Source organism: Cyprinus carpio, chromosome A18 (genome assembly GCF_018340385.1).
Source record: "Cyprinus carpio isolate SPL01 chromosome A18, ASM1834038v1, whole genome shotgun sequence".
Classification (NCBI taxonomy): domain Eukaryota; kingdom Metazoa; phylum Chordata; class Actinopteri; order Cypriniformes; family Cyprinidae; genus Cyprinus; species Cyprinus carpio.
In genome coordinates this window covers 25,879,753-26,020,105 of record NC_056589.1, presented here as the reverse complement: position 1 = coordinate 26,020,105, position 140,353 = coordinate 25,879,753, and the positions used below count along the sequence as shown (strand labels likewise).

Genomic DNA, 140,353 nt, shown 5'->3' with positions numbered 1-140,353 from the left:
TGATGGAATTGCAAAAATGATAAAAATGAAAAAATAAATAAAATTCTAAATGATATTCTCCGGTCTACAGCATTGAGAATGAGCATTGATTGATTGATTGATTGATTGACTGATTGATTGGGTCCTACTTTATCTTACACATCTTCAAATACTACTTACGAAGCATGCAAAACACATTTGCCTCTACAGAGGTGGTATTAAAATTCTTGACATTATTTGCATGATAAAGGTGAAATAAGTAATTTCTGTGCAACAAATTGAATAGCAAAAATAATGATTTGTTATCAGAAAAAAAAAGCATTCTCCAGTCTACAGTAATGAGATTTATTTAATTATTTGTTTGTTTGTTTGTTTGTTTGTTTAGAATTGAATATAAATTGGGGGGAATGTGCTTTACTGTGATTTAATAATGTCACAGTGCAAAACAAAAATCGTCATGGTCTTAAAAACAGGCTTCATTTTCTTTAAACAAAATATAATTCCTTATGATACAGTATAAGATCCAGACGTAGTCTTGGCAGTTTTGTGAGATTCAGTCTAATATCTATTCAAATCTATCCTATGCCACAACTTTGGCTCCAGCCACCTGCAAGATAGTCAGACTAGGACAGCATACAAATGAGCTGGACATCGCAATCAGAGAGAGAGAGAAAGAGAGAGAGAGATTAAAAGCACAGAGGTCATGTGGAGTAACAGTGACAGATGAGAGGTAAAATGTGGCACATGTGCTGAAATGTCAGGGCTATTTAATCCATTATGGTACTCGATCACAAAGGCTGATTCAAATGTCATTTGTTAATTCTGGCTTTCATACGGGACGTCTGCTTTTAAAATATTGTGAAATCCGCTGAGCTATGACCAGAGTGCGGTTAACAATTTAAAATCATTAGTCTGACTATAGGCGGCAATGTACCATATTAACAAGACGTTCTATTGTCAGCATTTACACACATATTGTGCTGCACATATCTTACACATTCCCAAAAATGCTGAAAAGAGTATTGATAAATTAAAAAAATTATTATTTGAACCAATATGTTTGCATACTATTTATTTATTATTATACAAAAATATGCTTATTTTAACCCATAATTATGAACTCTATTTTCTTTAAAAAAAATAAAACTAGATGATATATTTGATCATATATTATCTGAAAAAATATGGGTACAAATTTTTAAAAGTGACTATTTTAACTAATATTTGTGCACAACATTTATTTAGAAATAATTTTAAAAAATGAATTCAAATTAGTCAAGAAAACATTTTAAATGTATACTGAAAAAGTATGGATAAAATACCAAAATATAATTATTTTAACCAATATTTGTAAATGCTATTTATTTTCTAAATTAAAATCAAAAAAAACAAGAAACAAAAAAAAATAATCCAGAAAAAAAAAAAACAAAATAATAACAAAATTCACATAAAAAAAAATGGATAACATAATTCACTTATTAGAGCAACTTTACTGTACAGTATGTATTTTTAAAGCCCCCTACAGTTATCATAATTACAGTAGATCGCTGTATACATGCATTTGTTGCTGTCAAGCAATTCACTCTTTTCGCAGAATTTCACACCAAATATTCCCAGAACAGACGTTTGGAAAGAAAAAAAAAGGCATTCGCCTTATTAGAAGTCAGTGTACCATCCAGATTGATTTTAAAACTGATATTTCAAGGTAAAAAAAAAAAAAAAAAGTACATTTTGTTGCTTTAAAAAGTGACTATTTTAACCAATATTTGTGCATCAGCTAAGAGGCATAGAGCATGCTAACAACAGTGTCTATGGAAATCAATCAAAAGTGGAGTTTCTGCCTATGGAGAAAGTTCCAAATCAATTACTTATGAGGTTTAGAATACTGTTATAGTAGACAGCTGCCTGTGGAGGCAGGAGCGATGTAGCAATGACCTGACCATGGTGCTTAGAAAAGTAAAAAGACATGCAGACCTTGTAATAGTTGCTGTGGTGACAACATGATGGGTCGGTTTGACAAGCTAGTTCAACCCGGTCAGATTTTTCTCAACACTCCAAGACCTCCACCATGCTGCCAGTGAGGAGAGGTCAAGAGGTCGCCCAAATCTGAGGGTCAGATTGTCAGAAGCGTCAATCTCGAAGCAGCTAGAGATTAACGTGGTATCGGGGCAAAAAAATGCATGTAGTGCTGACCACTCCAGGAAAGAACCTGGAAAAAGTGACCTTTTTACTCACAAAGCAGATGCTCTTTTTGACAGCAGGATTTCCAAACTCACCACTGTTAGAGAGAGGATGGAGTTAGAGAGATAAGCATGCTATGAAAGATAGACTATGGCAGAGTGAGAGATTATGTTGAGAAATATGAAACTGATGGAAGTCAGACAGGCGTGAAAGTTCCTCTGATCAGGGTCTGGCAGCTTGCGGCCCGTTGGGCTCCACAAAGCCACGGGCCCGAGCCAAAGCAGCCGTCTGTGACGGGCTAGTGTTGTGATGATGCTGTCACTGGCTCACATTCACTTACATCGAAGGTTGTGTTTTCACTCCTCACATTAACACAACACCCTGTCCTGACAGTCCTCCTGAAATCTGGAATCAGAAACATTAGAGACATAGTTAAGTGAAGGTCTTGGAAATAATCATTTAAGATTATGGACAAGCATACTAAAATACATAAAAAATATATGCAGAAAATTAATTATAATTTGACTGTTTTAACAAAGGTTTATTTGTTTACTGAAATTCACTAAAAAAAAAAACATTTAAGATAAGTAATTTTATATTATAAAATTTTTGTAATAAATAATAATAATAAGTATGCTTAAAATATATATAATACTAAAATAAAAATTTACTAAAAATGTGGATAAAATAATTTAATTGAAATGGACAAATCAAGAAAAATATTCAAAAGCATATCGATAATACCGGTAAAGAAAGAAGAAGAAAAATAAAAAAAATGATAGTGTCACATCTGTAAAGCAGAGTGTGCTAAAGCACTGACACAGGGACCTGCCAAAAGTGTCAGGCCTCATCCTATGTTTCAGAGCTGGCAGACAGACAGACATCTCTTCACCGAAGCCCCAGGACTTTGAGGACACACTTCTGCACTCCAGACAACGTCCATTTCCATCCAGTACAATCTTTTTTAGGGCGTAACCAAACGACTTTGTTATGATGTTGTTGAAAATTTATGATGTTCCTATTTCACCTCTTCAGGTGCTGCTCGGCGTCTGAGGGAGTAAATCAGCCCACAGCCCTCGATAAAAGCACTCCGGCATGGCTTCTTCCTTCCGGGATGTTTTCATATGCTGCTCATTATAATCAATGAAAACAACACCATTTGACCTTCAGTAACCTTCCCTGAACACTGAACCTGTTTGGGTTACATATAGAGCAATTCAATAGCTTAGAAAGAGTCAGATAAATGTACTTCACTGCATTGCTCAGCTAAACTTTTTTTAATAACCACACTGCCATCTAGACGTCACTACTGGAACTAGTAGTACACTATTTGTCCAGATCTTACCAAAATGACTTCTTTCACAGGATCTTTAATGTCCATTTTGCCATTTTTCTAGCCAGAATTGATTAAAAATCTCAACCCATCCTTTCATTTCTAAGTCAAAGGAGATTAGCATGTGTTTGATCCTGCATTATATATTTATTTGGCCAGCAGACTGGATTCTCACCTGAATCTAAGCAGGATTTATGTATTTATTTTCACGACAGCATGGAGATAAGTGTGACGACCTCTTCAGAGTCAGGGCTGCTGTGGGGCGATAAGACATGTGTCCTCATGTGACCAGCGGCTGTGGATGTCCAACATGGGTGACACCATTCACCAGACACTGATAGTCTAAGGAGGGTTTCGTTTAATAATCGTGTGACTATATCTGTGCACAGATGCTCAACTACTCCTTGTGAAAGTTTGCCATGAGTTTACTATTATAAGACTCGCTGTAGTTCCTATAGCATTTAGGAAGAAATGTTGATTCAGATATGAATGACAGAAATGAATGATTGCAGCTTGTTGAGGGGAGGAGAGTTATACTGTTGTATTTATATATATATAAAAAAAACATGATTGCTGGAAAAATACACGAATGATACTTATGTGTACAATACAATATTATAAAATTAAAACTCTAAATAGAACCCAACCATGCAGTACACTCCAGTAATCACCTAGCAATGCCCTAGTAACCACTCAGAAGTCCTTAACAACGGTTTCAAAATGGTCCCGATTCTAAACAGAATTTGAGGTTGTGTTCTGTAATATAATACTGAATTGAATGTTAAATGCTACATGCTTTTTAAAAACCTTCAATTTTTTTTTAAATAACTGATATAAGTTAGAGTTATGATAGTGTGAAGTAAATATATAAAAATAAAATAAATAAATATTTTCTTCTAGCAAGGAAATTCTGACATAGCCAGGAAAATCTTTTTGATATTCTCAAAAAAAAAATTTTTTTTTAAAACAGACAGACAGATAGATAGACAGACAGACAGACAGACAGACAGATAGACAGACAGACAGACAGACAGACAGACAGATAGATAGATAGATAGATAGATAGATAGATAGATAGATAGACAGACAGACAGACAGACAGACAGACAGATAGATAGATAGACAGATAGACAGATAGATAGATAGATAGATAGATAGATAGATATAAAAATATTAAGACAGATAGACAGATAGACAGATAGATAGATAGATAGATAGACAGACAGACAGATAGACAGACAGACAGACAGACAGACAGATAGACAGACAGATAGATAGACAGATAGACAGATAGATAGATAGATAAAATCTCTTTTCCTAATTCCAGCAGATCTATTAGACGGGGTTTAATTATATCATACTCTTTGTGCCACACTGTATTGTAAAATGTATCTTATTAAACAGTGAGCCACAATCACTATTAAATCAAGTCTCAGTGGCCCCTGGCACCTCACATTAATTAAAACTGTGTTATGGGTATCAAATGTTCAGCAAGAGAAAAAATAGTTTAGTCTGGAATTGACTATGGAGGCATGCAGCAGTCTCTATCAGCGCCACGGGGCTGCAGCGTCCTGCATCTCAACAGCCTCTGATGGACCACTAAATGAGGCTGGTTTCCTGCAAGGTAATTTTTTCATAATGGATGGTTTGAAAAGTGATGAAGTGCCCCTCGCAGGAAAAACTAACACACACCGAGTACTTTTCCCTTGCCTCTGAGCACAGTTATTATTAAAGCAAATAAATGGCTTGCATTATTTATAATAAAACTTTGGTGATACAATGCATCATTGTAATCTTCTTGGGATAATCTTTTAATTCCCTCATTATGAATTAGCAAATGTCTTACCTCAAGAGTAAGCCGGTGGAAACATTAGCTTAGCCCTGCTTTGATGTGTTACTGAGATTTAATTAGCAGAGTAGGCATGAGTCAATCTCCCCCACAAGATAAACAAACCCACAATGCTTTGTGCCACGTTAGACAGCTCAACAACAGCGTCGTCCCGCACAGAGCCTCCTGGAGTTTTCAATCATTCTGATGTAAAAACTACCTCCTTCCAAATTTTTGAGTTGTTTCTGCCTTGTTGAGTCCAAAATGCATCGGTATTATAAACATTATGATTAAACGTGGAGAAAACACATTAACAAAACAGCGATACAAATCCACAGCAACTTACACAGCATAAATGTTTATAATTTCACGGCAAGAAAAAGCCAAAAGATGTGTTAAGTTGAGGAAGAAAGGTGCCTGAAATAAAAGGGTAAAAAGAAAAAAGAAATATAGAAATTAAGGCAAATTAAAAGGAAAGTGTGCACAGGATGGGAATTCATATTCAAAGGATTTTGATTCAGATTCCTTTCAAAGATTCTACCTGGAATTCTGAATGAAAAAACTGCTGCCTAGGATGGTTTCCAAGGTGTTGCTATGCAGTTGCTAAGATGGTCTAAAGTGTTTTTTTTACCTAGCATGTTGTTATGGAGTTGCTAGGTATTTTCAAAACAAAACAAGTAGTTGTTAGGCTATTGCTAAGGTGTTCTGGTTGGTTACTTACTGGCCCAATTAAAAAAAAAAAAAAATTAATCTCTCTACAGAAGCTCGTTTTTGCCACGGGATTAAAATTGTGACTTTCTCTCGTTTTTTAATTCTGACATTTTTTTCTTGCAATTCTGAAACTATATCTCACAATTCAGAGTCTTCTTCTAATTAAGAAAAACTCAGAATTGTGACATATAAATGCAGAATTGTGAGATATAAACGTGCAATTCTGAGAAAAATAGTCAGAATTGCGAAATGTAAACTCAAAATTGTAAGAAAAAAAAAATTCTGAGTATATGTCTTGCAATTCTATTTTTTTTTCTCCGAATTATGAGAGAAAAGTGTGAACTGAGATAAAAAGTCACCATTACCTTTTGTATTTTTTTATTCTGTGATAAATACAGGCATCCATACAACTATAAAGAATAACAAATTACCACTTAATATTTGTTTACCTGCAAAACCATCTAAAGTGGAAGATATTCCAACAATAGACATTTTAAAATACACAAAAGCCCAAGAAATAACAAACGCTGGAAAGATCTTCTGTGGTCTTAATACAATATATATATATATATATATACACCGATCGCCATGGCAACGGTGAAGGCTGTGTTACACAACATCCCATCAATAGAATAATACAGATTTTCAAATACTATTAACAGAAATTAGGTCATAAAAATTATTTGATTCCATTATTTGTTGCAAAAAGGGATCCGGTTCTTGATTCCAAATTCTAGTCTCAAAACAACTGAGACCAGTCACTTAAAATGAGTGCTTGCTGACAGCACCCTATTTGTGTGAGAGTTTATTATTCAGAGCTCTCTGAGCGGCTGGGTGTCTCTCCAGGGACTGCGACTGCAGTGGGAACCAGAGGAGCAAGACGAAATGTTCTGTATGCATAACCCCTCTCGTGCCCCTCTGCCCCGTGCCCACAGAAATTGGACAAGGCAAGATATTAGAGCTAAAGTTATATCTGTGGACGTGGCCGAGGGGCTGCACTGTCACACTGCATTCTGGGTATTTTTCTGGCAGAGGAGGTAAAACCCATAGCTTTCCTGAATGATTTAACACACTGAAATGACACAGCACCAACATACAAAAATCCAGATACAAACATGGTAAACTTGTAGTTTAAAGAGTTCATAGAAAAGTCTCTGGTTATTTACATGAACATTAACTACATTAATTGTTGACCTAAAACCATTCTGGTTAAACTTGTAGTTTGAAAACTGAGTTCATAGAAAATCGTCTCTGGTTAAGTTTTACAAACTTAATGCTTGAACAGACACATGTGAGCCAATATCACAGAAAATCATTTCGACTCGTCCCTCAGTGTGTAAAAACCAACCCTAAGCTTGTAAAAAACTAATGCGAAACAAATCCAAAACATTAATTCACGAAATCCAAAATGATAAAATCTTGAGTGGAAATGTTTGTTTTAGTGCTCATGAGTTACTGACTCATGTAACAATGCTTTATAGATAGTTACATCAAGTCGTAAAGAGGTTTACATCATCCTTTGGGGAGGAACTAGTGCTTATGAGTTACTGACTCATGTAACAATGCTTTATAGATAGTTACATCATGTCCCGTTCATTTATAGTATCCTCTCATGAGCTGCTTTTCCACCATCATGCCAAACGGTTCCCGTTACAAGCCGCTCCGTGATAACACATGGAAAATGTTTAAATGTTTACTTTTTTCATCATTACACATTAGAAAACAGAATATGGGCTGTTCACACAAAACACATTTTTGCATTCAACTGCACTGCTTTTCCAGTGTTTTTCCAAAATAATTAAAACTTCCAAAAAAACATGTTTTACCGTTGCACTTGCATCGCACTTCAATCTCTTCCAAAGCATCACAAAAGACACATGAAAATGAAAATAGCATGGTTTAAGTTTTGGCTTAAGTTAAAATAACTGAATTAAAAAAATAATCATAATAAATTTGTCTTTTTTTATTATTATTCCAATGCCCTGCGTCTTGTATTTTCAAATGCAAGAATGCGTTCAACAAAAAAGACATCTAGTTATCTATTTGTTAATGCAAAAATTCATTATGTGTGAACTGCCCCTGAACCTGTACAGGGTAAGGGAATTAACAAAAACAGGCATTAGAATTTGTTTTTGCATTTCATTACACTGCTTTCCCATTATATTTCTATGTAAACATACACTATACAAATGTGGTTGACCACTGCACTCACATCTTTTGCATCATACAGTGCATGGCAGCTTTCTAAAAAGGTGGCATTCAAGTAAAAAAAAATAAAAATAAATAAATAAATAAATAAATAGAATTCAATTCACATCATTTAAAAAATAAATAAACATTTCTAGTCTTGCGTTTTTAAATACAATTATGCATTCTGTGTAAACAGCCCCTAGATGCAGCCAGGCAACAGAATGAACAAAAACCGGCAGTAGAATGGGAGAGAAAAAACAACAGTAAATTTTTGCATCCCACTGAGTTGCTTTTTTCATTGTTTTTCTATGTACAAAAGTGCTACATGGAATTGTTTGACTGTTCACTTGCATTTTCTGCATGACACAGCATTGTTAAAATGAGGTGCTCAAGTTAAAAGTAGTGTAGCTTGTTTCTATATCTTGCGATTATTTCAATACCTCTTCTCACGTTTTGATGCTTACCAATGTATGCCAACAGGGACGAACACAAAAACTTCTCTAGCATGTTTGATATCCTTTGACTGGATGGAATCATAGTCTGAAGCTTTAAAAAATGTATAAATAAATAAAAATCTGTACCTATCATACACTGCCTGATTTTCTGCTAAATTGGAAAATCGGCAAAAAACTGGCCAAAACACAGAGTGCCACTGATTTTCAAGAACTAGCATCAATGCATCTACAATGCAAATTGAGCCAAAAATTTGTGCAAAAGTCATGTAGTGCATCCTGGTCTTTCGCTAACCCTGTTGAGAATTCCAAGCCTTGTTCAAGTGAAAAACCAACTAGGATCGGTTTCTCAGAACGGTTTTGCATGATGGTTGAAAGGTTGCTTCAGATACCAAAAAACAAAGTATATATTTAAAAAAATCAATTCCAAAGCACAGACTTCACAAAATTCAACACATCTCCTGAAATTTGCAAACTGCTTTATTTGTTTGTTTATTATACTTGAATTTCAAAGAGTTTTGCATAAATTCCTTACAGTTTTGCTTAACACATTTTATCATATGCAAATATACTGAATTTCCCTCTTACAATCAACAGATAAACTATGACCAAAAGTGTACAGATTCTGTGTAGGCCTAGTTAGAACTTTGCTCAGCCATGCTTGATAACAGTTATATCATCACCAGTCGCATGCAAACACATGTAATGTTTAATAGTCACATTATACTTTCAGTAACACTGTGTAAAAGTTGCATATTTTAAACATTCATCTGAGGTGCTTGCACTGCCTGAGGGACGAGTCGAAATTATGTTCTTGTTCTCATAATGGACAACATGCCTCAGAAGAAGAACATGAAGACAGGCCAGTTTCACACATGAAACTCGTTAAACTGCCAAACCACCTTTTTTCCAGTAAATGCACACGTCTCTCCATCTTTTTATTGGGAATTTTTAACAAATGCACCAACTTTATAAGGGATTGCTCACCAAAAAACTGAAAACTCGTATTATTTACTCACCCTCATGTCGTCCATATGACTTTCATCTGCATATGGAACACAAAAGTAAATATCATCTGGTTGGGTGAATTCAATTCATCTAGTAGTTAAATGTTTGGATGTGTCTTATAAAGAACATAAAAAACAGTTAGTCATAAATCAGTGACCTTGAAGAGGGTTGCAACAGTGGCTCCTTATGAACGAACCCCACACACATATGCACAATCTATCAATCTCAGTTGGGATTGGTCAGCATAATCATCTGTCAGTGTCCTAATGGCCTCTCCCTCACGTCAAGATGATGAAAGTGCCGGGTGGACGAGGGATAGCTTTGGAAAAAAGAGTGTGTTAGGCTTCAGCTCGGTTCCCTTCCTCATTAACCTCAGTGATGGTCTGACAGACAGCTGTCGCGATGTAGAAGAAGAACGGCTGGGTGGAAGAATGACAAAGAAGAGATCGAGAGAGCGGGCAAAGAGCAATGAGAGACACAGCAGATGAAATCAGCCAGAGAAAGATTGAATAAGTGACACGTCATTAGCTTCACAAAAAGATCTAGATGAAAAGTTCAGGTCAAACTCAACCGACTAATCCCAGAGGCTGCTCTTTCATAACTCACTTAACGAGTTCTCAATCATGCTTCATTCGAGTTTCAAACATCTCATGATGTTCTTGAAAGAAAAAAATGAATTAGAAACAATTTTTTTGAGTGGTCCTCGTGAGTTGTCAGGGTGTCCCTATGTTTGCTAAGATGCTCTGACTGGTTTTAGTGTGTTGCTGCAATATGTTGTGGTTGTTTACGGTCCCAGTACAGTCCAAAGATTGCATCTGAATGGTATTCTGAATTAAAATTACACTTTTAATAACCTATGGTTCCATAAGGAACCTTTAACATCTATGAAACCTTTTCATTGCAAAAAAAATTGAAAAAGAAAAAGGTTAATTATAGTGAAAAAAAAGTTCTTCACATTATTAAAATATTCTTTACACAGTAAAGTTAAGACTACTCTGTGCCTGCTCAAAATAAATTAAAATTCAATTGTTTTTTTTTTTTCAACTATTGGGTCACAATGCAAATACATGGAAGATACAAAGTTAGATGCACTGAATACAACCAAACACACTCTTAAAAATAACTTCTTTATTGGCATTCAACTGGACAAAATGTTCTTGAAAGTGAAAAAAGGTTCTTTAGACTGTAAAAATGTTACAGAAGAAAAAAAAAGCTCTTTTTTAAAAAAACTACACTGAAAGGTTCTTTGAGAAACCAAAAAAAACAAATGGTTCTCCTGTGGCATCCCTGTGAAAACCCACTTTTGGAACCTTTATTAGCACAGTAAAATAAAGAACTTTAAAGCAGGGAGAAAATATTTTCTTCATGTCAATAACTGTGCGTCCAATAAAACACATTTTTGCCCAAATTCTTAATTATTTAAAGGACTGTTTTGTTTATTGCAGTAAAACTGTTAACAATAAATGATAAACAATATTCTTATTGTGTTGGGTCGCCACTGGATGCCCAAAGTAAAATCTTGGTCCGAAGCAAAACCAGATGGGAACCACTGATGTAGGAGAAACAATTGAGATATAAAATAGATCCAGGGCCAGTCCACTGAGGGTTTGGCGTGAGTGAGTTTCACTGCACACGGTTTGAGACATCTAAGCCGTGGTCCTAATCACTCTGAAGTGTGTGTAAGTAAGTGGGCATCCATGGGCACGGGGTGGGCTGTGACAGTCTGGCCACCTCACGGTAATGAGAGTCAGGAAGAGGGTGATCAGAGACGAGGAATCACATCATTAGGACCACTTTCCCTTGCAGTCAAGAGCCAGAGAGAGAAAGAGACAGAGACAGAGCAGTCAGTCACTCCACTGAACAGATCAAACTCTAATGAGCCTGTCTCTTTGTTCAGCGCCAAGACCTCTGATGCACTCCTGCCACACACACACATAGACAGAGTAAAGGCAGAAAGACATATACTCAAAAAACTGTCTATACATGAAGAGACTCCCTGTGCATCTTTATTTGTCAGAGACTCTAAGCTATGGCAGATTAAGGAATAATGGCTCTGTTCCAAAACCTACTGAGCTGCTTTTGTAGGCAGCATTTGAGCATTATAAGTGTGTTCCTGAGGCAAAGTCTGTTCTGAAAAGTTGCCAGTAATATTATGCTGCCTCTTTGGCCTGATTCTAAAGTATGTGCTTTACTTTCACCAGTGAAGTATGTACTTTTAGTCCATATCGCAAGTAGGCATTTGTTTTGAAAAAAGTCTTTTATGCTCACCAATGCTGCATTTGTTTGTTCAAAAACACAGTAAAACAGTGAAATATTAGAAATGTAAAAAGCTACGTATTGTATATTTTCATATATTTGCATATGAACTGCATAAAAATGCAGTTCATACAGACAATGTTGACAAAGTTTTGAATACCTCTTACATAATGATAATGTTTATAATTTCTGCATTAAAATTCAGAATCTTAAAGTAAAAAAAAAATATGTCTGAATGATAATCATCAAGAGGTTATAATAAAGGGCAAAAAATTAATGATTTATTAAATTAAATCATTTATTAAATGTTGAATTAAAACGAAGCTGAATTTTCGGCATCATTACTCTAGTCTTCAGTGTTACATGATGCTTCAGAAATCATTCTAAAATGCTGATTTGCTGCTTAAGAAACATTTCTGATTATTATCAGTGTTGAAAACAGTTGCTGCTTTATTTTTGTGGAGACTGTGATACTTTTCAGGATTTTTTCATGAATAGAGAATTCAAAAGCACACCATTTAAGTAAAAATCTTTTGTAATTACATTTTTTTCCTGTCAGTTTTGATCAATTTAACGCATCTTCATAATGGCAGTATATGCTTTTGAAACTTTTATCAAAATCGACCTACATTGCATTACAACACAACTGATCAAGCTGCATTCCCTGTGAATTTAACATGTGATCTTTGCAATGCTAGTGCTTTACTGTTTGAGCTGCAGAAATCACTGGCAGTGTATTCGGCATGGAAAGCCGAGTAATTTTGGGTTTTTTTGTCTCTAAAATGTCCTGCCTGTCAAAAGCATATAGTCTTCTGATGCACCTGAAATGCTACAAAATAAATCTCTGTTTAAAGCATTTTCTTCTGGCAGATGTGCTTATCCAAAGCGACTTACAGTGCTTTCAAGGTATACATTTTATCATTATGTGAATTCCCAGAGAAGCATCATGTTTTATCAACTGAGCAGCAGGTCTGTACTCACTGCTATCAAAAATACTACTCCATTTTGTCCAGACTTCATCAGTGTACAGTTCACTGCATGAGTACAGCGTGTTTCTCTCTATGTGCCTTCTCCTTGAAAGTGTGTTTTGTTCATATTACCAGTAAAGGCCATCACTTCATTTCTGAGCCTCTCATCTGCCTCTGCCGGCAGTGAGATGTGAAGAGGCACTTTTGACACCTCTACCCCATCTGTGCTTCCACAAAAAAGCCTACTGAATAAGTTCTTTTCAGATTGCATTTGCTCTCAGCCTGTTTATCTCCCCATCGCCCGCCGTCCAGGGGAAACCCCACTCTTATCTGAGCCAAGAGAGAGACAAAAAAACATGTGCACTTTGAGAGAAAGAGACTGAGAAGGAAAAGTAGTCTCAGATCTTGTTACCTCTACGCAGAAGTGAGGAAGACAGGCGGCTGAAATATACATCTCTTGATGTCTCACTAATGGACTCCCTCCTCTTTTGTTTCACTACTATCATTCAGCTTTGCTCTGCGGACCAGAAGCTTGCCAGACTCCTCAAGAGCCCCACTGAGCATTTACTGTGAAAATGCAAACCACTGTATGTATTATACCTGAGCTGGTGATCTTCTATGACTTATAAAACCTTCACAGTCTGTGGTTTTCACGTGTGGGTGTGTTTCAATGCGAAATGAATGGCTAAGATGACTAGGTGACACATACAGGAGTTAAAGCATGTCCAAAACAATCTGGCATGGCACCTTTCAAAATCAAAATCTAATAACATACCCTGAAACACAAAAAAAAAATCTTCAAAATCACAAATTTTTCGAAATTAAGATTTATACATCATCTGAAAGCTGAATAAATAAGCTTTCCATTGATGTATGGTTTGTTAGGATAGAACAATATAGATACAACTATTTGAAAATCTGGAATCTGAGGGTGCAAAAAAATCTAAATATTGTGAAAATCATCTTTAAAGTTGTCCAAGTTCTTAGCAATTCATATTACTAATCAAAAATTAAGTTTTAATATATTTACAGTAAGAATTTTACAACATATCTTCATGGAACATGATCTTTACTTAATATCCTAATGATTTTTGGCATAAAATAAAAATCAATAATTTTGACCCATACAATGTATTTTTGGCTATTGCTACAAATATACCCCAGCGACTTAAGACTGCTTTTGTGCTCCAGGGTCACATATAAAAAAGTCTTAAACAAGTGTACTTGCTCAGAAATAATAATAATAAAAAAGAATAATAATAAATAATTACATTTGAAAAATGTATAAAATTAAAAAATATTAATATTAAAATGTAAAAAGGGCAGGTCAAACCAACATGAAATTGCACCTTTATTATTAAAATGAAATAAAATAATGAAATAAAATTTAAAAAGTCTTAAGTGTACTTGCTCAAAAACAAAACGAAAAAAAAAAAACTAAAATTACAACTGAAAAAATAAATAAAAAAATAATTGTCCAAAAATAAAATAAAATAATATAAAATATTCTTAAACAGGTGTACTTGCTCAAAAAAAATTAAAAAATAATTAACATTAAAAAATGTAATAAAATTAAAAAATATATTAATAATAAAATGAAAATAAAAGTTCTCAAAAAAGCACGCTGAAAAATCTGAAATGGCACCTTAATAATAATAATAATAATAATAATAATAATAATAATAATAATAATAATAATAATAATAATAATAAATAGGGTACTTGCTTTTCACCTTTAGTGGCAGTGGTTCAAAACCTGCAAAAAACTTTTTGTGTTTGTTTTCCAGCAAAGTATATCTGTTCTTGGCTACACATAGCACACTGTGGACTGTTAATAGTCAAAAATCCAGCTATGACAGAGAACCTGTATGAAACGATTTCATACACCTATTCAAAAAAAAAAATCCTTTTTATGCCTAATTGGTTGAAATCATAGACAGCAAACTTATATATGCCAAAATGACAAGTGCATTAGCAACTACAGTGCAGGGAAGGTTATGTTTACTGGCAATCAAACTGCAAATAAAAATGTGAATCAGCAAACCAATGCTAACGACTTAATGAAGAGCTGTAAGTGCTTCCTGAATTAATTTGCATAATAAGGGGCAAATGAGGACAGCATAAAAGGTCCAATCATATTATCTTTACACTTATTATAATCTACATCCCTCAGGGGTAATAGACCAGTTGACTTACACACCACCTCTATGAATTTACACAGTTCACCTTTTTAGTTCATAAACATAAAGAAAAACTTGTTTACAGTAATATATTTATACAGGAAGTCCATGAGGTGATCATGCCAGAGGGTTTCAGATTAGAAATAGGGAGCATGTGCTTGTTTTAAAGCATTTAATATTATATTTGTTTTCATGGAGGGTAAACTTCTGGTTACGCTTTATCAATGTAATTCTTGGGGGAAACGCAGAATTTAGCTCTACTGTAAACTCCATGTGTTAAAGTTGCTACCAAGATGACATCACCATAATCTGAACAATTTAAATTTTCAAGTTGCTTTACACTTCGGGTTTGTGTAAACTATAACTTTAAACCTTGATTTCCATTGTAAGTGCATTACAGTAAACATTTTTTGGTTGTTTTGTCAAACTAAAAGTACATTTTGAGTCATCCAACACTAGAATTAAGTCTTGATTAGCAGTTAGGACACAAGAATAGAGTGATGGGAGTATAGAATAGAGTATTAGATTTTATTTAAGTAAAATGTTATGATATTTAGTTGACTAAAACTACATTCAGATTACTAAAATATGACTAAACCTAAATGCCATTTTAGTCAAAAGACTATGACTAAAACTAAATCAAATATTGCTGTCGAAATTAACACTGGTTTGTTCGCTGGCTTCCACAGCTGAAATACACTGTGTTTCCCGCCAAGGGTTTTGAAATCCTATTGGGTAAACTGGCAGTGGGCGGAATCACACAGACCAAAATAAAAAGTCATTCAGACACAGAATGCACATTTCGTTGCTTTTCTGAGAAACAAGTATGTGAATTTAGCATGTTTCCTAAATATCTGCAATCATAGTATAGTATTTTTATGCTGTAGTACAGTAAAAAAAAAAAAAAAAAAAAAAAAAAAAATTAATTCAGACACTTTAACCAAAAACTCATTTTGGTACGATGGAACCGGAAGCCAAAATGTCAGCTAATTTCCAGGTTTTGGCCTTCAAAAAAATGTCATCACTGCAGCACTCTATGCCAGAAGAAAAAAAAGAGATGATACTGAGATCTACAGTATGTGCACATCTGATTTCCACAGGTATGCATTTAAAAAAGCATCAACTGTGCTAAAAAAACAACTCAACCAATGTGAAACCCGCAGCACCCAAATAAACTGACAGCTTCTACCTCACTCTCTACTAAGCATCTACAGCAGAGTGTGTTTGACCTCAAATCCCCAGAATGCTACTGTATATACATGTACTGTACATGACAGTTCACGTGAACATTTAATGGAGACATAAGTATTTACTCCATTGCATTATACATGCATTAGGATTTCCATATGAACACTGTGTGTTTTAAACAGAATACTAAAATGTGTAAACCCCATGAAAGCTATATAACATTAAAATGACATTTCGGATCTGATGGAATAATAGAATTAATCACATACACTTAATTTTCCTGTAGTAGGCTACATCTATGTGCAAAGCATTAAATATGCTGTTTCTGTTTGATCAAATTCCTGGTTTTCTGCACACAATCTGTGAGTTTGAGTGTGTGTGAAGAAGCATCTCCTCACGCAGAGTAATCTGCATAAATTTCAGCCCCCTCAGCACTGCACTTGTGATTCGAACAGAAATTCAATTAATGTATTTTTTTTCTCTCCCTCATATAAAATTGCTTAATAACAAACAACAATAATGACACCATATCAGCGAGTGCTGAGAGGAAGGACAGAGAGTGGGCATTAAAGCACCATCTTTGATGCCTCGTTAATGTTATGACAGTGTAGAGGATCGTTAGGCCTGCAGTAGGCGTTTACATTTATTAATCTTACAGGACATGAAATTTTATTTGCCCAAATTAACCACTTCTGCAATGGGTCTCAGGGGAAAATATTAAAGATGAAATGAATTAAAAATTAGTTTTGTGATTCTTAGTCCATGTCTGTTAGCTTTGAGGTTAATCTATATGCTATTGCACACCTTTTAATAAAAGTAAGTTTTGGAACATGTGCATGATTTAAATGTACAATATTTACATCAGTATTACAAAATACTGATGACTCACATGCTGTCAGAATGAGAGTCCAAACAGCTGATAAAAACATCACAATAATCCACACCACTCCAGTCCATCAATTAACATCTTGTGAAGTGAAAAGCTGCGCGTTTGTAAGAAACAAGACCATCAAGACATTTTAACTTATAAACTTTCACTTAGGGGTAAAATATGAGTACATGATCCATAATAACGCTTCCTCCAGTGGAAAAAGTCCATCTCCTGTTGTCCTTTCACATCAAAATCAACAGACACTTCCATTTTGGACTGTTTTTGCTAGTGAACGGTGCTTGATCTGTGCAGATTTCTCTCCTGATTCAGACAAGAAGAAAGCAATATTATGGATAGAGGACTTGTTTGAGTGTTAAAACGTCCTAATGATGGATTTGTTTCTTACAAACATGTAGGTTTTCATTTCACGAGACATTAACTGATGGACTGGAGTGGTGTGGATTATTGCAATGTTTTTATCAGCTGTCATTCTGACGGCACCCATTCACTGCAGAGGATCCATTGGTGAGCAAGTGATGCAATGCTACATTTCTCCAAATCTGATCTGATGGAGAAAAAAAAAAAAAAACTAGGAATGGTAGGACACTTTTTGTATGTGTTCAAATAAATACTGGAGTAAAAAGATTCGGACTGCACTTTTAGGGTATGCAAGATAAATAACAGTGGTCTCTTGAAAAGAGCACCAGGAGCGTCTCCACTGCTTGTTTAAGCACATAACTTAATTTGAAATGCTAATACTGGCACAAACTCACATGCACAAGACTACAAAATTGCCTTTCAGGCAATTACTGTTTTTGTATTTTGCCGAAAGCTGTATGCAGCACATATATTATACGCTGTGGATCAAATTAATAGAGAATTTGGGCCTCAAATAATTCGTACAGGGCGAATTTGAATTTCAGATGAGTACAGTGGCGTATTTTCCCCCTTCATCAACATGCTTCTTCAGGCAGCTTGAGGAAGCTCCTAGTTTGCAAAAGGAGTGATGCGAGAACAATAATGAGTTTCACAGCATTCATCCAGCATGCATTACTGAGATCATTTTAGCAGATTAGTTCAAGTGAAACCGCAGCACCCAACAGCCCATCTTAACAGTGGCAAAATGGGGCCAAACGCCAGTGATTGAGAACGACATGCGTAATGAGATTGAGAAACCTAATGCAATACCTCTTAGAAGAGCCAGAGCTGGAAAAAGTGCTGACAGTGAACAGAAAAATGAGAATAAATGAAGACTAAAAGGGCAGTCACACTAGATTTTAGGTGTGCAAAATTATTTCTGGGCCTATAATAAATTTAGGCAGAATATGAGGTTTTCGTTTTGAATAAATAATTATAAATTCAGACTGTCCCACAACTTAATTGAACTTTGCATCCCATCCTTTTAAACTTGTATTGCCAATACAAGAATTTTATTCTAAATGTCAATCTGTGGTATTTACATCCTCTGGTGCTCAAACGTCTTTTCGTTGTGCAAATTTTCAGGTCCAAGTTCACAAAACTTGACAATAAATGACAATGAATTGGACATAAAGTCTAGTGTGATCGTCCATTTAACACTGTTTTTGCTGCCCATGCCACCTTTAATGGTTTCCATACATTTCATGATGTGTAGATGCAATTGGATAGTCTGGAAATGGTCCTCTTAAAGGGACATTAACTGCACATATAATGTCTAACCTTTTTGCTACACGGATGTAGGGTCTTACAGTTTCCGCGATGCAGAAAATGTGGACTAAATCGTGGAATCCAGTCATGAATGAAATTCACTTTATAATTTGGAATGACCTTGAATGAATAAATCAAAGTATGCCTGTAAACACAATGAAATTACAATATGGACTACAGTTTGTTAATATTAAACCGCAAAAAAAAAATGCTACTGAAACATTGTAACACCTATCCCTTTGACTTTTGTTTAAGTGTTACATGAAATGAGCGACCAAACAGATCAATCTTACTTATGGGTCAAGTGTCTATCTAACAGAGTTACACAGAACATATAAATTCAATATGACACCAATAATTGATGGTCAAGCAGTTGGAACCAGAGGATTAAAAAAAAAAAAGAGGCGAACTGTTTCCTCAGTTCAGTGACTGTTGGAGGACCAGGAGTCCTTAATGAGTGCAAATCCAGCATCATAGTATCATATACACCAGTCTTTCAGACTCATTTTGAGTCAGAGTGACTGCAAGGCACATCCGAAAGTGAGTTTTGATTGAGTAACTTGTAGATCTGTGCTGTTCGCGAACTGTTCAGTCATTTCAGTCCAAACTGGTTCATCTAGTTCACTGAAAAGAACCGGTTCAAAAGAATGATTCGTTTGTGAACTGGACATCACTCCGTTTGCCTGAGGCTAAGGAATCCAGGTAATAATGTGGTAAATAATGTTTATTTTCTTGCACAGACTAATTATTTCACTTCGTAAGATGTCAATATACTGTATCATCAGGAGCCATCTGTATTAATTTTGTGAAAACTTTTCTCAAAAATGGGAATCCGCTGATTTATATTATATGAATTCAGCTAAATGAATCATTTCACCTAAAGACCTTCTACTGTTCTGTTGAAGAAAAAAAAGTCACCTACATCTTAGATGGCCTAAGGGTGAGTTAATTCATAGCAAATTTTCATTTTGGGGTGAATTTTCCCTTAAAAGAACCTTTTATGCAATGGAAAGTTTCCATGGATGTTAAAAGTTCTTCATGGGCCCATAGATGCCAATAAAGGATCTTTAAGGATTTTTAAGAGTGAAGCAACACGCTGGAATAGAGAATTTTGTATACTTACACTATATAGATAGACCATGCATTTATAATGTAGTCGAGTTGAAATCTCGTTTCCACGGTGACCGTCTCCCATCTCTAGGGACTCCAGAAGCAACAGGTACATTCAGCATCTGGAACACATCGCACCCAGGAATGATCTGGTTAGTTTTTGGCTTCTATCCACATCACTTTTGACATTTAACTCCCATCCAAAAGTTCCTCAACTTTAATTGACTCTTCTGTCGGTGGGGGAACAGGCGGCGTCTGTCCTCATTTCTCTCATGGTTATTTAAACCCTCTGTGTCAGCTGAGAGATTAGACGGCCGTACGAAGCCATTAATAACAGCGTTGCAGCACCCGTCTCACGGGCCGGCACTGATGATCGAGCGAGCGGGAACCGTTGCTTGGTAACGGATGGATGGTCTTATTCACAGCAGAATCACCACTCTGATGAACTGCACCCATTTTTTCTCCCACAGACTGGCACACGTCCAAATGCCAACCCAATTGCTTCCTGCGCAAAGCCGAGTAGGTGAACTTATCTCAGTTGAGTTTGGTAACCCGATTTTTAATTTTCTTTTCTTTGCTTTGGAAGTCATAAAACTCCAGCATCCGAAACCTGCATTGCTTCCTGTTTCAAAAAGATAACTACATCTGTTTCATTGTACCTGCAGAAAAAAGACTGTAGTATCCTATTTGGATTCTTCCATATATTACAGATCTCCACCTGAGAACTCATTGCACAATAATGCAGAGGTCATTAACTTCATTAATTAACTGCAGAGCACTTACTGTATAAATCATTCTGATACTTCAAACAAGTTCTAGTCACAAGACTTATGGTGAATACAGTTTAATGCTCCGGTCACATCATTTTGGGGTTACTTTAGGAGTTTCAGACTAGTAAAATCATCCATGTCTTCGTCAAACAAGCCAAATGACAGCAGTTTCAACAGTCAAAGACCCCATCAAATCAAATCATTCATTTTATCAATAATTTTGTGGCTTTAAATCTAAATTTTGTGGCTTTAAGAAACGTTAGCTATGCACTGAAGCAAAGTTATATATATAAAGCACACATTTACACATATATGAGTGTAATAATAATAATAGTATATTGTATAATACATCATTATTATATTACAAATAAAATTATATAAAGTACAGTATACAATTTACATTTAATAATAATATTAATAACTATATTATTATTATTATTATTATTATTAAATGTAATACTCTAAAACCCTTTTTCCATTTGTGGAATGGATAGGTTCCACATAATTATAATAATAATAATAATAATAAATTATAGCTATTAAAATTAGCGAGAATACATTAAATTATAAATCAATCAATCAATCAATAAATACTGTCAAAAAAGAAAAAAATTGACATTTCTATTAGACTTTTATTTTAAAGTGATTTTATGGCATCTTAAAAAAGCATATAGAGGAGAATTAATGTCACTAATCTCATGCATTTTATCAATATTACCACAAAGCCACACATGGATCCAGTTTGGCATCATGAGCATCACCACAGAAAGGAATAATTGATGAGTGAGGATAACAGATTGGAAGGATAAGTCAAAACAACTTTCCAACTTATATTAGCATGTGCTCTTTACCCTAGTGTTTAGTGAGTGTAAATCAAATTCGAATGCTCACATTATGTGAAAACACTTAATGAATTTGAATATTACTAATATATGTCATTAAGTCGGCACACTACCAGCACCGCAGATCAGACAGTAACACATCCTGATAGCATGAAGCTAATTGCTGCAAGAGGAGTGTTTTAGCAAAGAGGTGCATATAAACACACACATACACACACGCACACAGGAATAGATGGACACTCACACAAACAGCTTGAGGAGATCTCAGGAATTTGCTAATGTGCTAACTCAAGGGCAGGGTGATAGCATCACAGTACGCAGAGACACACACCATAGCATCTGTTCAGCGTGGCCAGCCAAAACACAACACCTGGACACAGACTGAACACACACACAAATGAACAGAGGAGCCAAGAGGGATGTAAATCTATCAGACACAGCTGGATTCTCTGCTACTGTTCTACAAAACAACACAATTACTGGAAGCTAATTCATTCCTAAGAAATATAACGCAAGTTATTCAACTTTACAAAATGCATACGTGTGACCATTTATGAGCAATGTTCTCAGTGCTAATGTTTCTTTTTCAAAACTATCCATATTGGCTATTATTATCAGTTAACATCTTGTGAAGAAAAAAAAGCTGCATGTTTGTAAGAAATAAATCCATCGAGACGTTTTTAAACCAAGTCCTCTATCCATAATATTGCTTTCTCTAGTGAAAAAGTCATCTTGTTTGAATCAGGGGAGAAACATGCACAGATCAAGCACCGTTTACAATCCAAAACAGTTATAAAGAAATACGTAGGTGAATTTCGATGTGAGAAGACAACAGGAGATGGACTTTAATTTATGGACTGGAGTGGTGTGGATTATTGTGATGTATTTATCAGCTGTTTGGACTCTCATTGTGACGGCACCCATTCACTGCAGAGCATCCACTGGTGAGCAAGTGATGGAATGCTAAGCTTCTCCAAATCTGATGAAGAAACAAACTCATCTACATCCTGGATGGCCTGAGGGTACGTAAAGCTTCATCAAACGTTCATTTTTGGATGCACTATTACTTTAAGAAAATAAACAGAGTGGATTCTGTTTCAATGTCAGAGATTAAGTGAAAACAGCAGCTACACCTGTTTAGTTTTTGTTCCTGAGATACACACGAAAATCTCTGATTCTCCTACATTTCACTGGGATCCTCAGGGAGTTATTAACCCTGATAGTTTTCACGTTGCGAGATATTCCTCATATCCGCTGGAAATCTCATAAATCTGAGCGATCCAATACCTTCTGCTCCGTCTGTGCGAGACAGAACTTTAAATGTCACAAAAGTCTTTGCATTTAAACCCAAAATGAGATCAAAGGATAAAAGTGGAATACGAATATATATCCAAACCTTGCTGAAGTTACCAGTTTTACAACAAATCCAGAGGTCATCCGGAAAGCTGACTTAAGCTTCCGGCCTCTTATTAAAAATGCATCTGCTTCAAGTGCACATATTCGGCCCAGCATGATGTAGGATGTTAATCTCACAATTTGTCAAGAGCAGATTACCAAATTCCTCAGATCCAGCGCATTTACAGCTTGTCCTGACTCCGTATGTGTGTTCTCCTGCAGAGGAGCAATGCAAGATGTAAATAAGCTCTTCTATATTTCATCACACAGATTATTAACAGGAAATGTACAGTCATAAATAATATATGCATTTAAAACAGAAAGCATGAATCTTGGGTGTTCTAACTACTCTTAAATTAATTCAGGTTATATTATGGACTGCCCTTTTCAGTAAATTATGGATAAGTAATATCCTGACATAAATTCGGTTTGACCAAAACCTATATTTCTATACATAGTACTTGAAAGTGTGCATAATGTGGTTCTTTCAAGAAATTAATGTGGAGATATAAAAAAACAAAACCATTCACAAACAAACAAATAAAATTAAGTTTGTAATTATAAAAAAAATAAAAAAAATAATATTTAAATGCTGCAGCAAAACAATCGATTCACATGTGTAAATGTTTACAATTACGAGCAAAATAAAAATAAATAAAAATAAATAAATAAATATTTGTAAATAAAATTAAGTAGCAAAATTATTGTATGTAATTTTTACATACAATAACGATTGATCCAAATTTGTAAATGTGAGCAATAAATAAATAATATTGCAATAGTTGCAGAAGGACTGTATAAAAGCAAGCAAAAATGAAGCAAAATAATCCATTGTCATGTGTAAGTGTTTACAATTAAGAGAAAAATACATAAAAATAAATATTATTAAACTAAAATTATTTTATTGCAGGTAAAACATAAAATATTTAAAATGCTACAGTAAATAAAATCATTGTGTAAATGTTTATTTATATACAATTTAAAGCAAAATAAATAAATACAAATAAATAAATATTTGTAAAAAAAAACTGTTACAAAATTATTGTAGGTTAAAAAAAGTTATTTAAAAAATTATTTCAAATGCTGCTGCAAAATAATCCATTCAAATGTGTAAATGTGATATAAAATAATAAATAAACACTTTTAACTGGCCATCAAATGAAAAAAAATCTAACTTTTTGCTCACATAACAACTTGCAAAGCCACAGTATAGATATAAAATAATAAAAATCTAAAACAATTTTAAATTTTTTTTGTTCTATTCACATATATAGCACATATACTAAGACACATGAAGCTGTGGTGGGTAATTTCCAAATTTGACTGAAACAAATAGTTTCAGACCAGAAACAAACTTTGTAACAAAAATATTATTCTGTTACATATGTAAGAAATTTGGTTTAAAGAAAACATGCTGTATATCAACGTATAGTCAAAGCATCTTACGGTATTACAGTAATGGAGAACACCTTCAAACCAGCCTGACCTTTGACCCCTTTCCATAAAGTTAAGTTTATAAAAGGCAGATAAGTTTAAACATGAATTTGTATCTCATCAAAGAGAGACAGACGGGTATTTGAACCGCTGCCACATTCTCCTGGAGAGATACGGTAGTAATCCATTACATGGTCTGTTAGGCCATTACATCAAACAAGCGTGCTGTCGAACAGCTAAATGTGAGGCCACAAATTATCATGAGTTGTTAAAGCAGTAAAATGAGAATGAATACCCAATCCATCCTCATTGGAAGGAGCCGTTACATTTCGGCAAAAGTTATGAGGAATTGACAAACACCCCGCTCTCGAGTCATCAATCACCCTTTTGTGATGTCAGGCCCGCTTTGCCTCTCAAGGACAAAAGGGTACATCCGACAGCAGCGCTGATGAGCGGCAACATTTCTCTCCCAAAAATATCACCCGTCATGAAGATGGTAATGATTTTTTTTTTTTTTTTTTTTTGAGTTGTGCTTACAAGCAGAATCAATGGATTTAACTTAGAGGGAGGTTTATAGCTTACGTGAGAGACGTGCATCAGCTTTCACTATTATCATTCATTCAGAAGACACGTTTTCATTTCAGGCAATTACTGGAGTTAAAGGGATAGACCCAAAATAAAAAATTCTCTCACGACTTTCTTTATTTAGTAGAACTCAAAGAATATGTTTCCTCCACTGGAAAACTGCAAAACAAAACTAGATTTGACCTCCTGTGGAAAAACAACTTCTACAGTAGGATTAGGAACTAAGGTTATGGTATAAGCTAACTAACAAAACTATCCTGTCATACAAAAGTTTTTGGACATTTAGCATGTTAATACCATGGTGTTATTTGAAGTATACTACTGTTCAAAGTTCAGGTTTTTATGTTTTTGAAAGAAGGGTTATTAGAACTAATTTGTAAAAAATTAACTTAGTAACAATAAACTGAATTTTTTTTTTAATAATTTACTTATTTTACTTAAGATAGTTCCCAAAGAGTGATTAAATTAAACCTAAAACTGAAATAAAAATGTGTCTATATAATTAATAAATAACTAATAAATAAATTTAAAAAACGAACACTAAAATTTACTTTTAAAATTTACTGAAAAAGAAAATATTATAAATCAATTATACTAAAATGTTGAAATTTAGGCATTTTCACTGTTTGAAAGAAGTTTTACATACCAGTTATTTTATTAATTTGGCCACATTTATTTGATTAAAAATAAAGTAAAAACAGATATTGTATTTATAAATGTATAATATTGTTTCTTTTTTTATCTTTATACAGATTGAAAATACTGTGAATCTTAAATAATGTAAATAAAATTAAGTTTTTATTTTAATATTTTACAAATTTATTAATTAATACAATCAGTGTTGTTGATGTTTCAGAATTCTTTGATGAACATAAACTTCAAAAGAACACATTTTTTTATACAAAACAAGACCTTTTGTCTTTGTTTTGTCTCTTTTGATCAATTTAATGCATCCTTGCTGAATCCAAAAAAATCTCACTGACCCTTACAGATCTTGAAGTACCATGTTAACACCACGTTTTTACAATATAAATACTTTAATTGTAACATCATCATCATCATCTGTGTTCATCTTGATGCTGCTACACCTTTGTGCTCCTCCATGAAAAAGGGGCTGAAGTCCTTCACATTACAAGACACAAAAGAGTCCAAAATGAAGCAAATAAATGAGCAAAATGAGGACTTTATGAATGGTGCAATCAAGTCATGTCGGAATGATTGTATTTACAAGTTAAGCACAAATTAACAAAACCATAAAGACAAAATGAGCACTGGATTTTCTTCAAGCACTGAATATGAAAAATGTAACAATTATGCTAGAAGTAAATTAGTATCAATCATAAGTTTTTAAATGTGATTGTTGCACTCATTTGATGTACTTTTAGTAAAGAATAGCAATGAAGCTTGCCAGAAAACACTACTCATTTAGTCAGTTTATGAGGAGGCAGACTTGTACAGCCAAACAACATTTCTGTGGCAGCATGAGAATGATAAAATATACAGATAGAGATTCAATTATACACCTAATGTGCATCCTTTGCTCTTCTTTTTGTTATAGTGTTGCTATAAAGCTTCCTGCGTTTGTCAGTAAGTGATAGAGAGAGAAAGAAATATGAAATTGCATCCACTGGTTCTGACCAAAATCACCTCTTAAAGAAATAGTTCCCCCAAAAACAAAAAAATTGCTGAAATGTACTCACTCTCAGGCCATCCAAGACGTAGATGAGTTTGTTTCTTCATCAGAACAGATTTAGAGAAATATAGCATTCCATCACTTGCTCACCAATGGATCCTCTGCAGTGAATGGGTGCCGTCAGAATGAGAGTCCAAACAGCTGATTAAAACATCACAATAATCCACAAGTAATCCACACCACTCCAGTTTATTTTAGCAACAGTTTGAAGTTTAAAAGGTAAACAGCTATGTTTATTAGAATATATTCATAATTTTCGCTTCTCCAGATGGTAATTGATGACTGGATTGGTGTGGATTATTGGTGGATTATTGTGATGTTTTAAACAGCTGTTTGGACTCTCATTCTGACGGCACCAATTCACTGCAGAGGATAAACATCAACTATATTGATATTCTGCTCATTGAAAGAGTTTGGTTGAAAGACAGAGCATCTGAGAGCTCGGTTAAATTGCAAAAGTTTTGCCATCAAGCCTCAAAGTTTCCGCAGGGCATTTTCTGTGCTGTTTTTCCACACAATCATTTTGTGGTTTCAGCACCTAAAAAAAAAAACATCAAACTCTCATTTCAAAAAGTTCTCATTGTGTGTGTCAAACTCAGACGCAGATCACACAAGAGCAACAAGAGGAATGTTAAAGACGTCTGTGTTATGGCTTCTGGTGTGGAGAAAATGAGCCACGGTACTCAACTTCCATTATTCATCAGCCCACTGGCCATATACTCATTCAAGGTCCTGAACAACTGTCCCGCACATGCTATTCATCCATTTCAATCAGTGTGCTAATGCATCCGCTGAGGTGCGCAGAAGAGGCAGTGGCCGGCATCTCAACTCTCCTGAGTGAATATCATATACTAAACCTTGTGATTCACAGTGTGATGTGTGATTATGTTGAAGGAGTAGTTTATTTTTAAGTAGTAAGATAGTTTTGTGACAAACTGACAGATATTTAGGATTCACTGAGATCAGTTTTGTGAACTGGATCGACAGAATTACTCAAAAGAATGATTCAGTCACAAATTATATAAATACATAACCGTTAAAAAATTTAGGAACAGTATTTTTATTTATTTATTTATTGGAAATAAATTAATTTTAGAAAATAAATTATTTTATGTAGCAATGATACATTAAACTGATCAAAAGTGACAGTAAAGTCATTTACAATGTAACAAAAGACTCCTACTGCAAATAAATACTGTTCTTTTGAACTTTCTGTTCATCAAAGAATCCTGAAGGCATCACAGTTCCCATTAAAATATGAAGCAGCATAGCTGTTTTCAAAATTGATAATAATAATTAAAAAAAATAATAATAATAATTCTAGAGCAGGATCATGAGACACTGAAAATTCAGCTTTGCATCACAGGAATAAATTAGATTTTAAAACATATTAAAAGAGAAAAGAGATATTTTAAATTGTATTACTGTTTTTACTGTATTTTATGCAATAAAATAAATAAATGCAGCCTTGATGAGCATAAACATTTGATAAGACATTAAACATTTTACTGACCTCAAACTTTTTTCGGCCCTTTTCATGATGCTTTTTTTGCTTTCATTATATTAAAAAAAAAATACAGAAAAAGTAAGTCACAGGGATTTAAATGACATGATTCTCATTTTTGGTTGAACTACTCCTATAATAGTTTAGACATGGGTCTTTGAGTATTGCTTTTGTGATTTTCATGCTCTCATGGGCCTGAAATTTGATTATGAAACTTAGAAAAGCTAGAAATACAGAAGGGCCATGTGTTATTTAAAAGCATAATCATGTAATTTGATGTACAGTAGAGTCAACAAACACTTGAAAAGCAGTTAAAAAAAAAGGTGTGTGTTTGTGTAAAAAAAAACTCACTACAGAGTGGAGCCACAGTCCTGACGTGCGCTTGGCCATCGGCGTCGCTGTCGTAGCTGCTTCTGTGTGAGAGAAAAAGTCAGTGAGTTTGAATATTGATGAGGAGAGGAACAGTCAAAAGAGGCTCCTCTTTTATGCAGATTCACTGCGCCGCCGTCCACGCCTGGGATGCTCCAGTAAACATAATTTAATTTGAGCATCAGGATAATCCAGACAGGAGGAATGTTTCAAAGCTTGTTAGTTATGCTCCGTTCACACCGCAGTGCATCCTCTCTTTCAGATGCACACACACAATGTTTTGCATGCTTCTTCTTCTCCACTTTATCACCCTCTAATTGTCTCCTCAGTGTTCTTTTGAATTGTAGGACAAACTGAACCCTGGTGCGACCTTTCTACTTTTTTATGGCTTTCAAAATAGTATACCATGCAGGATATACATGGTGCAAAACCTGGCATCATGATGCAAGTCTGCTTATAAAATGCACAGCAACTTGCAAAACAAAATAAAATAACAATAACAACAACATAACAAAAAAAATAACAAAACAAAAAATATATATAAAACAATAAAATAAGTCAATAAAACATAACAACATAACAAAAAATATTTAACTTAAGCAAAGCAAAAATTAATAAAAATAAAATATCCCCAAAAAATTAAATAAATATAATTAGTAAACAACATCAAAACACACCATAAAATTACAAAAAATTTACATAAGAAAGTAAAAAATAAGATAATAAAAATTAATTATATATTAAACAAAAAACAACATAACATAAAACATAATACAAAAACAATAAAATAGATATTAAAATAAAATTTAAAAAAATCAACAATAACAAAATAAAATAATAACAAGCAAAGATTGAAATAAAAAATAACACAAGGCAAAAATAATGGAACAAAAAAATAAGTATATAAAAAACATCAATTTGAGATGAAATTTGTTCATTATGCACAAAAGAAAGAGCATAGGCTAACCAAATTATAGTGGTCACTGTACTGCAGAATATCACAGTCAGAATAGTATCATTTTTCACAGTCTATGCTGTCATCGACAAAACCCAAACCAATGAGCAAAAATATGTTTTTGCCTCCTGAAATGACTGAATGAGATAACTTGCATTATTAAAGCCAGCGTGCGTGTTTGTGTGCATTCATGGAGTTGAACTGGAGTTCATTACGCTGTATAAAATGTATTGTTTCCTTTGGAAGAAGGCAACATGCATTTCAGCATCACAGAGAGGAAGTGAACACACAATCACACAATGTTTGATAAAACAAGAGCAGCTACTAATGAAGCTTTTATCATTCCCAGATTCTTTTTCAGAGCCCCAGCGAATTTGTTTGAGATTGTCTTTGATGAGCGTGAGCATCCAACACAGACTCACAGACAGACAGACAGACAGACTTTCATTTACACAAACACAAACTGTTCCGTGTCTTTCTGAGACACCCAGACAGAGATAAAAGCGAGCTGTTTTGATTTTCTCTTTGATGAGTCTTGGACAGAGACAAGCACATTATGTTAAGATGGCAAATAACACTGGTGAAACAGATGAAGCCTCTTCAAACACCCACTGCTGGTTATATCTTCCAGGAAATGAAGGCGAGCCAGACGAGAGGGCCATAGGGCACAGGAGGACCGCGGGACACGGGCAGAATGAGAGATGAGAGGTGGTTATGTCTGCCAGGAGCATCACTGCAGTGACATTCGCCACCCGTCCACCAAAGGGTGTCAAAAAAATAAAAAAAATAAAAATCACCTTCACACTGGGCCCTAAAATCTGCTGTTCATGAAAGGTATAATTAATGGTATAATAATGGTATTTAAAACAGGAATTACTAGTCGAGGAAAACAAAACACCCATTATGATCAAGAAAGATGTCATCACTGGAAACCAGTTAAATGCAGTCTTGGTGAGCATAAGAGACTTTCAAAAACATTAAATAATCTGACCGACCCCAAACTTTTGAACGGTATATATATTAATATTATGGACTACTTTAAAACTCCCATTATCAGTTTCATTATCAAGAAAGATATCAACAATGGAAACGTGCCGAAGTAACACACAATAAGGTGACGAACACAGCAGTCCAGTAATTTTTATTCCCTACACATCTAAAGTGTTTAATTCACAAATATTTTTGGGGGGATTTTATTTTTTTTATTTATTTAAGTAACTTGAATGTTGGAACAACTGCTGCGACCTGAACTGATTGCACACTTAGTCTGAGTCATATTTTTGACATTTTTGTAGCTTTCAGGTTAAAAGTTAGCCAGTTTTGTGTCAGTAAGATTTTTTTTTTTTTTAAAGAAGTTAATACTTTCATTCAGCAAGAATGCATTAAATTGACTAAAATTGACAGTAAAGACATTAATAATGTTACAAATTACCTTTTTCAAATAAATTCTGTTTTTTTTTTTTTTATTCAAAGAATATTGAAAAATAATTATCCTGAAAATAAAAACATTAGTATCATGGTTTCCACAAAAAAATATGAAGCAGCACAACTGTTTTAAGCATTGATAAGAAGACGAAGAAGAAGAATTTAAAAATGTGTTACTTAAAACAAAATAACATTAAACTTGCATTTAATTACATTAAATGAATGATGCTGAAACATAACGGGAATAAATGACATTTTAAAATATATTCATATAGAAAACAGGTATTTTAAATTACAATATTTCACAAAAAAAAATAATTTTTACTGCAATTTTGATCAAATAAATGCAGCCTTGGTGAGCATAAGACTATTTTTAAAAATCCTACCAACTCCATACTTTTAAAAGGTAGAGTATGTCAACATATCTTTACATAATATGGGTTCAGAAAGCCCTTACAGTGAGTAAATAATGATCATTTTCAATTTCACATCAACTATTCCTGTAGAAGAATCAGCTATATTGAAAAAAACAGTGAGAGAAAAGAAATAAAGGGAGACATAGAGACAAAGGATTCTGATAAAAGAGAAAATTCTGTGTGTTTGGAAGACATGATGAGATGGGATTTGCCTCAGGAAGAAGAAACACCCCATGCGTGTGTGTGTGTGTGTGTGTGTGAGAGAGAGAGAGAGAGAGAGAGAGAGGCTTCAAGAACCACAAGCAAAAGACAAGCCCAAACAAACATTTTCACTCTAACTGTCGCATCTGCTGCTCTACCTGTACTTCCCACCGAGTTAACAGTGTCTCAAAAATAAAAGTGATTTAACCAACAACAAACGACTTTGTTCCATCAGTATGAGAGAAAACGAAAGATGAAGCTGCTGTCAGACACTGACACACAGAAAACAAATGTTCAGAGAAATGAAGAAACAGACAAACACACAGTCCTGTTCAGATGATATGATGTCGTCAACCTCCTGCTCACAGCCTGCTGTTAGTAGACCAAGTTTGGCATATATGCATAAGAATTATAAAGTGTAAAATAGTCTTAACATGTGACCCTGCAGAAAATTTCACCTACCCAATGACCTATGACCTCCCGCATCTGCAGTGAACCCATGTGCCTGCCTGTCATCCAGTCAACCTCTGTGCTGCCATGACAACGGGTAAATTGGCTGACCCTTTGACTCACATCCATCAGCAGCACGTCACTGGAAACCCAATAAATGACCTTATATATAGAGAAGAAGCAGGATGAGAGCATCACAGATTACATGCATGATACGGCGCTGTTTCAGTCAAGTTTTCAATTAGTGGTAGACTGGAATAACAGTCTAGAGAACTGACAAGCTACTGTCCTCTGGGTTCTCTCTCATATTCCCAGTGGAAAATTATTAAACTCTCCTGTTTCGTTTAGGTATCAACCTTATCTCTGATGTTCCTCCAAGAATAGAAAACAGGTATTTTAAATATTTTTAACTGCATTTTTGATCTATTAAATTCAGCCTTGGTAAACATAAGACTTTTTATTATTATTATTATTATTATTATCATCATTTAATCTTACCAGCTCTATACTTTTGAAAGGTAGAGTATGTCAACATACCTTTACATAATATGGGTTCAGAATGGGAGAAAGAACATTAACTTTTCTATCTATCTATCCATCTATCTATCTAATCTTAACACTGCTGCAGAAATGTGTGTCTTGGCAAGTCATGGCTAGGGTGTTTTTCTTATGCTTAAACAGACTTGAATTAAACCCTATAGCTGATCTCCCTTTAATCTCAGAATAAACAAGTGCTATGGTAAAGAAATCTCATTTGCCATTCCACAACTTTTGATTTTTTTAATAGCATTTTATATAAATACGTTAACATGATGCTTAAACACTCTAAATCGTTATGTAAACATTTCATTCAATGCACTGCAGTGAAATTCACTCAAACAGATCACCAAGGTTCGAATCTGTACAGAAGAGCGCAGCAGGTTGCGCAGCTCCACACTGCCCCCTCCCGTCTGAACACACCCTCTACACGCCGCGGAGGAGCAGTGTGCTGCTGGCGAGAGCAGCTTCTAGAGACATCACGTGTTATAAGAGATAAGAGAGAACTCACATGGTGTTGCTAACAACATCACACCGTAAAACAGTCAAATCCTTTGTTAACTGTGTTAAAAAATACAAAATAAAACCCTGAGTAAATTCTCTCAAGCACAGCAAACCTTTCCTCAGCAGTCTCATTTCATCCTTTCATTTCAAACTTTTCTGTTTCTCACAGCTCTCACGTTGACACTTCTGTTTGACGCCTCTTCCTTCCCATCGCCTCTTCAGTTCTTTGTCACCTCGACAGTCTCATTCCCTCCGTCAGCATCTCTCGGTTCTGACATTTTCCTCCTTGTTTTTCTCTCCTTTGTAGAAACTGAACAGGCTTTTTTCGCCCTCAAGAAGCTTCAATTGCTGTCTATAAACTTAACATACATGCATACATACATACATCGATACATAAGAACGGGCCATTGCATCTTCTCTCTCCAGGAAGAGGAAAATCAGCAGGTAGTTCAGGAAACCAGAAGAGGAAGAAGAAAATTGCACAGCTAGCATCGGGAGCAGCAGGTGTAGACTGATCCAGTGAGTGGAAGAGAAAGAAACTCAATTCTGACACAGGTAGAGATGATTCGATAAGACAAGGAGTGACTTGAGAGAGGGTGATACAGAGCAATTTTGACTGGCCTTCAAACTGAGTCCACCCAAAATCACCTAGAACTGATGGGTTTAACAGACAGTAGAGGGGAAAAACAGAAGGGAGAAATAAAACTAACTCAAATAATAAAATGCAGCTAAACATTAAATGGTGCATGGATAGCAGACATACATCAATGCCACAGAGGAACTATTTTGGGTTCCCCAAGAAACCTTTCAGTGATCAGCTTTTAAAAGAGCCATTTTTTTATTTATTTTTTATCTTAGTGTGAAGAATATTTGAGTAATTTAAAGAGCACTATAAAGAATCTTTTGTGCAATGGAAAGATTCCATAAATGTTAAAGGTTCTTCATGAAACCAAAGATGCAAAAAAAAAAAAAAAAAAAAAAAAGAACCTTTATTTTTTTAAGAAGAGAAAAGCGTCAAAAAGATCAGGCGTCCAATCAAACTCAATCAAATCCATTACCGACCACAGCAGTATAAGCTTTTTATATTGTTGTATTGTTGTATTAATCACTATTTAATATAAATACATTTAACATTAATTAACATAAAAATGCCAATGATTAACTGGTTCAATAAGGTCCAATTTGTTGCCATAAGTTAAAGAAGAATAGTTGTACAGCATGCATTAATCCTACTTCTTATGGAATACATTTTTAACATTTCAAGTTATATAAATGAACATTGTTTAACATTGTATCAAATTGTTTCAGCACCATGTTGAGTCCCTAATGGATGTCCGATGTAAAATCTGCATCCTAAAGCACTGACCTAGAGCTGAGAGATGCACTGGCTCTTGATGAGTATCAGATTGAAGTTATATAGTGAAATTAGGATAAACAAAACACTCCAAACTGAAGAAACTCAAACGCTGATGCCGTATACTCAAGAACTACTGAGGGATTATGGGAAATAGCATCTATCAGGCCAGAGTGCCAACAGGATTGGGACTCCACACACACACAGACAGAGCCACAGAGACGTGCCGCATGTCTAATCCTGAACACTAGACGATTCCCCAGGGAGGTGAGACTTCAAAAAGGATCCCGCCCACAGCTACAGAGATAAAGAACCTCACAATTTTCAATTAACTAGTCTTTTTCATGTTTCGTTGCGTTCCCTCGGTTTGTTTGTCTTGTTTACTTCAAACTCCATTCTTTCCATCATTCCCCTCATTATCTTCCAGGGCAAAGGTAACCACACACGGAGAGCAAACGCATAATGTCTTCCTCACGCTGTGAGGTGCATATCAAGTGCCAAGTTACGGTCTCTTAGCATAACAATTACAAAAAACGATAACGGCCCGCGTCAGAGCACTTGCATTGTGGCTTCAGGCTACACACCCAAGATACGTGCTGTTTACTTCTTGTTGTGCGTGTCTGTCAAAAACATCTACAGAAAAACCCTGGAAAATGCTTCTCCCTGGCAAGTTGCACAAGTATATGCCTCAGGCCTTGATTTCCGTGGACTGAGAAAGGTCTAATATTAAATGAAATTTAAAAGGAGCCAACAACTCATCTACATGTTGGCTGAAGATGCATCCCATGATAACCCAAGCACATATTTGATGACAAGGCCAAACTGAGAGGCAAAAAGGAGTGTTGACAGCTACCGAAACACTGAAGTGAGCAATCGCTCGAGGGCCTGCATCACCAAAAGTGGCGAATGAGTGACAAGGTGGAAGCCTGCTGGAAAAATGAGCGCTTCTTATATAATTCAACAGGAGGGCATGTATGAGCGCTTATACGGGAGCAAGACCCAGAACATGATCTTTCATATTAGGGAGGCGTTAAAACTCATAATTGCCCGGTTGAAACTTATTGGATGTGACATCAAAAAGACACAAAAGAAAAAAAGCCAGTGAGGTGTCTACTTGATTGCCTTGAGTAAAAGGCTGCTGCTTTGCATATTAATTGATATGCAGGAAGAGGAGAACAGCGGCGATGCGAGATGCAGCGTCCTTCAAACTCCCCGTCCGTATAAACACGAGTTGGCACAAACGGCGCAAGATATTTAGACGCTCAGACAGTGATGTGTTCATTACCTGCGGCTCTGTGTGAAAGAAAACAGGAACTTCTCAAAGTGACTTAAAGGAAGTTGAAATATGTTTTGTTGAGGTATACGTGGAATACGGTCAAACTCCAAATGAGCATCTTTTCAACTTTCTTTGAAAGTTCCATTGTGTAGCAGCAGTATTTGATGAGGAGAACCAAGTCCTGCTTAAACCAAAGAATTAAGAAAGGAGTGGCCACTTAACACAAATCCCATGAATCTACAAAACAAAACACAATATAAAAATTAAAACCATAAAATCGACTTCAACCTTATTTAGGGGTCTTCATCCTTTGTGGTTTAAGACAGGACTGTTGCATATTGCATAAAAGTGTGGCCTGTAATAAAATGAGTATAGTACCATATTAATGCATTTACATGTTTTAAAATACTTGCTAAGCCATTAAAATGATAATGTTTGATTATGTCTTGTGCATAATAAAAACTAAATTAAACATTTAGCTAAATTTTAGCTTAGGCTGAAGTTAACTTATTATTAATAATGCATTTAAATAAAAATGAGTATAGTACTATATTAATGCATTTACTTTACAATTTTCGCAAAGCCACTAAAATAATCATTTCTGATTTTTTCCTGTGTTTACTTTGAATGCTTTTCTCTCACAAAAATTAGTTTGAGATCAAACAAAAACTGCTGACAATTACACAGTATAAAATAATTTGGCCGAAAAGTCAATATGCATGCTTTTGTTTACTAGTAATTTTACACACATAATGATGCATGCAAAGGCATTAAAACAACCGATTTTATTATCATTTGTGCAATTTATTTATTAATGCAGGAGGGAGGGAGGGAGGGACAATAAAACGTTTAATGAACTTCATTTTAGGTTGAAGTTAACTTAAATTTTAATGTTTTTTACCCCCACATAAACAATAATTGCTGCCTTCCACCTGTTGAAGACCTCTTGTATATTGTACAAAAATATCGCTTCGATGAAAATGCACAACTAATTTTTTGACATAAGACCAAAAAAAAAAAAAAAAATTATTGATTAAAAAAAGCTGATAAAACTTCTAAAGAATTTTCGCCAAATGTCAATTTGGAATCTTTTTCTGACTCAGGGGTTCCTCTGTGAACTTTACTAAAATAAATGCAAATCTGCTTTACGACCTTGTGTTATTTATTTAAAGGATTGGTGGAAACTCAAGACTCTTCAATGCTGGTATCAAAAATGATATTCACCACTGCAATGCCATGCATAAGTTTAAGGTTTCACAAATCATGGCTGAAACAAGATTCAGTAAACACTAAGATCAGACATCACCTGCAAAAGCCAACTTAAGCATTCTGAGCTGGAATGGAGAGCTTTAAAACTCAAACATGCTCTGGACTTCAAAAGTTAAAATATTTCCTCTCACAGGAAGAGCCTTTGCATGTTCACAAGGTCCTCTAAAGTCAGCAGTCATTCCAAACACTCACGGTCTCCATGGTTGCAATCCTTAACAGCTGTCAATCAAGGTGCACTGGAGAAGGAAGAGGTTGCTCTGGGACATGGAGCCCAGAGTTTATACAGGGAGAACATGCATTATGCATAGCAGCAACAGGGAGAACACCTGAGGAGAAGCAGTAGGACATGATGTGAATAAGGCATGATAAGATCCTGATGCACTGCAGTCTGGCTACAGAGGAAAGAACCTCAAGAGGAACGACAAAACTGTTCCACTGCAGGAGACTAAAAGCATATAACGGGTACATCTACAGTATATTCACACAGATGCCTAGACGGTCATATTTCAGAACTGTGCAAGTATTGGACAATATCTTGGTGCCCTTTAAAAAGTTAAAGAAACCCTGGAAGTTCTCAAAGTATCGGGGATCATAAAGGGAAGCACATCATAGAAATTAATAGAGGGACCATTGAAGGTCTTCAGATTATGAATTGGCAGAAATCTTTAGGAAACCTCTAGGCATATTTTGGAAAATCTTGAGATGCCTTTTAAAAAGTGAAGTTCTTAAGTTGTTGAGATCATAACAATAAAGAAAAAACACTATATATTTTATATATATATAGTTCTTGAGATTATTAAAATGGCTCTTTTAAGAACTGTTCACTGAAAAGGTTCAATGAAAGGTTCTTCGGTGAACCCAAAAAGTTCTTCTTTTACACTGCTATGAAAACCCTCTTTTGGAAAATTCATTTTTAAGAGTAGAAGAACATCCAAGCATTCTTTTTTAAATAGGGTTATTCTCTGTAGAACTTACAAAAATGAATCCATAAATTCCTAATAGAACTCTAAAGAAGGTTCACAACTTCATCAGTAATCCAATCATAAGAGAAAGGGTTTGTGGCACATAAAATATATTGAATATTGTAAACAGCATTTGATGCACCATCTAATGTGCTCATGTTACTCAACAAAGTAACATGGCACTAAAAACACTAAGGTCATGGGTTCAGTTCCAAGGCTGATTTGGATAAAAGCATTCATCCAATGCATTAATTAAAATGTAAATGAAAGCTATCTTTTCAGTTTTACAGCAAATATAACTTGTAAAACAGAGGGAAAGACAGCAGCATGTTTGGTGGCAAGAAAAAGTTCAAAGCACCTAACAAACCAAGTCCAACCAAATTAAGTGGCTGTGTGAATACAAATGTTGCAAAACCTTTACCTATAGACTAAAAACAAAATACAAAACTGGCCTAAAACTATACCTACCTATTATCAGTGCTTCCAAAACTTTCTCCACTGCTGTGGATCTCAAGTTCAAGCACCTGGAGTAATAAGAGCACTTCCATCAGATGGACGAAGTAAGCGAGGCATGAGTAGGAGTAAGTCCAGAAAGTAAGAAGGAACTGTCAAAGCCCACACATCTGACCCTTTCTTTACCAGTACTCTGTCTCAGGTAGCTATGTCTCATGGCAACCAGGATGTGAGAGAAGTATGTGTGTCCAGAGTCCAGACATTCCTCCGTTCACACTGACTCCCAACATACATACGAAAGGCTAAGAAAAGCATTTTTACAGGTAGAGCATTGTTTTCCCTAAAGTGGATGGATCTTGTTCAACTTTAAATTAGATCACAGACAACACATTGTCTAAAGGCCAAGCACGATAACTAACTATAAAGATAACGATATTAGCGTCCACACCAGCAAACCATATTGTCTGTTAATTTTTTTATTTTATTGCCACTTTAAATTCTCAAGCTCGTTACAGCAGGATGGACTCTGATTGGCTGTCAATATTTTTATCGTTCATCAGCTGGAAAAAATCATTCTGATGGTGATTCCAACAACATCGTTTCTCTGTGCCTTTATCGTTATAGTTGTGGTGTGGACTCTGCTATTCTTTAATACTGAGAACGATTTTTAGAACTATATCTTTATTGTTATCTTTATAGTTATGGTTCTTGGTATGAACGGGCCTAAAGAATCCTCAGTCCAGACATGACAGATTTAATCCTAAAATGAACTTTTTTTTTTTTTTTTGCTTAAAAATACATCATATAAAACAGTACTGATTTACTATTCAAGCAGAATTGCAGAAATCCAAAAATGCAATGTGACAAGTACAGTGATAACTTGTCCAAAATTAGCAGCCGAATGCTTGCTTGGTGTTTTAACATCATGCCAGCTTCCTAGGCTTTTTTTATGGGTGAGTAACAATTTAAAATACTATAAAACAGCAATTTAAAAACTTATATAAGGCTTTTAAAGTTTGCTTTAGATAAAAACTCCAAAATGGATTCCAGTTTCAATTCAGTGAAAGACAAAACAAGAAGAAGAAAAAAAAAAAAATTATTTTTGTGCACGCTCATGTCCCTTCTTCAAAGTAAGGCTATGTTTTTATTAGCATGACCGAATTATCAATTATGCTCCATCTGCAGCCAAAGTTTAATAATTGAGGTTAGGGGTTTTAACTCAAAGTATGAGCTGTAGTAATAGTGATGCATACCTTAGCATATATTCAGGCTGAAATGAGGCCGGAAAAAATAAAGACAAAGTAAAACCCCCAAAAAGCTTGAGTTTGACATGTGCGGTGTTTATTTGAACAATTCTGTTACCAAATATCTATTAAATATACATCTTTCATTCAAGTTCAAAGCATCAGAGGAGACAGCTAAACCCCAGCATTTACAAGCACGTCTGGACGCCCCGTGTCCCGTCCCGTCAAGGCCTCCAGGCATTTGGCTTTCTGTTGGAGTGACCAGACAGAACGAAAACACGTCGGAAGCGAGACAGAAGGAGAAAGCAAGCGAGAGCGCCTCCACAGCAACAGCGTGACTCTAAAGCTCAGATCTGAGAAACTCTGGGCGGTCACTCCAGCTCATGAAGATTAGATTTAGACGGGGTTAGAAACCATAAGTGTTACCGCCAGGAGACAAGAATCATAAATTACAGTCCAAAGGATTTTTTTTTTTTTTAACATTGTTCATATAAAGGTTATTAAAAAAAAAAAAAAACACTTCTATGACTCCTATGCAACAGTTTTGAAGGTCTGCAGTATCAAGTTGGTTTGGTGGATGAGCCGGTTGGCACTGGTAAACACGTTTATTGCCCTGGAACAAAGGTGGAGAGGACAGGATTACAAATTACATCTGAACACATATTAATGATGTAAATGAAATCACAAACGCTATGCGGTGAAATTACAGGGTTCTTCAGGCAAAGATCAGGTTTAAGTTAACACTTCATTCAAAATGAGCTGAAAAATACCAAAAAATGTGGGTGAAATGCCCATTTTCCAAACAATAGAACGACAAAAAGTACACATATTACAAGTTCATAAACCATTATCATCATTTTCTCCTCTACTCTAAAAAGATTATAACTTTTAAAGTCATGTATGATAGTAATATACACGGTTAGATTTTTTTTGTGCAAAGATGCATTAAATTTAAACAAACATTTACGTTACAGAAGCTGTATTTTATAAAAGCTGTTCTTTTGAACTTTCTATTTATCAAAGAATCCTGAAAAAAAAAAGATTATATGAAGCAGCAAAACTGTTTTCAACACTGATAATAATAATAAATGTTTCTTGAGCAGCAAAGCAGCATTTTAGAATAATTTCTGAAGGATCAGGTGACACTGAAGACACTGAGAATTTAGCTTTAAATAAATAAATAAATAACATGAATAAATTACATTTTAAAATACATTCAAATAAAAAACAGGTTTCTAAATTGAAATAACATTTGACAATATTACTTTTTATTGCATTTTTGAAAAAATAAATGCACCCTTGATGGGCATGAGACTTCTTTCAAAAACATTTCAAAAAATTTATAGAGCCCAAACTTTTGAATTCTATTATTTATGTTATCAAATGCTTATCATCCATGCCCACAAGGTACTTATGTTATATATAATTTTTACTTTAACATGCCACATTTCTCCATGGTTTTATGGAAAATAATGTCAAATGCAACAAAATAAAGAATTACGTTGAAGCTGGTTGTCACAAAAAAAAAAAAAAATCATTAAAATGATCAAGCATTATTATGTTATTTAGTTCATAACAGATCATTAAAACCACAACACTGCTTATCTGAAGCCTCACCTATGGATTTGTTATGTCATTTCCAAATCAAATTCCATTTACTGTGTTTCTGTTGTGTTAAAAAACTTTCTACCAAGAACTTTCCATTACTAAAAATGGAAAAACTTTTTTACAAAGAAAAAATGCAAATAATAAAGGTGAAAATAATGAGGTAATTTTCAAACCGTCCATACTTTCCGTCTTTGAAGTATGTTTTCAGAGTGTCACTGAAGCTTTTTGAGTGTTTCACAAACTCTTTCTTCTGATGCTCAAGTGCCTGGAAAACACAAAGCCATTTTCATTTCTTCCTTCAGTAAGTGAGGGATAGAGATGACGTTACACAGTATACAGCCAGCATCCATCAAATAATGACAGCTCGTGTGTGTGTGTGTGTGTGTGTGTGTGTGTGTGGGGTCACTTACCCTTCTGTTCTGGTACTGGTATTTCTTAAAGACGTTGTTCACTGTGTCCAGTAGTTCTTTTATGGCACTGGCTATATCTCTGTGAACACCAATTTAAAAAAAAATAAAAATCAGGAATATGCTTTTTATCAGCCATATCATGACCTTGAGCGGGGAAAAGTAATAGTGGTGAATACACAAGATTTTACTGTTAATGTTAACTGTTACTGTTTTTACATACAACTAGGATTGTCTAATGTACAGATGTTGGTACTGAAATTTTTTAAATATGATGATGCCAGCATTTCCCGCTAGCATTTTGAGCGCTGTTGAGTGGATTTTTAAAACCTCTGATTGGCCATTGTGTTCACGTGCTCAACATTGGCTACAATGATCATCACTTCACACTATTCACCAAGCACTTACACAGATACGCACGGGAGCATTTGAAAAGTCAAAATTATTACAATTTTAGAACTGTCAAAAATGAAATTTCACCCCAGAAAGTATAAGAAAGAAGGGAAAAGAAATCTAAATCCTACTGCTCTTTAAAAAAGGCTTCACTTCCTATTTTTTCTTTTGGATCTGTGGTGAAATATGAACCAGATGTCAAATAACTCTGTCAGGGCACGTGCACACATCAAAACTGATGTAATAAAAGGCAAACCATGACGCAAAGGGGAAAAATAAAGGTAAGTGAAACTATTTGTGTGTGTGATTGTGGGCATAAATACGCTCTCACTTGATTGTCTGCAGGAAACGGACTCGGTCGTTGATTTCGTCAGGGATTTTGCTGAGGATCTGTTTCAGAGCGCGAGCTCTTTCATTCAGGTCCTGGAACTCCCGCTCAGGCCTGTCAATCATGTACTCTGCACACAAAGAACACGCCCACAGGAAACACTCAGTCACCACGGCAACAACAGATGACTTGCCTCTAATAGCCTGCCGTTAACATGCGATGCACTTAAAGACATAATGGAACTTTTAACTACTTTTACTGGCCCACCATGTTTGACAGCCATCAGAGAAACCGTAATGAGTTCCCCATTGAACAAAAGTGCAGAAACTTCTACATTATCCTGTAAAGTACGGTAACACAGTCAGGCACCTCACAAACACAGCGTAAACAAGGATAGATTACAGCAGGAAGATCAAAACGAGGATTCTGCAATGAGCTCGGATTAAATTTGGAAGTACATTTATTATTCTTTACATTTCAAATCAACACAAATGAGCATTATCCAGAAACCCGGTGCGTGTCTGCGCATTCATTACCAGTATAAATCTGAACATGTCAAAAACACTTGCAAAAAGCACAAAATTGAATTATGAGGGAAAATACATTCCAGTCTTTCCTGGGGTTTAATTCATGAGGAAACAGCTCCCCCTAGAGGCACGAGGCCGCAACGTTTACAACACTTTGCATTGCAAACCATACAGACTGTTCTTCTCCTCTTCGAAAATGTGCAAAATCACACACACCCTCAACATCGTCAGCAGCCATGCGTAATAAAGACTCGGTGAAGTTGATCTCCACGTTCTTCTTCTCCAGAATTTTCATGATGATATCCTGAGTCAGGCCCGGGTTCTCCTTTTCTGCCTGAGACGAACAAACCCAGAGCACAAGTCAGTCCAGCGCAACCACAAATAAAGCAAGCAGCAAATCAGTTTTAGAAAGATTTGACATGTGCTGAATTATGAAGAGGAAAACAATCAATATATCAAACTTTTCATATCTTCAAACTTTAAGACATTATTTCATTTGATTAAATATTGACTTTTAATCAATCTTCAATGTATATTACTACTATTAGGAAAAGAAAAATGAAAATGTCAAAGTGCTTTCATGATTTGTCTTCTAGCATTATGATTTATATGACTGTTACACAACAATATTGGGGCTGCTGAGATGGCAAAAGCAGCCAGCGCTAGAAAAACTCTGATTTTCTTGCTGAAATCTCATGGTAAGACACCCAGAAGACTCCTGATCAAAACTGAAACTGCACTTTTGTAGCATCCTTTTCCTCCACTGTGATCCGTTTATAATGTTAGGCAAGGTTTTCATGATGAACCAAAAACTGTTACTCTAACATTCTCTGGTCCTTGTAATAAAAACGGCTGTTTTGTTACAGTGTGTTTAAAATGTTATGCCCTCTATGATCAGGTGCATCGGGAAAGGCAAAGTAGCTGAATATGAAATGCAAAATTGGCCGCCATATGCAAATGCTTTGAAAATATGTTCATATGTCAATAAAACGACAATTTCCAAATGACCCTCCCTTTGCGGTTTAGATTGCACCTTTAGAACTCTTCTTCCAAGAGAGCAAGGAAAATAGAAACTACTGCCTATATAGCTATTTGACTTCTGACTATCATCATTTTCTGGCCTTGGTGACATCAGCAGAAAAGGAAAGTCGTTTAAGAGGGGGAGCAGTTACTACATTATGAATGGAACTTTCTCTGGAATAACATGCACTGATGAATCCAGGAACAAGTAAATGGGATCCGTTTCGATTTCTATTTGATGTAGATGAAATTCTTTTCATTTCCTGACACAATAAAAAAATAAAAAATAAGCTGAAGAAACGCTAATGACTGAATCATGTCATATTTACTCACCTTTATGAAAGCTGCTCTCAGAGTCTGTGCCGCGGACAGATTTACTCTCTCCAGCTGTAAGACACACAAAAGCCATTTTAATTTACTGCAAGATGAAGCGGCTGTTTGGTTTCAGTGCTGCACACAGTCATTATCACCACATTAAAATGGAAATACAGTTGGCTGTAGGTGTAGATTTAGCCTCTAATTAAATAGAAACGAATTAATCCACAGAAGCACATGTAGGCTGTGTGTTAACTGTGCTCATACGTATGAAGATTATAATGTAACAAAAGATTTCTATTTTAAAATAAAATGTTTCTTGAGCAGTAAATCAGCATATTAGAATGATTTCTGAAGAATCATGTGACACTGAAGACTGGAGTAATGATGCTGAAAATTCAGCTGTGCATCACAGGAATAAATTGCATTTATTTTACAATGGAAAATGGTTATTTCAAATTGTAATAATATCTCTCAATATTACTGTTTTTACTGTATTTTTAATCAAATAAATGCAGGCTTGTTGAGCATAAAAGACGTCTTGAAAAAAAAACTAACTAATAAAGTCTAAATGGCATATTTTATATTAACAAACAGTGAAACCAGCTACATGTAATATTTCATATTTAACTTAATTATTTATCTACAAAAAAAAAAAAAAGACAAAATGTCACACACAAACTTTAATCTTTTTGAACCTCTCAATAAATTAAAAGAACCAAACCGATGAAACTAACTGCTGAAATAAATTAACTGCTCGTTTTTTTTTTTTTTTTTTAGCAAATTAGCAAAGTTCCTTCTTTTGGTTATTCACATTCCAATGCTGATCCAGTCCTCACATCATTGTGAAGCTAAATTAAAAAGTCAACTGAATTAAACTTTCTAAGTTCTTAAATGGGTTGTAAAAATGAAAAAGCCATTCATATTTATTTTAAAAACATTAGATGATAACTTCAGTTCAGTCTGTTAAAATAACGTTAAAGCAACCAGAAGTAGTCTTCTCAGGATAGAAACAGAGAGGCGTGTGACTGTGTGTGGAGATCTTCCTGAGCATGTGGGTGTGCATCATTTGCATCTGAACTTCAGTTTGTGTCAACACAACCATCACTGAACTCCCTCCTACCAGAGACTAACCACCGTACCTCATTGAAGACAGGGTACATCACGGAGTAGAGCGTCATGGATACCATCGAGGTCGTGTCCGCTTCATTCTTCATCTCTTCCATTGTCATCCTCGTCAGGGCGCGGGAAGGGATGGGGGGAGCGTCATTCACTCCTGGGGGCTCGCGATGAGGGGGGCCCAGACGATCGCTGAAAGAAAAACCAATGAGGAAGAGATTATAAAAGGGTAGCGGGATTTCATTTCACAGGTAAGGAAATGACATTTTCAAGCTGCGTTCAAAAGGTAGACGTGATAGTTGTGGGAAAGCGCCAAGTTTTCGGTGAGATCTAGGCCCCTCAAGATTAAAGGAATGAGACACGTGGCCAGTGAAAGAAAAATAAAGGCTGCTTCCGAGACATGCCTTAGAAAGATTTTGAATCAGACCAAAGACAATAATGATTGTTAGGAAGATCTTCCCCCAGCTGCGCAGCGCTGCTTTCTGAAACCTATTTAAATGATTTCAACAGCCATTCAGATCTGTGTATTCGCTATGGTGCTCATCACAGCGCCAAATAATTCAATATTAAGACTTAATAGGTAAATTAATTATTTTTACATTTTAATCTGGACTACAACGTGCCCTAGATATTGTTTGAAAATGTTTTGATAATTTATCGTTCAGTCACATTTTACACTAAGGCCCCATTAGTTAATTTATTATTAAAACACAAACTGCCAATGAAAAAAATATTCTAAACATTCATTAATCTTAGTTAATTTGCATATTTAATAACACGTTGATAAAATCAATAGTTGCTACTGTGTTATTTAATGAACTCGAGCTAACATGAACTAACAGTTGTATTTTTTTAACAAAGATTAATAACTTCTGTAGCAAATGTAGCTCATTGTTAATGTTAGTGCATTAACTAAGATTAACTAATGAGGTCTTACTATTGGTCTTTATAATTCTTTTGCAGTTTAATCTGTGTGAAATTAATTACTTTATACATTTTTGTGTATTGCTTTATTGTTTTTAAATGTTCAGTTTCTTTTTGTTATAAGAAAAAAGTTATTAAACCCGTTATACTTTATTATGACAACACTTATAATACTGTATACTGGGATAAAAGCATTAGCAATTAATCACAACATGAAAATTTGATGCCGTCACATGCCTACAGCAAATAAGGGCCCATTCACACAAAGAACGGTAACAAATTAGCATCCGCACTAATGAATGAGAATGTTCTGTTTATTATAAATACATGCTGCAGTTTTGTCATCTGCCGATTTAAATTCTCGAGTGGATTCTGATTAGCTGTCAATGTTTTTATACATTCATCAGCCAGAAAAAAAAATCATCGTTATTATTGTAGTTATGGTGTGGGCTTATTCTCCTCCAGCAGTGGGCGATGTTAAGAGTCAGATTACAAAATAAAAAAAAAAAAACTTACAAAACTACAATATTTTATGATCAAAACATTTTCTGACAAAACATTTTTTCGGAAAGTTCTCAAAGTTCCATATTTGGTGGATATTTTGTGATAGAAGTAATACTGTGACAGGAAGATGCATTAAAAAAAAAAATCTATGTTTGGTATAGCACCTAAACAAAATGTTACAAGAAACTCAATTTTTGTAATAACAACTTCAAATTTGGAACATGCGCGATTTTAGATTCCAAAGTATTTTTACAAATATTTATTTTATTTGAAAAACATTTATTTATAATATATAATAGTACAGTACACAGTGATTTTTCTTTACAAAACTATAAGGAAAATTCAACAAATTCACACCGAGATCCATCCGACTGTATGATAATGTTTTGTTTATTATAAGCATGAGCTGTAGTTAAGTATTCTGCCTCTTTAAATGCTTGAGTTAATTCTGATTGGCTGTCATTTTTTTTTATCATTCATCAGCTGAAAAAAACAAACACAAATCAGTTTTTTTTTTTTATGATTCCAACAATATTGTTCCTCAATTTGATAAATCATTATAACTGAAGTATGGATTTCCCAGTTTGCATAGGACGAGAACGATAATGAATCTTTATAGTTACAGTTATCTTTATAGCTTTGGTGTGAACAGCCCTCAAGTAACCTTATTTTTCTCAACATCCACAACAACATGCCAAAGTGTTTATTCCTCGTGTGAAACAATAGGGCTTGTTATCTGCAGAAGGTCACGTTTCCTCTCAAGCTACAAGGAACATTTCAAACCACTGAAAGTGAGGCACACTTATCTCAATGCTGTTGATTGAGACTAATGCACAGGAGGCCGTGAGTCATTCCCACCTGATCGGAAGGCCTTTGGCCCCGCGGTGGGAGGCGGCCTTATCTGGGTGATATTCAATGGGCTCTCCGTGACGTCGTCACATAGAGCAGGACTATGGTTGGAAATACCAGCACTCCTCTAATAAAACATGGTTGCCAGGTTACATATGCACTATAATAGCTCACCTTTTTCCTCCTGACAAAGGCCAACCAACACCTGATTCCTGTAGTGTCTCTAGTCAAGAGTCTGACCTTGGCACTGAAACGCCCTCACACAGGTGAATCCTGAATTAAATCCACTTATACTACATTTTCACCTTATAAAGATGAATTAAGATTCACATATTTACTGTCAAGTAAGGGAAAATTCTGCCACTTAATAAACCACAGAATTATGAAATTAAGCAGCTATGCATGATAATAGCATATTTCGATTTAGTTTATTGCACTGTTGCATTTCTGTTCAGTATTTTTTTTATACATCACATTATTGTAATCATATAAGAACTGCCACTTTACTAAAAGGACATTGAAAAAAAGTTGACCACTAAAATCAGCTTTCATAAATAAATATGATTTAAAGAAAATGTCAGAATACAATGGTTTCTCAATCTGATGTTGAACAGCTGGCTCAAATCAGGGCTTAATACATATGAATCAACACAATTATTCAAGTAGTCATTCAACAAATAATTTTCCACACCAACAAAAACTTTGAGAATTTCTTCTAATGTGATTAAAAACAAACCTGTCTTCCATTCAAGATTATATATATGGCTATCTATCTATCTACACACACAAACACATCTCTTAGAAGATCAACAATCAATAGTTCGAAATTAGTTAATAACTACAAATGCCATGAAAATGTTATCAAAACATTTAAAAAAAATTCAGATCAATAAATGTTAGTCTCAATTTCATTCACAAGAGAGATCTGATGATCGACAGAAACACAAAATCGGTGACAGATTAGCTACAAAAAAAAAAAAAAAAACTCAAAATAAATACATCACAAAAACTGAACAATGTTCTGAAATATTCGGTGTCTGAGATTTTCGGTGACGCTGGGCGGAGCTTACATGAATATTCATGAGTTTCCTGTTTCGCGTTAAAGCGTCTCTGATAATATTAGTACGTTTTCACCGGATCACAAAAACTGTTCAAAACAAGGTAGGTTAATTACGTTTCAGCTTCTAACGAAGATAAGCAAATGTTGAATATAATTGTTCGTTTGTGCACAAAATGTTATTGTTTGCTGTTTTTAAAATGTTTACTCAACGATTACAGCCACTGATTTGCCAGAAGCAGCCTATCGTTAGAATACGCTACAAGTAAATGGGCCCCAGTAGCTGTTAAATATTTTCTCATATTCCTCTGTTTTGCTATGAAAAGTATGTCATTTGAAGTTGTGTAGCATATGGTGGCACAAACTTGCTCACTGTATTGTAAGACTGTAAGGTGAGAAATGAAGACGATATAAAGACTCTTGTGTAGTAACAACTATTTAACTTTTTTTTTCTCCTTAAAAAAGGTGTCACATGGAAGTGCACGACAGCCTACAGTTCATGTGGAGAAGCTGTTTGTTTGTAATTAATATATCTGTTACAAATCAGCAGAGTTTGATACTTGCACTTCTGCCTGTTATTTTTTTTCCTATAGCTTACAGAAGCTCTTCTAATGGGGGAGACTTATATTTTTGTCAAGTTATATATGAGGCCACTATTGCACACATAGATGAAGACATGCGTAAACGTTCTCAGAATTAACTTTTGGCTTTTTTATCTGATGCAGGGGATGGTGGATGTGTACTTTATCAGTGTAATAGTTAAACAAAATCATATGCAAAATAAAAAACTTGTATAGCCTAGTATTTGATACAATGTTGTATTATTTAACCAGTTTTAAAGTTTTACTACATTTTGTTCCTGAAATCCACACTTTTGGAATCAAGATAATCAAAGGTAATCAAACCAAGCACAACCTAATAAAACATGTTTCATGGATAAAGGGTTTTGTAAAAAAGTTAATGTTGGTGGATATTCCACTAATATTAAAAACATGTGGGTCATTCTTGAATGGCTTATTCTGCAGTGGTATAAACAATATGATCCCATTGATTTGGAAGCATGTTTCTTCTCCCAACATTTAGACTGATTTCATTGAGTTTGTTCATGGTGCATAAATTTCTGTTTTGCCATTTCTTGTTAATATAGGAATTTACTTTAATAATGTATTTAATAATTTACTTAAAACAGAAGTCATATAACATGTGCTTGCTTATGTTGATCAGTAGGCCTATCCCTGAACACATATACAAGTTGTTACATCCTCGGTAGCTTTCACCCCTGTTTTTTTTTTTTTTTTTTTTTTTGGCAAACATGACCATGTATTTTATATTTATACAGGTGTGTAGTAAATGTCATTTTATGTAATGTCTTCACCACATCGGTTAATAAAACTTTTAAACACCGAATCAGTTGAAGTCTTTATTCAGCAAAAGCAATCTACTTTTATCTTTGAAATGAAAATATACAAATTACTGTATGTTTTGATATAGCCACTTTCTATTAAACTACAAAAACATTTTAATTGTTATAAGTTTGTAGAAAATAAGCAAAAAAATTGTTAAAGTACTGCAAGGTTGTGGATTTCAAAATTTGACCAATACCACATTTGAGTCAAAATGATTTTCAAGTGCACCACAATGTGTATATGATTAATACAATAATAAGTGTATAAAAGACATTTGTACATTTTTGTTTAACTATATAGTGCATTTATCTACTAAATGTATATTTTTTTTAGACAAATAAATAAATAAATACAGAGATTAAGAATGTTTATATTCCAGTTCATGTGTGCATTAAAAAAATTCATCTTTTGCTTTGTTATTAAAAACATTTTTTTGAATGATTGAGCAAACGATTAGGAATGACACAGAATAATCATCATACATTTTATTATGGCACAACAGATACATTTTGGAACAGTTATTAAGCGACACATTTTAAGGACTCTTAATATTATAAAAATGCTTAATTGTTGTAGGCTCATTTGGAGCATAGCCTACATCAGGTAAATCATTACGACAATCACAATCTTTAAATTATTTTGCATATTAACAAATAGTAATAAAACAACAATACACTAAGCATAATGTCATTCTACGCTAAAACATACCTTTTGAAAATCGTTTATGTTTCAGTGACAACGTACTAATATTTTCAGAGACGCGCTTTAACGCGAAACAGGAAGCTAAAGAGATTACGATGAATCATAATGTATAGCCTGAGAACACCAGGAAAATAAGATATCAAAAAACAACGGGCCAGACTGCTTCAAGCCATCAAGATGTTTCAGGTCAACACCCGAATGTGACGTCATCATATTTATCAAAACTGCAGTTGTGTGAAACACTGTAACAACTGCCTGATCTGAAATAGATCTATTTTTTCAACGCTTCAACATTTGAAATGATATAACAGCTATCTAATCTGATTCTGATTGGTATAAGATCAACGGCTATTTCGTGGTAAATGTTGTCATTCTAAACCTGATTGTTGACTAATTACATCTTGTCTTAGTCTTCAGCAGGCCTAACTTCTGCTGTGTTTAAACCTGATTTACTCTACATTACAGTTTGAAGCCTGGAGAATACTGATCTGAGATGGGCTCCCTGGCATTGGGCGAAACATGTAATCAATCACATTTAAACATTATTACTTTTCTTAGTTTCTGATCTATTGTGAGGGTCTGATTAGCTGGATTGCTAAAGTCTCTGCTAGCTAGGTGACTGCTAGTCCCAACCAAATTATTTTTATAGAAATCGCAGCGAAATGAACACCGTTAATTACAGGTTGAAATTAAAAAATGTGTTTTCAGCCTTTCCTACCTGTGTGAAGCTCGTGTAGATGTTTATTTGACTGCTGGTTAGCTCGGTAACTCTTTTGAATATTTTCCTTTCTGTGTGGAATCGCTCGCCAAAGACGGAAGTTTTCTGCATGACCAATCTAAAGAATGGGGGGCGGGGCTACGCGGCGGTGAGAGCCAATCAGCAAACAGCCAGGGGATAGAACGACGCGAGGTGTGACGTTCTGTAGTCATTTAGAAGAGCTCAAACGGTGCAACGCTACACCCAGAGGTCTGACTAAGAACTACAACTCCCATAATCGCTATTTTAAACTTCACAGTCCAAAGACTGGCGTCTGTTGCGCCATATCGCAGCAATCGTATGAACTCTTAGTTAATATTTATTTATTTAATTAGATGTTACATGTAATGCAAAATAAAAATTAAGGTAACAAATAAAAGACAAAAAAAAAAAATCTGTCAAAATTACTGCCAATTTAAAGCGAACGGAACGCCTGACCAATCAGAAGACAAAAGGGGCTGGACTGCTTCTCATAATAAAAAGGTGTGTGAGGGTGCAGACTAGACGAGCAGGATTGAACATCAGTAGACCGGAGCATCAGCATCTCTCGAACATCTCACGGTAAGAGATATCCTCGCATTGGTTATTCATGTTATCCAAATGACATATATCCAAAACGTATTCTGCAAGTTTTATGATTCATTAGTACGTTGGATTTGGAATGATGGGCTTATTCTCTACAAGAGAGGGGGTGCAGATGTGAATGTCCTTTAATAACAAGTGATGGGTCTGTACATTTTCCATTTAACCTTCCTGAAATGTTTTCCTGCTCAAATTTTACATTCATAACAACATTTCTTTAAAGCACAGAACTGTATTATAGGCATTTGCAGTTTTGCATGCAATTCACATACATATATTCTGCACAAAACAATTTCATTTTGTAGAAATAACCAAAAACAAAGTGAACCATCACAATCCTTCTTAAAGAAAATATATATTTTTTTTATATCATTCAACCAGCTGTTTTTCTTATTTGATATTCTTGGCTTTATCTTCATTTTCTGTTTTTAAACCCTGGATTTAATCATTTAAATGTTAGTATTGAATATGGATACCACAGGTAGCATTGCATGCGCACATCTGGGCGTGGAGGAAGTGTATCTAGGGATGCGTAAATCATCTCCTGCAAGAAAATCCTTTTTCATGTTTCTGTAAATGAGACACGCAGGGAGAGCAGAATGGAGAACGCACCTCCTTTCCAAACACCCCTCGCTACTGCTGGTGTAAAATAGCTGGTTTGTTCTGTGGGACGCATTCACGTGGAGATCAGGTGTGCTGGAGAGCGTGTGTAATGTGGACAATATGAGAGAGAGAGAGGAGGCCACTAAGTAGAGGGGAGGGAAAATTAGGTGTTAAAGTGCAATCGGGAGGCAATGAAAGCGAGGGATCGATATGAGAAGGATTAGGAAAGAGAGAAGACTAGAAAGCAGCAACGGTGAAAAAACAAGCTGCATGAAGGTGCAAAGGAGTTGGAATGGAATTGCAGCACGTTTTCAGGTCTAGTGCGCATGCACACACACACACACACACACACACACACACACACACACACACACACGTGGACTCCTTGGTGGTCACCTCCAATCAGTGGATATTGATTCCCGGATTGATTGCTGGTTTGCAGGCGTGCATGAGCCATTCATTTAAAAGCATGAATAACAGTGACAGTTCAAGTGCTTTCTCAAATGTATCGACACAGTTAGCAACACAAGACATGAAATATTGCACAATGTGTTTTCTAAAAAATGATGAGAATAACACAAGCATCGGTTAATATTGTTCATACTAACGGTTAAAAAAAAATCGTAACTCTACCTGCAAAAAATCTCAAAACACACTGCTTATTGAAGAACACTGGTTAGCTATTTTATTTTATTTTATTATTGTATTTTATTTTGCATGGTGGATGATAAAATATGTTTAAAATAGGTGTAGTAGGTTTTTGTGCCCAAACAAATTTATTTGATCAATGCTTTGGCTGATGTTTTATTTTTTTTAGAACACTGTTGGATTAGTACAATATGTGAATTATTATTATTATTTTTTTTAATAAATAATATTTTACATTTTTGCTGTTACTTTCACAAGCAATTTTCTAAAACTTTTGTTTTAAGTTTTAAGTATTTTCTTAATTTTATTTTACATTTTATTTTGCATGGTAGATGTAAGTCTTGATTTTATTTTATTTTAATTGAATATAATTTTATTTTCACTTCTAATTACTTTTTTAATTAATTTAAATTCATTTGATTGATGTTTTGGCTGATTTTTTCAATTTTTGAGAACACTGGTGGATTAGTATGAGGTTTTTGAAGTTTAAATGAGTTGGCTCATTGTCAGATTTCCGCATTGGCGAGGCCGACAGAAACCCAGGGATTTTTCCCGGGGTGACTGAGTTGTGTCTTCCCGCTAACACTCGTCTCTTGGCCTCAGGACAGCACAGATGGCATAAAGAGTATTAAAAACATCTGCGTTCTCTCAAAGGCTGTGTCACTAAATGTGTGCAGAATATATTGAACTTCACTGTTGCTCTCTGAACATGTTTCTTGAGCATCTGTGATGGCCTTTCTAAACATATGCAAAGCTCCTGTAATTGATCGCTGTTCAATTATGTGTCAAGTCTGTGAAGTGCATCTGCTAAACGTGCCCTAAGGAAGAAAGTAGACTGGGTCAAAACAACAGACCAACATTGACCAATTATTTCTCTGCTTCTGAGAAGATCATCAGATTCCATCAGTAAAAATCCATTTGTGGAAACCTAAATAGTAAGGAATACTAAGGAGATTCACAGGTAGATGATGGGAAGCTAAATAAGGACAGATAAATCCACACTCCATTGTGTGGATGAATTGTGGAAGAGAAGATCACACTCACATATGCTTTTGTGTGTAAATGTTTAAAATTAAGGCCCCATTCCTTGAATTTAATATATTCATTTATAATTAATTGCTATTAAATGCACATAATAATATATGCTGAGACTAAGTTCTCTGATATCCTTGTATAAATTGTCTAAAGGTAATCAGGTTTTTAAAGTTGGCATGCAATTGTATCATACTAGTCTTATGTGCATATAAATTAAGTACAGTTACAATTTAAAAACAGGGTTATAATTAAATGTTATATTTGTTTTTATTATTATTTTTATTAAATTGTTTTTAATAATAAGCTGACGTGAACCCATACTATTTTAATATTTAGTAAGTAGTTGTATGCTTGTTATTTTCAAAATATTTGAAATCTACTTTTATTTACATTTAAGTATTTGATACATTTTAATATTCTTTTTAATAATAAGCTGTTACGAACCTAGATGATTTTAGCACTTTAAGTAGTTTCATGTTTCTATTATAATTATTTGTTTAATATAAAATTTTAATTTAAATGTTAAAAATATATAAGTATTTAAAATATCTGATTTATTATTTCACTATTTTTATTAGTAAGCTCTAGTGAAGCCAGAATTATTATTATTATTATTTTTTTGTTTAATTAAGCAGTTTAAATTGTAGGACTTTTCAGTGCATCAATATAAAGCATTGCTGATTATAGCTGTCTTTGCTGCTGATAAGCATTTACTGAGCTGATGAGGAGATTGGCAGCCCGTGAGCGATTAGGTTCGTCAAGGGTTTGTTGAAGGGCGTCTGCATTGCTGAGTCATGTCTTCTCTTCAGCAGATGGAGGAAGTGACTCTGCCTTTGAACTCGGTGTTGCTGGAAGACGTAGAGCCAAACTCGGGTAACTTGCTGTTTTAAAGAATCAGTTCACTTGAAAATGATAATTCTGTTTTCATCTCGTTCCAAACCTCTCTTTTGTGGAACCAAAAATATATATGTTAAAGTACATGGTATGATTTGGTCAAGATGTGGAATATAGCTATTATAACAACTTTTATGATGCTTTTTTTTATCACTATTTGGTCATTATACAGTGTAGTATGCTATGCGAGTGAAATGCTTGATTTTTTTTTGCTGAAAAGCATTTGAGGATGCAACGTGCATCAGTCTGATGGTCTCTATGGTGGCAGCGATTTTTGGCCCGGTTTTGTTTATTTTCCAGCAGTGGGCAGTGCTTCTGGACAGCTGTGACCGTGCAGACAGAAGCAGATCATATCACACACATACTGCGGCTAAAGCCTCTTACACTGAACCTCTGCCACAACGCTGTCAGGACGAGGCAGATGCTAACCCTCTAATGATAGACCCCTGCTGTCATGTGTTGACCTGTGTGATACAGGACCGCTGGCAGGATGAGAGCTTGCCTACTGTAAACCCATACAATCTGTATGTCTTTGGTTCTGTGAACTTTTCCCACCAGACTGAGATGGAAACCATAAAGAATTAAGTTCACATTTCTCTTAACGATTCTGATTCTGCTTACAATTCTGTAAGTACTTATATGTTTGGATAATAGAAATTCCACTTCATTGTTAAGTGGTCATTTTAGTGCTCAGACTTTTTCAACAAGCTATTAAAAAAGCAGAAATAAATGACTGACCGTTGTAAAATTCTACTCATTTAAAAAAAAAAAAAAAAAAAAGTATACACTGTTAAAAATATAATGCAAATTAATCAAAACGCTTCAGGGTATTCATAATGAATGTCCAGCTCAGAAGTATAAATTTCCCTAGTGCACTTGAAAGCAGTAAAAACCTGTCTGAAGTCTTCATATGTCCGTTTAGCACAGTTTTCTGCAGCTATTCTCTACCTGAGGATGAAGATCAGAGTGATAACAGTGGTTTGTCTTGGACATCAGTGCTCAGCAGGTTCCTGTGGGTGTTGATTGCTTTAATAAAGTTTAATTAAAGCTGACCCATGCCTTGCTCTTCTCTGGTCTCCAGTGGAGCTCCCACACCACTGCGCTGTCACTGCATGGCTCTTTAACTCCTCAACTAGTGTCTTCTCCTCTGCAGCTTTCCATCCAAATATTTGGTCTCGTTCCAATTCCTCAACGTACAGTGACATTTCACCTGCAGTCAAATCCTGCTCCGCACCGTCCTCTTTCTCCGTGTCCCCATCGAAATAGCACTGCACCACTGGGTCTGTCCTCTGGAGGCTTCTGGAGCCAGGAGGGGAGAGAGATGGCAGTTTACCCAGCATGCTCTGCTCTATCTGGGCCATCCTGTCAGGAAAAAGGAGGCTGATGGATGTAGATCGAGTGTTCTGGTGCCACCAACTGTGCTTCTTGCTCTGATGATGACAGATCCGTCTGCATGAATGAACGATCATCTTTGGGAAATAAGAGCTCCGTTCCGAACTTGATGGAAAACCATGTTTGTTTGCTTTGAATTGCCTCCCTTATTAGAGATGAAAAATGTAAAACTTTGCTCTGCTTTGAAAAGAAAAATGTATATGGTGATCTCTGTAATACCTTAGTTGTTTCTTCTAGCCAGCAGTGAGATTAAATGGAGAGCAAATGCAGATGTCTGCTTCTCAGGTTTTTTGTCAATACCACGAATTATGCTCTGATTTGTCAAGAATTATAGAAATTTACATTATATGAAATATATATAAAGGGTCATGTGACACTGAAGACTGGAATAATGGCTGCTGCTTTGCCATCAGGAATAAATTACATTTAAATATAATATTATAGACAACTGTTATTTGAAATTGTAATAATGTTTCGTAATATTACTGTATTTTTGATTAAATAAATGCAGCCTTAGTGAGCATAAGAGACTATAATATTAAATTCCTTAATATTAATACAGTACTGGTTGGTTTATAGTAAATAATGCAACTCAAAACCTGGACAAACCAATTAGGTATTCATATTCAATCTCACTTCTTGTTGCTTAGGTTTTTGATCACTGATTGCATAAAAGGTTATTTATTTTTATTTTTTTCGGTGTTTCCACTTGGCTTCTTACTACATTTACCAGTAAGACATACTTGGTCAACTTCACTAGAAATGCCATGCATTAATTAAGTTGCACTGGTTATTTGCATGGCTATGCAGCATTGATATTCACAATGCTGGTAGCTAGTCTAGCAAACTATGTTCTTTATCCTTCTGCTCTCTTGTGCTTCAGCTCCAGCTCAAAATGAAAAGCGTAACAAAGCTAGAAAAGGTCTCCTACGCTGCCCCCATTTCACAAACGTCTTGACTATGTGCTTGTTAGTACAGTTTGAAGGCAGTTGGGAGGATATAGGACGTATTTAGAGCAATTGCTCTGTGCATGTGTGAAAGGAATAGCGTTTTGTGGCACTTTGAAGCTTGATTTCACTTGAGCAGAGTCTGACACGACTTTGCTTTAGATATCAGTGCGTTGAGGTATAAAAACGTATGCAGTTTCAAAAATATTAAACTTTGCCATCTAACTCATTCCTCACTTCTATGCTATAAATTATACCTCATTAATGGTATCTCAGATCGTGCGGCATGTTATTTTCACCTGGCAGATCAGAAAGGACCGCTCAGGATTTCTTTGTTGCTGATTTCTGTCTGGTTGGGCACATTAGTGCGGTTGGTGGTCTCGTTGACTTCTCCCAGGTGGCCGGCAGACCTTTGTCCAGAATCCAGCACAGGTGAACAAAAGGTCAGGCAGGTCTGGTGCTTTTTTCACGTGTACCTTCTCTTGTCCCCAGCGCTCACAAGCGGCCATCTGTTTTTCAGTCCAGACCTCGGTCACCAGGGTCAGGTCCAGTTACACAAGAGAATCTGAGATACAGTGTTCAGGTCCTGAGAGATCAGGAAAGCTCAAGGAATGAGAACAGATGACTGGAGTGCTTCATATGTTTTAAGATTTAAATAGCATCTTAGATCACGCTAGGACCTTTGAACACACTGTATGTCATTTTGGATAAAAGAAAATGTAAATACATTGCAATGCACTAAAACCACTCAGAACACCATAGCAAAGCAACTGTGTAGCACCACACTATAGCATTGCCCTACTAAGCACCCATAACACACCACAAAACAACACCCTGCCAATCACCCACAACACCTTAGCAACTGCACGGCAACACAGCAACTGAATGTGAATTCAATATGTGCTTTATTGGCATGACAATTGTTACAATGTATTGCCAAAGCATAGTATTTACATTGAATCTAGAACAGATATATATGCAGCAAAAACATGCATGTGTATAAACGTTTAAAAAGTAGAACAAATCAACATTTTAGAATCCTATGAACAATTTAAAATTCAATGTGGTGTGTTTGTGGGCACATCTCTCTCTCACTCACTCTCTTGCTCTCTCTCTCTGTACATCACAAGGCCACATTCTCGCTTGTATTCTTGGTTTGTGTGGAAAACACTGTTGCCAGGCAACAACTAAAGCAGTGAGACTATGCCATGCGAGGATGAAGGTAGAGCTATATCTGTGCATATGTGGGTTTGTTCACTTGCATGAGCAGGTATATGCTGGTGCATTGAGCGGTGGCTGCGGAGTCAGTGGGAGAAACCGAGGCATTAACCCCGTGTGGAAGTGAGACTGTTTACACTATTGCATCCAAACCCCTTATTTACTTCCATAATGCGGCACATTATACAGAGTGAAACAGGTTATTCTCAGATTTCATACATTACTTATTTAAAATTGAACCAGTAACTGTAACAATAGAAACACAATTCCATTTCCTCATGTACTTGCATGGTTGAATAAGAGGATGGTTTAATGTAATAAAGGTGATTCATTACAAATGGATTCAGTAAAAGTCACCAAAACAAACCATTGATTGTAGCAATTGACTGCCATAGTAATTTTTTACTATGGAAAGTCAATGGCTATCATCAATGGTTTGGTTCTTTAAGCCTTTAACCTCTAGCCTTTAAGGCTGAAAAAACACAACACGGCTTTTAAATTCAAACAGATTGTGGTAAAACACTGGGCTTCAAACACTAAAAGGCTGACTTTTAAATTCGTCAAAGTCTTTGAGACACATGACAAATTAAAACAATGTTTTCTAAAATCAGCTCATGTTTGATATCCTCTGGCTGGACTTAATCACAGTCTGAAGCTTAAAAAATTGGAGTTTGTGGCCATCATAATCTATGAAATTTATTGTGAAATCTGTCAACTCTGACTTATGAAAATCTGCATACTGGCTCTTCCAGACAGCAAAAATCAATGGAAAGTCCTTTAGTTTCCATAAATATTCTGGCTGAACAAGGACGTTTTGCATTGTGAGTGTTAGAATATGTTAGAATATAGAACATATTTCAATGATAAAGATGTTCTTCTCGCTCTGACCTGACTCACTCTTTCTCTCCTCTCTCTCGTCAGCTCGTCCCTCGTTTACCATGTTGCTGCTCGGACTCTTGCCGCTGATGCTGCTACGGGGGTGCGGTTGCCAGGCGGCAGACGTTCCCGAGGATGTGACGGCAGAGTTCTCGGTCAGACTGTACCACCAGCTCCAGATCACGGGGAGAGAAGAGGAGAACATCATCTTCTCGCCCCTGAGCGTGGCTCTGGCTCTGGGAATGGTGGAGCTGGGCGCCCGCGGCTCTTCTTTAGAGGAGATCAGACAGGCCATGGGCTACAGTCAATTCAGAGAAGGTACAGTTATCTGTAAAACATATAGTACCTGTTCTCTTTAATCTTTCGCTTCTGATTTTTTTTTTTCTTATAGGCTATAACAGCGACCACCCACTTTATGCCATTAAAAAAATTCTGTAGTGAACCAAACAGCTTAGAAACCAATCATAACGTTATAACATTTGATTCAAAGCACAAAAATGTACAGGTGTCATTCTAGGTTTGTCTTTGAAGTTTTTTTTGTGATATTTAATTTTATAAACCTTTCAAGCCACATTTTATCCACAAATCAAAAGAAGAACAACATTAATAATATTTTGCATCAAAGAAAATGAAGCCTATTCTTCATTACAATTAAGCAAATTCCCAACGTTCCCAACTGTAATAATTGCAAAAACAGACTATATCTACACACAAATTAAACTTAAAAAATAAAACATAGATATTATTTGTTTGTTTGTTTATTTACATCACAATAATAAGAAAGCTAAATGCTGGATTGAAAGAGTCTGAAAATGTAAAATAATTTTAAAAACTTCAAATTTGGAGAAAATACTGTATAAATACATAGGCCAGACTTTAAACTGTGTATACAATCAGCTTTAACTTGTACTAATAAAAAAAATGTAAATATTAGTGAGATTCTCCACTTTGCCACTTTTTCTTGCATGCTGAAGTTTTACATGTTGATGAGACCTTGAGCAGTGTGTGTGTGTGTGTGTGTGTGTGTGTGTGTGTGTGTGTGTGTGTGTGTGTGTGTGTGTCAGTGTGTGTGTGTGTGTGTGTGTGTGTGTGTGTGTGTGTGTGTGTGTGTGTGTGTGTGTGTGTGTGTGTGGCATTACAGTAATGAGTTTTTCAGTTTTTCTTTTGATTTTTGCAGTGAAGTACAACCCAGACATGTTCTTGACCGGTTTAGTGAGATTCAGAATTTTGAATGGGATTATTACTTCCATGACTGTAATATTGCAGCACATTGTACGAAAGCCTTTTCTTGTTGTCTGCACCTGCTTCAGATGAGGAGTTCTCTCTGTTGAGCAACCTGACCCAGGCCCTGTCCACAGATGAAGAGCAGTACGTGGTACGGCTGGCCAACTCCCTCTTTCTGCAGACGGGGGTTCACTTCAGCGAGGACTTCCTGCGGCTCATGAAGAAGTACTTCAAAGCGGAGGTGGAGACGGTGGACTTCAGCCAATCAGAAGCTGTGGCTGATCACATCAACTCTTGGGTGCTGAACCACACTGACAGTAAGTCATCTGTCCTCACTGAGAAAAGAATATATTCAAACTGGATGTGTGCTATTATGTATTAAAAAAAAGTATCCTTGTTATTTACTAAGACCTGATTGAATGGCTTGCCAAAGTTTTTATTCTTGTATTGACGTCTTTCCTGTTGACATAGAAAGTTGGCATATAGTGAAAAGTTGGTTCTTTTATAAGTACAAGTAGAAGTATATAGATGGCCTCAAAGCTAATAGACAATTCTTATATATATATAGTTATATACATGCATTACCCTTAAGTTTGGGGTCTGCAAGATTTTATTACTTTTTTTTTTGAAAGAAGTCTCTTGGGCTGGTCACCAAGGCTGCATAATAATAATATTTCACTTTTAAAATACTGTTGTTTGAATGTTTTTAAATCGAATTTATTTCCGTGGTGACATTTTCAGCATCATTACTCCGGTCCTCAGTGACACATGATCTTTCAGAAATCGTTCTAATATGCTGATTTACTCCTTGATAAACATTTATTATTATTATTATTATTATTATTATTATTATTATTATCATCAATGTTTAAAACAGTTGTGCTGCTTGATATTTTCGTGGAAACTGAAACATTTTTCTAGGATTCTTTGAAAAATAGAAAGTACAAAAGAACATTTATTTAAAATAGATATGTTATAAATGTATTTACTGTCACTTTTCATCAATTTAATGCATCCTTGATAATTAAAAGTATTTTTTTCTCGAACCATTGCTGTAAATATAAGTGTGTGTGTGTGTGTGTGTGTGTGTGTGTGTGTGTATATATATATACACGTTTACCTTTTAGATTATATGCCATTTAACAACTGAATATAGTCATAGTTTATAATTCCATTTAGAATGATTTAGAAGTAAAGCTCTCTTCAAAATGAATAGATGGTGTTAAGAGGAATTACTATGAGTTTAGTAAAGGAGGACACTAAAGTAGATAATTCTGCATGATAATGACATTTCCAAGCCATTTCCAGGCAGATCCATTTTCTCACAGTCAGCTTTGGCCTTTGCAGAATTGCAGATACCAGCACAAATCCCGGAGCTTTGGAAGAGACATGATTTTATGCCACTGAAGAGATCATGCCGTCTTTCCTGTTCTGAGAAACAGAGGATTGTGACGTGCAGCTTTTATTTCAGTCTGGGTTTTTGTCATTGCAGGCAAAATCCACAACCTGGTGTCTGCGGATGACTTCAGCAGCTCCACCGTGATCATGTTAGCGAATGCGGTGTACTTCAGGGGCAACTGGAAGAACCAGTTCAGACCAGAAAACACCAGAACCTTCTCCTTCACCAAAGACGATGGCAGCGAAGTTCAGACCCTGATGATGTACCAGCAGGGAGATTTCTATTACGGTATGTTCAACAGGCCATTCAAATGTGTACATTTAGTAGTTTTTGATTATTTGTTTTGTTAATTGACTGTGCATATTTTCCTATAGATTGATTTCAGGGAAAGTAAGTCGAGACAAAATTTGAATGTTGGCTTTAAAAGATTAACCTGAAAGTGTAAAATAATTTGATAAACTTTAGGCCTGATCATTGTTCCCTCACAACTGTACAAACAAACTATTATGATTATTATTATTATTATTATTATTATTATATTTAAAAAAAAAAAAAATTCAGTCACCTAAGAAGAAGCATACTGTTGTAAGTTTGGGATCAATAAGATTTTTTTTGTACGAAAGTAATTAATACTTTTATTCATCAAAAATGCATTAAATTGATCAAAAGGGACAAAGACTTACACTGTTACAATCAATCAATCAATCATAAAATAAATAAATGCTGTTCTTTTGATCTTTCTATTCATCAAAGAATCCTGAAAAAAAAATGTATCAGGGTTTCCACAAAACATATTAAGCAGCAAACCAGTTTTCAACATTGATGATAATAATAAATGTTTCTTGAGCAGCATATTAGAATGATTTCTGAAGGATCATGTGACACTGAAGACTGGAGTAATGATGCTGAAAATTCAGCTTTACATCACAGGAATAAATTACATTTTAAAACATTCAAATAGAATACTGTTATTTTAAGTTGTTGTTTCACAATATTACAGTTTTTATTATTTTTGGTCAAATAAATGCGGTCTTGGTGAGCATAAGAGACCTCTTGTAAAAATGGTACTGTATATATAGTTTCTGCACGGCTCACTGCTGATTGGTCGGGCTGAGTCTTTCAGATCCTGCAGAATAACTGCAATGCGCTTGTCTCATCCAGCTCTCTGACAAAACAGAGAAAGAGAAAGACAGATGAAGGTAACTGTGGAGCAGGGAGACACTGAGGGAGTAAACCGAGCAACAGCGCAAATTGAGTGGAAAAACATGAGAGTAGCTTCTGTGAAAAGTGATCCAGAATAGAGTCTTCTTACTCAAGAGACACAGCGCTGTCTTCAACACTTGCATTCGCTAGCTCTTAAAAACGGGAAAACCAACGTCACATTAAGTTCACCCAAAAACAAAAATTACCCCATGATTTACTCACCCTCAAGCCATCATAAGTGTATATGCCTTTCTTCTTTCAGACGAATACATTCAGAGTTATTAAATAATGTCCTGGCGCTTCCTAGCTTTATATTAGCAGTGAATGGCTGTTGAGATTTTGAAGTCCAATAAAGTGCATCCTTCCATTATAAAGTATACTCAACACAGCTCGGGGGGGGTTAATAACGGCCTTCTAAAGAGAACGTATGTGTTTATGCAAGATAAATATCCATATTTAAAACTTTATAAACATAATCTCTAACTATATATATATATATATATATATATATATATATATATATATATATATATATATATATATATATATATATATATATATATATATATATATATAAAACATGATAACAAAAATAAAATTTGAAATATTTTTTTTTTTAAATAAAATTAGTTTCCAGAGCAACATTTCTCATTTTCATTTAGTTTAACTTGATGTGCTAAAATAACTAAACCTGAAATAAAAATGTATTAAAAATTGATAAAAAAAAAACATTAAAAAAAAGAGAGAACAAAATTTAAAAAAACAGCATGAAAGCAGAAAATGATAAAAATAAAATCTAAAAAATATTAACAAAAAATACAATCGTATAACAATGATACTAAAATGGTGTCCATCTCAGGGGTTATTATTGTTAACTAAAACTAAAACCAAAAAAAAAAAAACATTTTGATAATAAGATAACTGTTAAGATGATAACTGAAGTAAAATAAAATATAAAACTATATTTATATATATATATATATATATATATATATATATATATATATTATTATTTATTATTATTATTATTTTTATTAATTTTTTTTTTTTTTTGCACATTTTATTTTTAATTTCAGCTAGTTGCCAAAGAACAAGACTAACAAAAAGAATTTATAGACTTTTTTTTTTTTTTTTAGTTATACAAATAGATTAATTTTTAGTTGTGCAGAGTGTTTTTTTTTTTTATATACATAAAAAGTGCAAAAAGAACAAGACTATATAAAGTATCTAAAAAGAATAAATATATACACATAAAAAAAAAAAAAAAAAAAAAAAAAATCAAAAAAAACATATTAAAATAAATTAAAAATTACAAAAACTCAAACAAATACTAAAACTTTAAAATTTAAGTAAAAACAGAAAATATACAAATAAATCTAATTCAAAATATTATCAAAAACTCTAATAATATATTAATGAAACTAAAATAACACTGATCCACCTTCATCTTCCTGAAGTCCTTTCCATCCTCAGACAGACAGTAATAATCACTAACCTCACCATGTCCTTCATCCTCAGGAGAGTTCAGCGACGGCACTACAGAGGCAGGTGGAGTGTACCAGGTGCTGGAGATGCTCTATGAAGGTGAAGACATGAGCATGATGATCGTTCTGCCCCGTCAGGAGGTTCCTCTGGCCTCCCTGGAGCCCATCATCAAAGCGCAGCTGCTGGACGAGTGGGCCAACAACGTCAAGAGGCAGAAGGTGGAGGTCTACCTGCCCAGGTGAGACACACCATGTTTTCATTTTAGTTATCAATACATCTGCTTTTAGATTTGATTCATGTAAAACCTGTAAACTTGTTGTTTCTGGACAAAGTTCATGCAGACCTGATCCTTTGGATTTATATAGGTTTAAGGTGGAACAAAAGATTGATCTGAGAGACAGTCTGCAGCAGCTGGGCATCAAGAGCATCTTCACTAAAGATGCCGATCTGACGGCCATGACAGCCGAGATGACAGGTAATCGATTAAACACATGCCCTGATCTATGGGAACGCTGTTATGCTGCAAACGCACTCAAATGCTCAAGATGTGATTGACGGCTCAAGGACAGGATGTAATGCACTTGTTTTGCATGGCAACAAACCAGCATTGTGGTGGTGATTTTTGCTTGCACATGCACCACTTACATTTTCAGTAGTACATATATTTATCTATTATCTTTTTACTGTATATATGCTATATAATAATAATAATCATCATCATCAAATGTGTTTCTGTTTTTGGGTGTGGGTGGGTATGTGTTTTTTTTTTTTTTTAAAGAATCAAAGTAAAAAAAAAATCTTATTGATAATTAATATAGGGTCCGTGGGTAAATGTAATATGTCCTGCAGGAAAAATATTTCCTGTTTTATTTTATTTTTTGGTCAACAATTTTTAAATATTAAAATATTATAAACCAAAAGGTCATATCAAAATGTAACTTTCTATTTTTTTTTTTTTTTTTTTTTTTTTTTGAATAATCTAAACTAAAACATATGAAACCAGACATTTTATATTCAACTGAAATGGGGTTTTGTTTATTTTTTTTATCTTTCATTTTTCAAGTATCAAAGTAAAAAAAAAATAATTGTTAAAAATACCTTACTTGCAATTTTTCAGATTCAGTATTATTTTATTTTTATTCTTTTTCCTTGTTCAATATTATCTTATTTGACACATTTTCATGTTCAATATTATTATTTTGTTGTACTATTTTTTTTTTTTTTTTTTTTTTTTTTTTTTTTTTTAATGTAATTTCAGTGTTCATTATGCCTATGAACCTATAGTCTGTGCATGAGCTCAGCTGTGAGTTCATTATTCTCACTATACAACGCTCTGCATCCCTGATTACACCAGCTCATAAATAAATGGAAATAACTTGTTAAGCGTATTGAGCCATTTTTTTCATATTTTGTAACCTTCTCATTTATATTTTCTGTTTGTTTACAGATGGACAGGATCTGTTTATCGGGAAGGCTGTGCAGAAGGCTTACCTGGAGGTGACGGAGGAAGGTGCCGAGGGGGCGGCAGGATCAGGTGACATTTATTTCCATTTTCCATATTGCCACATTTTACTCTAATTACATTACACATTTAATATTCTCACTCTGTCTTCCTCCACAATTCAATCATCCTTCGCATTTCTAATTAAAATTGTTCCTTTTCAAGCCCTCTTGTTGCGCAGTTTTACCTTTTGTGCACCTTTAATTTCCTCCCCGTGCTTCTTTTTGTTCCCCGTCTGTTCTCAAAGCGCTTTTTCTCACTGCAGTACATTGCTTTGTTAATCTTGTACATTCACACATACTAAAGCGCCCCCTCCTGTTCAACGTGTGGCTTTTTAATTAAGGTTTATGAAAGGTTGACTGAGTCATCCTGTAGTGTTGCTAGAGTCCTTTTAATATATAAGGTTTAATAAATAAAAGGTTTTCAGTTCTGCATTGACTTCAAAAACAAGTAAAGAGGTCAGAGATTATGAAAAGGAATTAAAAATAATTATTCATATATTTATGTTGGTTTCATTTTACATTAATATTCATATTTTACCATTTTCAGATAAAAAAAAATTAATTACTCAAATAGTGTACCTTTTAATCAGGAAATATATTAATCTACTTATTCTATATTATTATTATTATTATTATTATTATTATTATTATTATTATTATTGCTATTATTAAATTATGGTCAAGGTTATACCAGTTAAATAGCATTTTACAATTTAAACTAAGCCTACTATCTAATATATATATAAATAATATATATAAATTTGTCATATTTTATTATTTGATTTATTTTCTCTCTGGTTTTACAGTTTTCTTGTAAAATAAAGGTCAAACAGCACCGACTGAGAACAAAAAATTTTTACGATATTAATAATATTTTATCAAAAGGTCATGCTAAACATATTGAATGAGACTTTTTTTTTTTTTACATCTAGACATTCTAAGCCCACCTTCTAATTGTAATTTTAATTATTGTCCACTGTAGAAGAGCATAAAATGAAAGAGTGAATTCACATAATTGTCTTTTTGCACTGGAAGGTTTTTTTTTTTCATTTAAATAAATCTAAATCTAAATATTTTTTTACATCACTGACCCACTATTGTTTGCCCTCCTGCAGGTATGATTGCATTGACGAGGACACTGGTGCTGTATCCACAGGTCATGGCTGACCACCCCTTCTTCTTCATCATCAGAAACAGAAAATCAGGTACATGCCATCTTCAAAAACCTATGACCATAACACAAATGAAAAATAAAAATAAAAATATATAATAATATATATATATATATATATATATATATATATATATATATATATATATAAAATATACTATCATTCAAAAGTTTGGGATAGGTAAGATTTTGTAATGTTTTTGAAAGTCTTTTATGAAGTCTTGTGAAGTCTTTTATGTTAATAAGGCTGCATTTATTTGATCAAAAATAAAGTTAAAACAGTAATATAATATATACAATTTAAGATAGTTTTTTTTTTTTTTTTTAATTTTTATATATTTTAAAATGTAATTTATTCCTGTGAAACAAAGCTGAATTTTCAGCATCATTACTCCAGTCTTCAGTGTCACATGATCCTTCAGAAATCATTCTAATATACTGATTTACTGCTTCAGAAACATTTATTATTAGTAGTAGAAGATCTAAATAAAAACAAAATAATACAAATAGAATAATTTCTTTTAAAAAAAATCTTACTGACCCCAAATTTCTGACTGATAGTAAAAAAAAAAATGTTTAACACAAACCCTATTTTAGGATTGTGTGTATCTTGATATTGTTTCTGTGAATGTATCAGGATTTGAGATTAAATAATTGCTCTTATTTTGTTATCTCATAGGATCCATCCTCTTCATGGGCAGAGTTATGAACCCTGAAGTCATAGAGCCCTTCGACAACAACTTTGACATGTGAAAGCCCAGCAATCTCAATGTGACACTCAACCGAGTTCATGCTTCTCTTCAACATCGTCACGGAAAGCAAACTCATTACGTCGCCATGGTTTTCTAAACACATAAGACAATATTATATAAACAGGACATTTATATGATAAAAGTGATTGTGTTTTGATACTCGTAAGCTTTAACCGCACCAGGAAGTACAGAGCTGTAAATATTTAAAGTTCCTTCGTTCCTGTGTTTCTTCTCTTGTATATTTGCAATTTGTGTTCTGTAGAGAAAAACGTTGATATTTATTGCAAGGATGTGAGCACTTCTCTATATGTAGACTCACTTAATGTCTTCATTTCTTTTCACTCTTTTTTTGGTTTTGTACATGGCTGAAGTACTGCTGACATACTAATATGCCTTATTATATAAATACGAGTTTTTGATTTAATGAAAGGTTGCGAAGGTACAGGTAGTGGAGCACTGTTGCCATGGAGACTCAGGCAAACCGGGGGAGAGTGTATTTGATATAAGAGATGAAAAAATACCAGCTGTATTCTCTATTTCAGAAATAAAGATGAATGTCTTCAACTTGTCCTCTTGTGCTTAATTTTAGAGTTGATGTGAAATCTAGGCCTCGGTGCTGGTTTTGATGTCGAAAATAACTTCTATTGAACGCTAGTATTGTGCACCTCAAAGGCAAGACAATAATTAATTACAACAGATGCACTTGATGGCAACAGTCAAATTAATGTCATAGGACTTTAATGCAAAGGGAAAATGCATATTGAATCAGGATTGTAACATTCAAAACATGTCTGGTGCTCTATTTTCCATGATAAATGTCAGTCAGATTATATTTGTCTTTGCCAAAGCATGAGAAGATGCTCAAAGCAGTGTTCATACACAGCAATGATAAGAACAACTGTGTTTCATTTCTACAAAAACTATTGATGTTTTATCAATATGACAGATGCTTGCGGAGAAATACTTACATAACTGTAAATGCACTGCTGCAGAAGATAAGCATGATGAAGCACAATGTCTGCTGATTGCTGACCACTGCCATGACCCGCTTAATTGAAGCTGGAGCTCTGTGTGGTTCATTTCTGAAACACAACATTTATCTTAACCTGGGGAGCCTCTCAAAGGAATACAGTAAGCTTAGGCAAATAAATAATAATAATAATAATAAACGTTTGTTTGGTTGGTTTGTTTGGCCTTTTGTGAATAATTTGCTCCTTAATTAGTTGCTGCTATTTTTGTTTTTCTAGAAAAATGTAAGCAGTAAAAAAAAAAAAAAAAAATTACTTGTATAAAACTGTAAACATTTTAATGACATATCTGTATTCTGTTCATAAAAAACATGATTAGGCATACATAACAATGATACTAGTCACTAAAAATTTATTTATTTGTTGAAATCTGGAAGCTATAAAAAGAATACCTTTTTTAAAAATTTAGTTTATTTAAATGGTCCTGTGTACCTTTTCAAAAGTACAAAATTGTCTCTCTCACAAAGCCTGCATGTACAATGAAAAATACAGAATAAAATGGGTACAGCTATATTGACATTTTACTGCTATACTGCATTTTCCAAAAGTCACTGAAGTGCAACCTTAGACAGACTGATGCCCTGACTGACCTCCGTGAGCAGATCAGTGAACCCGCGCATGCGCAGAGCGCACACTCACCTGTCTCACTTTATTCATCCAGCATCAATGGGAAACCGCACTGTATTCCTTGTAAATAACTCAAATGCCAAAAGGATCTGTCAGAAACAACGGACATGTCCGAAAGGTAGGAAAACTTTTGATCTCCTCATATGAAGCACATTTGCGGTTTTATTTCTGAACACTGTCTGGAACCGAAAGGAAACGCCTAACGTTACTCATTATGGCATTTAATTTAGATTGTTCTGCTTTAATCGTCAGTGGAAGACTGCATATATACTTTTCTGCTTAATTCATGGGAATTACCGCTGGAATGAAGATTAATACTACATGAAGATCGACCTAAAACAAATTATTATGATATTGTTACAGTTATCAGATATTATATAAACGATTATCGTTATAACAACTAGTACATATTATTGTAAATACTTGCTTAGTAAAAACAATGTGCATTTACAGGCAGCAGTTTCACAGCACATAGGCCTAATACATAATCAATAACCATTAACAGCGTTAAGATGTGAGCACAAATTGTAAAATGTTGTGATATAAAGTGCTCGGGTGTCGTGGGTGACTTTAATCCGGATCAGTGAGCAGAGTTCACGGTAATCCACACCAGAAGCTCAGCCCAGCGGATGTAAGGACGCACAGGCTCTCGTTACACACAGGCTGTGTCTCAAAACCTGCTGAGCGCCCTACATAGGCAGCACACTGGTGCAGCGGAGGTGCCTGCAGTATTATATCGTAAACAACTGAAATTTTATAATCATATTAAATTTTCATGTAATATGATACACGCTCCTTATGCCCAAAATGCCTTCTAAATAGTCAGTTCACTAGGTTTTGAGACACAAACAAGGATTTTCCCAAGGTCTTGTCTCTATTTGTGCAAATGTATTGAAATTTTTTGGTTACACTTCATTATAAATTGACTAATAGCTAGAAATATATTCAAACTGTGATTAAAATACTTCATTAACTGTTAGTTAATGGCTTCGGTCTCTCTCAATCTAGTTCCTCTGGAGTTAACACCAGCAGTGAAAGTTTTCCGAAGTCACACTCGCACTACTCTGAGTTAAGCGACACACACACTCCTTTCTCAGTGGAACTGACTCCAGACTCTGGCATTGTTGCCACTCCAGTAAGTCCGTTCAAACTCAGTATGATTGTGAAGCATCATGTGTGGTTTGATTGACAGCTCACGTGTCTGTACGAACACTGAATGCTGTCATTGTGTTTGTTCCATGCAGCTGCCGTCCAGTCGGTTCAGGTTTGTCTCGTGGCACTGGCTAGAGGAGCATGATGTCCGTGGAGACCAGCTCGCCTGCCCCAGGGTCAGAGAGGGTAAGAGGTCATTTGGGGTCACCATTCTATTATATTTATATTTCTCAGTGTGACCATGATACAGTCTCTGGCCACACATCAGTGATGTCATCAAACAGGGCCTGCTGAAGACGAGCTGTCTGTTAACAGTGAAGACATATTTCTCAGAGGAGGCAGGAGGAAGAGGAGGGAGGATGAAGGACAGAAATGGGAGGAGAGACTCCAGGAGAACTGGGAGAACTGTGCAGTGAGACATCTATCTATCTATCTATCTATCTATCTATCTATCTATCTATCTATCTATCTATCTATCTATCTATCTATCTATCTATCTATCTATCTTATCTTTTTTAAGAAATGCATTATTCAATTCAAGTTTATTGTCACTTTGTTTGTATAGGGCTTTTTACGATACAAATCGTTGCAAAGCAACTTTACAGAAAATGAAGTTTCTACAATATTTAGTAGTAGCTCATCAGTGATGACTGTCAGTTTATGTACATATGGCAGAAATGTACGGAAAAATCAATTAAAGACGTAATCAAACAGACAATAAACGCTATTAAAAGCAATTATTATATGATGCAATCAAACTTATAGCAAAATTTGGAAGCTCTGTATGTTGTTTCCAAGCTAAAGAATAATAATATGCAATAATATGTGCATTTGATCAGATATAACTGCAGTCCAAGATTACGAGATGCATTATTTGAATGCTTGGCCAAAGAGATGTGTCTTTAATTTAGATTTAAACAGAGAGAGTGTGTCTGAACCCCAAACATTATCAGGAAGGCTATTCCAGAGTGTGGGAGCCAAATGCAAAAAAGCTCTACCTCGGTACTTCCAAAAGTCCAGCGTTTTGTGACCTTAGGGAGCGTGATGGATTGTAGCGTGGTAGAAGACTAGTTAGGTACGCAGGAGCTAAACCATTAAGGGCTTTAAATAGGTAAGTAATAATATTTTGTAACTGATACAGAACTTAATAGGTAGCCAGTGCAGAGACTGTAAAATTGGGGTAATATGATCATATTTTCTTGACCTGGTAAGGACTCTAGCCGCTGCATTTTGGACTACCTGTAGCTTGCTTATTGAAGATGCAGGACAACCACCTAGCAGTGCATTACAATAGTTCAGTCTAGAGGTCATGAACGCATGAACTAGCTTTTCTGCATCAGGAACAGGTAACATGTTTCGTAGCTTGCCAATGTTTCAAAGATGGAAGAATGCTGTTTTTGTAATGTGGGAAATATGATTTTCAAAAGACAGGTGGCTGTCTAATATAACACCCAGATTTTTGACTGTAGAGGAAGTAACAGTTCATCCGTCCAGTTGCAAATTGCAATCTACGAGATTCTGTTTACTGTTTTTTGGTCCAATAAGTAATAATATATAAGTAATAATATAATAATATATAAATAATATCGCTGTCTTATCTGAATTTAATAGGAGAAAATTATTGGTCATCCAATCTTTTACATTTTTAACACACTCTGTTAGCTTAAATAATTTAGAAGTTTCATCTGGTCTCGTTGAGATATGTAGTTGAGTATCATCAGCATAACAGTGGAAACTAATCCAGTATTTTCTAATGATATTACCAAGGGGCAACATGTTTATTGAAAATAGCAGAGGACCTAGGGCAGATCCTTGTGGCACTCCATATTTTACTGGTGATAACTGAGATGACTCCCCCATTTAGATAAACAAAGTGGTAGCGATCGGACAGGTAGGATCTAAACCATCTTAAAGCCTGCCCTTGGATACCTGTATAGTTTTGTAATCTATGAGTATGTCTTGATCTATGGTGTCGAACGCAGCACTAAGATCAAGTAAAACTAGCAATGAGATGCAGCCTTGATCTGAAGCAAGAAGCAAGTCATTTGTATTATTAACAAGTGCAGTTTCTGTGCTATGATGGGGCCTGAAACCCGACTGAAATTCTTCATAGAGATTATTTTTTTGCAGGAAGGAGCACAATTGAGCAGACACAACTTTTTCTTAAATTCTTTGACATAAATGGAAGATTTGAAATGGGTCTGTAATTTGCCAGTTCACTAGGATCTAGTTGTGGTTTCTTAATAAGAGGCTTAATAACCGCCAGCTTGAATGGTTTTGGGACGTGACCTAATGATAACGACAAGTTAATAATATTGAGAAGTGGGTCTTCTGCTACAGAAAACAACTCTTTCAGAAATTTAGTGGGTACAGGATCTAATAAACATGTTGTTGGTTTAGATGCATTGATAATTTTATTAAGCTCTTCCTGTCCTATAGTTGTAAAGCACTGCAGTTTATCTTTGGGTGCGATGGATAAAACTGAAGTATTAGACGCTGTAAAATCTACATTTGTTATTGTATTTCTGATGTTATCTATTTTATCAGTGAAGAAATTCATGAAGTCATTTAACTGTGAGGGAATATTTAGATCGGGTGGCGTCTGGTTATTTGTTAATCTAGCCACTGTGCTAAATAAAAACCTTGGATTGTTTTGGTTATTTTCTATGAGTTTGTGGATATGCTCGGCCCTGGCAGTTTTTAGAGCCTGTCTATGGCTGGACAAACTGTTTTTCCACGCAATTCTAAAAACTTCCAAGTTAGTTTTTCTCCATTTGTGCTCAAGACTACGAGTTTCTTTCTTGAGAGAGTGGGTATTACTGTTTGTACCATGGCACAGTACGTTTTTCTCTAACCTTTTTCAATTTGATGGGGGCAACAGCTTCTAATGTATTAGAGAAGATAGTGCCCATGTTGCCAGTCATTTTGTCTAGTTCATATGTGTTTACGGGTACACAGAGCAGTTGAGATAAATCAGGCAGGTTATTTGTGAATTTGTCTTTGGTGGCTGGAATAATAGTTCTGCCCGGACGATAACGCGGAGCCATATAGTTAATATCAGTAATACGGAGAAAGCACGATACAAGGAAATGGTCAGTAACATCATCACTTTGAGGTACAATATCTATATCAGTAAGATCGATTCCATGAGATATAATTAAATTCAGCGTATGATTAAAACGATGAGTTGGCCCGGTGACATTTTACTTGACTCCAAAAGAGTTTATTAGGTCACTAATGCATCATATGTATTATCATCATGAATGTTAAAATCTCAGACAGTTAGCGCTTTATCAGCGGTAACCAATAGATCTGAGAGGAAATCTGCAAAATCTTTTAGGAATTCTGTATACGGCCCTGGTGGTCTATACACAGAAGCCAGAGCAAGAGGTACAATAGATTTCTTTGTGTAACATTAAGCAGAAGTATTTCAAATGATTTAAACCTGTATCCTGTTTTCTGGGTAACATTGAGAATATCACTATATATTGTTGCAACACCTCCCCCACGACCAGTCCTCATCAATACGTTTGTATTGACACACAAATATTGAGCAGCACAAGATTTTCAACATTGATAATAATCAGAAATGTTTCTTGAGCAGCATTTCTGAAGGATGGTGTGACACTGAAGACTGGAGTAATGATGCTGAAAATTGCAGCTTTGCATCACAGGATTAAATTACATTTTAAAATACATAAAAATAGAAAACAGTTATTTTCAACCAGCTGGTTATCTTTTTAATGCATTTACGCCTCTGTCTCCGTGACCCCAGGTGCTGAACTTGTCTTATCAGGACTTAGGAGATCCGTACCAGCTGGAGAACTTCATCCGCATCCTGAGGAGACTGATCCGGGTGGAGCGTCTGCAGCTGGTGGATAACGCACTGAGAGATCTCAGCTCTGTCAGACTGCCAAGGTAGCAAACTAACCTCTACATTATAACAACAGACAAATGTCATTTTAAAAGCTGCTGACACTGTAAGTGAATTTTGATGGAGATCTGGGGACCATATAACACAAATTCCCTCTTGATCTTTCCATGGAGGCTGTCCTATTATATTGCATTGGTTGTTTTGTAACAGTGTGTGTATGGCTGTGTAAAAATACATGTAATGCAACTTTAGCTGCGTGCTGTAATCTCATATGACGAGTTTATTTTACAGTACGAGGGAAACCGTTAATTATGTACAAGCATCAAACTCAGCTTTAAAAACAGCCTTGATCACATTATTTTATTTGAATATATGGGTCTTACTGATAAAAGATTAAATTTGCATTGCAGATTTTCTAATAATTTGTGATTCTGTGAAGTTTTGGGCGGAAATGTAAAATTGCAGGAAATTTGCTTTTTTTATTGTCCTACAGATATTCAGGACAAAATTTCTGGAATGAAGTGCCTTTTTCTGGGAAAACTAAATATGAAAAAATATTTTTTCTTAGTAAATTAGGTGTTGCCATGCTAGACGAGACTTATAATTACAGTGGCTATTTGGACACTAGATAATTAGACATTTATCCTGCTTGCTTTACTGTTTTGTCATCTAGTGCAATGATATTCATACAATTTTAAGCATCACTTTTGGGGCCAATGTATATGAAGTAGAACTCTGTGGCACATTGCAATTGCTAACAGCACTTGAGAATGACTGAGAATCTGCATTTGTTATAGATGTAAAATCCTGAATCTTCACCGGAACAACTTGACGTCCATTCGTAAGCTGCCAAAGGTTCCCGAGATCCAGCACTTGTGCCTGTCTGAAAACAGTATTTCCTCTCTGTGCGAACTGTCCCTGCTGAGGAGCACGCCGCTCCGATCTCTGACCCTCAAACACAACCCCTGCCAGTTTCTGGAGGACTACCGCTCACGGTGAGAGAAATAAAGAGCTAAATGATGTTTCTTCAAGTTATACCCTTGTAAAAATGAAGTATGTGTCAGCACGATTTTAAAAAGAGTACTTATTACAGAAATAATATTAAAAAAAAATAAAAAAAACTTAAGAGCGAACTGAATGTAATGTTTTCAGACAATTATTTTCATTCATTTGCAATTAAATGATTATAATTACATGATATGTGCAAATAAATGATTGCATATAATTATAATTTAATTTTATATTAAATGCAATTAGCTGAACTTGAGAATGCTTTTATGACCCAACTTAAGTAGGATTTTTTATGTAATTTCATAATTTCCTCTATTGTCTTGGAAATATGGTAAGAAATGTACTGTCGAACGTACTCGTACTGACAAGCATTTATGGTGAACTAAAATACACTTTTTCATTACTATTGAAACTTGTACGTCATGTATTTAAATGTTATATTTTAATTACACATTTGTAATGATGAAGTTGCAGTTTGGTACATTAATAATATAATTACTATGTGCTTCAGTAAGTTAGTCAAAACTTCAAAATAAGTGCTTTAAAGAACAACAAGAGTATTAAAACATGATTTAAAATGTACTTTAAAGTAAAATTTTTGTTTGACTTGCGTACTTAAAGGTAAGGTTACCCCAAAAATGAAATGTTGTTCCAAACCTGTTTGAATGTCTTTCCTTGTTGAACAAAATAAATATTCTGAAGAATGTTGGTAACCAAACAGCTGCTGGTGACCTTTGGCATCCATAGTATTTTTTTATTTTTTTCCCCTACTATGGAAGTCAATGGCTACCAGTAATTGTTTGGTTACCAACATTCTTCAAAAAAGTCTTCTATGTTTCACACAAGAAAGAAATGATGATGATGATGATGACAGAATTTTCATTTTTGGGTGAAGTATCCTTTTAAGTATGTAAAGAAACAATCATGAAAGTGTTCTCTACATATACTTAAGTGGCCTTTTTATTTAATGAATAGTGTTCTCTACATATACTTAAGTGGCCTTTTAGAGAATAGTGTTCTCTACATATACTTAAGTGGCCTTTTTTAATGAATAGTGTATACTTAAGTGGCCTTTTATTTAATGAAAAGTGTTCTCTAATTATACTTAAGTGGCCTTTTATTAAATGAATATTATATTATCTAAAAGTAGTTTTTTTTTTAAATATACTTTTAAGATTTGAAGTGCCCTACAAGTGTACATTCAATTCAATTAAGTGCACTTTTTTTTCACAAAGTAGAACACCACTGAGCTTTTAATAACTTGCTGTCAAAAGGTAGATTGATTAAAACTAATCAGGTAATTACAGCTTTTAATTAATCTAAAAAGCCATACAGCATCTGTCTCCAAAATCACATTATGTCCCGAGTTAATAGCTACGCCAGAAGATAATATCATAATTTACTTAAAAAGAGCTGACCAAAGATGTGATAGATCGTTCCAAGTGTTCGAAGAGAGTCAAGAGAATAATTGAACGCAAGTCTAAGTCTAATCTTGAGATTCGTTTCCTCTGCAGTGTGTTCTCCTGTTTGCCAAAACTCCAAGTTCTGGATGGCATCCCAAAGCTACAGGAAGATTCCGTGCCTCTCTCTTCACCAGAAGCGTCCAGATTTTGTACCATTCTCTGACGTTGAAAAAGGAGAACCTGAAGCCAAGATCTGAATCCAGTGTACTGTATCATCAGAATGAACTCGAAAGCTCCAAAAATGCACTTGTAGCTCTGTAAACTCCCAAACTCTATTGAGCTGTTAAAACTACATTTATGTGACTTAATAAAGCTATTTTTGTACTTTTACTTCATGTTTTCACATTTCATGAACTCAAAATAAACCTGCATTTGACGTTAGACAGCAGCAAACAAAAAAAAAATAAAAAAATACTATCAAACAAACAAACAAACATGTTATTGTATTTAGTTATGTTCGTTCTCACACACAGTATGTCTGCTGCAGGTAATTCAGACTATTTGGTTGCTCAATGACCAGCCACCCCTGAGCTTTGTTAAGTGCAAACTTGTCCTGAGGACTGTTTTGACAGATGAGTCCTTTCTTGGGTGGTATCGCTTGATGCCCGGCTGACATGGTGTGAAGAAGGAGCACAGAGATTAAATCAGATACAGTCATGTGACACTGTTAGCGGCAGACAAAACTGAAGATGTCACAACATGCATTTGTTGATGTTGAAAAGACATCCAACTGACTTAAAATCGGACAAATATGCAAATCAAACTGCAGTCAAAAACCTGACATGACGTCAAACATAATAGCCTACATATACATTAAACCAATTTCAGTGTGGGATTTACTTCCTTTTGTCATCCAGTTACCACTGGAAGAAGTTGCCATCCAAACTGAATTTAAAATGATGTTACATCTTGATCAAGTCTTGAATAATATTTGATGTCAAATTTATTTATTATGTTTATACACATTCAATAGCCATTCATGACCCGCCATTGTCCTGTGAAATTCAGCTCATCCTCTCAGCAACGATCACTAATTCATATGCGCTTCAGTGTTTTGTTTTAATTTTGGTGTCAATTTCAGCACCACTGAAACCCGAGCTGAGGAGACTGTGCACGCGGGAAAGTGTGAAGTGTGAAGAGCAGAGGAATGACAGATCTGACAAAATCATACAGCTTATTACAACTGTGAAGTGGCTTTGTTTGTCAGCAGACCCCTGCTTCCCTATAGAGAGCATTGTTTCCCCTGCGTTTCTGAAATGACTCTTTACAGCTGCATTATCCATATGCACATGTGCATATCTACATCTATCTATCCATATTATATATATATATATATATATATATATATATATATATAATATATATATATATATATATATATATATATGGTACAAACACAAACTAATCAGGTCCATAGAAGGCAGAGGATACAGACACGGGCAGGCTACACAAAAAACAACCAATTTTGTACTTTTTATGGAGAATGAGAAGCAGAAAACAGTTTTGATTGTCTTGTTTTATTGTTCATCTGAAGCTCTTGTTCTTCTGACTGACTGAAGAACTGCAGTCTACACATTCCCTCGCTGTCACTTACTGCAGCTTCTCAACATCAGCCTTCCAGGAACTGCAGGATGAAAGCAGTGTCATTTTGCTTTGGGTTTATTTTTACATTTATGTTAGACAAAGAGATTTCTCCCCTCTGCTCAAGGTCACCAAACTTGGCCCGCCAGACTTTGTGCATGATTAAAAGAGGATGAGCATTAAATCCACCAATTTTTATTCCTCTCACATTTCCTTTATCAACAAAACAGCACAAAAATATTTCTCAGAACGGTTATATTTGACTTACTTTTACAAAACTGGGGGGGGGGGGGTCTGTACACATATAGATATTCATTTTAAATTTAAAGTATTAAAGCTGAACACTTAACAGGAAAGCTGGTTTAACCAATATTACATCAACTAATAAATCAAAAAATCCTATGTGTCCTGGAAAATAAAAAAGTGACAAAAGATTATTTTATATATATATACATATATATACTATATATAATCATATATATAATATATATATATATATATATATATATAATATATATATATATATATATATAATGAAATAATCTTTTGTCACTTTTTTGTCACTTTCATATATATATGAAAAGGCAAAATAAATAAAATTTTTCAATATTGTAGTGATTTAGCATACATTCAGAACAAATCATGTTGAGTAAGTTAATCCAGCAATTTTGTTTACTCGTCTCATATTAAAATTCTGCATGTGAATATTATGTCTCATTAATTCTCATTTCCAATGTGCCATTCATTTCTCTGCTGTCTGATGTTGTGTTAAAGACTAACAGTGATAATAAGACTTAGAGGACTCGGTGCAGTAGCATGTAGAATACTAGTACTAGTTTATACTACAATAGTAGTTGGCAGGTCCAAAAAAAAAGATAAAAATGTGTTTCCATAATGGAGACATTCAACAAAATATAATATAATCTCCGTGAGGCACTTAGTGAAAAGCAGATGATAATTAGTATTAAACTGAATGATTTTGGTTCCCATCTAGGCAGCATATAATCCAATTATGGTAAATAAGCACATACAGTAACTTTTAAAAACTTGAGCTTTCGACAGCTACTGTTTACATGAATTACATGTAAACATTCCTGTTGACCCAAGCATCTTGCCAAACCCATCCTGCATTATTCATCGATAAGATGGATGAATGAACACCAGACGTTTGTGTGGGGCCAGGTGAGGATTCAATGCTGCCAGTCCATCAAGAATCAGTCTTAACTATTAAAATAAGGCTGTTTTATTTTAAAGATTGAATGTATCTTGAATGTGGAGCACGAGTGATCAAAAAAGGCACTTGGCAAAACTTTCAGTGCAGACTCTCTGGTGGTTGAAATCTGTGCTTTCAGATTTGTCGTCCAGTCGAAGAAATCAAACACAAGATATAAGAGCATTCTTGAACTTACTCACAAGAAATGACAGACAGATGTACAGTAAAGGCAGACAGCAGAACGTTTGTCTGTAAGTGGTTGGGCATTTTGGTGCATCTCGGTTTCAGTGTCACGCAGACCAGAAGTGAAACCTGTTTCCTGTTCATCAGAACAACCCAACAGAACCGTTTCCGGCACAATGTTTAAGACGACGGGGTGGGAAACCCAATCCAAACAGGTAGCAGCGATTGGCTGTCCTTGCTTTCAATCACCTCACATTTCTGCCCTGCGACCGGGCGGTTTATCACCGTTGCCGTCTTCCTCCACCTCTTCTTCTTCTTCGTAGTTCTCCTCATTGGGACGTTGGGCGGGCTGATTATCCTGCTTCACCGCTAAATCCTGATCTCTGGCCTCTTCCTGTACAGACAAACAAAAATATTGCTACTAACCATTACAAATTTCTGTTTCATAGAAAAAAAGTGATGGGTTTAGCCCAAAATGAAAGTGAGTAAAAGATGACACATTTTTAATATTGGGTGACCTTTCTGTTTAAAAGTGCACAGATGTGGATAAACATTCCCTGAATCTAAGAGATGAGGTGAAAACAGAGGAGAGATGTTTAAAGTGAAGCTGGACTCATGGCAGTAACCGGACACTGCAATCGATCTGACGCACCCAACAGTCTACAGTTACTGCGGCAGCTTGTACAAAAGAATAAGTGAAAACGTACAGACGTAAGCACTACATAACTATCCGAGATACATTACAGTGACCAGAAAATCTTTGTCTTTGAACCAACAGCTTAACTTTTTTGACAAGAAACAAAAATTATTGCTAATTTTTGATACTCTAGAATAAGTTGGTCATTTATGTCATTGTGTACAATCCTTTAAAAGACAGTTATGTATTTAATCCATTTAATATACATATGCCACCGTTCAAAACATTATGGTTGGTATGATTTTTGAAATGTTTTTGAAAAAAGTCTCTTATGCTTATCAAGGCTGCATTTATTTACTCAAAATATAGTAAAAACAGTGATACTGTGAAGAATTATTATAATTTAAAAGAAACCTTTTAGATTTTAATAAAATGTAATTTATTCCTGTGAGACAAAGCTGAATTTTCAACAGTCTTCAGTGTCACATGATCCTTCAGAAATCGTTCTAATATGCTGATTTGCAGCTCAAGAAACATTTCTGATTATTATCAATGTTGAAAGTCTCGTGATGCTTAATATTTGTGTGAAAATATGTTTCTTTCAGGAATCTTTGATGAATTGAATGTTCACATTTTAAAACTGGTAACATTGCGAATATATATATTTGAATCAATTTAATGCATCCTTGCAGAAAAAAAAAAAAATTGCAAAAAAAAAAAAAATTAATACCTGAATAAAGGTACAAAGAAGAAATATTAAATACAAACATTAAAGATTTGTTATACTGAACTGAAAATAGCGCAATTTGTGATTTGACACAATCAGTATTGTATAAAGTGCTATATAAATAAAGTGACGTGACATATAGCCAAGTATGGTGACCCATACTCAGAATTCGAGCTCTGCATTTATCCCATCCAAAGTGCACACACACACCGTGAACACACACCCGGAGCAGTGGCCAGCCATTTATGCTGCGGCGCCCGGGGAGCAGTTGGGGGTTCGGTGCCTTGCTCAAGGGTACCTCAGTCATGGTTTGCCGGTCCAATACTCGAACCCACAACCTTAGGGTTAGGAGTTAAACTCTCTAACCACTAGGCCACAACTTGCCCAGGATGAGTGTCTTGACTTCACGTGACTTTTGTACCTGTTCTCCATTCTCCTCATTATACGGGTCTCCCTCTTCCTCCCGCACTGCCTCACGCTTCTGATTATCCACCAGCTCATCCTGAGCCTGGAGAGAGAAAGCCATCACAGTTAGGCAACAAATAACAATTCTTATTCGTTTTAGGACTGTGTGTGCATTTGCAATTGTTATCCGACCTCATCATCTCCATCTTCCTGGTACTGCTCATCCAGAGCATCTTCCTGTTGGTCTGGGTTTCCAGCCATCTGCACAAAACACACAAAACTCATTTCAGAATTTCTCGGTTGCATAATAAATAACCCACAGATGTCAACAACAGGGATTTCTCAAACTAAATCAATGTATACTCCTCCTGAGTCTGTTTTCTGTTACTTTTTTTGTATCTTAACCCACAGACAAATCACATTACTTCTCCAAATGCATTTTAAACATGGTGCTAGAAACTTGTCGTGTCTACTGGTTTGGAAATACCAGCTGCAAATACTCTGTCACTTACCACCAGCTGTTCTTCGGCGGGCGGCTGGTGCTGATTCTCTACAGCCAGATGCATGTCAGGGTGGCCAACGGGTGCCACCTCTTCCTCCTCCTCTTCCTCATGAGGCTGCTGATGCTCCGCCTCCTCAAACTCATCCTCACCCTGGTTGTTGGGGTCATTCTCCGGATCAACTTCCGCTTCTACAGGTCGCTGTAAGATCCACATATTTATCATCATTACACACACTGGGTTAAAACAAATATATTTAGAAATATATATACATATACATAAAAAAAAACATTTTATCAGTGTCCTAGCCTTGTTTATACTGGTGCATGTATATGTTTTTATAATAACATAAGGTAACGCACCTCATCTTCACGATGAACGTGGTCTGCTTCATCTTGCCTCGCCTCCTCATGGTGCACATTCACCTCTACAAATGACAGAGAAATAAAAAATATGTGACCCTGGAGCACAAAAGCAGTCTTAAGTCACTGGGGTACATTTGTAGCAATAGCTAAAAATACATTTTATGGGTCAAAATTATTGATTTTTCTTTTATGCCAAAAATCATTAGGACATTAAGTAAAGATCATGTTCCATGAAGATATTTTGTAAATTACCTACTGTAAATATATTAATACTTAATTTTTGATCAGTAATATGCATTGTTCATTTGGACAACTTTAAAGGCGATTTTCTCAACATTTAGATTTTTTTTTGCATCCTCAGATTCCAGATTTTCAAATAGTTGCATCTCGGACAAATATTGTCCAATCCTAACAAACCATACATCAAAGGAAAGCTTATTTATTCAGCTTTCAGGTGATGTATAAATCTCAATTTCGAAAAATTTACCCTTATGACTGGTTTTGTGGTCTAAGGTCACATATAATGCAAAGCCAATAAAACTGTACCAAACATTAAAAAAAAATCACATTTTTTTAGTAAAAGTAGCACTGATATGATGTAAAAGCACATCAGCTGTCACCTTTCTCCTCAGCTGTCTGTGGCTCTTCTTCTCCCTGGACTATATCAGCATCCATGTTTTCATACTGTGCCTTTTTCCTGATAAATACAGAAAATAAAAGGATTTATAAAATAAACCATTAGAGTTTCCTGGCTTAGATCACTGTGAAAAGAACAGTAAAACACATGACCATCATTCATTAACGCAGAAAGATGCTTGCTGGAACAGTTTTTGTTAAAAATGAAATAAACATTTATTTACTGATTTTCATTTATTATTATTCATTTGGATCAAAGACGAAAAGGAGTTTTCAAGCATCAAAACAATAAAAAAATATAATACAGCTTTAATATTTTTTTTCGTAGACTAGAATGTGTTAAGTTTTTTTTTTTCCTGAGCAAATAAATAATAACTATCACACATTTCTACCATGATTTACAGAAGACACTCACTAAAATGACATTCAGTGTAGTTTATATAGAACAAGATTCATTAGATGACATTAAAAGACTCTATTTAAGGATCACAGTGCAGCACCCAAAAACTAATTAACTGTAATTTTATATATTTTCCAATCTTTGCTACTATCCTTCAAACCAATAGGTTTTACCATTTGTCAGCAAGAAGTTTTTAACTATTTAAAATATGATATTTATTCTTTAATATATTTTAATAAGTACATATTGGAATAAATATGTGTTAATTTTTACATTCTGTAAATATATCTGTTGCACTGAAAGACAATGGAACATTATTTCACCCATATTATTTTATATTCACAAAAATGGTTTGAAACATTAAAGTAGTCACTTTACTTGCATTTAATATACTTTTATGTATATAAAACCACTTTTTTTGTAAATTTTATTTGATGTGGACACCAAAATGGGACGTCTCATCTTTAACCCATTTCATTTATATTATTTATACAATAAATTGTTGTCGCGACCATTCCAGTGATTTGATGCCCACAACTCTTAAACTGTGGTAAAATACACTGCAACAAACAATCTCTCATAGCTTTTTGCTTTATTTAAATATTCCTAATAAAATTCACTTTTTAAAATCAATTCACAACTGCTTAACTCAAGGGAGGGTCTCTGACCGAAGCATTTCTTGCTGGAGTTGCTGCTCTTTGAGATCGGCTTCTCTGTTCTGCTGTTCCTCTTTCTCTCTCTGCAGACGCAGCCTCTCCTCTTTCTCCTTCTGCTGCTGGAGCTGCTGTTTGTGCAGGGCCTCCTGATGCAGGTGCAGCTGTCTGCGCTCCTCCGCCAGCTGTGCAGCCAGACGCTGCTGCTCCCGCTGCTGTTCATACGCTGACTTCCCCCGCTCCACCTGCACGTGCTGCACATGAGCCTCAGCTGGCGCCACCTGGGGGAAGAACAGAAGAGTTAAGGCCTTACAATGAGAACCAAACAGAATGCAGATTGAGGAACGCAGGAACGCAGGAATGGACGATTGTTTAAGATGACAACTCAATGTTCATAATAATAAGCATGAAAACATATAATAGGTCACACAAATATTGCATGAAATAATGATTTAATGATATTGAACTTTTTTCTTGAGGTACTTCTCATCACAGAATAAATGCATTTATAATTATTGTTATTTTTTTGCCTTTCAAATTTAGTTGAAAATAAGGTATCTTACAAAACAGCATTATTTGGCTGCCTACCTTTTGGAACAAATATATTTCTTAAAGCAAATTAGCATATTAGAATGATTTCTGAAGGATCATGTGACACTGAAGACTGGAGTAGTGATGCTGCAAATTCAGCTTTGCATCACTGGGATAAATTACATTTTACAATCTATTAAAACATAAAACAGATTTTTTTTTAATTATACTAATATCAAATCTAGTAATAGTAATGATCAAATAAATGCAGCTTTGATGAGCTTAAGAGACTTCAATCATTACAAAATCTTTCAGACCCCAATCTTTTGAACGGTGATGTAGGCATACTAGTTTATTGGTAACCTGGCTAACACAGAGGTGCCATACATTTCACATAAAGAGCCAAAACTCAAAAAATCAAACTTGATTGAGGACTGTTGGCCAAAAGTTAATGTTGCATTAAATTAAAATCTACTTATATTCTCTAAAAATAAAATAAAAAATAAATAAATAAAAATGTGATGTTTTTTTTCCCTATAAATGTGAAAAATAATAATAATATATAATAAAAAAATAAATAAATAAAATAAAAAACTAGAAATGTTGCCTTGGCAGTTAATGGAAAAAAGTTTTAAAATTACTAAAATTAAAATAAAAAATTAAAATGAAAGCTAAATATAAATATAAATGTTTTTTGGTTTTTTTCTCCTATTTTTCCACCGTTTTGAGATTTGGCCAAATCATCACAGAACAACTCTGGCCCGCGGGCCCTGATTTCAGGCATCTCTGGTCTAATGTTTGTGTTTGGAAGAGTTCTGACCTCATGACCGTGATGTTGCTCCCTCTCCAGTGCGTTTTCATCTGGTTGGTTGGCCTTTGGCTCCTCCTCCTCCGCTTCATTATGTGCCACATCAAACTCCTCCTCCAGCTTCTGTGGCTGCCCGGCCTGCTCCATCTCCTCCTCTGCCAGCTCTCTCCTCCTCTCCTCAGCTCCTCCCATTTCTCCTTCCTCCTCCCTGTGCTGTGACTGAGGCTTCTGAACCTCATCATGTTTCTCCGCCTGACGCGATCCACATGAGACAGACCTCAGTGACATGAGTGATTTGAAAAGAAAATAAAAACAATAATTTTGAATGCATGATGGGTAAACAGCTTCAGTACCTCTGGCTGAGCATCTTGGGGTTGATGAGGCTCCTCTGCGTTCCTGTTCTGGACCAGCTGAGCAGATTCATGTCTCAAACTGGGCATTTTATTGAGCGTTTCCTTCAGCTGTTTATATTCATCCACCTGAACCTGGAACACATCAAGACCAACCACATCAGTACAATATAACACATTAGAATGACAGCTTCATATACACTGGTGAAATGTTTGGTGGTGAGCTGAAACAGGCCACAAACACAGCAAGCTGAAATCAAGAACCTGACCAAAGGCAGAAGAGAAAGAGATATTAAAGACCATTATTGGTGAAAAACACCAAGAACAGAATGAAAGCCAGCACAATCTATATAAATAATAACTCATCGATAACTTAAAGCATACTGTATTTAATTGACAAAACTAGAAAACTACATTCAATGGCCTGAAATTTATTTACATTATAATATTTAAATTATCTAATCATTTAATGTTTTAAAACAAATGTGTTCAAAAGTACATTTTTAGAACTTATAACAAACTTTATTTAATTTAAAACAAATACTAGACAACTACATGGTTTTGATTTTTATTTAATATTTAATACATATTTAATCATTTAATGTTTATACAACAGTGGGTTAAAAAGCATATAATTTAAAGTTAAAGCAAAATTTATTTAATTGAACAAATACTACAAAACCACATTTTATTTCATGTATTTAATATTTATATAAACTTATATTTAAATATATATATATATATATATATATATATATATATATATATATATATATATATATATATATATATATATATATATATACACACACATTTCTAATATTTTTTTTTTTTTTTTGCTCTAGTTTAAAAATTGCACCTATTCAAATTGCAAAATTTGAATGGGTGCAAACACAAATTAGAGTTAAGATCTACACAGGAAGTAAGTAAGAACTAAAAATTTGGGTCTGTTATTCAAACAGTGCTAAGGTATGATGTCAAAACATCATTATTTTAAACCATACTAATGTTTTATCATCCTCGATTCATACCCAAATAGCCGCAATCCTAATCTAACCTTTTTTGTCCCACTTCTCCTTCACTTGGGTACCCGTTTTTTTTTTCTTTTCTGGTTGAATGGCAAGTGCTGGAAGCATATGGAAGGAAAATAACACTCAGAATGTGTGGGTTTGAAAAGAGAAAGAACTGTGCAAACACACACATACGCTAAACCCACTGCCTCCCAGCATCCTTCCCTATCATCCTGAGAAAGCAGATAGTGACAGTCCTAATTAATGAGCATCTGTACATCTGTTTCACAAAGCCGCAGAGACAGAGCGAGTAAACAGGAAGTACAGCATGTATGGCTTATCAGAGTCATGCACATTTTTGCATATTAAACCAGGGCAAGAAGTTCTGTAGAGCAAGTGAAAGAAGGAGAGCGTGTGCAAGAGATTATTATGACCTTGTGGAATGCGACCGGAGTTGAAATGCAGGCTAGGCCTGTTTGACACAGCTCACGCAAGCGGCTCTGCAGTCTAACTGCATCAGCAGGATCAGGGGCGGCTTTCACACTGACAGCATTTTTGCTGCATAATTGATATGCAGTGCTGTGCAGAAAATAAAATAATTTCTGGGTTAACATATCAGCTCTGCATCAAAACCTAGTGAGTTGCCTTGCTGCCTATCCTAACTGCCAAGGAACCTCATCGACGAAGCCATACAAATAACATTTCTCAAGCAAATTGCAAAGGAAATGCAACTTAATTGTTGCAGCTTACAGTAAATGCCAAAAGAGTTTGGTTTATATTGTTAAGCATGAAAATACACAGCACACACAAATAATGTGTAAAGGAATGAATAAATAAAAATACATACATACTTACACACAGGCATACATAAAGTCATGTAATTTAATTACACACATACAAAAAAAACTTTTCTTTAAAAAATTAAATATAAAATAAACAGGTATTATAGTCAACTAAAACATAAAAAAATGCAGTTTTGTAATAAATATTTAATTACATAATACTATTTGTAACAAATGTAAAAAGAGGTGCTCTACCAACAGAAGGGGAGGTGCAACCAAAAATCGAAAAACATGAGCTGAACAAAGGTGCAACACTCACTCTTCAAAGTTCAAGCTTTATTAATAAAATAACATGTTGTTTTATTAATAAAGCTTGAACTTTGAAGAGTGAGTGTTGCACCTTTATTCAGCTCATTTTACATAATACTATAAAATAAATAAGCATAAAACAAACAAAATTTAAAAAAAATAAATGTTAACTGAAATAAAATAAATAAACAGTTTTTATTTTAGCTAGTTGCCAAGGCAGCATTTCTCATTTTAATTTAGTTAATTTAGAAATGTAACTAACTTAAAATAAAATAACTCAACTAAAACTGAAATAAAAATGTATACATATATAACTACTAAAATGACAAATAAGAATAAAATGAAACTAAATTTAAATGGAAAAAAAAATCTTAAATCTACAATAGTATCTTAATGATACTAAAATAACATGAATAAAATTATTTTGTTAATATAACAAAATTATTTTGTGTATGTTTGTACAAAAAATACAATATTTCACATTTGCTGAGCTTCTGTGATAACAACATTTCACCATACAAAGTATGCAAATATATATATATATATATATATATATATATATATATATATATATATATATATATATATATATTATAGACTTGACTAGTATACGTGTATAACGGGGGCAACTACAACAGTAATTATTAAAGTGTAAAATATTGCAAAAGATCATGCTGATAGGTTTAAAGCTCACATTCACCATATTTTCTGCTAAGTTTAGCAACTAATTATCTTGTGCAGCAAAAATAGGGTCAGTCCTGAAATGCTACATTCAGCTACAAATCTGATACACAGCGTTGCTTTGCTTACACACACAGACAGTGTGACTACTGGAACCTGCTAATATGGGTGCAGAAATAAATACATGCCATTTGCAAGCTGCTTACATGAGCTATGTGAAACTAGACTTGTATTTCCTACAGGATATGCCCTGCTCAGTGTTTCATCGGTCAGCAGGATGCATGCACAGCAAACACACTGCTTAAAGCACATACACACACACACACCCTAACCTGGGCTGCAGCCAGCGCACTCTTGTGGTCCTCCAGGGTCAACACAAGCTGGTCATGGGTAGATTTTAAGTTCTTGTGCTGTTGCTACAAAAAGGACCATCACAGGCAACACAGATACAAGCTTTCAGGACAATCACACTGAATGCATGTATGGATAGTGCAACTGAAGTGGATCAAGGATCATGGCGAAATATAAATTCTAATCAGGTGAATTTCATGCAAAATCGTCAAAACATTTGCGGGTAAATTTTCCCAAAAATCAAAAGAAAAATATATCCATGTATATATTCTGCATAAAGAAAAAAGTAGTATATTTTGCAATGAGAAATTATTTCAAATCACAACAATTAAGCACAATTCCTCCCTAATTTGTAACGTATTGTACTGTAATAAATTATAAGCACAGTAACAATTACATCATTGTAACACCCGTTGTACTGATTTAAAAACATTTTAAACAAATAAATATAATATTTATATTACATTACATTTATTAAATAAACACTTTAATTAAATATACATTAATAAAGAAATAAAACGATGTACTTTTATATTAACATGCTTTGAATGTGCATTTTATTGACATTAAAATTTTAAAAAATTCAAATAGTCTTTAAAAAGAATTCAGTTTCTTCATGCAAAATATATTTTCTAATTTTCATTTACGTATTTATTTATTCATTCATTTTCTTTATTTTATTTAATTTGTATTTTTTTTTTTTTTTTTGGGGGGCTGCCATAATGGACATGTCTTGACTTCACAAGATTCACCCATTCATCTGTGGCAAAAGGTACCAATGGCTTAATTATACTAATAACCATAACACATATTTTGTACTATTGCTCTAAAAAGTTGGAGCTTTTACTTTCGAGCTGAAGCATTGTGCAAGTATAAAACAAAACCCATAGTGTTTTTCGGCATTACCCTGGTGTCCTGGAGCTGCACATAGACTTCCTGATGAGCTTTTCTCAGCTGCTTGTTCTCCTCATGCAGGTTAAATATATTCTCTGGAGAAGAACAGAGAAAAAGAGAGTCAGCTGAAATGACCGCAGCTTGTAATTCCACCATAAAGACACCAGTAGATGACAAAAACAACTGTGGGATGCACAGGTCAAAATAAATGTTCACATTCCTTGCCTGTGCAAAAACACACCACCGTGACTCTTTTAGTTGACGGATGCAAGGGTGTTGCTAAGTGACTGCTATGAGAAAGATGGTGAGAACGTAATACCTTTGAGCTTAGAAATCTCTGACTCTTTAGTCTGATGAAGCTGGTCCAGCCTCTGTTTATGTTCATCTAATGCCTTGTTGTGTTCATCTTCTTGCAGCTGATGTTGCTCTTGTAGCTCATAATACTGCTTTTTTAGTTCGTCGTGCTGGTTCTGATGGTAAACACACACACACACACACACACACACACACACACACAACAGTGAATTATTTGTGTTTGCTGTGGGAAGAAAAGACATGCATATTTTACAGTACATCACAAACCATCTGTTTTGAAAACAAGCATGTAGATGTGTTTTCCCCACTGACCTTCAAAATCTGATGCTGGGAATGCAGAGAATTAAACCTGACGCCGGAATCTTGCTGTAAACAAACAAATACAAACAGACCTGGTTATTGTGTATGCACATCATCACTGCACATCTAAATGCCATGCCAGAGAGCCACAGGCCGTGATATCTGAGAAACATGTGAGTCATTCTCATACAAACAACCAGATGAGCATTAGACTGCAGGGCAAAGCTTCTCCTGCATCTCACAACTCAAGTTTTTACTCTCATCCTTTATGCTGAAGATCTCAAAACAACAAACCTTTTCTTTGTTGAGAGACTGCTGAGCCTCTATTTTATATAAAAGATAATCTGTGAGGAAAGACCAAAAGCAAGTATTACAGCAGAGAAAAAAATGCAATACTGTTTATGCTATCACATGTTGTTTATTCCTAGTGCAATGACAGTCATGTATTTTCAGTTTGGCATAAAAGTGTCCAAATGCTCTTAGGATCTTATAACATAGTGGCTTTGGGCTGCACCAGTTTATCCATCATGCAAATTACAGGATTTCATTACACTTCATAATTTCCCTTTTCATCCGTTAGTCACTGATGTTGTCAAATATAATAAACAAACTTGCCGTCTTTGGATTTTTTATGCTCCAGACGCTCCTTCTGAAGAGATTTCTCCAACCTGGAACGATGCTCGTACACAACTGAGAGGAAGAAAGAGAGAGAAAAATAGATTTGGTTTTGGTATACTGACATCCAGACAAACTTCAGAGTAAAAGTGCATCCTTAGAGATTCAAAGAGGCAACTTTTTAGCAACACTGTTCTGTGATTTAAGGCTTGGTGAGAAGTTGAATCTCTAAATTCATCCCCTCTAAATCAGCGCAGATACAGCCATCAAAGCACTGGTTATGTAACGCTCATTCACCTCCTTCAGCACTTTATTATAACTGAAAGTCCTGTGTGCAATCGTGTGAGAGAATTCCCATGGAGAAAGAAAAATCGTGATTCACATTTTAGCAAGAATCATGCAGCCCTAAACCCCACATCAACCAGAAGCTTTTGGAGAACCACAGTCAGAAAGTAAAGTGAGCTGAGCTATTTCTGAAGATTTTTCCTACTGTGTGATCCACTGTCCCGTTGAGTGCCATATCCGACCCTCTTAATTTCTCACTAATGGCATCAGAATGAAAGGTTGCCCCTGCTGCGCTCAGAGTGCACTGACTTTTTATACGTAACATGAGCTGTGAATGTGCAAACAGCCCTCCTTCAAAATCTGAAATGCCACAGGAAATGAAGCCTGACTGAGTTTTCCTCCCATTATTTATGTTTGTCCAGCAGAGTAGGTTGTTTCTTGAACTACTCTATTACAGTGAAGACGTGGTCTGCATCCTCTGACCCCTTGCGTCTGGTCTTGTATCCTCCCATCATAATCATCATTACATTACTGACACATTGAGTACTGATTATACTGATTAAAAAGGGTGTGCAGTGATTAGGACTCAAAGGCAGTGATCACGGTTGACTGTCAAACAGTCTCTACATAAGACCTCCTAGTGGTACAATAAAATCGTTTGTGCAATGGACAGCACATATGCTCAGGACACAAGAGACCTGTAAGAATAAAGATCTCACGTCCCAAACATCTATAAAACTTTTAATACTTTGTAAAATATAAAATAAGTATTAAAACTTACTAAATTATTAAGCATAATTTAGCATAATGAATTCAATAATAATTACACATCTAAATTATTAAAAGTCTTTATAGCAGGAAAATAAACAAATAAAAATAAAACATAATATTTTATCTAATATTTACATTTTTGTTTAACAAATACAAAAGTTTCTCGTAATAACTATTATTCATGTTGTTCACATGTTATTGTCAAGACAAATATTAACTATATAAATACAGAACAATTTATTTAAAATTATTATAATTTATATTATAATTTATAATTAATTATATAATAATTCGAAAATTAAATACTAAAAAACTAAATCTCTTACCACAGGAAATTAAATAAAAACATAAATCATTTTATAAAAACAAATATATTCTAAAAAATAATTATTAAAAATATTTGTTGATATCAAGACAAAAATCTGAACCATATTAAAAAAACAATATATTGTTAATTTATAAAATTACTTTTAAATGGCTGTTATAAATTATATATATATATATATATGTATATATATATAATATATATATATATATATATATATATATATATATATATATTATATATATATATATATATATATATATATATATATATATAGATATTATATATATATATATATATATATATATATATATATAACAATTTAATTTTTTTATTATATTTGTTGTAAAAATCTTATTGTTGAGCTCTGAGCATTTAAATTTATTTATTTCTGTCCAGAAAGGCAAGTCCACATGGCAAAGCAACAAAACTGTAGTTTAATCACCAACAGTTTAACATAGATCCCATCTCTGTGGGACAACAGAATTAAAGACTGTGATTTTAGGCACAGGTTGAAACAAGCTGGTTGCCAACTAAATGTTCTGCATAAAAATGAGCATTTACAGCGGAAGCTGCCTGCAGGGTGTATCAGACACAAATATTTTTTCTGGATCAGTTTCAAATACACCTCACTGTGTGAATTGTGGCAAAGATGGATTTGCATCAAAACACAGTTTGATTTGCATGAAAAGGAGTGTGTTAGTCAAGTGTGTAGATGAAGTTTGTGTATTGCTATATGGAATCATTGAAATGGTTTGAACTAACAATCCTTTGATTATCTTTAACCAATATTCAACACCTACCCCCAAATTTATTTATTTATTTATTTATTTATTTTGAAAGAAATTAATGATTTTATTCAGCAATGATGTTAAATTGATTAAAAAAAGTGATAAAAACTATTGCTAGAAAAGATTTCTATTTTAAATAAATGCTGTACTTTTTAATTTTATTCATCGAAAATCCTGAAAAAATTATCACAGGTTCTAAAAAAAATATTAAGCAGCAAAACTGTTTTCAACACTGATAATAAATCAGCATATTATTATGATTTCTGAAGGATTGTGTGACACTAAAGACTGGAGTAATGATGCTGAAAATACAGCTTTGCATCACAGAAATAAATGGTATTTTAAAGTATAGTAAAACAGAAAACCATTATTTTTAATGGTAATGATATTTCACAATTTTACTGTTTTTTATGTTTGGTCAAATAAATGCAACCATGATGAACAAGACACTTCTAAATATATTAAAAATCTTACTGATCCCAAACGTTTAAACAGCAGTGTAATTGTATATGATCTGAACCTACAAAGGTTTTGTTTACCATCTAGATCTTTCTCAACCAGTAGGCAACATTCTATTTTCATGAACAGGTCTTGAAACTTGCAGAAACGAGAGAAATTCAGTTAATGTGTATTCAAAAAAAAATGTCATCTATCATGTCGTTACATTCCTTTATGCGACTGAAACCTAAAACTTTAGATGACCTCTCTGGAGCTTTAACAATAACACCACAATCAAATGACCAACAGTACGGTCACTCACAGTAAAAAAAAAAAAAAAAAAAAAAAAAAATCAATGTTTCGCAGATTGTTTCTTGCGTCGTGACGTCATCGCGGCGGCGTGTGTTTTTACCTTGAAGCTGTGCGGAAAGAGACTCCTGGTGCTGCTGGTATTTCACGGCCATCTCTTCTGTCCTCTTCAGCTGTTTGTGCATCTCGTAAGAAAACATCCCACCGTATATCATCCCAAACACCACTGTGACCAGTAACAGGGACTGGAAAATCTTCTTCTGCTTCCTGGAGCACACGCCGTTGCCCATGTTCCCTCCTCTCCCGGATTCCACAGAAACTTTCCAGGGAATTATTTTCTCTTCACTCTTCAGTATAGAAAAAGCTCCGTCCTCTCCCAGATTCCTCATGAAACATTATAATTGCGTACAGTTGCTCGTGCGACTCGTATGTTTGAGATGTTTACACGTTTTGCCAAGTTTTCCAAAGACATTCAGCAGATTAAAAAAGTAACAAATCCGGTTGTAGTCGGTCCTCGTGCTCAATCAAAGCTCTGTTAAGTTTTCTACATAATGAAAAACTGTGTTTTTACTAATTATCTGAAGTTTAGAGAGTCCTAATCGCACCTTTAGTTACGTGTCACCTAGAGCTGCAACAGATCATCCAGCGATGAAGCTGAAGGAAATCCCGCCCCTCACAAACATTCAAATGCTACGATTGGTCAAGGTTCGTGTCAATCAAAAGAGATTCGCTATGATGGGAGGGGCGTGCGTGTGAAAATATCTCAAAAAATGTCCAGAACAGGCAAGGAAATAAGCAATTTGGATCATATTTTCAATTGCAGATGAAAACTAATTTGTTTTTGTTTTTTTAACTTTAAAAATATTCATTCTAAAAAGAGTCATTAACTTGGGAACACCAACTCTATTTTTAAATAAATTAATACTTTTATTCAGAAAGGTGGCATTAATTTGACAGTAAAGACATTTATATAACGTTACAAAAGATTTCTGTTCTAAAATAATTGCTGTCCTTTTGATTTTTCTATTCTTCGAGGAATCACAGTAAAGTGCATTAGTTTCCACAAACAAATCACTGAAGACTGGAGCAATGACTGCTGAAAATGCGGCTTTAAGGTCACAGGAATAAATTAGCCTACATTTTCATATATATATATATATATATATATATATATATATATATATATATATATAATATATATATATATATATATATATATATCTATATAATAGCTGGCTAATTAATAATTAATTAACTACCTAATGAAACTGCTTTTACAGCCCTTTGCAACAGGTTGTTGATCTTGTATATGCATAGAATCTGTCTTTTTTTAAACTTTATAGTCATTCCCAGTCACAGAAGACACTGAAACTGTCTCCAGGAGTGTTATTCCCATGAATAAAACAATGCTTTGCCTGTTTAGACAAACGCAGCAGGGGGCAAATTTGCTGGGGATGTTCTGCACTACACAAAACCCTTTTGTTCACTTTAACTGTTTCTTATTAATCGTTTTGAAAACAAAACAAAAATCTCAAGCTCTTTGTTAAATTCTCTCACATTCTTTTCCTCTGAACTCTTTTATATGAAATGTGATGAATGATATCCAAAGCTACTGTTTCTCTGAGTAAACAAGTCTATTAAAAGGCAGTCTTTTTAATTCAAAGGCAACACAATCAGTATACTGAGCATTAGGTTAACAAACCAGCGCTGACTCGTGACGAGAGAAGCCAACATTCCCCGTCACTATTATAAACCTCATGTTGCTCAGTGGCCACAACCTGCCTTTCAGTTAAAGGGAAAGTGTTTTTACAAACCTGTATGACTTGTTCTTTCTTCCATTGACCACAGAAAGAGATGTTTGGGTTTGACAGTCTTCACACATGAAAATGTGTTTTTTCAAACATGAAAATGCAATGCCTTAAAATGCTTAACATCTTACATGCGACAAAGAAAGTGTACAGGTTTAGAAAGACATAATGGTGAGTAAACGATGGCCTAAGTTTCATTTTTATCAGATGGTAGTGATTCACGGTCTGAAATATCATCTGAAAATCCTCTGAAATATCTGATATCAAGTTTGAAGAATGTGAATTTCCTCTTGATTGGAATGCAGACCGCAAAAAATGATTTCTAAACTGTATTTTAATCTTGTGCAAGAAAAAATAATTCAACATTATAATATAATATTATAAATTATTCTTTTTAAATAAACTTTATATTATATTTTTTTTTTGTTAAACATGATAATAATGTATAATGTTCCCATGATAGGAAGTCAATAGTAATACAATAACTGGATAAAAATAATCTGCGTTTGTTGCTTTTCGAGGAAGCTAATTCCTGTCATTAATCACATGCATGTCTTTAGTTGGTGGAACAACTCAAACAATAATTTAGAAACAGAAAGTATCCACCCATTTCTCGGTATATGGCATTGCTCAGCGTGCGTTTCCATCAGACACAATGGCACACGGCGCAATGCTGCTGCTGATCAGCTTGGCTCTCGCTCTGGGACCAGCCGTAGGTTTCTATGGAGGTTCCATGACGTTCACACCTGGAAACAGATTTCCAGATGGATCAGTGGAGGTAAATCCAGTTTTGAAATTGTAGAACTTAACAAGTCTCATTTTAATTAGTTTATTTTTTATTTTTTATTTTTTTATTTTTTACTTGTACTATTTCTGTTACTTTCATACAGAGCATGTAAAATGAAGCAAACTAAACTTATATTGTGAATGTTTAATTTCCTGAAATTTCTCAGCTTGCTGTTGTGCAAAGCAATTTAATTTTATTATTATTATTATTTATATATTATAGTATAATATTTACAATTTTCTTTTATTTTTATATTTTCAGTTTTACAATTTTTTATTTTAATAGTAATTTTGTTATGTGCTTTTAACCTTTTCATTATATATATATATATATATATATATATATATATATATATATATATATATATATATATATATATATATATAGCTTTAATTTATTTTCTCTAGTAATTTTAGTACTTTAACTACATATTTATTTTAATTATGCCAAGTCCAGTTTTTTTCCATCTAAGTTTTCATCTAATATTTAAATTTTATTTCATCTCTACTTAAAATACTGATTTTAAAATGACTTTTTTTTTTTAAGTAGTTTTAACAACACTGGTTATGTAATTCATGTAAAACGTGTTTTTGGCAGATGCACTTTTACTACAGAGAGTCCAGTAGGGGTCCATGTGGTTCTCAGGCTGACTGGATCTGTGAGAGTGGATCGTGTGGCATCCTCACGAACACCGAACCCGTGGTGACAGACAGCACAGCTCAAAATCTGTGGTGCCAATCAGAGGTTCACATTGCCACCAATGTCACTAGTAATGGTCCATTCATCCTGAGGTAATTCTGATGCTGTTTTTATAACAGAACTACTATGCACTGACTTAAGTCATTGATAACAGTCTTACATAATCACAAAATACACATAATAGATGCAAATAAATAAATAAAATCCCCCCGAAATTTGTATATGTTAAAGGACTGTCATATTAAGTTATGTAGTTAATGCATAAAGTGAATTATATATTCTCTCATATTTAAACACATAACAATAAATAACATAATAAGTAAAATGCACATGCATTTTATTAAATATCTCTATCAGCTCATCTGGTTGCTGCTGGGAGGATAATGTTCATGGTGTCGGTGGATGGACACTTCGCACTCATGTTGACACTAGCCGTCGATCTGACACTCAGTCAACAAACAGATCCCCTGTTTCAGCAGCAATTCCAAACATAAGGTGTGTGCTTTTTAAAATGACATCATGAAAATGGATTGATACATATATTTTGCATTTGTATTTTCATTAACAGACACATCCACTTCCGTAAATACATAATGCATCTTGCTGCATTGTCTTTTTGATAATACTCAGGATTCCTCAGAACTGCTTCCAGAACATTCATTTGCTGGCACATGATCCAGATAACGATGTTGTGAGATGCAGGTTTAATGATGCCAACTGCACAGTGTGCCATCAACACCAAAACATACATCTTTATCAGGTAACATCTTTTAATGACAAACTCTTCAACTTGAAGAAAAACCTCAGATTGGAAGGGTAAGTGCTTAGTTTTAAAAACCTGATAAATCTGTGTGTGTGTGTGTTTTGTAGGAATCATGCACTTTGCAAAGAGAAGATTCTCTGGACGTGGGTGTGCATGTGTTTGAGCTCTTGCTGGAGGATTATCCCGTTTCAAACATAACTCTGACTGACGAAAACGGGGTCTTCTCAGTCAGTAATGCATTCAATGACAGCAGTAACCCAACTGCTCTCAGTCAAGTGCCTCTGCAGTTTGCAGTTGAAAGTGAGTGAGAATCACATTATCTGTTACAGGTCAAACAAAGACTCTCCTTCGTGCAATACAATTATTTAGGATGCTATATAGCTTTTTAGAAGAAATTTATAGACATCACAAAAATGTGTTCAAATTAAGTAAAAAAGTAAGAAATATTAAAAGCAATATCTTTATTTTTATTTTTTTAACATACAAAGTCTCACAAACTAAATTGAAAGGAATACCATTTGGCAAAGTACACTGATAAATTGCTGTAGAAACAACTTTCATTCAGAAATTGCTAGTTTATTTTACAAACAATTACAAAGAAACGTTTTTACACATTGATTAAAATGTGAAAATTTGATGTGGAAAAAACTGAAATTGTATTTTCTTGTAAAAGGTACTACAAAAATCTTTATTTTTTTTTTTTTTTTTACAGTGTAAGAAATATTCAGAGCAATCTCTTTAAACGGTTTCATAAAAATCCTGATGTAGTAATCACAATTGACTGGAAAAGTCATGGAAATATATTGCTCAAGTCCATCTGTAATCTGTTGTTGAACGAAAAATGGAAATCAAAAGTGCATGGGAAAGAGCATAAACTAGACATACTGTAGAGCTATGGAATAATTTAACCAATATTCGGGACAATGATCACTTCCAGAAAAACAATAGACATTCATTTCTGTTTATTTGACCTGAACAACTGGTTTCTGTCATTTGAGAAAATGTGTGTCATTAGAGCCAAAACAATGCAAGACATATCAAAAGAAAAACTGTGGATAAACAGGTTAGGTTTGGCTTTTGTTAATTGTATCAGAAAACGTAATTGAAAGCAAAAGTGAACTTAAGCTGCACTTACAATAAATGTTTGTCTGTTGTGAATTGTGTAGCGCTGATACTGTGTTTGTGCATTTCTGTGTATTTTAACATACTCTACACCATCTTGCAGTTCTTCCACCATCTCAGGGTTGTGTACCAGGCGTGAACAAACCAAGTTTCTTGACACCAACTCCTCTACATGGAGATATGCATCATGCCGCTGTGGGAGAGGAGCATGAGATCACCCTGCGAGCACAGATCTCAGACAGCAGGTCAGAATAATGTTCTGTGTCACAGTATTTCTCTTATGTAATTTGTTAAGCCAATGTTTAGTTATCTGCAACCTCCAGATTTGATTGCATTTTGCTTAGTGGTGGCAGTCATAATAGATTTTTAATCAGTTTTTTTCTTGGCAATTCTAAGTGGCATGATTTTGATGAGCAGATGAATTTAACTGAATTCCATTTTATATCACTAGATCAAGTCAGAAAGAATACCTTGACATGCTCAACTGACAATGTTTGCCGAATCAGGTTTTCCATTTATGCCTCTTGAGGTAATGTTATCTGATCTTTCTGTTCCTTCTGTCTTTGTAGCATATTTGACTTCCAGGTCAGTGGCCCCTCTAATATGTCTAAGACCCTGACAAGTGAGAGTAATGGGGTTTTGGTTGCAACACTGACTTGGACTCCACAGAAGACGGATTTGTACCGCCGTGTACCTGTGTGTTTCGCAGCAGAGACGCTTCACAGGTAAAATGGGGTCTGTATTTATATTCACTGGTTCTTTTTGTTCTCTGCATAGTTTCTTAAGAGTTCTTGTCTGTCTTTATCAGTCAGTCAGAAATGAGGTGCATCATTGTGGCTGTGGCAAAAGCAAGGGTTCTTTCAGGTAAATACATTAGCAGAAACATCTTTTATGTAAGGATTTGAATACAGTTGTGAATGCATAGAAAATTCCAGGGTTTGTTCGCGAACTAATCTGTTTTTCAAAGAATCTTTTAAGTGAATGAATCAGTGATACTTAAAGGGATACTCCACCCCAAAATTAACATTTTGTCATTAATCACTTACCCCCATGTCGTTCCAAATGCGAAAAAGCTTTGTTCGTCTTCTGAACACAATTTAAAATATTTTGGATGAAAACCGGGAGGCTTGAGACTGTCCCATAGACTACCAAGTAAATAACAGTGTCAAGGTCCATAAAAGGTATGAAAGTTGTCATCAGAATACTCTTTCTGCCATTTTTGTAAGCGAACAAAACAAAAATAACGACTTTATTCAACAATTCCTTTGTCAACAGTCTCCTCTGTGTCCCTCCATATCACCGTATGCTGTGTATGCTCTTCTGTATCATCCGCACCTCAAGGATGCGCTGTTTTCTTTCAAATCAAAGCAAAATACACGTAGAAACAGTGCATCCTTGAACAAATAGGCTATATTTGCTTATCGCCACCTACTGACATATAAGTATGTAACTTACAGAAAGTGCCACTGAACGATTCAGTGAACAAATCTTTTTGGTGAGTGACTGCGGAAAAATCTAACTATCACCATCAATACTAGCAAATGCATAGATAATTTGAATAGGCTTAACTTGTACATTGTGTTCTTGTGCCACTAACAAACCTCGGTACTCAAGCAAGTTCCCTTTAAATTTTTTAAACCAGGTGTGTTATTATTCAGGTAGTGAGAAAAACAGTCAGGTTAAATGCCATATCCAATAGAATGCAGTGAGTTCTCAATTGCTGTTGTGTTTGTTGTGTAATTCTTGCGTGTCTAGATGTGTTTGCATTCACATAACTGTGTAAATTATGTTTAATGCCTTGGTGTTTTTATGATTTTAAATGCAGGTAACATAAAAATACACCAGACTTAATGAATGAATCATATTTTTCAGGTGAAGCAAAGGTCATCTGTGACGATAACAGTATCAGCATTGTAGTCAGTAAAGCCTCCATGGATGGAATTGACCAGAACTGGCTCCAACTGCGAGACCCCACCTGCTCCCTTACCTCTAATGCAACCCACATCCTGGGCACGATGTCCCTCAATGCCTGCGGCACTACGATGGATGTATGACAACTACATACACAGTTAAATATTTGAGTATTGCATTGAAGCCCCTTACATTCTCTTACTTTAATCTCTCTTTTTTCTTTGTTTTCAACACCAATCAGGACTCTGGAGATTTCATCGTCTTCAAAAACGAGATCAACTCCTTTGAGAACCTGAATGCTGTTATCACCAGACGCAATCAAGTTAAATTCGGCTTCTCTTGCCAGTATCCCAAAATGGCCAGCGTCTCAAACCGCTATGTTAACCATAAATCTGACTACATCTTCACTGAATCTAGCTTTGGCACGTTTGGTTACTCGTTTGAAGTTTTCACCGACAGCAGCTTCAACAGTCAGGTAGATCCCAGCCAGTATCCGGTGCAGGTTCAGCTGATGGACCAGCTCTACATGGGCATTGAAGCTCATACTGCTCTACCAGAGGTCACTCTCTTCGTTGAGTCCTGCAGAGCCACTCCAGAAGACAATCCATTCAGTGCCGTCTTTTATGACATCATCAAAGATGGGTGAGGCTTTATCATAAAACAGATTTGGATGTTTTTAGAATAGGATGTTGTCCATTTTATGGTCCTTCAGCCATAAGTATGAGCAATAGAATGTACTAATGAAAGAGTAAGTAGGCCTTTAATTAACACCAGAAGTTTATTCACTGTATTCCAAGCTTGTCATTGGTAATGGTTAAAACACTGCAGGAACTTTGCAAAATTAAAGGCTCGCTAGATTAAGCTTTTGGGCTACTGACAAAAAAGTCTCAGGCTCAAGGCCTTGTACAAAAGTAGATGGTCTCCTTTAAATACACAGTCGGCCTGCAAGGCTTTGTTGAACCTCACAATGGCTTTCCTCAGAGCCATTTATCACTGTGGTTTAGTAATGTGAAAAGCTAAAGATTGATGCTTTTATGTGTGCACATGAAGCCTTTTTCAGTGCTAAACACACTTGCAGTTGGAATCAGCTTCCAGAAGAGATCAGATGTGCTATTTTATATATAATCATTTCCTATAATTTCTATAATCATTTTAAATCAATTTTAAAAGTTTTTAAATTCCTTGTTTTATTGTTGTGATTATTTTGTATGATTATTTTACTTCCTTTTGCATTGTTTACACTGTATTAGTAAAAGAAAACGATTTGTCATTTAATTATAAGGTCAAGTTACTCAGCTCAAAAAACAAAACTTCATAAACATAAAAAAAAAAAAAAAAGTGATTTTTAAGTGTTTAAAACTTTTATTCAACAAGGATGCAATAAATTGATCAAAAGTGACAGTAAAGACATTTAAATGTTACAAATGATTCCTATTTCAAATAAATGCTGTTCTTATAAACTTTCCATTCATCAAAAAATCATTGTAATAACATTTCACAATATTACAGTTTATTTCTGATTTTTTTTTAATCAAATATATGCAGCCTTTGTGAGCATAGACTATTTAATAGTGTCCTGTGCATAAACTTTTCACAGTTTATCAAGGAACAATGAGTGTATTTTCATTTTGAAAAAAGTAATGCACAATTCCAATTTTCCTAATATAGGCAATAATAATGAAACTGAAGAGTGATAGACATCAGAAGTCATTAATTTCTTTGATTGTGTTATTTCAGGTGTATTATGGATGATACAGTTATGACTTACCCAAGCATCTCCACAAAGTATGACTTTAAGATCCAAGCTTTCAAGTTCACAGGAGGCTTTGATGAGGTACAACACATTTGCATAACAATGCCTGGGTAAATTTTGTTTAGCAGGAACATTACACTAAAACCATCTGAAATCACGGTGACAGGTGTACATTAGCTGCTCCGTGATCCTGTGTGCAAAAGACAGCTTAAACTCAAGATGTGCCCAAGGCTGCCTAAGTCAAGCTGCACAGAGACATAGGCGAGATGTGAGCCAAGAAACTGCCAGGCACTTCATCACCCAGGGTCCCTTGCGTGTGGCAAGACAGACTCATAATGCTGGTATATGAATATATATTTAATAGAATAGTTAACTGAAAGTGACTGTAGTATTATTTCGGTAACACTTTATAAGGTTCCATTATTTACGTTACTTCATGCATTAACTAACATTAACTAACACTCAGTAATATAATTCTTGTAGTATTTATTCATGTTTGTTAAAGGAATTGTTCACCCAAAAATTTGCTGAAAATTTTATCACACTCAGGCCATCCAAGATGTAAGTTCGTTTCTTCATCGGAACAGATTCTGAGAAATGTAGCATCACTTGCTCACCAATGGATCCTCTGCAGTGAATGGGTGCCATCAGAATGAAAGTCCAATTCCACACCCTTCCAGTCCATCAATTAATACATTTTCATGAAGCAAAAAGTTTTGTGTTTGTAAGAAACATACTCATCTACATTGTGGATGGCCTGAGGATGAGTTAATTTTTGCACATTTTCATTTCCGGGTGAACTGTTCCTTTAATTAATGTTAACAAATGAAACTTTAGTGTAAAGTGTTACCATGATTTCTATGCCATAATCTTTGATTTAACTCTGCTGCTCTTTCATTTTGTAGCATCAAATGACGGTGGATTTCTACACATCAGCACAAGCACCGGGGTCTTTGCAGGACTCTTTGTTGTCTCCATTGCGGTGTTGGTGGGGATGTTGGTATATAATGTCAGAAGAACAAGACCTATTGACCGCATGCATCTACTGTCCACTTTCTGAGATCCTTTCGTGGCCAGTTTGAGTAGACACAAAAAGAACTACAAATTCTAACTACTTTCAAATTACAAACTGTCCAGTTTCTAGCATATCTCATACATAAGCAGTAAATGAACAGTTTTTTTAGGTAAATGGTATAATCGCACAGCAATGATCTTTGGTGTGGCTGGTATTATCCTAATTCTTTCAACATATCATCTTTTTTTTCCACTTATTTCCTTCTTCACTTTCACACAACATGCCTCAGTAAACATAACACCATTATTAGGATGTATAATTACAATACTGAGAATGAGATGGCATTACAGTGCTGTTGGAAGAACATAAACATTTACAAATGAATGTTGGTTTTAAAATAAAATGCACATTTAAGGATTTATTGTGTTGTGGTCATTTGCCAAAATACACTCTTTAGTCTATGTTGTGTGCAGAAAGTGTGGTTCAGTCATTATTTGTATGTACTGCTTTACTTTTAGACATCATAAGAAATGGATTTCGAAGAGTTCAGCTCACATATAAAACTGAAATAATAAAGTTAAACTACACTGTAAAAAATGCAACTGCACATTTTCCAGCTTTTGGGTCTCAAATACTAAGAAATGCAGTTTTCTTGAAACTACACTGTAAACCCTGATAAGTTCACAGAACTCAAAAAATATTTTGTAACAGATTACACAAAAACATTTAAGTGATGTTTTTAAATGTTTTAAGTTTACATAAAATAAAAATTATATTTCCAGTTGCCTTACATTATCTAAGTATTATCTTATAAATATTGATATTTCTCAACTTATAATTAGAGAGTAATTCACTAAAAATGTTCATTATTTTTCAACCCTTATAATGTGGGAAATACACTCAAATGTAACTACTAATGTAGTTATCAAAAAGACTCACAATACTTGCATATTAATATTCAAACATCATGCAGTATATATAGCGTTTAACTTTTGCTTTCCATCCTCAACCTAACCACAGGCTCTACTCTTCACCACAACGGTAACACTACAAAACTAACATAACAGAAACATATGTAAATCCTAACATAACACAACATTTAAGTACTAACTTATGTCTATCTATGTTATTCTTGTGTAAAAACACACAAAATAGCACCTAATTTCTACATTTATTTTCCTTGTTGGCTGATGCAATGCATGCTGGGAATTTGAAAATGCAATAATTTTAAGTTCACCTCACTATAACAGCATTTTGAGTTTACAGAACTTATTTCAATTAAGTCCAATGAACTTTCATTATTATTTGAGTGAAATTAACTTTCATTTTTTAATTGATTTCACTGTTCGGTTTTACAGTGTACATAAAAACCTTTGTCAGACCCCAAATGTTGTCCCAACTAGACAAACAGTTGTCTGAACAAAAAAATTCATATTGCTGAAATATTAAGGCTGTGTGAGTTCCCATCATGCATCGCTGCATGAATAAATTATGCAGATATTGTTATAGGATTATTGTTTTGCTGTTTGCCAGCTTCATTTAAACTTTTTCATTGTAGTTTTTGTCATAATTGTTAGTTATTTGTTGTGCTGTTCTTGAGGTTTGTGTGTCAAGTATTGAGTATGTGCAACCATTTAAATCTATATCCTTGATATCTTATATATATACAATGTGGTCCATCATGATTTTTATAACGTAAAGGAATAAGTCCATGTTTGTCATTTGTCAATAGACGTAAAAATGGTAATGTGGTGACTTTTTACACATTCTTTTATTTCATCCAGGAAACAGAAAATAAAATATTTTCTCATCAACAGTACTTGTTTCAGTTTCTGTGACAAGAATATCTTTATTAACAAAATAAAACAATTATCATTGCATGAACAAATAAATTTAGGTTGGCTGAACGCAGTATTGTTACTTAGAAGAACTATAAAAGAAATGTTGAGGCAACACAAAAGTCGTACTGCATCAAGTTGCCTTGTTTTTATGTTTTCTCAACAGTTAATTTTTTACAGTGTAGTTTTATAGTACTTTTCTCACACACACACTTTTGAGAAAATATAAACCACACACCACTCAAAAGAGCAAAATTAGAGAAAAAAAATTACTAAAATTTTCACTAAAATTATTTTTAAAACTATATAAAAAAAACTGTAATAGTATCTCAATTATACTAAAATAACCCTGTCTAGAACAAAGTAATATAATTTTCAATAAACCAGTTACAAATGCAATCTTTCAGATTACAAGAAAACAACAGTATTTAAACTTACTTTGTATTTTTCATATTTATTTATTTATTTTTATTTTTCTCATGGGCCAATTTAACTTAGGAAAAGGGCACGTTTTATTAAAAATATTCACATTTATCTAAACAATTATCTAACAATTAAAAGTGTTTAAATAAAAACAATCTAGATGTTTATCTAGATTATCACACATCAAAGCTAGAGCAGCATTCCCATTATAATTATAGCAACATTATAATTATTCCCAGCAACAAACCTGTTTAGTAATTAAATACAAACCTGATTCAAAAAAAGTTGGGACACTGTACAAATTGTGAGTAAAAAAGGAATGGAATAATTTACAAATCTCATAAACTTATATTTTATTCACAATAGAATATAGATAAGATCAAATGTTGAAAGTGAGACATTTTGAAATTTCATGCCAAATATTGGCTCATTTTGGATTTCATGAAAGCTACACATTCCAAAAAAGTTGGGACAGGTAGCAATAAGAGGCCGGAAAAGTTAAATGTACATATAAGGAACAGCTGGAGGACCAATTTGCAACTTATTAGGCCAATTGGCAACATGATTGGGTATAAAAAAGAGCCTCTCAGAGTGGCAGTGTCTCTCAGAAGTTAAGATGGGCAGAGGATCACCAATTCCCCCAATGCTGTAGCGAAAAATAGTGGAGCAATATCAGAAAGGAGTTTCTCAAAAACAAAGTTTGAAGTTTGAAAGTTTGAAGTTATCATCATCTACAGTGCAAAATATCATCCAAAGATTCAGAGAATCTGGAACAATCTCTGTGCGTAAGGGTTAAGGCTGGAAAACCATACTCGATGCCCGTGATCTTTGGCCCTTATAGACGGCACTGCATCACATAAAGGAATGCTACTGTAATGGAAATCACAACATGGGCTCAGGAATACTTCCAGAAAACATTGTCGGTGAACACAATCTTCCGTGCCATTCGCCGCTGCTGGCTAAAACTCTATAGGTCAAAAAAGAAGCCATATCTAAACATGATCCAGAAGCGCAGGTATTTTGTCTGGGCCAAGGCTCATTTAACATGGACTGTGGCAAAGTGGAAAACTGTTCTGTGGTCAGACGAATCAAAATTTGAAGAAAACTGGGATGCCATGTCATCCGGATTAAAGAGGACAAGGACAACCCAAGTTGTTATCAGCTCTCAGTTCAGAAGCCTGCATCTCTGATGGTATGGGGTTGCATGAGTGCGTGTGGCATGGGCAGCTTACACATCTGGAAAGGCACCATCAATGCTGAAAGGTATATCCAAGTTCTAGAACAACATATGCTCCCATCCAGACGTCGTCTCTTTGAGGGAAGGCCTTGCATTTTCCAACATGACAATGCCAGACCACATACTGCATCAATTACAACATCATGGCTGCGTAGAAGAAGGATCAGAGTACTGAAATGACCAGCCTGCAGTCCAGATCTCTCACCCAAAGAAAACATTTGGCCCATCATAAAGAGGAAGATGCGACAAAGACAACATTCCTATTCCTAAACTTGAGCAACTTGTCTGTTTGCAGACTGTTATAAAAAAATGAGGGGATGCCACACAGTGGTAAACATAGCCTTGTCCCATTTTTTTTTTTTGAGATGTGTTGATGCCATGAAATTTAAAATTAACTTATTTTTCGATTAAAATGATACATTTTTCTCAGTTTAAACATTTGATATGTCATCTATGTTGTATTTTGAATAAAATATTGAAATTTGAAACTTCCACATCATTGCATTCTGTTTTTATTCACAATTTGTAAGTGTCCCAACTTTTTTGGAATCGGGTTTGTACTATAAATAGTAATCTCAAAAACAATCTTGAAACAATAAATCAGGTGACTTATTAGAAAGCAAAACTTCCTGCTGAAAAAAAGGTGCAGAAGCTGTAGAACAGGAAGTGTGAATACTCTTTAAAGTAACTCTTATTAGCAGTGTCTTACATACAGTGATTTAGTATAACTATTTTCACTCAGAAATTTCTAGTAAATTTCACAAATAGTTACAAAGAAATGGCAAGTAACATTTAATTGAACATTCATTTTTTGTAATTTTAGAAATGTTTCCTTGGCAACTAGCTAAAATAAAATAAGGTCAAGTTTTTTAAAAAAAATAAGTGTTTTAATTAATTTAATGCTTATTTCAAGTAACATGGTTTTACTTTCAGTTTTAGTTAAATATCCTGATTTGAACTGCAATACTGGCTAACAATATGCCGTCTCACTTTGCACATTAAGAATAATATATTATATATTAATAATATTGATAAGTCATTTTCCATTGATTTCCTTTTTGATATTGCTCTTGCACCAAACCAATGGCAAACTCTGCCACTGCTTCCAAACCATATTTTACATAGAGATTTATATTTATAATTTTTTTTTTAAAAAAGTGTCATATTTCTTTTGAATCTTAACAGTTGGTTTTCTGAACACAGATATGGAGATTTACTGTCTAAGATCTGAATATGTTTTATTCACCCTCATGTAAAACTGAGGATTGACATAATGAGCACAGTCCAAACTCCAAAAACATGAGATGTAGATCAATTAAAAAGAAGTTCAGCATCAGTTACTAGTTGTACGGTAATTCACTTGCTCAACTAGCTCAGCTGGTTCATTTTTCTTTCAGGGTTTCATTTTCCCATAAGTCTTATTTCTGACATGATCAACAGATTCTGAAAACAGAAATAAAAAATGATTTCAAAGACAACGCCTCTTTAAAACAAAACCAAAGGGACAGCTGCAAGTTTGTGGTTGCATTCTTTTGCACATGCAGTTGAAATGTTTGTGCAAATAATAAAAATAAAGTGCAAAAAAATTGCATAATATATATGCTATATTAACATATTTCACTTGTATACAGTATGCATGTATATGCTATATTAACATATTGAAGTTTTAATAAAACACTTCTGGTCACAGTGGTGTGTCCAACCACAAAGATGTAAAAAAAAAAAAAAAAAAAAATGTACATGCTAATAATTCTTCGGCAGTAATTAAACCAATAGATGACTATTGTGTGTTTTCCTTTCCTGGAATTCATAACAAGATGAATTGTCATGAAGATGTCATTTCCTCCATCAGATACAGTATAGATACTACAATAAAGAAACCTGTTCCCAGATGCAGAGGACATCAGTTCTGATCAAGATGTCTCTCACCTCTCTGCTCTTGGCCGAGCTCCTGCTTCTCACCACAGTAATGGCCTCACACTTCTATGGCGGCTCGATGACCTTCAACCCAAGAAGGAATCATGATGGATCATACAAGGTGAGAACTCCTGAATTTTAACTGACTGAAAGACATTTATAAATGTATACATTTATGCATTTGGCATGTTTTTTTTTTTTTTGAGACAGGTTGTTAGACTGGTTGCTAACTCTCAGAAAAAGGTAAAAAGCTGTCAAACAGGCAATACCTTTTTAAAAGGTATAAATATTTAACATAAAAGTACTAACGTACTACGGAGCCCGAGAAGTCACTTGTAGGAGAAAAAAAAAAAAAAAAAACAATCCATGCCGACGGTTTTGCAATCCGTCCCCTCAGTTTATAAACCGTGCTCACGGATTCTTAAACTGTTCCCTCGGTTTAACAAATCGTGCCCACAGATTAATAAACCGTACCCACGAATTTCTAATCCGTGCGCACGCTTTCGCAGTCCGTTCCCTCGGATTTGTAAACTGTACTCACGGATTCATGCAGCAAGCTCCTAGGTAGCCTACGTGTTAACATACCGTTTTATTTAATATTATTATGTAGAATAGGCCTACAGCAAAGTGTCTTAAGTGAGTCTCTATCAAATGTAGTGCGAGGTGGAATACAACGATTTAATAAGAAAGATGTGCATCAAAATCTTGTTTAATTTGTGATCATCTTAGCACTTGATTATTATTATTGTACCCTACAATAAACCTGGCATTGTGACTGACTCTGGAGTAATTTGTTCCTCTTTTGTAAGTCGTTTGTGATAAAAGCTTCTTATGCATAACGTGTATAATAATATATACTAATAATAAAAATAATAGTTATTTTTATTATTATTATTTTAATTTATATAGCTAAATAAATGAGTGCACTTAAGACTGTAAAATGTTTGTAATTAAATAATTCATGAATGCTTTATTTTTAAATAACCTTTTACAGTTTGGAAATGTGTTTGTGTACTATGCTTTCTTAACACGAAGAGTTATTTTGGTGATTTTATAATACTAAGCTTTTTCCCCAGAGTTAGATGCATGCTTCACTGTTAATGTTATTATTAAATACCTAGGCCTATTATAACATTGCATTCAGTTAGTGAGCAAAGGAATGGCAACATAACCGGTACATTATTTGTTTTGTATTGCTTTTTACCTTCTTCTCTCGAAACTCTATGGTTTATTATTATTTTTATTCTTCTTTTTAGTGTTTATTTTAGGCTATAAAACACTGGCGGTGGTGTCTTATCCTATTGGTGATTAATGTAAAATAAACTATAAAAGAAGACTATTTTGTGAGTGCAGATCATGGTCTTATAGGCTACTATGAAAAATAATGTTTAATAAACACAAATGAATCTGCCTGTGGGAGCGGGGCCAGTGGCGGCTGCCATTGCTAAGCAACCATGACCTGCTCTCCATGAAGACGCAGAAGTTTCAGCAAAGGATAAATGGATTTCCAGCACTAAAAATCCCTTGCAGTAGCTCTGCTAATAAATTCATTTAAAAATGGCTATCCTTGTACAGCTATGATCAGCTGTTTCTCCATCTTGGCTTAGTTTTCAATTTTGTTACGGTAAAGGATGAAGCTGATTCGTTGATTTTTGTCACATGACCAGTTTAGATGTTTCATATAAGTATGTTGTTTGATAAACTTTTTATACAGAATTTTATACTAAAGCCATGTGTCAGTACTGTTTTGTTTGGGTTAAATGTGAATATGGCTGACAAAACTGAAGACACTTTAAAAAAAAAAGAAAAAAAAAAGCTGATCACAAAACACAAATTCTTTAAACAAACAAAAAAAACTAAATAGAGCTAAAGTATGTATTAATGTGTACTCATATGTACCCAATCATATATATATATATATATATATATATATATATATAAATATATATATATATATATATATTACATTTTTAAAGGGATTATGGGTATTGCAGAATTTAACCATAACAATGTCAAGTTAACAGTGTCAAGTTTTGCAGTTATTTAGCAAAAATACATGTCAGAAAATACAGTCAATATACCAATTGTGTGTATAACATCCTAAGTAAATATTAATGATTAAGATAATAAATCACACTCAACAGACTGTCAGTTTCAACTTCTCATGTCAGCTCTCGTGTAAGAAATATAAATTGTAAATCCATTTCAGTTGGATTTTGACAGCTAGAACTTACTTCATAAACCACTGATTTCTTCAGGTGGAACTTCGCTTCAAGGCGACCTACCATTCCTGTAGCGAATATGATTACTGGCCGTGTAGCTCTGGAGACTGTGGAAATGATGTCAGTACTGTGACTGGTCAAGTAGATTCAAGTCCCAATGGCAACAGCTGGTGTCAGTCTGAGGGAGTGATAACAAAGATGCTTTCCACCAACAGCCCATTCCAGCTCCTGTAAGTAAATTCATTTAGAAAAACATTCACTAAAAATATAGATCTGAACAAAATGTAAATATAAAATGTCGACATGCATGTTTCAACAGCAAAAGCAGTTGCTGCTGGATCTACAACACAGTCACAAATTCTGGAGGCTGGAGTCTTCTAACTTACATTGACCTTGGAGTGAGATCGGACACCTCAGAGCCTAACCGATCACCAATAACCACCACCCTACCATTTGTTAGGTAAAACAGCTGTTTATAAGAATAAATGGAAGCTTATGGTGTCTATTCATCTATTTTTTAATCATGATGTGCATTCAACATGATAAATTCATACAATTTTACACTACATTCATGTTGCCGTATTGTTTTTTGTTGCAGAGTTCCTCAGAACTGTCCCAGGAGGTACAATCTTTTAGCCTTTGATCCTGATGGTGACCATGTCAGATGCAGATTTGGACTTGGACAAAACCAGGAGTGTGGAATCTGCAACCAACCTGCTGGTTTTATATTGGATCAGGTGAAGAAAATAAGATAAGCTAGGGACATAAAATTTATTTCAGAAGTAGTGAGGAAGTTAGTATGTTCAGTGTACTGAATATATAGATAAACATATATGCAGTAAACTATCAAATCAATTTAAAAACATCATTTAGATAGAACATGACTTACATTGCTTAAATTAATGACAAAAGATTTTTTGATTGGTCCTCGTTACAAATATCTTTGAGCAACCATTTCATCTCTTAATATCTTGAGTAGTGTTTAATGTTTGGGTTTACACTTTTGCCCGATTTACTAAACAACTCTATGCCCATGACTGAAGCTTTATATTTAATATAAATACATTCTGTAGTATTTGCTGTAAGAAAATAGTATGCCATGGGTCATAAGTATTTCAGTTCAATCACATATGATTTTTCATTCACACTTTTTTATTTTCTTCGAAATGTAGAATAACTGCTCTCTATCATATTCACACACCTGGGTGCCTGGAGTTTATTCATTTGAGCTGGTGCTGGAGGATTTCCCCATTCAAAAGATTACTCTGTCCTACACCAACCAATTTTCAAAGGAAATATCTCCAATCAGTTTCATCAGAAGCCGACGTGCTGTTAATTATGGAACTGCAGCTATACCACCTCAAGCATTCTCACATACAACAATTCGTACAACAACAACACCTACAACAACCACTACAACACGTTCAACAACACCTACAACAACCACTACAACACGCTCAACAACTCGTACAACAACACCTACAACAACCACTACAACACGTTCAACAACACCTACAACAACCACTACAACACCTACAACAACTCCTACAACAACTCGTACAACAACACCTACAACAACCACTACAACACGTTCAACAACACCTACAACAACCACTACAACACGTTCAACAACACCTACAACAACTCCTACAACACCTACAACAACTCCTACAACAACTCGTACAACAACACCTACAACAACCACTACAACACGTTCAACAACACCTACAACAACCACTACAACACCTACAACAACACCTACAACAACCACTACAACACCTACAACAACCACAACAACACGTTCAACAACACCTACAACAACACCTACAACAACCACTACAACACCTACAACAACACCTACAACAACCACTACAACACCTACAACAACACGTCAACAACACCTACAACAACAACCACTACAACACGTTCAACAACACCTACAACAACACCTACAACAACCACTACAACACCTACAACAACCACTACAACACGTTCAACAACACCTACAACAACCACTACAACACGTTCAACAACACCTACAACAACACCTACAACAACCACTACAACACCTACAACAACACCTACAACAACCACTACAACACCTACAACAACCACAACAACACGTTCAACAACACCTACAACAACCACTACAACACCTACAACAACACCTACAACAACCACTACAACACCTACAACAACACCTACAACAACCACTACAACACCTACTACAACACCTACAACAACCACTACAACACCACCAACAACAACACCTACAACAACCACTACAACACCTACAACAACCACAACAACACCTACAACAACACCTACAACAACAACTACAACACCTACAACAACACCTACAACAACCACTACAACACCTACAACAACCACAACAACACGTTCAACAACACCTACAACAACCACTACAACACGTTCAACAATACCTACAACAACCACTACAACACCTACAACAACACCTACAACAACCACTACAACACCTACAACAACACCTACACCTACTACAACAACCACTACAACACGTTCAACAACACCTACAACAACCACAACAACACGTTCAACAACACCTACAACAACTCGTACAACAACACCTACAACAACACAGATATCAACCACAACAACACCGACTACAACCTCAACAACACCGTCAACAACGACAACCACTATGTTACCAACAACAACCACTACAATAACCACTACATCACCAATAACAACCACAACACCTTCAACAACCACTATGTCACCAACGACAACACCGACACTACACCAACGACACCGACTACTCACCAACGACAACGACACTACACCGCCAGCAACCACAACAACCACAACACAACCAGCAACTACAACAACACCTACAACAATTACTACATCACCAACAACAACAACCACAACACTTACAACCACTATGTTACCAACAACAACTACAATAACCACTACATCACCAACAACAACACCTACAACAACCACTATGTTACCAACAACAACCACAACACCTTCAACAACCACTATGTTACCAACAACAACCACAACACCTTCAACAACCACTATGTCATCAACAACAACTACCACATTACCGATGACAACCACTACACCACCAGCAACCACAACAACACCTACAACAACCACTACATCACCAACAACAACCACTATGCTACCAACAACAACCACTACATCACCGACCACAACCATTACATCACTGACAACCACAATGTCACCAACAACAACCACAACAACACCTATGACAGCCACGACGACACCTACAAACACCACAACACCTACAATAACTACAACTACACCTACAACGATCACACCTGAACCCACTAAGACCACATAACAACAAAATACAAACAAAAGAGCAAAATACCTCTTCACAACAATCATCTATCCAATAACAACCACTGCAGCAACAACAACAGCCTTACCACTGAGCAAAATACCTCTTCAGTTTTCTCTTCAAGGTATGTTTGGAAGCTTTGTAAAGTATGCTTTCAAATTATACTATATGTTTGATTAAATATATACTATACATACATTTCAGTTGATGGTCCAGCACCATCTTGCACCGAGGGAGAATATCTACCCCGGTTCCTTCACCCAACACCACATCATGGAGAACACCTGCAGGCTCGTGTAAATGAAGAGCTCGAAATCAGAGTGAAAGCTTTTGCATCTTTTTCTAGGTATTAAGAAAATTTTTTAATTAAAATAATAAATACTTTAATTAAAAGTTATAAACTGTTTTTAACTCAACTGAATTCGGAATAGTGTATTTCTGCCATGCATACTACATATATAATTTCTGGCAGATAGAAAGCTATGTCAGTAAGAGGAACAGGAGTAGAACAGTATGTTATTCCAAATTCAGCCATTGTCTGTAGTAAAAATAAAAACTGCTTCTGGTTGTTTTGGTGTGCAATGCTCTGTAGCACCTACCAGGTCAGGAGTTCAAAGAGGCTGTCCTTTTGGTGTGATATCTTTGTTTTGCTTGAAGTATGTAGTTTAGCTTTTAGTTGCAAAGTTTGGAACATGGTTGTGCGCTATTAAAGTTTCTCAATGTTTTTGTTTTATTGTTGTGTTTCTTGTCATCTAGAATCATTGATGTCATCATTAGTGGACCACTGAACAGCACAAAGTACAAAACCACCACTGGGGAATATGTGATCTACTGGACACCAACTGCAGAAAACTATGGCCAACACTTTCCATTTTGCTTCATCGCAGAAGGACAATACGGGTATGTTTACTAAGTAAATGTAATTTTAAAAAAAAATTTTTTTAACCAGTTTAAAATCACATTATGAGAAACACCTTTCTATTTTAAGTTTGATATTTACCAGTCTGAGATGAGGTGTGTTGTTGCAAAGGTGAATGCTGAAGGTGTGTAAATCAGTTTATCAATTTAATTTATTTAATTCCTTTTTTATGATAACGCAGACCCAAATAATAATGGAAATCATGAGTGACATGAAGTAAATTAACTTGAATAACTGAATTAAAAAATAGGTAATTAAATTATTTATATGAAATCAAAATTGACATTCTGTGGCTTTTAGTCCATGTCTATTATCATCTGTATGCTAGTGTGCACCTAAAGGTTGACAAAATTAACCTTTAGCCAATAAACACTTTTAAAATGTACAATATCTATCTACTTGGGAAACCAGACCACAAGTATTGATGACTCATCTTGTACTACACATTTGCTCCCGTTCATTTGATGTTGTTGTTCAAATTTCTTGCTCTGATGAAATATGTACATTTGCATGTTATTAATGTTATTTTCAGGACCTGTGGCACATGTAACCTGCACTCAAAACTCAATGTCAGTGACAGTTGAGAGATCCTCCATCAAAAACCTCCACGGTGACAACTTGAGACTGATAAATCCATCTTGTCGGGTTTACACCAACAGTACCTACGTGTTCACCAACACACTTCTAAATGAATGTGGTACTCAGATTGAGGTGAGCAGTTTTATAATCAACATTTACAGTCAAAATCAGATCCTGTGAATTCCAGTGATAAACTATTTCACCACTTTTGTTTCTTTATAGGAGAACAATAATGAACTCATCTTCAAGAATAAAATCATTACATTTGATGATCCCAGGGACATTATAACAAGAAAGAATAAGCTAGAAATCGAAATTATGTGCAAGTACCAGAAAAGGACCAATGTTACAATGGAGTTTGATATTCACAGACCACCAATCATCATCTCAGAAAAAGGTTTTGGCACATTTAACTATCAGTTCGAGTTTTATGCTTCTGAAAATTTCCACACCAGCAGGGGTCCAGAATCTTACCCGCTTGAGTACGATGTGGGCGATAAGATCTACATGAAGATCGAGCCCGTCACTCCAGTCCTAAACACTGAGATCTTCCTTGAGTCGTGTGTGGCTACACCTTACGATAATCCCAATTACCCAATCTCCTATCCCATCATAAAGAACGGGTGAGATTCTACAAACATTATTGATCATTTACACTTCTTACTCATGCCAATATTACATATTGCACTTGTCTTATCAGTTTGTCACAAATTATTCAAGTGCTTTTCTGTATTTCAGATGCAACGTGGAGAAACGGTTCAGTTTTTCTCAAGCCACCAACCATATATCCAGTTTGAAATGGAGGCCTTCAGATTCATTGAGTTCCATGACCAGGTAAGGTTAGAGTGGCATTTAGTCCAGACACACACAGAGAGAGAAACACACTAAAATTTGGGATCAGTAAGGTTTTTGAAAGAAGTCTCTTAATAATGCTCCAGAAGGATGAATTTACTTGATCAAAAATACAGTGAAAACAAGAATATTGTGAAATATTATTACAATTTAAAATATCTGTATTCTTTTAGAACATATTTTAAAATATAATTTATTCCTGTGATGTAATTTATTCCTGTGATGTAAAGCTGAATTTTCAGCATCATTACTCCAGTCTTCAGTGTTCTAATATGCTGATTTGCAGCTCAAGGAACATTTCTTATTATTATAAGTGTTGAAAATAGTTTTGCTGCTAAAAAACTGTGTGTGGAAATAATAAAAAAAAAAAAAAAAAAAATTCAGGATCCCTTGCTGTATGTCAAAAGAACAGCATTTATTTAAAATATAAATCTTTACTGTCACTTTAAACAAAATAAAGTGTCTTTTCCAAATAAAAATATAAATTTCTTAAAAAGAAATTACAAATCCCACATTTTTGGTTGATTTATTAATTAATTAATTTATTATCTGTGCACAATATGTTCCATACAAGTGCGAGGGCGATGCATTAATAAGAACTGAAATTTTAAATAGACAACACATTTTATTTTTATTGTAAATGGAACATTTCACATCAAATCTTTGGTCACCCCAGAGCTTGCATTTATTGTCATTTTTAATAATATTTAAAAAATGTCATCTTTCATTCTGATAGCAAATGGTCTATTGACACTGTGTTTAATATGCAGTAAAGTTATGCTGTCATGCATTTGCATTTTGGGCCGTTAACATGTTTTAAGCATTTTTCTGAAAGCTAGGTTTCTTTACATATACTCTAATATAGACTCCATAAGAGAATACAGCGCATCTCTACAAGTAAAATAAAATAGAAATATTTCTGTTTAACCCTGCCTTCTGTCACGGCCTCTTGCCTTTTCGTCTTTCTCTCTTCCCTCTCTAGGTGTTCATCAGCTGCTCAATCATCATATGCGAGGCAAACAATCCCAACACCCGCTGCTCTCAGGGCTGCGTCAACAGCACAGTCGCTCCAACGGCCCACCACCATCACAAAAGAGAGGCTCCCATTCAGAGCGCCAGTCACTTCATCTCCCAGGGGCCCCTGCGGCTAAAGAGGAGTGCATCACGTAAGACATCTCATTCATTCAGCTTATGTAGCAGATGACTGTATACTAAACAAATGGTGTTAACCGTTTCAAACTTTACTCACATTTCAGAGGCCCCCGTAAGCCCGGGACTGAATCTAAACCTTGTCGTCATCGCTATTTGTCTCATGGCAACAGTTACCATGGTGTGTGGAGTGATCGTCTACAGAGCCAGAGGGCAAAGGATCAGATACAAACCTGTGCCATCGCATGAGTTTTAGTTATGTCAGCTTATTTATTTTTTTTCAAAGCATAATACTTTATTTTGCCCGTGAAAACAGAGAATTAACTAGACTATTGGTGTGCTTTCAAAAAGCTGTGATAGGAATCTCTGGTCAAAGTGTTTTTTTTTTTCTTTCTTTTATAATCATTTTCAGTTCATATATATAAATTCTACCAGAGTTAATAAGCTTGATTCATTTCTGTGAATCAGTTTAAACTGTCTGTTTCAGTGAATCAGATTTCATTTGTGTCATTACTAAAAAAAAAAAAAAAAAAAAAAAACTGCACAGAAGACTCTATGAGTTATTGTGTTTTTTTTTTTTCTTTTTTTCCCCCCTCAGATGTTTTTGCAGTTTTATATGTTGGGCAATATGCTTTTTATTTCTATGTATTATGCTGGTGTATGTTGTTGATTTTCAGTGAAATCTGATGCCTAATTCTTTTAAACTAGAGTGTTACTGTATTTTACTTTGTGCATTTTTATTCATCATGACTTCAGTTAGTTTTGTTCAAAACATGTTATTCTGATTCACCTTTTAAAGCCATTTCAGAGCAAATACACACTGTAAATTGTGAGATGTTATTATTTGGCTATATTACCCAGCTACTGTATAATAATATAGGCCAACACAGAGACGAGATATTTTCAGAGAACCAGACATGCAAAACAATCAATCATTCTAATAATAGTGAAAACGTCTCCATGAAAGGTTATAGAGACAATGCCAAACAAATGTAAGATCAAAACATGCCAAAATAACCACATTTGTTTGACTATTGGGAGACCTTTGATTGTTCAACATCATGAGCATGAGTTTGTCCACCACACATATAAGGAGTGAACAATACTTATATTCTGAGGTATCTTTTAAATAAAGACACACAATAGCTTGCTAAAAAAAAAATGCTGAGACAAATGAAATGTACGTCATATACCACCAAACTAAGAAAAATGATTTATAAATAACTGCTCCCAATAACCACCAAAAGATACTTTTGTTATTTGATAAATCCAAATGTGACTGTTCAGTTCTATACGAGAAAGAGAAAGCCAGTTTGCAATAAAGGCCTTCAGATCCTTAAATACACAATACTGAGAAAACATTTGATTCAATCTATGTCCTGGGAAAAGGTACAAAGTATAAAGAATAGTTAGATTAATTATTGCAAAAAAAACATATTTCTCCCTAAGTTGAGACTAAACAGGCATTTGCCTTTTTAAAATGCCAAATTCTTTTGTTTTAACTATCAGAGCTAGATAATGCAAAACTGGCTCGGCTTCATCCAGCATGTTTACATGTTAACTTCAACACAGCTGTCCTCAGCGCATGTTGTTTCAGAAAATCACAGAATATGTCATGAATAATATAAACTTTGAATCATTAATTATTATTGTGTATTACAGTACTATTTGTTACTCGGCATGCAATTATTATTTTTTTTTATATTTTTTTTTTTACTATTTTGTTGTTACTGTTCATGTTTTTTTTTTCTATGCTGTGTTTGCACTTACAATCAGATCAGTTCTTTAATACTTGTTGAATACAAAATTTCTATTTGCACAATAATTCAGTAAATTAGAATTTTACATTGTCCACACAATTTAGTTTCTGCAATTAAATAAATCAATCTTCCTGAAAACACCCTTCTGTTGTGTTTAGTTATTATTATTATACTCATTATGTTTTAGCCATGATATCACTATTGTTTTTGGATTTTTTCCTAGAAGAATCCCTGAATTTGAAAAATCTCCCTTAAAGGGATAGTTCACCCAAAAATGAAAATGTGATGTTTAGCTTACCCCCAGGGCATCCAAGATGTAGGTGACTTTGTTTCTTCAGTAGAACACAAACAAAGATTTTTAACTCAAACCATTGCAGTCTATCACTCTTATAATGTAAGTGGATGGGAATCACGGCTAAAACATACAATAAAACAAAAAAAAACCATACACAGACAAAACCAAATTAAATCCTGTTGCTCGTGACAATACATTGATGTTTAAAGACACAAAATGATCGGTCTGTGCTAGAAACTGAACAATATTTATATTGTTTTTTTTCACTCTGATTCACGCAATGTCCGAACTGTAAGAACTCTCTTGAGTGCGTTCTCCTGAGCACGTTCTCAGCAGCAGGCACGTGAGGCATCTTCTTCTTCTTCTTGCTTTATGGAGAGTCGCAGACTTATAAGTGCATTTCCGCCACCTATCTCTCAAAAGGACCACTGGCACTCCTAATTGAGATTGTAGATAGAGTTTCAAAGGTCGACTTGAGAGATAGGTGGTGGTAATGCACTTATAAGTCTGCGATCCTCCATAAAGCAAGAAGAAGAAGAAGACACCTGCTGAGAACACGCTCAAGAGAGTTCTAACAGTTTGGACATTGCGTTAATCAGAGGTAAAAAAAAAAAAAAAAAAAAACTATATAAATACTGTTCAGTTTCTTGCACAGACCGATCGTTTTGTGTCTTTACACATCATTGTATCTTCACCAGCCGCAGGGTTTAATTTGGTTTTGTTTGTGTGGTTTTTTTTAGTTTTATTGTATGTTTTAGCCGTGATTCCCATCCACTTCCATTATAAGACTGATAGACTGCAATGGTTTCATTTAAAAATCTCCATTTGTGTTCTACTGAAGAAACAAAGTCCAGAGGCTAAGCAGATAAACATCAAATTTTCATTTTTGGGTGAACTATCCCTTTAATCTTTTCTAACCTTATTGCCCAGATCAGTGTTTTTTTAAATGCAAGTCACTGTTTCACACATTTTCATTTTGGAAAATGTGTTTCCAAAATGAAACACACATGATCAGTTTCATCCTTCAAGACGAAGATTGGAATCGAAAGAGAAGCTAAAAGAGTTGCTATGTAGCACACCCTAATTGTGCAAAACATCAACAGCATTCAGTTGAGCCGCAGAAATGTAGCACGTATCAAACAACATACCTATTGAATTACAGTGGTTACCATTACATTTCTCCGGCCTTGAAGAGGAACAAAATGGCTTTGTTTTCATTTTGAGTCCTACTAGAGAACAAATCAATCAAACAGCCCAGCCCAACTTTTATGCATTGGTATTTGAGTAACACAATTGTCACGTTCTGTTCTCGTCTGTTCCTGTTTCCTGTAACTGTTGACCTAGTGTTTGCCTGTTAATCAAGTTCACCTGTTGTTCATGTAGTTTCTTTGTTTACCCTTGAATTTAAAAACCTGATTTCATTGTTCTCTGTTGTTGGTATTTGTTGTGGTTGTGCTTTACTATTGTTCCTGTTATCCTCTGGTTGTACCAGTTTGATTTATTAAAGACTATTTCTGTTGTATTCTCTACATTATGCACTTACTACAGCCAACTATGCTGACAAACTTTACAATAAGGTTTGATTTGTTAACATTAGTTAATGTATTTAGGTATCATAAACTGTGAGTTTGACCATCAACCTCCACTTCTTGATCAAAAAGCCTCCCAAAAGTGCATTCTATAACATCAAAAAAATGACTTTGAAAACTGTCCATAGATAATACAGAAAAGTGTGCATAAAATATTTAATTAAACAATATTTATTTAGAATATCATTGAAAAAATTCAAAATAGTGAAGGATTTGAGAAATATATTAAAAGTATGCTGAATGTACAGAAAGTACAAAATTACTTAATGTAAATTTGACTTTTAACCAGTATGTATTTATTTAAATAGATTTAATTAATGTATTTAGAAGGTCATTGAAAAAAAGTATTTAAGATAGTGGATGAAAGCATACAGACAAATATGGATCAAATAGTTGTATTATAATTTGAATATTTATTATTTATTATATTTGACTATTTTATATGACTATAATATTTTATATGACTATTTTATGACTATTTAATTATCATCATTATTTTCAACACGAACACACTTCCTTTCTATGTATGTAAAACAAGCATATTATAAATTATAGTTTTTGCTCTTACTTAATTCCATTTATGAATAACTTTCAAGGAAATGATGGGAATCGTGAATAACCTGAACACATGCTATTCTTTGCTCATTGTGGAATATTTTAGATATATTTGACATATCAGGTGGTCAGCAAATGGACTGCAGCAGTCTGTGAACATGATGTCTGAGGCTTCAACCTTGAGAACATAGAAAGTAATAATGAAAATGTTTAAAACAGTCATGTACAATTATCTTTATGATTTATAATGCTGCATTCCTATTGCCATGAAAAAGGCTTGGCCCAAGCTGTAGAAATAGACTTGTTATTAATATGTCAATCCAATTACACTGGAAAGACTTCATTGTTGATGATATTGTTACATTCCTAAATTAGTCTAGGGCATTAAATAGAAACGAACAATAAAAAAAACAATATAAAGAATAAGGTTTGACTTGTTCATATTAGTTAATGCATTAGGCATCATAAACTAACAATAAACAACACTTTTACATCATTTATAACTCTTGTTAAATATTTATTTCTACATATAAAGTTTTGTAACTTTTCAAGTTGCACAGATGTACAGTTCTGATATTGAATTAACATGCATGAAAAATGAATAAAAATAATTGTGAAAATTCTTTAAAAAACAAAAAACAACAGCTGTTGTTTATCATGAGCTTCTGAAAGCTAATGCATCAGCTAATGTTAACAAAGTGAACATTTTTGTAAAGTGCATTTTTGGAAGACTGAATGCAAATAAATGAAATTAATTAATTAATGCTGAGTGGTCATGTTTATATGCCGTGACTCTGTGACTCTATATGATAGCACTGTGCCTGAGCAAGTAATTACTGAAAGTGAAACTAAAGTAAAAATAACCAAACACAATACATTTGTTGTTACATTAAGGTTGGGTATAGGACAAAGGACATTCTTATCATGATATTCAAGGTTTTACCAGCCCTTGGGCATTAGTCATAATTAGTTATCATGTGGCATTCATCAGATCGCATTAATTTACTGTTTAGATATTAATCTAAACTACAGCTCTGCATTCTGCCATGAACACAGAAATTCTCAAATAATGTTTTTACTGCAAGATCTGTATAATTAAAAGTAATTAAATGTAGATTAGAGGGATTTGGGATGTCCCGTGTAGCCAGATTTTTGACTGTCTGCATTAATCTGGCCTACTTCGCAATTTATTTTGGCCCAAATAAAACTTCACATAGAAAAAATTTAGTTAAAAAAAAGGTGTTTTTTTTATAAAATGTGTGTACACTTTATGAGCATTTGTTTTCATCCAAAAAGAATAAAATACTGATTATTTTACTGCAATTAAAACATAAAACACTGAAAATATAGCTGAATAAATGTAATCCGGTAAATTTCAACTTCACAAATGTTCACAGAAAGTTTAGGAACAAGTATTTTGTTTAGAGATGTAAATGTGCATGTTAGTGTACACTTGACAATCCAATCCAGATCTTAAAGTTTCATTTCTAAATAATAACAGAAACTGGTTATAGAAAAACTCTTTGACCTCTCCAGTCTGGAATTCTCAGATAACAGGTTTTACCTGATTGTATTCACATTGTTTTCTGAAATAAACCTTTTCTATTTCATCACTGACACATCCATCACTCGAAACAAACCACATATTTTCCCCTCAAGCTGTGTCTTTAATATATGATTTTGATTTTAATACAGTCCTATCCTTCCAATTTTTTTATGAATGTATCAGCAAGCACTCTTCAGTGTCTGGAGTCCTTAGAAATCCATTTCAGATCTTTGTTTGTTTGCAATTTGATCTTTCATTGCACTGTGGGTAAGGCAGGTGGCATTTAAGAAAGCAAACAGCTATTGTTTAAATAGAGATATATCTTATGTCAGTTCATTGTTATGTAGGAGTGCTGGCAACCAGGGGGAAAAGATAACAGAGCTAAAAATGTTAAATATTCTACTCAAATTTTACTCAATAATTTTTTGCAATGAGATACAGCATTTGGCATCGAAGCTGTGCAATAAGAAATAAAAAGCAGTGCATCTTTTCAGCGCATCTTGCCCCTAGTGGACTCTCAAGACAATGTCATACTTTGTATGTGCATGATGAGGTGTGTGCTTTGTTAAGTGAGTTCCAATCAATAGCTGGTTTCAGATTTGAATCATGTGACTTCTCAGAAAAAGCAAGTAACTACCCTCCAATTTTCTGAGTGTGATTCAATGCATCACACGAGAATGCTTCTGAACCCATCCCTGAATTCCTGCTCACCTGAGAGATGTATAAAAGCAGTTGCTCAGATGCGATTCACAGGTGAAGTGAGCTCAGGGGCTCAGGTACCATGATGTCCTCGGCTGTGGTGTTGAATCTTCTGCTTCTGGTGTCCATTGCTTCAGCAGGACACCATTATGGAGGCTCAGTGACCTTCAGCCCTAAAGGAACCAATGCAGATGGGAGCATGAGTGTGAGATTTTATTTCGTATTTCAATTTTAAAAATGCAAAATTATACATACATTATGCAACACTGCTCTATATTTATCAAATTAATAAAAATGGTCTTTTAGAATTGCCTGTTTGTAAATGTTTTATTTTTTTAGCTAACTAGATTATAACTATACTCATTCTAATGCTGCATTAAAATGTATCAGTGTCAAAAGACAGGGAGATGCTATTTTGGAAATAATTCAGATGTTCTAAACTATAGCGAATAAACTGTGATAATGTGTGAAATGATGAAGGTGTCTAAATAAATATTGGTTCGACTGTATATAATTGAATTTGTAAAATATTATATTTTGAATGATATATTATGATTTTTTTAAGATACAATGCTGTCGTTGTGACTTTTATTAATGACTGATCTATATAACACCTTAATATATATACATATAAAACAGAAATCAAAATAAACTCTACCAATGAGTATTCTGACTCTACCAGTGTTCTACCAACAGGTTGAGTTTCGATTCAAGCGAACCTATGACTGGTGTAGCTCTAGTTGGTGGTCCTGTGCTTCTGGAGATTGTGGCTATGAATCCAGCAGTCAACATGGTGAAATCGATAGAAGCTCTAACGGCAGAAGTGGTTACACCAACAGCTGGTGCCAAGCAGAAACTGTTGTCACAAGAAACATCCACGGAAACACACCCTTTGACCTGCAGTGAGTAACTGAATTTGTTTTAAATGAAAATTGAAATGTTCATTCAACATTATATAAATACACTACTAATACACCACAGGGACAACTCATGCTGCTGGGTGCCCACATTGAATGGTGTTGATTCTTGGTTCCTCCAGGCACATGTAGATCTAGGCATAAGAGGTGACACCAATCAACCCAACCGATCACCTGTCACCACTACTTTACAACTTCTACGGTAACTCTTATTTCTATTCAACATAGTTACTATGGACAGTATTAATCACTTATGAGAATGCATTTTAAAACATCAGCCTATAAATTAGAAAATATGATGAAAATATATTTTTTATATACTGTGTATATATATATTTATTTATTTATTATTTTATTTATTTTCTTTCACTAGTGTACCCCAGAACTGTCCTCGTACATATCGTCTGATGGCCTATGACCCAGATGGTGACCAGGTCATATGTAGATATGGAGATCAGCAGCATGTTGAATGTGCCACATGTAACCAGCCAAGTGGTTTCCATCTAGATCAAGTAAGAAACAGACAAAAAATCCACATAATAATGTGATATGTAATGGTATGTTTTCACAAATACGAACCAGTGGGAAGGTCAGAAATCTGTGGGTGGATCTTTGTGAAATGGGGTAATAACAATGTGGGCTTTTTGAATGAAAGGGATTGTTCATTCAAAAAAAAAAAAAAAAAAAAACAACATCTAAAAACCTTGAAATTTTTTTACATTTATAATACATTTAAATAAAAGAAAAGGAAATAAATGAAATTGAGTACAATCTTTTATAACCTTTACTGATTCTACGATATAAAAAAAAAAAAAAAAAAAAAAAATGAAATACTTTTAGGACGTAAGAAAATGCTGAATCTTTTTGGAATCTGTTTATTTACAAGAACCGTTGGAACGAAACAACTCATCAGAATGAATCAGGCTTTCTGACACTACAAATCAGAGAAAGAGAGCCATTTAGGATGAAATGATTCACTAGAACAAATCAAACATACAGCAAAGACTTGATAAAGAAGGGCGCAAACATCTTTTGAATTTTGTCTTTGAACTTCCATTTTTGCTGTAGTGCTAACATCACTGTTGAAGAGTAAATTAAATTAAATTAAATTTATTCATTTAGCAGATGCTTTTATCCAAAGCAACAGTGCATTCAGGATATCAATTTTTTTACCTATTGTGTTCCCAGGGAATCGAACCCCCAACCTTGCTCTTCGTAACGCAATGCGCTACCACTTGAGCTACAGGAGCACAGTAAGAGTAATTAGCTAAAGTTATCATGTGCATTGTAATGTTCAAAGATCAGGAAGATTTTAAAACCAGCAGTTCATTCAGAAATTCATATGACCTAACCTTTAGAAGAAAAGGGGCGGGGCTATGTCCATACAAATTAGATTGGATTAGAATTAGAACCACACAGATGTGGTTATTTTAGTAGTTTCATTTTATTTTCACACCATTAGTAGCATATTCTGGCAGCTTTTTATTAATCTGGTGACCTGAATGGTTTGGAAATAAAACCAAATGAACATCCACTAATATGAACATTTTCTTTCTCCATTAGCATGCCTGCACACTAGACTACAACTATGCCTACACAACAGGCGTCTACGGATTTGAGCTGATTGTGGAGGACTTCCCAAGGAAACACACCACTCTGGCCTATACTGATGGCTCCAGCTCTTACAGATGCGCTCTGAGTGGTGGAAGACACCAAACGTCAATCAGTATGACACCGTACCCATCATGGTATTACCAAAGTACCACAACTGGTCCATGGTGGCAACAAACTACATCTGCTTTACCATGGTGGGGGTGGTGGCAACAACAGCAACAATCGACCACCACTCCACCTACAACTACACCCTGGTGGTGGTGGTATCAGCAACAGCAACAATCAACCACCACTGCACCTACATCTCCATCATGGTGGGGGTGGTGGCAACAACAGCAACAATCAACCACTACTCCACCTACAACTACACCGTGGTGGTGGTGGTGGTATCATCAACAGCAACAATCGACCACCACTCCACCTACAACTACACCATGGGGGTGGTGGTATCAGCAACAGCAACAATCGACCACCACTCCACCTACAACTACACCATGGGGGTGGTGGTATCAGCAACAGCAACAATCGACCACAACTCCACCTACAACTACACCGTGGTGGTGGTGGTGGTATCATCAACAGCAACAATCGACCACCACTCCACCTGCATCTCCATCATGGTGGGGGTGGTGGCAACAACAGCAACAATCGACCACCACTCCACCTACAACTACACCATGGTGGTGGTGGCAACATCAACAAACAACCAGTCCTCCACCAATGGCCCAGTGGTGGTGGTGGCTGCAGACCACGACCACAACCACAACAACACAGCCACCTCAAGAGTACACAACTTCCATGACTTCACATCAGCGTTCTTATGAACCTTTCAGCAAGCTCCCTCTGCAATTCAGTGTTCTCGGTAAGGCTTTCTCAATGACCAACTAAACAAGAACACATGGTCATCATATTAGTAGTATCAGTGTGCCTAATGTGTGTCTTTCTCATTTGCATCATTGCAGTTGATTCAGCTGCTCCTTCCTGCACTGAGGGATATTACATACCTCTCTTTGTGTCACCAACTCCACACAATGGAGATGAAATCCAAGCTACGCCACTCCGTGAAGTAGAAATCCGCGTTAAGGCTGCAGCAGCTTATTCAACGTGAGGAATCATATGTGAATGAAATCAATGCATCAAGTTATTCTGATTATTAGATGGTGTATAACATGTTTTTTTTTTTGTCATTCCCAGGGTTACTGATGTCATTATCAGTGGTCCTCTGAACATAACTAAGCACGCTTTGAGCACAGGAGAGTACGCCATCAGATGGACACCAACAAGGAGCGACCTCGGAGATCATTTCCCCGTGTGTTTCATTGCAGAGAGCATGAGCGGGTGGGTAAACTATTAATCATATTCAAAATCTAGCAGCTAGCAACCTTTCAGATGAATTGAATTTCATAAATATTACTATTTATTATTGATTTACAGAAACAGTGTTTATCAGTCTGAAATGAGATGTGTCATTATCAACGTTGGACGCCAGACTGGTTAGTAATTAGCTTTTACTTGGACAACTATGTTTTGCCAGCATAAATAAAGCATAATTTTGGTAATCAATTCTAATGATTGATCACATTCACAGTGGATGCAAATGTGATTTGCTCTGCAACCAACATGGTTGTTGAAATTGAGCAGTTGCACTCCGTCGGGCTCCACAAGGACTATCTGCGACTTAACGATCCCGCCTGCACTTTGGACTCAAACGGCACTCATGTGGTGGCAAACATCTCCCTCAATGCTTGTGGTACCATGATTGAGGTAAAACTCTTCTCACAGATTCAAAAGAAACAATTTAACAAAAAAATGAAGTGGTTATCATCAATTACTCATCCTTATGTCCTTTCGAACCGAATTTTGTTTCCCATCTTCCATGAAACACACAAGACAGAACTTCTCTTTTCCAAACAATGAAAGCAGAAAAAGCGCTATAAGAGCATCATACAGTATATGATCCATATGACTTCTTTTGTGGTCTTTTTTGGTGCTTTTTTGTAATAAGTACCATCCACTTTTCTTGTATGGAAAACAGAAGCTTGGACATTCAGGATGGAATGGCACTGATGTGCACAAATAATGACAAAAGTTTCATTTAGGCACAGTTAAAACCATTAATATTTAAAACTCCATTTCCTTCTACAGGAGGATGAAGAGTACATCATTTTCAAGAATGAAATTTTCTCAACCGATGACCCAAACAGCATCATTACCAGAAAGCACGAGGTGGAGATTGAGTTCTCCTGTCGTTACGAGAAGAAAAACAACATTTCACTGGAGTTCACTGCACGAAAACACATAACCACCATCACCGAGAAAGGCTTTGGTACCCTCACCTACAGCTTCGGACTTTTCAGAACAGCAAACTTCTACACAGAAATCGACGTGACTGCATATCCGGCAGAGTACGAGCTTGGTGAGATGATTTACATGCAGATTGAATCCCAGTCTACAATCAACAACACAGAGCTTTTCGTCGAATCATGTGTTGCGACACCATACAATGACCCCAACTACCAAACATCCTACACAATCATCCAAAACGGGTAAGAACAATCAACCATGAGCTGCAGACGCATTAGCACAATCAAATGAATTCACTCACAATGGATTTGTTAGACTCTATAAATCACATCTTCACCGATTACTGTATGTTCTTCAGCTGCATCTTGGATGAAACGGTTGAGTTCTACACAAGCCACCAGCCAATGGTCCGCTTCGGCCTGCAAGCTTTCCAGTTCATTGGAATGCATGAGCAGGTAAAAACTGATTTATTGGATTATAATGAAAGCAGTTAAGCAGTTAACATACAGCGTCAAAGCAATGCTGCTGCTGACTGACCAATCAGAATCAAGTATTCCATACAGCCAAGACATCGTCTCTCTCCTTCTCTCTAGGTGTTCATCACCTGTTCGGTGATTCTGTGTGAGGCAAACAATCCCAACACCCGCTGCTCTCAGGGCTGCGTCAACAGCACAGTCGCTCCACCGTCCCACCATCATCACAAAAGAGAGGCTCCCATCCAGACCAGCAGTCACTTAGTCGCCCAGGGGCCCCTGCGATTGAAAAGGAGCATAGAGCATGAAGGTAAAACCTTAGAAATAATTTAACATATCAGATCATTTCTATAGAATGTGATAATATTTTAAAGGTGCATTAAGTATATAGCTGGATGTGAAGTCTTGTAATTTGTGATTTAATTTCAATACCCACATTGTATTAACCAGCACTTTTGTGTGTTTTTCACAGTGTCCTCCACGGTCTTGAACCTGAATCTGGTTTTCATTGCTGGATGTCTCCTTGCAGCCGTTGGCATGGTGTGTGGGGTTCTCATCTACAGAACCAGGAGATCCGACGTCAAATATCAGCCTCTTAAGTCAGATGACATTTAATGGATCATCTCAGAGACTACAAAAAATGTGTCCTCTTTGCTCTCTCAGGGAAAATTCTGGCTTTGAAAGATTTGTTGATCTTTTTTTTTCTTTCTTTAAATAAAATGTATTATAAAATGTATTATAAAATGTATTAAAATCCATAAATGGTCTTTAGGGTTATTTTTCATAACTGTCACTGTTTTGGTCTATTAGTGTGTATCTTTGTATTGCACTCTTCACACTGCTGATGAAAATACAATCTATAAAGAGTGTCAGATTGATTTAAAAACAGTTCAGATAATGCATATCCACAAAGACAATAAATGAACATAGCTCCTATATTGTTGTTTTAGTCTGCTTATTAAAGGCCATTTCTCTGAATACAAGCTACATTGGAAATGCATGCATTATATAATTGCATTCTAGAATTAGAATGCAGAAGAAATGCTTTCACAATAATCCAATGAAATCAGAACCAATGCCAAATGGGCTCAATAAAAAAAAATAACCATGAAAATATTCAACATATAGCATGATTTTTATAGAAAGTGGTAGTATTTTAAATAGTTAAGCTGACTGAAATGGTTCATGGTTAAGGTCTAAGACTCCTAAATAGATATTTTACAAATGTTTTTTGTTAAAAATTATGTAGGAAAGGTAATAGTTTAATTTATGACAAGAGTGCACACTCAAAAATCTACATCATAATTGGAGTTCAGACCTTTGTCAAAAAAAGTCTTTTTCGTTGCCTTCTTCTCTATCACACTTTAGAAATAATCAGAAATTATATATCAACTGAAAACTTAAAATCTCAAAATTCATCCTTTAAAACCCATTTTAAAATCAGACATTGTATTACCATTAAAAATGGTACATCAATATCATGTTACAAAATGTTTTCGTTCATAAATTATAAAAATTTTAGTTTGGATCGTGCACTTTACAAGTCTATGTTTAAACATGTGAGTGACAGATAAGGGGTTAAAAAATGTATGAAAATATCTCTGAGATTGATCCATAAAATCTCATGTGTTCAGTGGTGAATCAAATGGTCAGTCTTTTCAATATCAATGTCAAATGGACTCAATAAATAAAATAACCATGAAGATATCAAAAAGGAAAAAAAATGTAGTATACAGTAACACAAATAAAATCATAGACATTGTCAGTGTGTAGTTTTTAAGTATAACAAATGCTCCAGTTCACTCACTCACAAAGAAAGCTGTAATTAGGTTGGGGGGGGGGTCTTCATCAGGTTGAAATGCTGATGCCACACTGAGACAATTGTGAAAGCAGCTTCTAGTGTGATGGCGTGACTGGGAAACTTGAGGTTGTCAGCACAACACTGCATTGTAATGAATCAATCAATCAACCATTGTTGCATATGTTTACCATGTCTCGTCTGACATGACAAAACTATCACACCTGATCATACGAGTCCTCAAAATGAAAGCAAGAAAGATCAGCGACAAATCATTTTAAACTATCAGTTTAACAAAACAAAAAAAAGTCACTAACAGGGCGAGAGCTTCTCAGTACACTTTAAGTTGAATCTCGATGGAATCTCTTACTGGAACTACTGCATTGCTTTCTGTTCTGTTTTATTGTTCATGAAAGACGCAAATATTTATTAGCGATGTCAGTCAATGTCATACACTGAAAAGACTGACAATGGTTTTGATACATTACTGTATGTCAAAATGGCATTCTTCTTGTGAAACACTCTGTCTTACTTGTAATTTAATGAATAGAAATGTAAACTAATGCTCTGATTATGTAAAGCAGTTAACAAGAAATGATTTCATCTTATTTTGGATTCATTTCAAACCCAATACACATCTCAATTTACAATGTAAAAAATTTCAATGGAAAATACAGCGCTTTTTGAAACTGCATAAGTACAGGGTTTCTGCAAGTTTTATGAAGGTAAATTTAAGACTTTAAGACAATACTTCAATATGGTTTCTTCAAAATAAAAAAAAAAAAAAAAAAAAAAAAAAAAAAAAAAAAAACATACAACCGATCTTCATAACTTTTTAATTCATTTTAAAAAATAGGTTAACTAGAATATGGAAATAACTTTCACAGAGCCTTCTGATCACATGGCCCAAATGTGATGTTCTTCCTCACTATTTTTGTCTTGTTTTCCAGTGCAAATGTCTAGATAGAAGTTCTTAAATCAAGGTAGATGCAAAATGACATATGATAAGAAATCTTGTTTTGAGAAACTATCAAAATGAAGTGAATTTATAATAAAAAAATGACAAGTATGTGCAAAAAAAATGTAATTTAAGAAATAAATTAAAAGGGAAAACAAGTTTTCATACCCCATTTGTTTTTGTTTTAAGCATAAAGTTAATTATGTTCATTTCAAAAAACAAGGCTTGATATCTTCATTTTGCATCTCAAGTAAATGTATCTTGAATTAAGAATGTTTAGATATTTGTAATTGAAAACAACACAAAAATATTGACAAAGATATTCATTTTTACATTGCATGCAACATTTGCCATGACTATGAATTTAAGACTTTTTGTTCCAATTTAAGGTACCTTGTAAGGCCTTAATAAGTGAAAGGGTAAATTAAGACTTTTTAGACCCACAGAAACCCTGTAAGCAGGGTTATTCAGGACCTAGGGACTATTAATCCTAGTTAAATCACGTTTGAATTGTTCTAAAAAATAATAAGTATTATTATTATTATTATTATTATTATTATTATTATTATTATTATTATTATTATTATTATTATTATTATCAGTGTGCAACTGATCATGAAAGAATCTTCCACACATCAGTCTGAAATTCTCGGTTTACAGGGTTTACCTCATGTTTTCTGAGCTTAATGATCTTTAATTTCATTGCACAGTTCCATCACTGTTAGGCTGAGTCCTTCATGCAAAGCAAAAAAACAAAAGCATTAGTTTTATCTAGTACTTTTAAAATTTCATATGTTTTTAAGCCTAATGCAACTCTATGCTTCCAACTGTTATGTAAATACAGCAGCAAGTACTTTCAAAGTTTTAAGTTCCGGAGAGAATTTCCACATGCACCCATTTGTTTTTTAAAGTTTTGAACTCTTGGTAAACCTGGTGGTATTTCAGAAAGCAAACAGGCATTGTCTAAATGGATTTATATCTTATTTCATATAATTGTTGTGGAGAAGTGCTGGAATTCACGTGAGAAAAAGAGCAAAGATAGCAGGAATCGTTCTCATATTCAATAAATCTACTAATTCTGAGATATCCATTATTTGCAACAAGAATTTCCGAACCACTTTGCTTTCAAATACAGGACATTTGGCACTGAATTAAGGATGGATGCTTTTTTTTTTTTGAAAAAGCAAAGCCATTTTAAAGTTTTAAAGATTTAAAGAACTGTACACTTAGACAAGAAACGAATGTATGACAGACAAATAAAGTGCACTACTTGTTCTTTTTGTTTTCACATGCCACTTAAAGGCAAGTAAATAGACCGGTATGAGGAAATGGCTGTTGAATAATACAAAAAATGAAAGACGTGGAATCTGCGTTCAGAACTTCTGTGCTGATTTCATAGAAGAATAAAAAAAGGTTCAAACATGCACATATCAGCATTGTTCTCCCCCCCCCCCCAAAAAAAAAAAAAAAGCTCTGGAACTGTTACCTCTGGAAAATCAGTTTTGATCCAATATTAAAGTTTCTGCTCAGTCTATGAGATTTTCACCTTCAGTGAACCTATTCGGTTTTCAGTCAAATACTGAAACTCCTTGCTTAGACGGAAAGAGTATTCAAGTATAATAATTGGGCTAGACGGAAAGAGTATTTACAGTTTTTACAATCACTAGGACCCATTTCTCTACAATTAGGTTAAAAACTGAAAAATACAACAACTTACTATATTTATACAGTAATACTATATTCAAAATAAAAAATGAAATACTAATACTAAGATAGGTACAAAACATTTGGATTTCATTACCATCTATGCAAAATTTGGGAATAATTGTGTACTGAACATAGACTGTGTAACATACTGCAGTGAATTCTGAACAGTAGAGAGCTGTAAATCTTGTTTTTGTATTTTTTTTTATAAGAAATTATGTTTTAATGCTACCTATTTTAGTTCAATGTGTTGAGTGATAAAGTGTGTTTGTTGGGTGAATACCTTTGCGTTATAGAAGAATGGCATGATTTGACACTTATATGAAGTTATTTAGTAGTTTTGGCACATTTTCGATGCAAAATGTGTTTTGGATAAAGACTGGTAAGAAGAACTGTGTGAAGAGTTGTGAAAACGTGACCCCGGTATTGAGAAATGGGTCCTAGTTATTGTAAAAGGTGCAAGTGCACTATTTTTGTATTTGTCCACTAGGTGGCAGACCAGCATTATAATGCTTTTGAGAATAACCATGCGGCAACAAAATCTAAAAAAATAAATACATAAATAAAAACTTATTGTCATAAAGGGCACTGAGCAACCATCAGTACTTTCTGTTAATATTTTATAATCTGATGTAACTTTCTACAAAGCTGCAGACAGTGTTACCATACTTTTGGACCAATGGATATCAATTTATGACGTTTCTTGACGTTCATGATTACAAGATATATAAATATATAAGGATATATATATGACTTCTTTTATATTTCATGTGCTTTCAAATGAATTGGTTTATATATATATATATATATATATATATATATATATATATATATATATATATATATATATATATATATATATATATATTTGGAGTGATAGGATAACAGAGTCCTCTTTAAAGGTTATAATGATCTGAAAGCACGTGTATATTCTGCCCATCTGTTTAAAAAATAATAATAATAATCATAGCAATATCTGTTCCTTTTGTAAGACAGCAGTTTATATAAATGCATATTATCTTGTTATGGAGCTTCAAACTAACCTGATTTGGTATTTCCACAGAAATACTATTCATCTGTAGATCATACACTGGAAAACTGTAGTTACATTGGCAATATCACACTAGCATAAGAAGTTAAGAACAAAAATAAGATTTCACTCAATTTCATTCTTATCACATGTATATAGCAAATAAAAAGTAAACAAAACCGATGTAACAAATTCTTGAATACCTACAAATAAACCGATGAATTCATGGGGATTTATGCCCAAACTTCCAAAAGTTGGAAGTTTCTGTGCAGCTTATTATGATCTCAATGTGTACTAAATGTAAAAACGTGAGCTTTTTTAATATTCATTAACAAGAAAACTACAATAGTTATTTTGCTTCCTATTTGTTGACTAAACATGCAGAATTGCATTCATTTAACAAATAAAGAAATCACGGACTTCACATATACCTGTTTACATGCATTGCTGCAGTTAAAATTCACTCTCAGTCTTTCCTAATGAATGTTTGATACATGCATGTAACTTGGCCTTTAAATGACATCGATTTTCTTACCTGATGCTCCATTCTAGGGCGCCACTTAACAAGCAGATGTTCCAATCATTATGGGCTCCTGAGTCACACGGCACGGCGGGAGACTAATTAATCGATCAAACTTGGGTAAAAAGCTGGTTAGAAGGAGATGATGATGAATGATGATGAAGATGAAATTAACAGACTGTGAGTTTCATAACCGTGGAAATTTTTTAGATAAAGACTAATAACCCATGTTTTTCATGCACTTAACAGATATTTAATTGAAGTTATTTGAGAAATAGTTTTATGAACAGAAAACACACAATATTAGCATTAGGCAGTAAAGGATGTATTGTGCACAGCTCAGTACAAATCTTCCATCGGTTTAAAAAGGACTAACAGCTAATCACATTATTAGACAAAAAATACAAGGTCTGCTCTGTGCCGAGGCTACACCTTACGATTAGGCAAGTAAATTGGATTCTGAATTCTTCTATAAATAGCTTTTTAATTAGTTCAGCAAGAAGTATCTGCCAACAATACTTAATCCTGAAGTCTGAAAATAAACTAAGGGGATCAGAATTTAAAAACAACGACTAAATAAACTTCGCTTAAGATCTGTTTGCATAACGGTCTGTTTCCTAAAGTGCCTGAAATCAGTAAATGCTTAAATAAGGTTAAAGAAAACCATGTGTAAGTTTAGGATACTATTTAGGGTACCATTAGATAGGCAGTATGGAATAAGACTAGATAATTTCACCAACATCATGTAAATTTTTCAACATAACGTGCTTGTTTAACAGAACAGCCTAAAAACCCAAACAAAACACAAGCATCATTTACTTCATTTATTATAATAAATAATTTGTATATACACTCATTTAACATGAGTACAATTCATATGTACCAATAAACTAAAATAGACTGTTTTTCAGAACACACCTAAGGCCCATTTTCAAGAGAACAAGCAGTCAAACATGGGCCATCTTCAGAAACATAAACCGACAGCTTGCAGAACGACTAATAAGAATATCTTGGTGTGAATCCTCAGGAGGTCAGAAACACAATGAGCAACCTTAAATATGTCACCTATATATATAAACAAATACCTGTTTAATATGCACAACCCACGGATGCTCTGTCAGAGGGTCGCAAAAGTTGTAATCTTCAGGTTCTTCGCCGAAGGATGCAACGGCCAGTTATGATATGTCAAAAGAGTGACAATTACATTAGAATTCAAATTGTTGCTTAAAATTTGCTCAGATAAAAGCTTTTTTTTGATTGTGCTCTGTCCAGTTTATACCTTCATGGGTTGAGGAACCAGTCATGGAAGAGTTTTTATTCCTTTCGGCTATTCCCTTTAAACACTGATGCATTTTACTAATACCCATGGAGTCGATCTGCTTATCTCCACACCAAGAGCATCATAAATGACCTCCACAATTTCACAGGCCTGCAATAGGCTAGCAACGTGTTGCTTCCTCCATAAGAAAACCTAAAGCCCTGAGCCACTGTCATCCAGATGCACTATCTTCATCCATTATAGATTAATCACCAGATACCCCAGAATTCCAGCTATGAGCAAAACAGCGGTGAAAATGACCCCTGCAAATACTTTCATCAACCCAGTTTCACCTTCCACCGTTTCTTTGGGTTCCTCCTCGCAGATCGAGATGACACCAACCGATGAATTCCCAACACTGACTGTGGATTTCAACTCTGCTCCCGCCTCTTGTTTCGCCTCGACTGCCCACGGCGCCACCTGGACCTTCATCTCCATCTCCTCCATCATCTGGTCCACCTGGGCGATCTCGGTCTCCAGCTCTTTGAGGTCCACCGTGTCGATGTTCGCGTCGGCTTCGTACTTCATGTTTTGGACGCTCATGGCTCGAGCCGCCACGGTAGTGGTGCTGCCGGTCATTCCCGTCTGGATGAGGTGTCTCGTTGGCACTTTGAGAGGAAAATCCTGCCCGATCTCCAAGGATCGCTTCATGTCCACCTCCAGGAGCTCCACGCTGCTGGTGAAGAGCACCCAGAGGCGCTCGTATTCGGCTCGATCATCTTTGCTGATGTTTTTGTCCTTCAGAAGAGACGTGAGCTTAGTCCTGTTGGCCACGGCCAGCTCCTGGGCTTTCTTTCGGGTCTTTTTAAGTTCCTCTCGGAGGTTCTGGGAATCAGATGTGCTCCCCAAAGCGATGACCAGATGCCTGTAGCAGGCAGTGACTTTGTTCAGCGCGTCCAACATGGTCTTGCATTCGTCTTTGCCCATGTTTGCGCGGAGACACGGATAAGTTTTTCACTGAAAATCCCAAAAAAGCCCGAAGGCTAGTGAAAAACACGCTGGATGATAGTGTCTTTTAGTTTCCAAGGGAGCAGAGCAGCCATACGAGAGCACTCATCATCATCATAGTCGCTCTCGTCAGTGCAAATTCCTCACCATCCATGTTCCCTGTCGATGCAGACAGACAGCAGCAGTCGGGCTTATCACTAAATGGATCCCTAAACGGCTTTAGTTGCGCTCCCGGAGATTAGAAGGCTTCAGCGTGTCCGCATGAATTTAAAACGTCGCCTCTCTTCTTCTTTTTGCGCAGCGTGCATGCCATTTGAAACATAACAGGTGTTCATTTTAAAACTCCAAACAGAACGTCTACCCCCATGACGTCACAAAGGCATTCCGAGAGAGCAATATAAACGGATTATCCGAAGGCGGAATGTAAACAAACGCCCGAACGTTCTAAACGCGCCGGAGCTGTTCTCGTGTAATGTTTGTCGGTGTCGGTGATGATGCTGATAGTGATGGTGCTGATGCTGATGCTGAGTTTTTCAGAAGGCAGCAGCAATCCGTTATTCGCCAGTCATCCGTGATACGAGCTTAAATACGAGTGAACGCTTGCCAGAGAAATAACTGTTCTAGCACTCACATCATGGAAGATCATCGTGATTGGTTGGCCGATACCATTTGATACCGTTTTAATGGGTCTCTCTAAAGTATAAGCATTGTTTGTAAATTTGTTTTTTGATAGGCTACACCAACAGCTTTGTTATAAAATGTGTAATATTATTTTTTTTAAAAAAAGCTTTCATATAACATAATAGGCTATTAACCGTTTTGAACTCTGGATGATACCTTTCCACAGTAAATGATTTGTAGTGAAGGAACAGGTGGCAGTGCTACCTTAAAAAAAAAAAAAAAAGACCATGCAGTCCAATAGGCTATTTAATCATAGCTGATATTCATAAACCATTACACTGATGGCATAGCTGAAAAGGTCTGTATTAAATATAGTTGTTCTTTTACTAATTTAGATTCCTTTCAAGTAGTTTTGGAACACCTTATACCTTTAGCTAGTGTTGATGCTGAGTGGATTATAGGGTTTCTTTTGTAAACAAGCAACGCTTACAGGAGCTTACAGTAAATTTGGGCTTTAACTGAAAATGTCATTCTTATTTTAGCTGCAAACATCTCATAATTATAGGGTTTTAACAGCCGTGTGCCTCACAAATAGACCCCCCAAAATA

At 34.8% G+C, this 140,353-nt stretch overlaps 7 protein-coding genes, 1 long non-coding RNA gene and 1 pseudogene across 13 annotated transcripts; 5 read left to right on the top strand and 4 right to left on the bottom strand.

Moving 5' to 3' along the window:
- Positions 1-40,058: 40,058 nt before the first annotated feature.
- On the bottom strand, positions 40,059-51,598 carry LOC109108938 (programmed cell death protein 10-A-like). The gene is made up of 8 exons (XM_019122056.2): positions 51,457-51,598; positions 45,320-45,488; positions 44,196-44,249; positions 43,059-43,176; positions 42,319-42,445; positions 41,598-41,676; positions 41,370-41,452; positions 40,059-40,192 (listed from the first exon to the last, which is right to left on the bottom strand). Exons 2-8 carry the CDS (start codon positions 45,407-45,409, stop codon positions 40,111-40,113), a joined length of 633 nt encoding a protein of 210 aa, XP_018977601.1. The 5' UTR covers positions 45,410-45,488; positions 51,457-51,598; the 3' UTR covers positions 40,059-40,110.
- LOC109108935 (neuroserpin-like) lies at positions 45,525-68,991 on the top strand. Of its 4 annotated transcripts, none has more exons than XM_019122053.2 (10): positions 51,945-52,056; positions 55,176-55,236; positions 59,736-60,008; positions 61,001-61,231; positions 62,407-62,601; positions 65,035-65,239; positions 65,367-65,476; positions 66,449-66,535; positions 67,620-67,709; positions 68,355-68,991. In XM_019122053.2, the coding sequence occupies exons 2-10, from the start codon at positions 55,176-55,178 to the stop codon at positions 68,426-68,428; spliced, it is 1,326 nt and encodes a 441-aa protein (XP_018977598.2). In that variant the 5' UTR covers positions 51,945-52,056; the 3' UTR covers positions 68,429-68,991. The 4 variants fall into 4 exon arrangements, with proteins under 4 accessions (XP_042631597.1, XP_042631596.1, XP_018977598.2 ...); XM_042775661.1 differs by having other exon boundaries at positions 52,008-52,056; positions 55,173-55,236; XM_042775663.1 differs by lacking the exons at positions 51,945-52,056; positions 55,176-55,236 and adding an exon at positions 45,525-45,547.
- A 1,117-nt stretch (positions 68,992-70,108) lies between these two features.
- Positions 70,109-77,873, top strand: LOC109109466. The gene is made up of 7 exons (XM_019122577.2): positions 70,109-70,200; positions 71,091-71,217; positions 71,327-71,420; positions 71,519-71,646; positions 75,010-75,152; positions 75,906-76,103; positions 77,634-77,873. The coding sequence occupies exons 1-7, from the start codon at positions 70,190-70,192 to the stop codon at positions 77,743-77,745; spliced, it is 813 nt and encodes a 270-aa protein (XP_018978122.2). The 5' UTR covers positions 70,109-70,189; the 3' UTR covers positions 77,746-77,873.
- Positions 77,874-80,393: 2,520 nt separating this feature from the next.
- On the bottom strand, positions 80,394-95,424 carry LOC109108939 (Golgi integral membrane protein 4-like). 2 transcript variants are annotated; one of them, XM_042775659.1, is made up of 16 exons: positions 94,851-95,423; positions 91,829-91,903; positions 91,508-91,557; positions 91,226-91,279; positions 90,918-91,068; positions 90,611-90,693; positions 89,686-89,769; positions 86,575-86,706; positions 86,234-86,473; positions 84,898-85,163; positions 83,814-83,890; positions 83,191-83,255; positions 82,841-83,029; positions 82,521-82,589; positions 82,345-82,431; positions 80,394-80,953 (listed from the first exon to the last, which is right to left on the bottom strand). In XM_042775659.1, the coding sequence occupies exons 1-16, from the start codon at positions 95,134-95,136 to the stop codon at positions 80,810-80,812; spliced, it is 2,052 nt and encodes a 683-aa protein (XP_042631593.1). In that variant the 5' UTR covers positions 95,137-95,423; the 3' UTR covers positions 80,394-80,809. The 2 variants fall into 2 exon arrangements, with proteins under 2 accessions (XP_042631593.1, XP_042631594.1); XM_042775660.1 differs by lacking the exon at positions 89,686-89,769 and having other exon boundaries at positions 94,851-95,424.
- A 1,666-nt stretch (positions 95,425-97,090) lies between these two features.
- On the top strand, positions 97,091-105,022 carry LOC109108933. The gene is made up of 13 exons (XM_019122048.2): positions 97,091-97,333; positions 97,940-98,133; positions 98,399-98,536; positions 98,672-98,801; positions 98,912-99,104; positions 100,030-100,171; positions 100,496-100,651; positions 100,735-100,790; positions 101,799-101,974; positions 102,079-102,479; positions 103,575-103,671; positions 103,757-103,931; positions 104,496-105,022. The coding sequence occupies exons 1-13, from the start codon at positions 97,211-97,213 to the stop codon at positions 104,648-104,650; spliced, it is 2,136 nt and encodes a 711-aa protein (XP_018977593.2). The 5' UTR covers positions 97,091-97,210; the 3' UTR covers positions 104,651-105,022.
- Positions 105,023-115,639: 10,617 nt separating this feature from the next.
- On the top strand, positions 115,640-120,994 carry LOC109108934 (annotated as a pseudogene).
- On the bottom strand, positions 118,962-125,689 carry LOC122148612. Its single transcript, XR_006162509.1, has 3 exons — positions 125,553-125,689; positions 119,197-119,294; positions 118,962-119,094 (listed from the first exon to the last, which is right to left on the bottom strand). It is a non-coding gene; the product is annotated as an uncharacterized LOC122148612 (long non-coding RNA).
- Positions 125,572-131,796, top strand: LOC109108940. Its single transcript, XM_019122058.2, has 13 exons — positions 125,572-125,745; positions 126,237-126,442; positions 126,522-126,659; positions 126,831-126,969; positions 128,021-128,933; positions 129,034-129,175; positions 129,266-129,409; positions 129,506-129,564; positions 129,660-129,835; positions 130,217-130,617; positions 130,734-130,830; positions 130,969-131,158; positions 131,321-131,796. Exons 1-13 carry the CDS (start codon positions 125,623-125,625, stop codon positions 131,461-131,463), a joined length of 2,871 nt encoding a protein of 956 aa, XP_018977603.2. The 5' UTR covers positions 125,572-125,622; the 3' UTR covers positions 131,464-131,796.
- Positions 131,797-136,749: 4,953 nt separating this feature from the next.
- Positions 136,750-139,766, bottom strand: LOC109108943 (regulator of G-protein signaling 9-binding protein-like). 2 transcript variants are annotated; one of them, XM_019122062.2, is made up of 3 exons: positions 138,138-139,766; positions 137,944-138,008; positions 136,750-136,986 (listed from the first exon to the last, which is right to left on the bottom strand). In XM_019122062.2, exon 1 carries the CDS (start codon positions 139,101-139,103, stop codon positions 138,375-138,377), a length of 729 nt encoding a protein of 242 aa, XP_018977607.1. In that variant the 5' UTR covers positions 139,104-139,766; the 3' UTR covers positions 136,750-136,986; positions 137,944-138,008; positions 138,138-138,374. The 2 variants fall into 2 exon arrangements, with proteins under 2 accessions (XP_018977607.1, XP_018977605.1); XM_019122060.2 differs by lacking the exon at positions 136,750-136,986 and having other exon boundaries at positions 137,668-138,008.
- Positions 139,767-140,353: the final 587 nt, after the last annotated feature.

What these genes read in the sequence shown, in the direction of transcription:
- LOC109108935 (XM_019122053.2), top strand. Translation starts at nt 55,176, where the DNA reads ATGGAGGAAGTGACTCTGCCTTTGAACTCGGTGTTGCTGGAAGACGTA. An exon ending in GCAGGGAGATTTCTATTACG is followed by an intron (nt 62,602 to 65,034) that starts GTATGTTCAACA and finishes CTTCATCCTCAG; the next exon opens with GAGAGTTCAGCGACGGCACT. An exon ending in CATGACAGCCGAGATGACAG is followed by an intron (nt 65,477 to 66,448) that starts GTAATCGATTAA and finishes GTTTGTTTACAG; the next exon opens with ATGGACAGGATCTGTTTATC.
- LOC109108933 (XM_019122048.2), top strand. Translation starts at nt 97,211, where the DNA reads ATGGCACACGGCGCAATGCTGCTGCTGATCAGCTTGGCTCTCGCTCTG. An exon ending in AAAACATACATCTTTATCAG is followed by an intron (nt 98,802 to 98,911) that starts GTAACATCTTTT and finishes TGTGTTTTGTAG; the next exon opens with GAATCATGCACTTTGCAAAG. An exon ending in AAAAGCAAGGGTTCTTTCAG is followed by an intron (nt 100,791 to 101,798) that starts GTAAATACATTA and finishes CATATTTTTCAG; the next exon opens with GTGAAGCAAAGGTCATCTGT.
- LOC109108939 (XM_042775659.1), bottom strand. Translation starts at nt 95,136, where the DNA reads ATGAGGAATCTGGGAGAGGACGGAGCTTTTTCTATACTGAAGAGTGAA. An exon ending in ACAGACAGCTGAGGAGAAAG is followed by an intron (nt 83,256 to 83,813) that starts GTGACAGCTGAT and finishes TGTCATTTGTAG; the next exon opens with AGGTGAATGTGCACCATGAG. An exon ending in ACGTTCATCGTGAAGATGAG is followed by an intron (nt 83,030 to 83,190) that starts GTGCGTTACCTT and finishes TGGATCTTACAG; the next exon opens with CGACCTGTAGAAGCGGAAGT.
- LOC109109466 (XM_019122577.2), top strand. An exon ending in AGAACTGGGAGAACTGTGCA is followed by an intron (nt 71,647 to 75,009) that starts GTGAGACATCTA and finishes CCGTGACCCCAG; the next exon opens with GTGCTGAACTTGTCTTATCA. An exon ending in AGCTCTGTCAGACTGCCAAG is followed by an intron (nt 75,153 to 75,905) that starts GTAGCAAACTAA and finishes CATTTGTTATAG; the next exon opens with ATGTAAAATCCTGAATCTTC.
- LOC109108938 (XM_019122056.2), bottom strand. Translation starts at nt 45,409, where the DNA reads ATGACAATGGAAGAGATGAAGAATGAAGCGGACACGACCTCGATGGTA. An exon ending in GGCTGCTGACGATGTTGAGG is followed by an intron (nt 42,446 to 43,058) that starts GTGTGTGTGATT and finishes CTTTGTGTGCAG; the next exon opens with AGTACATGATTGACAGGCCT. An exon ending in ACCAGTACCAGAACAGAAGG is followed by an intron (nt 41,453 to 41,597) that starts GTAAGTGACCCC and finishes TGTGTTTTCCAG; the next exon opens with GCACTTGAGCATCAGAAGAA.
- LOC109108943 (XM_019122062.2), bottom strand. Translation starts at nt 139,103, where the DNA reads ATGGGCAAAGACGAATGCAAGACCATGTTGGACGCGCTGAACAAAGTC.
- LOC109108940 (XM_019122058.2), top strand. Translation starts at nt 125,623, where the DNA reads ATGATGTCCTCGGCTGTGGTGTTGAATCTTCTGCTTCTGGTGTCCATT. An exon ending in ACTACTTTACAACTTCTACG is followed by an intron (nt 126,660 to 126,830) that starts GTAACTCTTATT and finishes TTCTTTCACTAG; the next exon opens with TGTACCCCAGAACTGTCCTC. An exon ending in GCTGCAGCAGCTTATTCAAC is followed by an intron (nt 129,176 to 129,265) that starts GTGAGGAATCAT and finishes TGTCATTCCCAG; the next exon opens with GGTTACTGATGTCATTATCA.